At 35.5% G+C, this 144,179-nt stretch overlaps 4 protein-coding genes and 1 non-coding gene across 5 annotated transcripts; 4 read left to right on the forward strand and 1 right to left on the reverse strand.

Moving 5' to 3' along the window:
• The first annotated feature begins 21,036 nt into the window (after window positions 1-21,036).
• LOC133324061 (uncharacterized) lies at window positions 21,037-82,023 on the forward strand. The gene is made up of 19 exons (XM_061532946.1): window positions 21,037-21,115; window positions 21,181-21,522; window positions 21,604-23,913; window positions 23,953-30,720; window positions 33,205-33,292; window positions 36,029-36,182; window positions 40,534-40,825; window positions 41,041-41,130; window positions 43,391-43,600; window positions 44,593-45,775; window positions 48,804-49,151; window positions 49,278-49,472; window positions 74,644-77,053; window positions 77,126-77,399; window positions 77,629-77,854; window positions 77,946-78,186; window positions 78,342-78,600; window positions 78,670-79,047; window positions 79,119-82,023. The coding sequence occupies exons 1-19, from the start codon at window positions 21,072-21,074 to the stop codon at window positions 81,982-81,984; spliced, it is 18,678 nt and encodes a 6,225-aa protein (XP_061388930.1). The 5' UTR covers window positions 21,037-21,071; the 3' UTR covers window positions 81,985-82,023.
• LOC133324049 (coiled-coil domain-containing protein 113) lies at window positions 31,335-32,806 on the forward strand. Its single transcript, XM_061532933.1, has 2 exons — window positions 31,335-31,965; window positions 32,031-32,806. The coding sequence occupies exons 1-2, from the start codon at window positions 31,335-31,337 to the stop codon at window positions 32,804-32,806; spliced, it is 1,407 nt and encodes a 468-aa protein (XP_061388917.1).
• LOC133324065 (small nucleolar RNA U6-53/MBII-28) lies at window positions 33,039-33,125 on the forward strand. The gene has a single exon (XR_009754113.1). It is a non-coding gene; the product is annotated as a small nucleolar RNA U6-53/MBII-28 (small nucleolar RNA).
• Window positions 82,024-91,413: 9,390 nt separating the features above from the next.
• Window positions 91,414-94,757, reverse strand: LOC133324064 (TBC1 domain family member 15). The gene is made up of 3 exons (XM_061532950.1): window positions 94,588-94,757; window positions 93,141-94,475; window positions 91,414-92,073 (listed from the first exon to the last, which is right to left on the reverse strand). Exons 1-3 carry the CDS (start codon window positions 94,753-94,755, stop codon window positions 91,414-91,416), a joined length of 2,163 nt encoding a protein of 720 aa, XP_061388934.1. The 5' UTR covers window positions 94,756-94,757.
• A 1,608-nt stretch (window positions 94,758-96,365) lies between these two features.
• On the forward strand, window positions 96,366-97,414 carry LOC133324062 (KRR1 small subunit processome component homolog). The gene has a single exon (XM_061532948.1). The coding sequence runs from the start codon at window positions 96,376-96,378 to the stop codon at window positions 97,405-97,407; it is 1,032 nt and encodes a 343-aa protein (XP_061388932.1). The 5' UTR covers window positions 96,366-96,375; the 3' UTR covers window positions 97,408-97,414.
• The last annotated feature ends 46,765 nt before the right edge of the window (window positions 97,415-144,179 follow it).

The raw sequence follows: 144,179 nt of genomic DNA on the forward strand, positions 1-144,179 counted from the left end.
ATTTTGCTGCTGAAAATTTCAAATTGCAATTTTTTGCGTCTGTTTGCTAAAATTATTATTGCAAAAAAAAAGAATTATAACAAAAAATTTTTTTAAAGCGCCAATCTCTACCCTCTATCAAGACCCGCTGAGATCCAGTTTGCCCCGAAACTCTCCGAAAATGCAGATTTTTACAACATTTTCACTGATTAATACTTAGTTCGACAATTATTTTAGAATTCAGAGATGGAAATTTGCAATTTCTCAAAAATGTTATTTTATATAATTTTGTTCTCTAGATTGTGTTACAGGTTTTCCAACGACCATCAGCAGAAATTACAACTTTTTCGAAAATTTTGATTTGTTTCGATTTTCTGTAAATTCCACGTTTCCATCCCTGACAATTTTGGTAATTGTTTGAATTTAAAAAATAATAATGACAAGTTTTTAATTTTTAAACGTTATAATTTATTTTATTATTAAATTCCACTTTTTCGATTTTCAATTTTTTTTATTAATCTATGGTCTGAGGTGATGAATAGACTTTTCTTATTTTTTTAACATTTTTATTTAAATTGAATTAATTCCGTGTTCCCATTGTTGGTCTGAGTTTTTACGTACTATGAATATTCAGTTAATTTTCATCAAATTGATTCAAAAATTCCCTGACTTGAGGTTAGCTTTTTGGAGAACAATACAAATTGCGGGAAAATATTACATAAGTTCAAAAATTTGTCTTAAAATTTACATTTTTTCGAAATAAATTTCATTCATAAATTTGGCTCCTTTTTTTTTGCATTCAAAATTTCCATCCCTGGAAAAAATAATTATGAAATTTTTTAGATGCATGATTTCCATCTCTGAAATAATGTGTCAAATAAATATCCCAAATAGTTTATTTTTTATTTGATTGACCGATCTTGAAAATATTGAAAAATATTTATATTCTATTTCCAATGTTTTGCATTTTTTTATTTATAGTATTCAGCACATTTGTTATTATATCATTTCCATATAAATTTTGATTTTTGGTCAATATTTCCCGAAATTTTGAAAAATTTTACAAATTGTCCCTTTTATTTAAAAAAATAATTGTTAATATTTGTTCAATCTCAAAATTAAAGTTTTTTTCTTCTGATTAGTTTTCCCAAAGCAAATGTAATATGTTGCCAGGCCGTTTTATGTTTAACCTAGTATGTAACGGCCAACCGTTACTGAGAGAAAAGAGTAGTGAGAAGATTGACAGATGGACGGCATGCAAATATAACATGCACAGAATGAATACCAGGCATGCATTATTCATGTCTGCAATAATGGTGGCTTCAATTTAATGATTTTGACAATAATAATAAAAGTAATAATAAAATAAATAAATTAAAAAATGACATACATAAATATAAATGAAATAATTAAATTAATTTGTTATACATATATATTTTTAAATAAAAAAATAAAGTTGTTTTATGATAAACGTGCAGCGTCAAGACACATTGCAAAGGATTTTTAAACAAAACATTTTCGAAGGTAAGTTTGATTATTATATTTTATATAAATATGTATAATTAAAAACAAAACACCATTACAAAATAAGTTCAATTTATTGATAATATATCGAAATTTTCATAAAACCAATGATAGTGAAACTTCGAGAAATTTACGTTAATGGTTAGGCAGAAAATGTTTTTTAGAAGTTGTGTGTGTGTCTGATTGTGTTTGTAATTATGTGTGTATCTTTAAATACAAATTGCAAAAGCAACAAATAATCAAACAAACACAAGCATGGCAGCCAGCCCCACCGTGATATAGCGAAAAATGTTTGTCTGCCTGTGAACAGAGGCGCAGCAGCAGAGGCAGTCAACAGTAATGAATGTTTGGTGTTTACGAAACGAAACCAACAAAAAAAAATCATTCGGCATTATTATAATAACAACAACAGCAACAAAAACAAACATTGTTACCGATGGTGGTATATACACGAGACTCAATCGTCGTTGTCGTCGTCGTCGGCGAAACTCTTTACTGCTCTATTTGGTGGATTTACACAAGTAGCAGCGAAAGAGTATATACTGACGGCGTCACTTTACTCTGGTTTGCTGCTGCTGGCTGTGTCATGTTTGACACTGCTGTTCTTGTTCTTGTTGTTATTATAACTTTTGTTAGATTTACAAGTGTCGTTGTTTGGTTTCCCAGTAGGCACAGAATAACAAAAGAAAAATCAAGTAAATTCCAGACATTTGTTGGTGTTGTTTTCTTCCCCCTCCCCGTCCTTCTCCTTTCAACTCAAGAAAAGTGTTTCTCATTTTTTCACCATTTGTTGTTGCTGTTGTTATTTTATGTATTTTGGATTATCCATCTGGATTTTTCTTGCTCTATATAACCATATTTTGTGTGTGTGTCTGTTTGTCTCATTATTATTACTATTAAACGTCAGTATGAATTCTCTTCTATGAATCAACTCGTTTTTTCTTCTTCTGCTACTGTTGTTGTACATTAAAAACGAGTAGCAATTCGTTTCATTTTTTTGCAATGCCCCGTTACATGGCCTATCTATCCTCTCTAACCAGCCAGTCAAGCCAAGACCAGACATGCCACAATTTCATTCAACTTGCAATTGAGTTTTGACATTTACTGTTTACACAAATACAACTACAATATATATATATATATAAACATGTTTTAACGTATGTAATTAATTTTTTACTGTTTCTGGATATCTTTATAGACTTTTGTTATAAAAATTAAAAAAAAAATAGGCGAAATTAAAAAAAAAAATGCTGCAGTTTTTGTGATAAAAAATGGTAGGCATTTGTCCAAAACCATTCACCTCACAAATGCCAGACATTTTTAAAATTATTCTAATTCCAATGCTGTTCTCTTACTCCCTCTCTCCAACTCTCTCTCAACGTTAAAAGTCAGAAATGGATGGTATGAATTGCTTAGGTTACATTTATTTGGATTAAATGAAAATAAATATAAAAAGTTAAATAAAATCATATAATTAATAAAATAACAACACAAACTAAATTGGAATAAATAAATTTAGAAAATAATGATATTGAAAAAACCTTAAAATGAAGCAAATATTAAAAAAATAAACTACAATAAAATATGAAATAAAAAAATAAAAGTTGAAACATCAATATTTAAAAAGAAATTAATATTAAAAAAAAAAATAAAATTAATAATTACAAAATTTTATTAAAACATGGAAAAATAAAATATTAATAACTAAAATAATCTATTTTTTTTTTGAATAAACTAAATTTTAAAAACTAAGAAAAATAAATAAATGAAATAAAAAATAAAAATATTAAAAAAAATAGAAAGAAACATTAAAAAAAAATAATAAGAAATTGATAAAAATATATATATATTGTGTGTATTTTTTGGAATATAAATCAACATTTTTTTATTTATTTTAATTTTATGTGTTGAATTTCTATATAATGGAGAAAAAGCTTTTTGTCCATTAAAACAGTAATAAAATATATTTTGTCATATGTATATTCATTTTAAAGGTTACATTTTTTTTTTTTTTTAAAAAACTATATTGTGTGTATTTTTTTGGAATATAAATCAACATTTTTTTATTTATTTTTATTTTATGTGTTGAATTTCTATATAATGGAGAAAGAGCTTTTTGTTGATTTTTTTTTTTTTTTTTTTCAATAAAATATTTGTTATTTCTCAATTTTTCGTATACCCCATTTGGAGCATTTTTTTTTCATTCAAAATTCCCATCTCTGTTACCTTAAACACGACATTGCGAATATTGTATTGCTGTTCTCTAAGATTTTTTGTTATTTCTCTCACGTTGTGTGAGAATACGTTATATGAGGCTGGCTGTTATTGTGGGTGAGGTGGGAAAAAATGTATGGAAAATGAAAGGGGTGGTGGTGTAGTTATATCGAATTTAATCATGGTTTGTCATCATGTGTTGTTGTTATTTTATCTCTTTTTTATAATTTATTTCTCTCTCTGTTTGCAATATTGTTATTGGTATTCAAAAAATTGGAATATTTCAGCTTTGTTTTTTGTGCAAAGTCCAACAGCAACAACAGAAGTACAATGAAATGTCGAACTCATTTGATTGTAAATTGTCAGTTGTTACTACTGAGGCCATATCTGCTGGCGACGCCGTCGTCGTTCGTTCATTACTGTGTATTACTAACATTCCAATGTCTCTTGATATGACCGAACGTCTTGGTGGTGATCTCTTTTTTTTCTTAAACACCTTGTCATAGTTGTGTGTTGTCGTTGTAATTTAGCTTTATCCAACTAAACTTCTTCGTCATTCTTATTATTCGTACCAATACACACACACACACAAACACACGCATCGTACACCCCAACTTGTTCTTGTTTTGCAAACAACGACGACGCCGTCGCCATCGCTGTCATTGATTGTTTGACGTTTTATATTAACGGAATTTCCTCCTTCTTCTTTAAGAGTTGATTGGCGAGTGATTTTCTGCTGCTTCTTCTTTTTCTACTTTTAGTTGTGTGTCTATCGTCGTTGTCGTCGTCTCCTCCATACAACCCCAAATGTGTTGTTGTATAATTTTTCTTTAGTCGATGGCTGGTTGGTTGGTTGTCGCCATTATAAATTTGATGTTTGTCTCTTATTGTTGTTGTCGTTGTCATTATTATTGTTGCAATTGCATATATACGAAAAATAAAATGAAACTCATTTTATAATAACCGTATAGACACACACACACAAACTAATACATATGCATATAAAATTGATATCCAAATGATTTGTTGCTTGCTGTGTGTTGTCGTTGATTTTGTTCGTTCTTTTCGGTATTCGGCATCGGCATTGGAGGTGTGCAATTAATGATACGCTCTCGCCAATCTCGTTTGGTATGATTTTCTTTTTTTTGTTTTTCTTTTTAGCAAACATTCTTTATTGTTAATGTTTATTTGTTTGTATGTGTGTGTGTCTTTTTTGCCAATAGTTGTGTTTGTTGTTTATTATCACCAATGTGATCGGTCGTGCCTTCTTTGTGATACTTTTTACCAACGACCTTTGCCAAAAACAAACAAACTAAGAGTGTGTGTGCTGTATCCATAACAATACAATAACACAAACAACCGGGCCACCGACCTTCATCGCCGTCGCAGTCACCGCCTTCTCTTTTCTCTGCTTCGATTTGAAAGATTGAACGTTGCTCCATTGTGTGTTAAAACGTTTGCATGTCCCCCCTTTTTGCCTTTAATGGCTGTCTGACTTTCCGACCAGGCCGACCGACCGACTGTCTGCCTGTCTGTTCGTTGTCTACTGCCGTTGCCGGTCGTGTTTTGTTTTTGTTGTTGTTGTGTACTTGTCTAAAGTCTGGCGAGTCTCTGCACGTGATACCGTTTTGTTGTTGTTGATTCATTCTCTTTCATTGTTTTTGTTTTATTCTTTATTTTTGTTTCGATTTCACTTTGTTGTATATTTTTTGCTGTTGTTATTTTTCTTCCATTCCGACATGCATGCATCGTGTTATTACGGAATTCCGTTTTTTCGTTGCTTTGTTTTATTAGCACTCGGTTGTTATTCTCTTGCGGTGTTTTTTTTTTGTGTGTTTTTGCCATATGCAGAGTAGGGAGCGAACACGCAGTAGATATGTGTTGTGTATGTGTTCTTGCTCACTCTCGCTCACACACCCCACTGAAAGCTCTTTGTTTATTTTTTCATTCATATTTTTGCAATTTGCAAATGCCAGAAAACAGTGGTGCCAACGTAATTTCTGAACAAAAATCGTCTGTTTGATATGGGACAGGTGTTTTATTAACGATTTTATGTTTATTTTTTATTAAAAAAATGAGAGAAGAAGATGGAAAATGAGAATTATATGATTATTGAAGTTATTTAAAGTATAAATAGATATTATTACTATGAAATAGTAAAAAAATAGAGAAATGTGTTAAAAAATAATAAAGTAGGACTACGAAAAATTCTTTTTTTTATCTACAAGTTGCATTGATTTTTCCATTGCTTATAGTTGACATTACTGTATTAATTTTATTTTTATTATCAACATCTGTTTTCTCAATTGTCAGCCTCCTCTCTAGTACACATCTCATTTTCAGTTTCACTCATCTCATGTGTGAATGTTCTGCTGCTGCAGCAGACGATGACATTTTCAACGCCTGCGTTATGCTGCATCCCCCTCTGCAGCAGTTACACACTCACGCAATTTATGCAATTCAGTATTTTGTTGTTGTTGTTTCCATTTCAGTTGAAGCGAAAAACCATTGGGCGGGCGATCCACAAATGGCAGATGTTTATGGTTAAATGTGTAACAAAAAAAAATATTTCAATTTTAATGAGAAAATTTCAATGGATTTTTTTCCATATCGATTTTTTATGGTTGTTTATGGGAAATATTCAGGATTAACAAAATTTTCAATAAAGGAACGGAAATTTGTTTAGAATTTTATACATTTTAACAAAATTTTGAATGCAACAAAATTTTTGTTGATTTTTTTTAGAAGTAGTCAACAAAATTTTTGTTGATTTTTTTTAGAAAGAGGTGGGCAATAAATTTATTGTTGTTTTTTATAGAAGAAATAAACAATAACTTTAAAAAAATTATTATTTTTTTAATTTTCCTTAAAAAAATAGCTAACAATTTTAGTTGTTGATTTTTTTTCTGTAGAAAAAAAAATTTCTTTCCTTTGTGGATGTTTTTGCTATTGAAAAAATTGTCAACATTTTTTTTTAATTGTTTCATTAGAAAAAAATTATGTTGAAATTTTTCTATAGAAAAAGAGAATTTTTTCCTTTTTATTTTTTAATTTTCTTTAGAAAAAAAGTAGTTTCTTTAGAAAAAATTATTCAACGGTATTTTTTGTATGAAATAGTCTTAAAATTGTTGTAGTTTAATTTTTTATAGAAAAAAAGTTTACGAAAATTTTGTTAATTTATTAAATTTTTTTTATTAAAAAAAATTGTCATAATTTTTTTTTCTGTAGAAAAAAACAGTCAGTATTCACGACATGTCTTTCATTTCCTTCCGTTTTTTTTTTTTTTTTTGTAGCAAATAATATCATGCTCCGTTCAACAATCAAACATAAACAAAAATAATGCATGTTTGGTTTGTTGTTCCCTTGCGGTTTTCTGTTTACAGTGAGAATTCTAAATTAATCATGTTTGCCGTTATATGACTCTTCAATAGAGAGTCGTTATAATTTCCCTATGTTTAATTAACATCACTGATTACTCTTAATGCATCAGCACAATTGAATGTGTGTGAGAGTATGGTGATATTTCCCAAGAGAGCACGCGTGCGGAGTTTTGCCCGACATGGCACTTAATGGTGTTACATTGCAATGTGATGGTGATAATTACATTGATGAAATAAAAATAATTGATCACCTCTCTCTAACAAAACTAAAAGAGATTGACAGCCAGCCTTATCCGCTATATAAATGACTTGTAATGAAAAGTGAATGTTAAACGAAGGTCCATAAAGCAGTATATCGATTAAAAAAATAATAATATTTTTTAAAAACAATCCTTTAATTAAATAAAAAATTATATGAAAATAAATAAATTGATTTAAATAGCAAAGGAAATAAAATAGAAATTATTACTACTCCAATAATTTAATATAAAATTAAATAAATATTGAATTAGAATAAATTGATTTAAATTGCAAAGAAAATAAAATAGAAATTATTACCCTGTAAATAATAATTCAATATACAAAAAATTAAAAAAAAATACTTCTATATGGAAAAATTTAAGATCGACTGGAAACTTCTTGTTTGGAATGTTTGTTGCTTAATTAAAAAAAAAATCAAGGGTAGACAACAATAAAGGACAGTTATGAAAAAAATCCACTCAAATAAAAGGACATCAAACCACCCACCCCTTTTTATTTTAAAACCAATTCCCCAAAAAAAAAAACCAAGAAATATGGTTTGCCGTGAATGGATGTATTCATAACCAACAAAAAAAATTGTCTCCCATATAACCAAAAAAATAAAAGAAGAACAACAAAAAAAAAACATATTAAAACTAAAAAAAATGGTAAGGAGGTGGTAAGTAAGCTGGCAAATGCGTCAAACCTCCATTCATATCCAGCAAACCCAGCGTGTCAAACCATCAACCAACCACACACAATAAGAGTAGTTGGTTACACACAATGAGGCAAACATAAGCACGCGCGCACACACAAACACACGCCGCATTTAATAACAATGGCAACAAGGAGAGACGTAAAAAAAAAAACATAAAATAAAAGTACAGTTGGGTAAAAGAAAAAATTAACATCAAATATAATCAAAAAAAAAAAAAAAAAGTATCTCTAAAGTAGCAGAAACAAACAAACAAACAGCAACAACAACAAACATTGGTGGTCGCAGCAACACCATCCATCCAACCGAATGAGTATGACGACAACGACGAGCAATAGTAAAAACAATACGACGACGCAAACAAATGAAAAATAAAACAACAAGACACACGACGAATGATTGGATTCTGTTTCGTTGTTGTTGTTTTTGTATTTATTTTATATTTAACGATTTTCTAGAGCAAAACCATTCAAGCAACCAAACTTTCAGTCAGCCAGCCTGCCAACCATCTCAATCTATCCATCCCATCTCATCCAACTTGTGCTTGCTCACCTCTATTACTGCTATTACTACTGCTTATAATAAATATATCTTGGATACATAGTTGTTTGTTGTTGTTATTATTATTACTGTTATTGTAACTGTTTAGTATTACTCTCATATGTTGTTGTTTTTATATAAATATACACATGGATGAAATAAATTAAAAAAACAATAAGAATGAATGGAAAATCGAATATATCCGAAGAGTTCGCTCGGCGAACAGTGTAGTCTACATCGGGAAAGCATAAAATCATTGAAAAACCATGAAACGATCAACCATCTCAGCTGTGCAACAACAACATCAACAACACAATTATTGCCAACACTTTTAAAAAATGTTCCTTAAACCAGATGTTGAATCGCAACAACTTCTTTGTTGAATTTTTTTCTACTTAATAGAAAAAATTGTAAAATAAATTTTTGCTTAAAAAGGAGACAATATTTTCTTTTGTAATTTCAAAAAAAGTTATAAAAACCATGGGAAGACCTTATTACCGCAGCAAAAAATAGTTTATTCGCAAACATACCCACCACCCCATATTAGCACCAGCGGCCCATATAAATAAATGCCAAACAAACACACACACACAAACAATTAAATCTCTAACTCCAGAGACGAATAACCGAATAAATCTCATTTCACGATTATTGTTTGTTTGTTTGTTTTATTTTGTCTTATTGTTGTTATTATTTTTGTTTGTGCAAAATCAAACAGCACACAAACAAAAGAGCTTTGGTGGCCGACTTGGCTCCACAAATCAACCAAATCATTTAATCCCCCATCTCTCGCTCTCGTTACACTACACACTACGGTATCTTTCTCACGGTGTATTTCTCCCTCTCAACAGTTCAATGATCTCTTGCCGTTATTTTTTGTGCTTTGACAAATTAAATAGTACGGCAAAACAATAATTTATAATTCCACAAAAAAAAAACATGTTTAATTTAATTACACAATTTTTTGGGACAATTTTATACGAAATAATTAAAATAAAAAAGTAATTAAAAAATTGAAAAAATAACAGTGTTTTCAATTTGTAATATATAGAAAAAAATCTTTATTAAGTAAAACAAAATAGCAATTTTTTTTTCTTTTTGGTTGATTTTTTTTTTGTAGAAAAAAAGGGGTCAAATTTTTTTGTTGATTTTTTTTTTCTAGAGAAAAAAGTAGTCAACAAAATTTTTGTTGAATTTTTTGCTATTGAAAAAAGTAGTCAACGACATTTTCTTCGAATTCTTTTCTATAGAAAAAATCAACAATTTTTTTTTTGATTTTTTTCTATAAAAAAAATCAACATTTTTTTTTTTTTTTTTTTTAGCAAATTTTTTTTCTTTTTGGTTGATAGAAAAAAAGGGGTTAAACTATAAAAAAATTACTCAACAAAATTTTCAATTATTTTGTCCATACAAAGTTTTTAATTTATTTATATATATTTTTTATTTTTTTAAATGTTTTTTTTTTAATATTTTATCCATAGTTTAGCCTCATATATTTACTTGACATCACTGACGTGTGTCTTCTAGCTCACATCACATAGCTAATTATTTACATACATAATTTAATTCTCGTGTGTTTGTGTGTGTATGTACTTGTCCTTTTATTGAAAAAATGTCAATTTTACATTTGTTGCCTTGTTGCTGTGTGTGCTTGTATGTTGTTGTTGTATTATCCAGACCTTGACGTAGTCTCTGTCGTCGTCTCATCTCTTCGCGTAAATCGACCGTCGTCGTTGTTGCTGCACACACAATCAACAATTATTTATATATCTACACAACATTCTTTCATACATATTATAATGAATTATAATCGATTTTCCTTCTTACCCCCTTCTGCATTTTTTCTTCTTTCTTTCTTACTTTTGTGTAAATTATTTACAAATATCCATCTCTACTCTACACACACAAGCAATTATTTGATATTCGTTTTCGATGTTAGGTTAGGCGATGATGACAAATGACACTACTCAAAAGTACAGTTTCCTCTCGCTCTCTTTTGGATTTGTTACATTTAATATTATTATTACAATTTTAGATAAATACAACAAATGTCTCCCAATTTGTCAATTATTTAATAATTTGTTGTTGAATTATTAAATTAAAAACTTTTATATAATTCTTTAGAAAAAATAATTTATCAATTCAAAAAAAATAAAAAAACATATTTTGTTAATTTTTACAAAATTAGTAAAAAAATTTATATCCCTTTTTAGTAAAACCCTATCATTTAATAACACGTAATTTCATGTCGAATTTCACATAACCCTGCTTAAAAATATCATTCATAATAAAAACACAAGGTCTTCGGTGTTACAAATTCTCTCTGTCACATTCCCCATACAGATGTGTTTGTTATTCATAAAGGTACTAAAATAAAATAACATGAATTATAACATGAAATCCTAAAGCCGTAATACTCTCTAATTCCCATTTTCCATCTCTGACCTGTATTATACACGAGTGTGTGAGTGTTCATAATTCTCTTCAATAATGCATGTCATGCAAGAAGTGGCATGGCTGGCATTTCTCTCTCTCCCACACGTTTCTTTTCATTCGTTCCTTGCAATGTTCTGCGAAAAAGGATTTTGTGTTTTGGTATTTTTTCTGACACTTGTGCTTTTTCTTCTTCTTACCTTTATTGTTATTTCAAATCTTTTTATTGTCTGTTTTTTTTTTGTTTTGATTCTCATTTTCTATTATTAAAATTTGACATTTCTTCTTCTTCTGATTTGTTGTTGAAGCAACTCTGTGTCACTTTGGCAATGTTGTGCTCTCTCATCATCATCTCTCCTACCATTCATTGAATTTAGTCGTTAGTGGTGATGGTGGTGTTGTTGTTTTTGTTTAAATGCCAAACCAAACAAAACATTAATGGGGGAGAAAGTGGACATTTTAGAAGAGAAATGCAGAGATACAGCCACATAATGATGTGAAAAATAGAGAGAGCGACCGTAGCACGTATTATAAACATGATTGCCGTTATACTACTACTAATATTACTGTAAAGGACGATTAAAGACATTTCTTTTTTAAATACAGAAAATTAAATTTTTTTACTTAAAACTAATTTAAATGAATTTTTATTAAAATATAATATTCATTATTCTTCTATTGAAAAACAAAAAATCACTAAAATATTTTTATAGATTACTTTTCTATTGCAAAACAAATTATTTTTATTGCAAAACAAATTATTTATTTTTCTATAGAAAAAAAATCAGAGATCTCAGGTCTTACTATAGAAAAAAATGTTTTGTTGACTATTTTTTCTATAGAAAAAAATTCAACAAAAATGTTTTGTTGACTATTTTTTCTATAGAAAAAAATTCAACAAAAGTCTTTTGTTGACAATTTTTTTAAAGAAAAAAATCAACAAAAGTCTTTTGTTGACAATTTTTTTAAAGAAAAAATTCAACAAAAGTCTTTTGTTGACTATTTTTCTATAGAAAAAAATTCAACAGAAATCTTTTGTTGACTATTTTTCTATAGAAAAAATTCAACAAAAATCTTTTGTTGACTATTTTCTATAGAAAAAAAATTCAACAAAAATAGAAAAAAAATTCAACAAAAAATCTTTTGTTGAAACAAAAATGTTTTTTAGTGTTGTTTGTGTATTTTTTTCTATAGAAAAAAAAATTCAACAAAAATCAAATAGAAAAAATTTAAACAAAAATGTTTTGAAAAAAAATCTCAACAAAAATATTTTTTTAACAAAAATTTTCATTGATTATTTTTTTTTTTCATAGTAGAAAATCAAAAATGTTTTTTTAGTGTTGTTGGTGTATTTTTTTCTATTAAAAAAAATTCTACAAAAACATTTTTTTGATTATTTTTCTCTAGGAAAAAATTAATAAAAAATTTTGATTACTTTTGCTATAAAAATGTATGTTGATATTTTCCGATTCAGTTTTTTTCATTCAAAAAATTCAACAAAAATTTTGTTGATTTTTTTTGTAATAAAACAATTTCTTTTTTGATTTTTTTATTTATTTTTTTGCTTTATTATTGACAAATAAAAATAAATGACTTATTAAAATATGTTCTTCATAATTTTTTCTATCGGAAAAAAATTAACAAAAAAATTTGTTGTTAATGTTTTCTATAAAAATTTCAACAAAATTTTTGTCAATTTTTTTCTGTGGAAAAAATTAACGAAATCTTGTTCAATATTTGTTTTTTTCTTTTGATTTTTTATTTTTGTTTTTTGTTATGTATTTTTTATTTTTTTTTCGTTTTTTTATTTATTTTTCGTTTTTTATTTATTTTTATTGTTTTATTTATTTTTATTTTTTTATTTTTTTTATTGTTTTATTTATTTTTATTGTTTTATTTATTTTTATTTTTTATTTATTTTTATTTTTTTACTTATTATTATATTTTTATTCTTTTATTTATTTTTATATTATGTATTTTTTTTTTATTTTTATTTTTTTAATATTAATTTTTATTTATTTTTTAATATTTTTTATTTTTTTTTATTTATTTCTTATTCATTTTTTATTTCTATTTATTCATTTTTTAATTTTTTTCTTTTTTTTAATTTTTTATTTTTTCTTATTATTTTTTATTTATGTTTTTTTATATATTTTTTCATTTTTATTTTATTTATTTTTTTATTTATGTTTATTTATTATTTATTTCTTTTATCATTCGTATTACATATTTTAGTCCTTTAGTGATTAACTATAAATGGCAACCCTGTCTCACAAAGATGTGTGACAGTCAAATTGTGACAATCATAATAATAATATGAATCTCTGGATAAGTGTTTGTGTTGTGTGTGTGCGTGCGTGTGTCCCTGTGTTTCCGTCTGCAGAGCATGACAATTGCAACTCTCACGAAATGCTGCTTTTTTACCTCTTTTTCCTGACAGCCTGCCTGCCTGCTGCAGCTGTCTGTCGTCGTTCCCTTTTTTCGGTGATTTTTTGACATATCACACGAATAGGTTTTTTTCTCTCTCGCTCCGTCCTTTGTGTTGTGTGTGCGATAGACAGACGACGACAAGTAGTAGTAGCAGGCCGCCGCCGGAGTTTATTGCAAAATTGTCAGTCAATAGAAAAGAAAAAAAAATAATGAAAATTATTTCACTTGTGATTAGAAACAAAAAACATGTGTAACAATAAATAATTGTAAGAGAAATTGAAAAATGATTTGGAAGTCTATGGAATTTCTGTGATTTTTTATATGAAAAAAAAATGTCTAAAGGTGCAGGTGTGTGCCTGTGTGTGTGTTTGTTCATTCGGTCAGCCATACAACTAAACAGCCAGCCAGCAGAGTATCTATTCCTTGGCAAATGATTTATATTTCTATATATATGTGAGTGTGTGTGTGTGTGTTCGTGCGTGTGAGAATGTCAATTCCAGTGTCTGGTCTAATCTAGTGCCGATTTTTTTTTGCATTGACAAAACTAACTCCCACTATAAATAAAAATTTTTAAATCCGGTGCATTATCCCCTTTTTTCAAAAGGTGAGTATTGAAAAAATTGCATCGTTTTAGGAAATTTGGGATTTTTTTATTTAAAAAATGTCATTGGATTATTTTCAAGGAATTATGTATTTTTTTTGTTTGTTACCACAAATATTTTGTGCTCTACCCCCTACCCTCATTAGTGAGGTAGAGGGTCCTCATTTCAATACCAGAAAAAAATCAATAACTTCAAATTTTAAGGATTCACTAACATCGAATCCTCTTGTCACCGTTTTTTTTTGTTCCTTTTGGAAAAGGACACTTTTTTTGTGTAATATTGTATGTTTGTTGTTGTTCACACTGTGTGTGTTGTGGGTAATGAGGAGCCATCCATCCAACCAGCCAGCCAGCCTGTTATAGGTTCTCCTCCAGTTTGTTGTTGTTTTTGTTATTATTATTATTTTTTTCTTTTCATATTCTCCTTATGTGAAAATGTTAATTTTTGTGTGCTGCAAAGCGCGAAATGGAACGAAAGGAGTTGATGGTGATGATTGTGAAGAAAAAAAGAATGGGGAAAGAAACGAAAACGTTATGACCCACCATTTTTGTGTCTATACTATGTGAATAAATTATGCATTTTTTTTGGTAATCACATAGATATATATTTTATGTGTTAATTTGAAATTATTATTTTTTTATTAGCTGTACATAGACGAAGGACATCATTGGAAAATTATTACAAAAAAAAAAGGAAAAAAATACAAAAAAAAAAAAAAAAAAAATTATAGTCGAAACCCTGGAAAAATTCAAATACAAAATCCAAATGAATTTTTGGAGAGAAAATATTTAGAAAAATAGAAAAAGGTTCAGTATTTTTTTTAGCCCACGATTCTATAGCCTCTGGAAAAAAATGGCTAAAAAAGTCAAAATTCAAAAAAAATAATGGAAAATTAAATTTAAAAACCAGTGAGCGGAGCAGTATAGTCGGACGGGGCCGACCCTATGGTACCCTACACAACTTCCATGAACATCTAACGTTCTGTGGTACTACATTCGCGGTGTTTGGGTCATAATTGCCTCCTCTGGAGCGACCAGAAAAAAACGACAAAAATAAATATTAACCGATCTTTTCCAAAAACAATAGGGGTCTTCATTGGACAGAACCCATCCTACCCATTTCGTGAAGATTGGTCCATAACTGTGGTCTGTTTCGTGTTTACAAATTATAATGGGCAGACGGACGGACGGACACACATGTCTAGATCGACTCAGCTAGTCGAGATATAACGATCGGTACACTTAAAGGTGGGTGTAGGACCAATATTTCGCGGCGTTACAAACTTTTGGGGCTGCACAAATCTATAATACCCTGACAACATAGTTGTGTAGGGGATAATTATTTTTTTTTACCCTTCACCACACTGTGGTACAGGGTATTATATCTTTGTGCATATGTTTGTAACAAGCAAAAAGAAACGAGATATACACATGGTTCCTTTTGAGAATATGCATAGAATCATTTTCTAAGTCGATTTATGCACTTCCGTCCGTCTGTCCATGTTAAATTGTAAAAAAAAAGTACAGGTCGCATTTATGATCCGAATTGGATGAAATATGGCATAGGTCACTTATTTGGCCAAAGGACGAATCCTATTGAAATTGGGAAAAATAGGTTCAGATTTAGATAGAGCTCCCATATATATTTTCATCCGAATTAAGGTAAATGGTGCACCAAAGACCCTGTATATCTTTCTTTTTGCACGAAATTTGGCACAGCGTAATGAATTAGGTCTAGAATGATGTGTATTAAGTTTCGTGAAAATCGGTTCAGTTTTACATATAGCTTCCATATATATTTTCGTCCGATTTAAGGTAAATGGTGCACCAAAGACCCTATATATCTTTCGATTTGCACGAAATTTGGTATAGCGCAATGAATTATGTCTTAAATGATGTGTGCTAAGTTCCGTAAAAATCGGTACAGATTTAGGTATAGTTCCCTTATATAGTTTCGCGCGATTTTAGGTAAATAGTGCACCAAAGTCCCTTAAAATCACACGATTTGCACGAATTTCGCCACAGCGTACTGCATTAAGTCTAGAATGATGTGTGTTAAGTTTCGTGAAAATCGGTTCAGATTTAGATATAGCTCCCATAGATATTTTCATCCGATATTAGGTAATTGGTGCACCAAAGTCTTTGAAAATCGTTCGATTTGCATCTATTTCGGAAAAGCGTACTGAATTAAGTCTAGAATGATGTGTGTTAAGTTTCGTGAAAATCGGTTCAGATTTAGATATAGCTCCCATAGATATTTTCATCCGATATTAGGTAATTGCTGCACCAAAGTCTCTGAAAATCATTCTAAAAAATATTAATTTTTTTTAAAAAACTGGTGGTAAAATAAATTCTGATAAATTTTGAAAAAAAAAATTAAATAAATCTAGGCTCCGAATAAATTTGAAAAAATATTTTTTTTATATTTCCTTATCATTTTGAAAAAATCTAGATTCTGATTAATTTCGAAAAAAATTCTGAATTTCTGAATGTGAATAAATTTAAATCAAATCTAAGTTTTGTTAGAGTTCCTCAAAAAATTATTTTAAAAATCGATGCCTCTTTATAGTTTCTAAAAATCTACGCCTGACCTATGGTTTTTTGAAAAATAGTTTTAAAATAGTAAGATGTTTTATTATAATTATGTATAAATTAAACAAGTACGGCTTGTAATGAAAATATATATATTTTTATGTTCCTTAATTTTTTAAAATCAACGCATATTTATATACCTTAAAAAATATTAAAAAAACAACAACAAATAATTGAAATAAAAAAATCTATATTATTGTTCTTGAGTGTATGGTGTGAATTTTGTTAAAAATATCTAAAAAAGTGTATATTACAGTGAAAGCAACAAAGAAATATTTGAAAAAAAAAAACATCGACAAAGAAAAGGCTCCATCTTTAGGGGGTAATGCTGTACGTTGTATGTTTTTGTTTATTTTGAAAAATATCTAAACTCGTGCTTATACGATATTCATAAGCGTATAGCTTTTCCCCTTAAATGTCGAGAGCAAATTGACGACCAAAAAATTATGAATAAATATTTTTTTATTGTGAATATATAAGGGTATAATTTAATTAAAAAAGTGCCTAACTAAAGTGAATATGTGTTCAAAATTATTATTATGTAAATATATGTGTGTGTAAAAATTGTATACAATAATTATCAAGAAACTACTTACATACTTACCAACCTTTGGGAGAACTTTTAAAAAAATTTTAAAAACTAATATTATTTTGTAATGGTGTTTTGCATGTTAAACATAATATATATACTTTTTAATTTTTATACACCCTTTCTAAATAATTTTTTTCTTTTTGTCATTTCAGATTTTTTTCAATAATTTTCACACCGCAAGAATCAGATCGCGCATTTGCCACGCCACAATCTCTCACACTGCTTGACTACATCATTTTATTGCCCGATATTTTACTCGATATTTCACAGCAACTCAAAAAAATGGGGGACCAGTTATATAGGGTCCATTATATAAATACATGTTTTCACCACTGACACACTCACACATGTACTGACAAAGAAATCAATGAAAATAATATATATATATATATACTAGCATATGCCCGCAACTTCGATAGCGAATGTAGGAAATATTTAAACATGTAATAAAATATTATTTTATTTTCACAGCAAAGAAAGAACAATTCACACATTAAAATCGACCATAAATTTAGTACACAGTATTACCAATTTCCAAAACTTCCTACGTACCCCAATCCAACAACTCCACAGTGATTCGAAATCCAAGTTTTGTGGATTCTAAATCTGTCGGTTCACCCACAATTCTAATTGTACCAAATTTAGTACATAGTTGTACTTATTTCCAAAACCTCCTTCCTAGCCCAAACCTACACTCCCACAGTCATTCTAAATCCCGCAATTCAAATTCTACCAAATTTAGTACATCGTTGTACCAATTTCCAAAACTTCCTACATACACCCCCATCCTACACCCCCACAGTCATCCTAAATCCAAGTTTCAGGATTCAAACTCTATCAGTTCACACACAATTTAAATTGTGCAAAATTTAGTACAAAGTAGTACGAATTTCCTGAACCTCCTTCTTACCCCAATCCTACACCCCCACAGTCATCCTAAATCTATGTTTCATTATTCAAACTCTATCAGTTCACCCACAATTCAAATTGTGCAAAATTTAGTACAAAGTAGTACGAATTTCCAGAACCCCCTTCTTACCCCAAACCAACACCCTCACAGTCATCCTAAATCCAAGTTTCAAGATTCCAACTCAATCGCTTCACCCACAATTTAAATTGTACCAAATTTAGTACACTTGTATAAATTTCTAAAACTTTCTATTTACTCCAACCCTACACTCCACAGTGATCCCAAATCCAAGTTTCATCAGGATTGCAACTCTATCGGTTCACTCACAATTCAAATTGTACCAAATTTAGTACACATTTCTAAAACTTCCTACATATCTCAATATTACACCTCAACAGTGTTCGTGACTCCAAATTTCATGAGTCTAGCTCTTTCACCTCAAATTCAAATTTTACTAAAATCAAACCTGTACCAATTATAGTACGATTTAGTAATTTTCGTAAACATAAGTAAAAAATTTCCAAAACTACGTACATATCCCAATCCTACATTCCGACGGTAATTTTACTTTCAATTTTTAGGATTCCAGGTCGATTTGTACCTCGAAACCGAATATAGTACCATATAGTACTTTCCGTATACATAAGTACACGTTTCCAAAGCCAGCACCCTATATCGACTCTGCTTCTCAACCTTAATTTGCATTCCAAATTTCAAGTTTTTAGCTCTATCCATTCAAATGCTACGAAATTCTACCAAATTTAGTACATTTTAGAACTTTTCGCATACTTATAGTTCGAATGTCCAAAAAAACCTTTGCTATATCTATTCTACATGCTATCAGTGACCCTCATTTAAAATTTAAGAGTTCTAGCTCTACCGTTCGCCAAATACAAATGGTATCACATTTAGTACTTTTCGTATCGTTCTAGTAGAGGTTCTAGAGGTACCAGAAGGAGTGGAACAATATTCCCTATATTCACAATATTTAAACTAAGTTTGGAAGAAATATTAAGATGTGCAATGTTTAAATAAAATCGATTATGCCATTCGGGAGTTATCGTGCACACAAGCCAGAAAGACGAAAGACAAACAAACGAACAACGGACGGACATGTGTAAATAGACTTCAAATTTTCGGAAACAGATTTGATATTTGAACTAAACCATGGAGTCTAAAACCAATATTTCGATCAGACATATTTTCACCGTATCAAACCCTCATTAGGCAGGGGGTAAAAAATAATCTACGTCATTTTATTGTCCTTCAGAAAATATTTTTAAATCAGTGAGCGGAGCAGTATAGTCGGACGGGGCCGACCATACGATACCCTACACAACTACCACGGAACTATAACTTTCTGCGGATTTTTATTCCAAGTCTGGGCAATATTTAGTTGCATCTTCTTGCCCGATTGAACAGCAGCCCTTCCTTACACTGACATATTTTCCGAATATTAATAACATTACTTGTCCATTTTGCCTTCAACGTGGGTTGTGTGGTGATGTTCGGCTTATAATTGTTGCCTATAGACCGACAACAAATTAGTTTTCGGTCCATTTCATCCCAAAATTATTATCTGATCAGCACCGAAAATTATAGGCGTTGTCCTTGACCATAACTGGAAGCTCATGGAACATTTCAAAGCGATCAGCGCTATATTTCCGCCCTCCAGTATGGTAATGGTTTACTAAATAATATCTGAATACGTAAGCACCTGTAAATATTTAAGTGTAACTTCCACATCCGAGTATATACGACAATATAATTGGTACCAATTTAAAGGCCAACCACTCCTCTTGGATATATTATCAACATCTCGCATATCTAAAGTCTTCCAAAAACAAATATTTGTATATAATCCGCATCTGGTTTTGTATTCTGCGTCGAAATAGTTCAAATCCTGAAAAGTGAATTCTTACAGTCAGTACATGTGTGTGCGTGCGTGTGGTGGTGTTGAAAATAATCATTTTTTATTTAATAAACTTTCTAATTATACGTCTTCTTTTCTGTCTATTTACAGCTGTGAACAAATAAGCAACAACAACAAAAAATGTCTCATTACTGATTGAAACAAAGAAGAAGAAGACAACATGTCAACGTTGTAGAAGAGAAAGAGTACCCCATTTGTTAATTTAAAACAATATAACTTAAAAAGTAAAATTGTTTAAATTAACCAAAAACAAAAAAAAAACTTACGAAAAACCACTAAACAACAACAACAAAATAGACAAAACAATATTTGTAGATTAAAAAAAAAAACAAAAACAAAATTAAATTTAAAAAGTAAAACACACACAAAAAAGTATAGGACTTTGTAAAACACAACAACAACTATACCAGCGGCGAAGCTAAATTACAACAATAACATTTTTCCTGCAAGCAAGTAGACGGACAACAACAACTCCAGGAAAAAATAAAATCAACAAATTTCAACTGGACTGCTGGGGACACTTCTCTGTCTGTCAGCAAATTCGAGAATAGAGAAAAACAGCAATCCCGCTCCACCACCTCTCACACACATCTTTTCCCCAATTTTGCAAAATCAATATAAATATTTTATTGAGTGGCAAAATTTCAACTGAAATTATTCAATTTTTTTAATGTGTCCTGTGCTGTTTCGTTCCGTATATATATTTTAACAACAACAACATAAATTCAAAAATTCATCTCCATACGACGAATGCTCTCGCAAAATTCCAACAACAAAATATGATGACTTTGAAAATGTATTTTTTAAAATAACCAAAAAACCATAAGGATTTTTTTTGAATTCCTTTAAAACAACTTCCCCCCCTAAACTCAAAGGAAATCCCCCAACGGAAGAAGTCGTCGAAGTTCGATAGTTCTACAATATATATATTTTTTTGGTTATCAAGTAGAGACACAATTTTCTATATTTTTGTGTGCGTCTACAACTGATGGATGGCAATGCCCAAAATATGTTTCACGGAAATCATCAAGGGTAAGCTACCAAACTCCTACTCCCCCCTCAAAATTAAATTAATTTTTGTGTTCTTTTTTTTCCAGAGATCCCTATTACCGCTATGATCCAGCCGCTGCCGCAGCAGCTGCGGCTGCCGCATCTCCACGGGCGATGGGACCACCCGGTGGCTATCCCCGACACAGAGGCCCCCATCCATTACAACAACAGCCCCAATATCCTACGTATCAACCAACGGCGGATAACATTTATGGCCTAAGTGCCGCCGATCAACATGCCGGCATGGGTATGGGGGATCTGAGCGGTTGGGGTGCCGCTCCCACTGTACCCGGCCAGGCCGGAGCATATCCAGGCGCCACACTAGGAGCTTATGGTCATCCCCAGGCGGGGCCACCGACACAGCAAAGGCAAACTGCAACACAGCCAAGGTAAGTCATCATCAACCTCCAGGTCCCCTACTTTCTTTATCCTCGTTCCTCTTCTTATCTTTCTTTCCGTTTTTTCTCTAGTTATCGTCAACACATGCCCGCCTATGGCCAACAGGATCAACAAAAACTACCCTATGGCTCACAGCAAGGCATGATGAGCAGTCTGCTGCAGCAGCCTGGACCAAATGTTGGCCCAGCCGGTGGCTATGGTGCCCTCACACAACAACAACAGCAACAACAACCACAGCAGCAACAAGCACCTACGCCCCAGCAACAACAACAACAACAGCAGCAGCAACAACAACAGCAACAAAACCAACAATCACGCCTGCCGCCTCAACATTATCCACAAGCTCCCAGCCAACATCCCCTCTACTCGACCACACCCGGCCAACCGTTGACCCCAGGACCTGGTGGGGTTGTGCCCACCGGTTCGAGTGTAACGGGTGCACCCCAGGGCTATGGTGTCCCCTATGGGGCTCCCTTGCAGCATCAACCCAGTCGATCGGCGCCCCAGCATGTGGGTTATGGCCATGCTGGACTGGATCAGCCAAGTCCCTATGGGCAACATGTGCCAGGTGGAGCAGCAACACCTGGTGGTGTGCCCAGTCATCATCTCAGTGCCCAGCAGCAGGCTGGTCAGCTGGGTTCGCATATGGTGGGTGGTCCTGGACCACAACAACAACAACAGCAGCAGCAACAGCCACCACCTAGCATGCAACAACAGCATGGTGTACCTCCTGGGTTGGGTACACCACAGCAGCAAAGTACTGCCCATTTGCTGCAAGCTCAGCAGGGGCAACAGCAACAACAACCACAGCAGCAGCAGCAATCACAAAATCATGTTGGCCTCATGCAAGCAGCGGGCCAGCATCAGCAATTGCCACCACCCCACATGGGTGTCGGGCCACCCACATATGGTGGTCTACATCAGCAGCAACAAGCCCAACAGCAGCCCCAGCTTCCACCTCAACAACAACCGGTGGGAGGAGCGCCATCGTACATGACATCGGCGGGCAAACATCAGGCCACAGCATCGCCTCAATACAGGGCACCATTTCCACAACTTTCGCCCCAGATGTCACCGAGGCCACCAACAATGTCACCCCACCCTCAAATGTCGCCAAGACCAGGAATGTCACCGGCCAAACCACCTAGCAGTCAACAGCAGCAGGGACCTTCGCCTCAGCAGCAGTCACAGCAGCAGCAACAGCCGAGTGTGAATTCGCCCAGTACCCAGCAACAACAACAGCAGCAGCAACAACAACAAACCACACATCATAGTATATCGGGTATGGTGGGCCTATCTTCACCACGGCAACCAACAACGGCCGGTGGTCCACCCAGCTCCAAGTCGGGTGGTTCGACGCCGGTTAATACCTTGCAGGCCTTGGAACAAATGGTAATGCCTGGCCAAGGTCTATCGGCTGGCGGTCCTATGGATTATCCCTCGGCCTATAGGCAAGCAGCAGCGGCGGCGGCTGCAGCTCAACATGGTCCCATGGGACCACGTATGCCAGTGTCGCCACAACATCAGCAATGGTCGGCTCATTTGAGTATGCAACAAAGTCAGCAGCAGGGGCCACCGAATCCCATGAGTGTGGGTCAAATGACAGCTCCACCGCAAATGCCACATCCACAGCAGCAGCAACAACAACATCAACAACAAATGGCTATGTATGGAGCACCACCACCCACACATCATCAGCAGCAACAACAATTGCAACAGCAACAAGCATCAGTTGCTGGGCAACAAGGTGCGGGACAAACGCCCACACCCCATGGCATTGGCCAACTGACCACACCGGTGTCTCAAGCAGGCCAGCAGCAATCAACACCTCCTCATACTCAACCACATTCGCATCAGCAACAACAACAGCATCAGCAACAACAACAACAACAGCAGCAACACCAACATCAGCAACAACATTTATCCGAACAATTGCAGCATTCCATCAATGATATTGTGGGCAATACATCATCCTCATCAGCATCAAATTCCCAGCAGCAGCAACAGTCACATCAAGCTGCCTCAATGTCACCCATGCATCATCAGCCACCACCATCCGCTGGCGGTATGACATTGCATCACATGACCACACCGGGAGGACATAATCAAATGGGTGGTCCCGGTGATCAGATGCAGCACCACCACTCAACATCACCCTCATTGCAACAGGCCAGGAATGTGGAGGCACAGCATCACACGCAGCAGCAACAACAGCAATCATCTGCGGTGACATTACAGCCACCAAGCAGCCAAATGCAGCAACAACAAAAGCAGCAAAGTCCACATCATCCACAGCAGCAGCAAACACATCAGCAGAGAAGTCCTCATCAAGCGCCACCACATCATCAGCAACAACAACAGCAGCAGCAACCTTCACCAATGCATCCAACACAGCAGCAGCAACAACAACATCAACCTAGTTATCAACAGCAGCAACATGTTTCTCCACCCCAGCCACAACAACAACAGCAACATTCATCATCCCAACCTCCCCAATATGGTAGCCAAGATCCATTTTCCTCAATGTTACAACCCCAACAACAACAGCAGCAGCAACAGCAACAACAACAGGAATCCACACCATCTTCCATAGCTTCAACACCACAACAACAACATCAACCAAGCACCATGTCACCTGCTCATGTATCATCTCCATTACCTTCAACTGGCATGGGATCTGCTAATCAACAACAGCAACAACAATCGCAGCAGCAGCATCCACAACCGCCATCAACCCCCTCCACCCCCACCCAACATCATCTGATCAGTGGCATACTCAATGAAACTGCCAATTCCAATGACTCGTCCACCCTGGCAGTGGCGGCTAATGATAGCAACAACAGCAGCAGCAACTCCTCCACGAATAGCACCGTGAACAATCATCCCACCTCGATACACGACAGCAATTCGCAAAGTTCGATAAATAGCAGCCATAATGTCCCCACCCTTGCGGCGGCCATGGACAATAGCAGTAATGGCGCTGGAGGTGCTGTAGGTCTATTGAATTCTAATTCGAATTCAGGTACTGGACCACTTTGCACAAGTGCCACGACAGGACCCTCCAGCACTAGTGTCGGTAGTGGTGGTGGTTCTTCTTCGGGTGGTATTTTGGATAGCGCTGGCGCAAGTCTTTTCGACAACAATTCCATGTCTTCGAATAGTGCGGCAGTGGCCAGCGGCGGCAATACCACCACCATTGCAGTCTCTGTGTCGGTCGCATCTTCCACAGCCGCGGCCAATCCACCCCATGCCAGCCTCATGGTGGATAGTAATTCGCAAAGTTCATTTATGGGAGCCATGGCAGCGGTACAGCAACATGATAAGCCGCCAGAGGAGCTAATGGCCCCGGAGAAGCCCACACATGAGGTGACAAATCCCGAATCCCTTCGTAAAGAAGAAGAAATTTCACGGAGTGCTGAGGACTCCAACAATGTTGGTGGTGGTGCGGCAGATACGCAGGATCACATTATCAACAAAGAGCAGATACACGAAGCGGATACTCTTAACACCACCACTAAGCCGCCAATAGAGCCAGTGGCTGGTGAGGACAAAATGGCAGATACGCCAAAGGGCTTGGAATCTAAATCGGAGATAACTCCACCACCCGTAACCACCAGCAGCATGGATACTTCCGCACCACCCTCAATTATGGTGGGTCAACAAACAAGTGGTGGTGTGACAACACTTCCAGCACAAACCACAGCCGGCGGGGGTCCACAACCCCCCAACCCTCCAATGCCGGTAATGACAACAGCTACCCCAACTCCAACCAGCGGCATCGGCATAACGGCAACCACAACTCCTGGAATTACCACGCTGCCAACATATGCCGCCGATGGTAGCACCGTTGTCCCGCCCGGCCAACAGCCGCAACTGACACCACTTGGCATGCCCCCACCACCACATCCAATGATGCCACCATATCCTCCACCGCCACCAACACAAGCTGGCCACATGGGTTATACACCCTATCATCATGCTCCGCCACCGCCGATGATGCATCAACAGGAAATCGCTGCCCTGCAGCAGCAACTACAAGAACTCTATTGTATGCCACCTCAACATGATCAGCAGGAGAAGATTATGCGCATTCAGGAACGCATCAATATGGTACAACAACACGAGATCAACGACCAGTGTGTTGGTGGACCTCAGTGTCTCTTCTATCAGTCGATGCCACCGCAACTGTTTGGTCCACCCTCAGCCATTATGCAACAACAAATGATTGAATCGCCACAGGTGTCCAGCACCACAGGACGTGGACGTGGCAAGGGGACCAACAAACCACGTAAGCCGCGTGTCAAGAAAGGTGACAAAGCGGCGGCGGCAGCAGCAGGAGCTGGAGGGGCCACCCCCAACAGCAGTGAGCTGATGGATATAAGTGGCAATGTTGTCAGTCAGATGACCCCAATACCACCCAATCAACTGCCCGTATCCGAAGATTGTGTCACTCAGGGGGCCGGAGATAATTCCGTAGTCGGCATGACCGAATACAATGAAGGGGAGGGTGGTGAACATTCCCAAGATGTTCACTCGGCCAATGAGCTGGACACCTCCACAGATGCGGGCGGCAAGAAAAAGAAACCCCGCAAACCGAGAACACCCAAAGATCCCAACAAGCCGCCACGCGAACGCACCCCTAAGGCCAAGAAAATCAAGGAAGGCCAGGAGGGCGCCGATGGAACCACCCCAGCAGCGGCTCGTAAACGTAACGGCAGCAACACAGCACGCAAAAAGAAATTGTCCGATGATGGGGGCGAGGGTGGTGGCGCCGCCGATAGAACAGCTGAGGGTAGTGAAACTGAAGACAACAAACCCTTGGTGGAGAAATCCACTGAATCTAATGCGGAAACCTCCGAGGAACAGGATTCGGAAAATAAACCCGAAACCACAACCTCTGATGAGGCGGCTGTGTTGAAAACTACAACCACCACCCTAGACGGCGGAGAACCACAAGATTATGATGATATACCCGTCTCGAAGATACCCAAAGGTGAGGGTGCTGCCGCTGATACTGGCGGCGGCGGAAATACAGAGGTGGGTGATGAAACTGTAGACTCCATACCCGATTCAGCAGGCGATACCACTGCCACTCCGACGAGAGCCAAAAAGAAACGACGTGGAGGTCGTGGTGGCGGAGGCGGCGGTACAGGTGATGAAGGTGAAGGCGGCGGCAGCAGTAGTAGACCCAGACGTAGTCGTGGCGGTAATCTCTCGGCGAGGGCTTTGAAGAAGCGTCGCAATCGTGGCCGCATTGTACCCGAATCCGATGGTGAAGATGATAATCTGGAGAGGACACCACCACCTTCACCACCGCCAGAATCTGAATTGGATACGAGTAAGCGTCGTTCCTCGCGCAATACTCAACGCAAAAAATATATCGACGATGTAATGTTACGCTTTTCCGATGAAGAGACGGAATCTCTGTTGGGGGCTTCGCCCTTGAAGAAGGACAAAAAGGGAGCTGCAGCAGCGTCATCGGCTGCTGCCTCCACATCATCGGCAGCAGCTGCCACCGCCGCGGTAAGCAGTAATTCCAGTGATGGAGAAAATGCCCTGCAACAGGCGGCCACTAGTTCCGCTGCCGGAGGATGTGGAGACAGTAATCAGGAACCAGCCACCACCACCGATGACAAGTCCAATTTGGCCGAAGATATGCAGGGAGGTGGTGGTGAGGCCACATCCAGCACTACAACACCCTCAATACTGCAAGAGAAATCGGAAAAGTCGCAGGATGCTACCGTGGCACCCACGGCCTCAGCCAAGCCGAATTATGTCTACATCAACACCGGCGATGAGGATAGTATGGTGGTCCAATATGTATTGGCTGTAAGGATGGGTAAACGAGAACTACTGCCAGATCCTCCCACCCCACCACCACCAAAAGAAGAGAAGGAGGAGGCAGAAGAGGTCAAGGTGACCGAAGCAGGTGGAGAGGAGATAAAGAAAGAAAAAGAGGGTGCGGAGGAGAAGGGGTCTTCGTCAGAAACAAAAGATGAGGGAGAAACTGCCAAAGCAGAAGGTGAAGAGGAAGTAAAGAAAGAAACCGAGAAAGATGAAGAAAAATCCGAAAAGGAAGAACAAGAAGGTGGAGATGAAACCACCACCCCCTCAACGGAGAAATCCAAAGAGAATGACATGAAGACTGAAGATGCCACAGCAACAGAAACAGAAGAAAAAATGGATGTCAGCAGCACAGAGGAGGAGGCGAAGGAAAAGGTGGTTAAAAAAGAAGAGGAAGAAGTGAATGAAAAATCCAAGGCGGATGAAGCTGAAACTAAAAAAGAAAATGACGAAGCCACAACCACCGGGGAGAAGAAGGAAGAAAATGAAGCCACTGCTTTCGCCGAAGCCATGGATGTTGATGAGGAGGAGGAGAAAAAGCCAGAAGTTAAGAAAGAGGGTGAGGTAGAAAATGAAAAAGAAGAAGAAAAGAAGAAAGAAAAAGAGCATGGCAGTGAAGCCATGGAAGTTGATGCGGCCGCTGAAAACGCCGATGAAGAAGAAAAGAAGGCCACAACAGCCACCAGCAGCAGCAACGATGAAACTAAAGAGTCCAGCTCCGAAGATGCTAAGAAACCAGAAGAGGAGTCACAAGAAGATAAGAAGGAAACTGCTGCTGATGATGATAAAGTGGAAAAATCCGAAAAGGATGAAGAAAAACCAAAACCCGAACCTGTATTCATCGAAGTCGAAGAATATTTGGTTAAATATCGTAACTTCTCCTATCTGCACTGCGAATGGCGCACCGAAGAGGAGCTGCTGAAGGGTGATCGTCGTGTTTGTGCCAAAATTCGCCGCTTCCAACAGAAACAGGCCCAACAGATGAGCTTCGAAACTCTCGATGAGGAATATTTCAATCCTGATTTTGTTGAGGTCGATCGTGTCCTCGATATGTCGGTGCACACCGATGAACAGACCGGTGAGACCACAAAACATTATCTGGTCAAATGGAAGTCGTTGCCCTACGAAGATTGCACCTGGGAACTGGAGGAGGATGTCGATGAGGAGAAAATCGAACAATATTTACGTTTCAACAAGATACCACCACGCTCCGAGTGGAAGGGTAAACGCAGGCCCACACCCGACCAGTGGAAGAAGCTGGAAAAGACCCCCGTCTATAAGGGTGGCAACACCTTGAGACCCTATCAGCTGGAGGGTTTGAATTGGTTAAAATTCTCTTGGTATAATTCGCACAATTGTATCCTGGCCGATGAAATGGGTCTGGGCAAGACTATACAGAGTTTGACATTTGTCCACTCCGTCTATGAATATGGCATACGGGGTCCGTTCCTGGTAATTGCCCCGCTCTCCACCATACCAAATTGGCAGCGTGAATTTGAGAGCTGGACCGATATGAACATTGTCGTCTATCATGGTTCGGTGACCAGCAAACAGATGATCCAAGATTATGAATTTTTCTATAAGACCGAATCGGGCAAGATGCTCAAGGAACCGGTGAAGTTCAATGTACTAATCACCACCTTTGAAATGATTGTCACCGACCACATGGATTTGAAGCCATTCAATTGGCGCCTCTGTGTCATCGATGAGGCCCATCGACTCAAGAATCGTAACTGTAAGTTATTGGATGGTTTGAGGCAATTGAATTTGGAACATAGGGTCCTGCTGTCCGGTACTCCATTGCAAAATAATATGGGTGAATTGTTTTCGCTGTTAAACTTCTTGGAACCAAGTCAATTTTCTTCGGCTGAAGAATTTATGTCGGAATTTGGTAGTCTACGTACCGAGGAGGAGGTCAACAAGCTACAGGCCCTGCTCAAACCCATGATGTTGCGCAGATTGAAGGATGACGTGGAGAAGTCGTTGGCTCCCAAGGAGGAAACCATTATCGAGGTGGAATTGACAAATATCCAGAAGAAATATTACCGCGGTATTTTGGAACAGAATTTCGCCTTCTTGAAGAAGGGAACCACTTCGGCAAATATTCCCAACCTAATGAACACCATGATGGAGCTGCGTAAGTGCTGTATCCATCCCTATCTGCTGAACGGTGCCGAAGAACAAATCCAATACGATTATCGCAATCAACACGGCGAAGATAATGAATCGTACTACAAGAACATTATTCAGTCCTCGGGTAAAATGGTCCTCATCGATAAGCTGTTGCCCAAACTGAAAGCGAATGGTCATCGCGTTTTGATTTTCTCGCAGATGGTTCGTTGTCTGGATATTCTCGAAGATTATCTGATCTATCGCAAATATCCCTTTGAGCGTATCGATGGTCGTATTCGTGGCAATTTGCGTCAAGAGGCCATTGATCGCTACTCCAAACCCGGCTCGGATCGTTTTGTATTCTTGCTCTGCACCAAGGCCGGTGGTTTGGGTATTAATTTAACAGCTGCCGATACTGTCATCATTTATGATTCCGATTGGAATCCGCAAAACGATTTACAGGCCCAGGCCCGGTGTCATCGTATTGGCCAACGTAAAATGGTCAAGATCTACCGTCTGTTGTGTCGCAACACCTATGAGCGGGAAATGTTCGATAAGGCCTCGCTCAAATTGGGTCTCGACAAGGCTGTCCTGCAATCGATGAACACACAAAATTCCAAAGATGGTAGCAATAAACAGCTGACAAAGAAGGAAATTGAAGATCTGCTCAAGAAGGGTGCCTATGGCGCTGTCATGGATGATGACAATGCCGGCGATAAATTCTGTGAAGAAGATATCGATTCAATTCTCAAGAGACGTACCCAAGTTATTACCATGGAATCGGAAAAAGGTTCCACGTTCTCAAAGGCCTCATTTGCCGCTTCTGGCAATCGTTCTGATATTACCATTGATGATCCGGACTTTTGGACGAAATGGGCAAAGAAGGCGGACATCGATCCCGATGCTGTGGAACGTGATGAAACTGAAGATTTGGTAATATCCGAACCAAGACGTCGTACACAAATAAAACGTTACGGTCATGAAGATGTTATGGAAATGAATTCCGAGGAGTCATCGAATGAGAATAGCGATGAAGAGGGTGGCATTGGTATCCGTTCGACAAGACGTTCACGCAAAGAGAAACGTGAACGCGGTCGTGATAAGAAAGCCAACGAGGAATATGTGCCAAGGGAACGTGATGCATTGGCTGCGTTGGGTTTGGATGAGATACAATATGGTAATTGGGCGAAGTCGGAATGTTTCAAGGTGGAGAAGGGTCTGCTGTCGTTTGGGTAAGTTAAAGTTGAAAATTATTATTATTTTTTTAAATAAATATTACATAGGTGCAGGGATGGAGGGAGGGGGTGGGTCCAAATATATTTTTTTAATTTTTTTTAGAGAATATGTTGCAGAGGTCAAAAATATTTTCTATATAGGAAAAAGTGCTGCCAAGCAAACATTTCCTATATAGAAAAAAGTACTGCCAAGGAAAAAGTCTATATAGGAAAAAATGCTGCCAAAGAAAAAGTCTATATAGGAAAAAGTGCTGCCAGGGCAATCTTTTTTCTTATATAGAACAAAATGTTGTCCATAGGAAAAAGTACTGCCAATGCAAAAGAAAAAAGTGTTGTCAAGGCAAACATTTTTTCTGTATAGAAAAAAGTGATGCCAAGATTTTTTTCTTTATAGAAAAAAGTGTAGCTAAGAATTTTTTCCTATATAGAAAAAAGTGCTGCCAAGTCAAAAAAATCCTATATGGAAAAAAGTGTTGCCAAGGCAAAATATTGGAAAATATTGAAATGAAAGTAGTCTATGCAATTGTGACATTTCAAAATGAATTTTTCAAAAAAAAAAAAAAATATATATATAGTTTTTGAAAACTTTCCCACTCCTCCTTAATATCATCATGACATTATTCAGCAGTTCCCAAAACTCATCGCGTACAGAAACAATTTTTCGTCATGCGGCGTCGTCAGGGGGTGCTGGTGGTAGCAACACCAATCCCAGTTCATTATCACGTGGTGGCCGCGCAGCCTTAGCTGCACTCTCCCAACAGGAAGAGGCCAATTTGGCTTTGGAAACATTTATCAATAGCCTACAGCTACCAATGTTCTTTCAATTAGCCGAAGGCGAACAGGATGAACGTTTGGCCAAATTAGATGCCCTAGAACTTTATCAAGCTCTTCAAGATGTTAATCGGGATTTGGCAATGGCACGTTTAGAAAATCTTTATCTTAGTGATTTTCTAGAGAAAAATGATCCAAAGCTATTGATAGGTCTGCAACAGCGTCGAGCAACAGCTCACAATGCAAGTTCACGTGGTCGAAAGCCTGAGTTGGGATCAACACAATCGGTAAGCAGTTCCCTGGGCACCAGAACAAGGGCGTCAATGTCACGCTCGCATGTGACCACCACAACGGGAAGTTCACAAAAGAAAACGGCCTATGATTATAGGCTAAATTTTCGTGCCAAGGCCGATATGGCCGAGAAGACAGCCAATGATGTGGAAAAACGGGTCAAGGAAATCGAGAGCAAAGGTAACAGGTGGTAGACCTGTTGTCCCCCCATTGAAATCGATATTAATTTGTAGTCATTTCCACAGCTTCCAGGGAAATAAAGGTACTACGCGGCCACATGGAAGAAATGCGTTTCATGTACGAAGAGACCCTGGAAACCATCACAAATTTCCAATTACATTTTATGCGCGATGGACAGGATCTGGAATTTCTTAATTCCGCCACCGAGAAACAATTGGAACGCAAATTACGTAAATTTGTAAATAATTGGATTAAAAATGCCCGAGCCCTATTGGCCACAATGCGTTTGAAGATAACATCGCTGCAGGATAGCTGTCAACATGTACGCGCTGAATTACTAACAAAATCCGATTTAAGTGGCATCCTCACGGCAATTGATTTTGAAAAATTGATGATAAAACGTAGCGAACTTTTATCTTCGTTGGATGAGAAAAATATGCATATGTCGGGATTGAAAGCGGTCACGGGTAAAGCATCTCTGGCCATGACTGAAGCGAAACAAATTATGATGAGCATAGAAATGGAATCGGGACAATTACATCAAAAGACAGTAGAGGTTATTAAGGCCATCGGTAAATTGGAAAAGGAAGCGGGAATTGTGGAAAAAGAAAATCAAAAGGATATGGAAGCTTTAGAGAATCTGCGACAACAATTGGAGAGATATGAGGCGCCTAGTGTGCGTCAATATATCGAAAAGAAAAATGAACTAATGGCCCTAGAGAAAGAAGAGAAAATGCTGCAGCGTAAAATCTATATTTTAAATATGAAATTGGAAAATACTGAAAAGAAATATAAGTCTGGAGGAGGTCGAAAGGAGGAGGGAATTTTTATAAATATTTAAAATTAAATAATTGTTATCGACAACATTTTTGTAGACAATATCCGCAATATATTTACTATGTAGAAAACATATTCTCCGTAAAATTTTCTCCCTCTCTCTCTCTCTCTATACAGAACATTTTTAACCTGAATAAATTGTCTCTATAGAATATGAATTATATGGCAGGTTTCTTATTTTCTATGCCCTAACCTATGTAATATTTTTTAAATCCGCCCGCACCATAATTTGTACCTCCAAAATGATGATCAACCATGCTAATATTGAGGAAACTATAGGTTTTCGCTGAGTAAAACAAAACTTCTCACATAAACTGATGGAGACCATAACAAAAAATTTGACAAAACATCTGTGGTTAAACGAAGTACTAACCTAACCTTCTTCTTTTTTCTCTTTTACAGCTGGGGCCGCTGGCCAGAAATCTTGGAATTGGGACAATTCAAACGTGGATGGCGTGATATTAACGTTGAAGACTGTTCACGGATAATTGTAAGTTAGAAAAAAATTATATTATTATATGTATGTATAGAGTACCGTGCAAAATAATAGCCATATCAGGACAGGTCTTCCATATATAGATTATCAGTTTGCTTTCTTCCAGCTAGACAATTTGGCTATGAAGTCTTGACATATATTTATAGAAATGCCAGACATTCGGTCATTTAATATCAGTTTTCTACCTAAGGACGGGCTGCAGGCTCTTCAGAAGGCCAGGCATCTGTCTGTGGAAGGCCAAACTTCTATCATTAAAAAATAAGCTTCAATTTTCTCGATATTGACTATAGAGCTACTTTCAACAAATACAAGAGTGAGATTAAGCGTGCAAAGATAAATTCTTGGATAAATTTCTGTGAGTCGATAGAAGGAGTTAACGACGTTGTTAGGTTTCGAAGATTACTATCGAACGATCCGAAATCCATCGTGAGTATCAAGAAACAAGATGGAGCGTGGACGATGAACTCCGGTTCTGAGACTCTTAACCTCCTAGCGGAAACCCATTTCCTAGGTTGCAAAGATGTGTGGATACCATCAACATTGAATGTGATGACACTCAACCTCTTGCGACTATAGATTTGAATCTCATTGGCAGAAATAAGATACGCTGGGCGGTAGTCAACACATTCAAACCATATAAATCGCATCGGCGATGCTTCAATTTGCCTCACCAATATCAGATCCTTGAGAAGATCTATACGTCGTGCTTGACTCTCTCGTGCGTTCCGGGTCTATGGAACGAGGGTAATGGTTACTTACATTCCCAAAGCGGGTAAACCAAGTCAATCTACACCAGAGGACTATAGACCCATTAGCTTACCATGAATCTCGAAACGAGGTCAAGGTTACTTACATTCCCAAAGCAGGTAAACCAAGTCTGTTCTCTGCACCAAAGGGCTATAGACCCCATAAGCCTATCATCCTTTCTCTTCAAGACTCTCGAAAGATTGATCGACCTGAAGATTAGGAGTCGTGTAGACCCCACCTCTCTTAGCAATTCACACAAGTCTGTGGAATCTGCCCCGTATGAGGTGGTAAGTTATATATTGAGAGGAATATGGAAAACTCGAACTTTACGTTGGATTCCCTTCTCGATAAACTTGAGTCCGTAAACCCCACTCACTTAAAAAAGTTATCATACCTTAAACCCTTACTGGTTGGATAGATAAAATGCTTTGGTTGGAATAAAAATTCAAATGTAGGCGATACGAAAATCAAGAAAACAGTAACAAGAGGTACTCCTGAGGGCGGGGTGCTCTCACCATTGCTATGGCTATTGGTAATTAACAACATAATGATGGAACTGGCCGGCAAAAGGTATCAAAGTCGTAGCTTATGCGGAGGAACGGTCGAAGAGGGGGCAGATAGCACTCTATGCATGCTAGAACTCCATTGGGAAAAGTTGGGGGGCTAAAACCATCGACAATACACTGGTTGTATAACGCCGTGGTAGTAAGGCCCATCCTTTCCCATGGTTCTCTTGTTTAGTTGAAGTGCCTGCGCCACTAGTCGACATCCAGCAAAATAGGTAAACTACAAAGAGACGCAACGATTCTTATGACAGGAGCCAAGTGCAGCTCTGAACGCAATGCTGAACTTAGACCTCTGGGCCTCAGCATTAAGAGTCAGGCCGCGCGTATTTTGACCTAAGGCTGCATGAACAACATCTTTGGTTCGTTCAAGACACAACCATACCCAAAGGTACAACGGGCATGGTTGTATCTCAGCCTTTTATAGACGCCAGCTTCTTCCCTTTGAAAAATCCACGCCTTGTAGAAAAATATATATATTTTTTAAATCCAAGCCTTGTACTTGGATTTTCTGGTTCAGGATTCCTCCCTTCTATAGAGCCCAGCCTTCTTGAGAAGACTGTCTTCTGTAGAGAACAGCCCTATTTAGGGGCCAGCTTTTTGTGGAGCTCGGCTTTCTATAGAGATGATTCTTCTATGAAGTTCAGGCTTCAACAGAGCCAGCCTTCTACGAAACTCAGCATTTTATTGAGACCAGCCTGTAGACGTCAGGCTTCTAAAGGGGTCAGTTTTCTGTAGAGGCCAGCCTTATATAGAGGCATGTTTTCTATAAAGGTCAGCCTTCTACAGAACTAAGTCTTTTAGAGAGGCCAGCCTTCTATGGAGCTAGGTCTTTTATAGAGTTCTGTCTTCTACAGATGCCAGTTTTTTTTTTTTTTTTGATCAACCTGTCTTCTTTGGGGGATATCATCTATAGGAGCATTTTATCTATTTATCAAAATCTAGCCTTCTATATATGGTAGGTCAACCATTTACATCTTGAGGGCCAATTTCCATCTAAACAAGGGTTAGACTTTTAGACGTAGAACGATCATCTTCTATCAATAACAGGCCAAACATATAATCCGAAATACCAGCCTTTTAGCTCTTGAAAAAACCCAGCCTTGTAGCTCTTGAAAAAACCCAGCCTTGTAGCTCTTAGAGCAGGGTTTTCTTTATCATTTTTTTTTAATACGTCATGGCAATCGGCTATTCAATTTTGCACTCACGGTACTCTATATACGCTCTCAAACCATTTCATATTTCTTCTAACCCAACCCAAAAATGATGACCAACCATGCTAATATAGAGAAAACTTTAGGTTTTCGCTGAGAAAAACTAATTCTCAACAACTGATGGAAGAATACCAAATTTTTTACCAGAATTTTCATTAATTTTATACAACAATTTTTAACATAATTTTTTTCTTCTCTCGCTTTAGCTCCTCTATTGTTTGCAAGTCTACAAGGGTGATGAAAAAATCAAAACCTTTATCTGGGATCTCATAACGCCCACCGAGGATGGTGAGGTGACAAAAATCAGCAGGGATCATAGTGGCCTCCATAATCTGGTGCCACGAGGTAGGAATGCAAAAGGTACGGTAAACAATAAAGTAGCTACAAACACACGCACATTTAAAAAAGAAAACGATGATGATCGATTAATCAATCAAATCAACTGCACGGATGGTAGTCAATTTTGAAAATAATTTCCCTTCCAGAAAAAAAACAAAGCACGCCAAAACACACTACACTTTTTTTGGCAAAGAGAAAAACCAAAATTATTCAGAAAGAAATCTATTTTTGTAAATTAATATGAAAAGTTTATTGTAAACCCGGAAATCCTTTCTCTCTCTCTAAACTAACCTTAAAAATTATTTTTACTAACCACAAACTAACAAAACTTTTTTTTTGTAATTAGTATATTTTTTTGGAAATTCTAAATTCTTTCTATTTAAAAAATTAAATACAACATCTGGTTGTAGTGTATTTTTGTTGTAAATATAATATAGTAAATTGATAATTTAATATGTGTAGTAATTAATATATTAATTAACAACTAATAAATAATAAATTGTAAGCTTCTTTTAAAATATCATATAATTGAATACGGTTACAAATGTCTTCAAGAAAATAAAAAAATGCCAGACATCTGTCCGTGGAAGCTCAGCCTTCTATAGTACACGATAAGCTTTCTATCTAACTGGTCCAGCCTAGCCATCTAGTTTTATATATACAGACTTACCTTGCATACAGGCTAGCATCGTATATAGACGCGGCTTTTGATAGAGACCTTCTATAGAGCTTAGCCTTTTATTAACGCCACCAGCTTTCCATGGTGATCAACCTTATTTAGAGCCCACAAATTTCAGAGACCAGCCTTTTTTAGGTGCCAGTTTTCTATGGGGTTCAGTCTTCTATGAAGCTCAGCATTTTTATAGATTCCAACATTTAACAATGCTCAGGCTTTTATAGAAGTCAGACGATGATATATTCGACTCTTCCAGCTATAGAGGGCCGACATCCATTCCACATATAGAAGGTCATGCTTCTGAACCAAAATAATAGCTTTCTAGCGATAAAAGATTAGAGTTTTAAAATCAGTATTTTTTAGAGGCCACCCTTCTATTATTTCCACCCTTTCACAAGGCTCAGAATTCTTTAGAGACCAGTCTTTTTATGAACCAGCTTTCAATGAAGATCAGCCTTCTATAGAGGCCTTAACCACACTGTGTGGTACAGGGTATTAAGTATTTGTGCATATGTTTGTAACAGGCAAAGGGAAACAAGATAGACCCATTGTTCCTTTTGAAAATATGCATAGAATCACTTTCTGAGTCGATTTACGCAGTCCTTCTGTCCATATGTTAAATTGCAAACAAAGTACAGCCCATTTAATTGGCCCAAGGACGAGCCCTATTGAAATTTGGAAAATCGGTTCAGATTTAGATACAGCTCCCACATATAGTTTCGTCCGATTTTCAGTAAATGGTGTACCAAAGTCCCTATATATCATTCGATTTGCATGAAATTTAGAGTAGCGTACTGAATTGGGTCTCGAATGATGTGTGTTATGTTTCGTGAAAATCGGTCCAGCTCCCATATATATTTTCGTTCGATTTTATATCAGTGGTGCATCAAGGTCCCTATATATCTTTCGATTTGCATGAAATTTGGAATGGCGTACCTACTTAAGTCTAGAATGATGTATGTTAAGTTTCCAGAAAATCGGTTCAGATTTCGATATAGCTGCCATACATATTTTCTTCCGATTTTATGTAAATGGTACACCAACGTCCTTGTTTATCTTTCGAATTACACGAAATTTGGTATAGCGCACTAAATCGAGTCTTGAATGATGTGTGCTAAGTTTCGTGAAAATCGTCTCAGATTTCGGAATAGCTCCCATATACATTTCTGTCCGATTTCATGTAAATGGTACACAAAATTCCCTATATATCTTTCGATTTGCACGAAATTTGGTATATCGCACTGAATTGAGTCTAGAACGATGTGTGCTATGTTTCGTGAAAATCGGTTCAGATTTAGATATAGCTCCCATATATAGTTTGGCTCGATTTTAAGTAAATGGTGCGACAAAGCTCCCAAATATGGTCGATTGAAATAAACTTTTGCACAACGTTCTAAAGTTAGTATAACCTGCTGTTTCGCTGAAATCGGTTCAGATTTCGATATAGCTCCCATATAGAGTTTGGTCCGATTTTCAGTAAATGGTGCACTGAAGACCCAAAATATGGCCTTTTTTTAACTAATGTGTTTCAAGTTTTGTGGACTTTTCAGTTTGATTTGAAAAATGCGACATTTGTTAGGAAACATCTGTTGAATATACCTAAAGTGGTGAAGGGTCGGTCACGTCCCCGACTTTACTACTTTCCTTACTGGTTTCTTACTAAAACAATCTATTCCATGTAATATTTTCTTTATAAAAAAATGTCCTCCAAATATTTATTATAACCGTATTCGATTGTATTAAAAAAAATAAATTTTAAAAAATTGTATATTAAAAGTGTGTGTTTATGTCGTGTGTGTATATGTGGTTTTCAAAAACGAAAAAAAAAATAATGACAATTATTTTATTGTCATTCAGTCAGTATAGCTGTAAAATTTTGTTTAACCGAAATGTGTGTAGCCAAAAATGTGTTTGTAATATGCTCTGTCTTACTGTACCATATATCCTTTTTATACATACATATATATTATTCTATTATATTTAACAAAAAAAAATCTAGTAACCATGTACCATTTTGTGAGTAGTTATTTGTTTTATTTATTATTATTATAATTTTTTTTGTTTGATTATTTTTTCGACTTTCAAAATGTTTATTTTTTTTTTAATGTTATTTATTTTTTTTTACAAATACAATGTAACTTTGAAGAAAATAGTTATAGTCATTTGGGTAAATTTTAGAAAATTAGAGTTTTAAATTTAGAAGAACACCATTTTTGTAAAGGTAAACCTTCCGGCTATAGATGTCAGCCTTTAACAAATTCTGCCCCGCTTTCACAAAGCTAAGTCTTATTCAGAGACGATTAGCCTTTTTTAGGGACCAAGTTTCCAAGGAGCTCAGTATTTTATAGAGGCCAGCCTTCTATAGGCTCTACCCCTTTAAAAATTTCAGAGACCAGCCTTTTTTAAGGGGAGATCAGTCTTCTATGAACCTCAGCATTTTTATAGATTCCAACATTTAACAATGCTCAGGCTTCTATGGAGCCATCGTCATTAGGGGGCACTCTTCTTAAGAGGTCAGCTTTCTGTAGAAGTCAGGCGATAATAGATTTGACTCTTCCAGCTATAGAGGAGCATGACCTTTTCTAGGTGGAATGGAGGTCGGCATTCCACCTAGAAAAGGTCATGCTTCTGAACCAAAATAATAGCATTCTAGCGATAAAAGATTAGAGTTTTAAATTCAGTCTTCCACCCTTCTATTATTTCTACCCTTTCACAAGGCTCAGCATTCTTTAGAGACCAGTGTTTTTGCGGACCAGCTTTCTCTGGAGACCAGCCTTCTAGCTTTATAAGGGCCGCCTTGTAATGGAGCCCAGTCTTTTATAGAGGCTCAGCATTCTTTGAAGTCCAGCCTTTTTAGGGACGAGCTTTCAGCCTTCTATAGAGGCCTTCACCACACTGTGTGGTACAGGGTATTATGTCTTTGTGCATATCTGTGTAACAGGCAAATGAAGACGAGGCAAATTCGGATCATAAATGCGACCTGTACTTGCATTTATGATCCGAATTGGATAAAATTTGGAACAGCTCATATGTTTTGGCCCAAGGACGAAACCTATTGAAATTGGGAAAAATCGATTCATATTTCGATAAAGGTGCCATATATATATATTCGTCCTATTTAAGGTAAATGGTGTGCCCAAGTCCATATATATCTTTCGATTTGCTTGAAATTTTGTACTGAATTGAGTCTAGAGTTAAGTTTCGTGAAAATCGGTTCAGATTTCAATATAGCTGCCATTTATTTTTTCGATCGATTTAAGGTAAATGGTGCACCAAACTCCCTATATATCTTTCGATTTGCACGAAATTTGGTATAGCGCAATGAATTGAGTCTAAGATGATGTGTGCTAAGTTTCGTAAAAATCGATTCAGATTTCGATATAGCTGTCATATATATTTTCGTTCGATTTTAAGTAAATGGTGCACCAAAGACCTAAAGTTTGGCCGATATTTTAGTTCATCCTTCAAAAATGCGACGTCTGTAGGTTGGATGCATCTCTTGAATATATCCAAAGTGGTGAAGGGTATTATATAGTCGGCCCCGTCCGACTTTACTACTGTCCTTAGTGGTTTCTAAGTTACATTGTTTTTTTTTTTACACTCAAAATTTCAACAATTTGATGATTTATGGCAATAAATATCGCATTTTATATCAAAATAATAATAATAATACAAATCCTAAAAAATTTCTTACAGGTCGAAATGGTGGTAAAACTCAAAAAGAAGGTGAAGCAACTACTACGAGTGGTGGTACCACACCAACACCCACAGATTCTTCAGCTACAGCACCACCAACGCCGGAAAGTACTGGTGGTGGTGATTCTTCGGCCGCCGCTCCTGTCGCCGTTAAACCCCCCAAGAAAGAACTTGGTACACATGGTCTGCAAAATATTCAGGACCCGAGCCACTGGAGTAAACAGGAAAAATATGATGCTGATGCATATCTAGAGGGGGCATATAAAAAACATTTAAGCCGTCACGCGAATAAGTGAGTCGTGTGGAATCGAATTTATTTGATTAACCAAATTGCAAGGAATTTAGTTTCGAACTAACACACTTTTTTCTCTTTCTTTTTACTCTCTTTTTATTCTCTCTACCTCACTCTCTCTGTGCTTTTCTGTTATTGTTTGGATTTTATTTCCCTATTTCTTTTTTTGTTTTTTGTTTTGATTTTTTAATTATATTTTTTATTTTGATACACAGGGTATTATTGCGTGTCCGCATGCTGTATTACATACAACACGAGGTGATTGGAGATTTGGTGCAACAGATTAAGGATAACACACCTGTCAGGTAAGTTTGAAAAAGGACATTTTGAGTCTGGAATCAATTTGTTTTTTCTTTTCATTGTTGTTGTCGTCGTCTAGTACTATGGTAGTGATCAATGTTGTTGTGTTCTTTAAATTTTATTTTTTTCTTTCCTATTACATTCCTATTAAATGTTGAGCCAATGATGTGTGTTTTCTATTTTGTTTGCTTTAAAGGGAAATAAGGGGAAGGGTGTGACCCTTACTTTTTTGCCACATGGTTTTTAGAATTTTACCTTACCTACTAATTGTTTTTTACACATATTCTAAATCGGCTTGCTTACTGAGAAAAAAAACCCAATTCCACCTTCTCAAAATGTCTATGTTTGAAATACTACGTTTCCTAACTTTACTAGTCTCTGCTATCAGTGTTTCAATAATTTGTATATATCTGAAATTATATTTGTATTTTCTATGGATTTGCATCCTTATGACTCTATTTTTTAATGTTTAAATAAAATAGCAAGGTTAATAATTTATTTAAAAAAATTGAATTCATTAAAAAAAAATTGGCAACCAAGCTCTATTTTGACCGACATTTAATAGCTTCAATATTTTCTAACCAATCTAAATCAAACGAAAAATGTCGAACTAAATAGCTTTTTTATTTTTATTTCAAAATAACCACAAGAGAGACAAGTATAATTGAGAGAAAAAGAAGATATAGCGTGAAAAGACAAGGAAGAGCAGATATTAGATTGTAAAGAAGAGTGGTGTTTGAGGTTAGATCTGGCATTAGATTTACACGAAATTTTACATAGCGGACCGAAATGAGCCTAGATTGAAGTGTGTTAAGTTTAGTTGAAATCCGTTCAGATTTAGATATAGCTCTCATCTATGTGTGCTTCCGATTTTATGTAAATGCTGTACCAAACTCTCATTATTTGTCCGATTGAGGCGAAATTTTCATAGGGTATTGAATTGAGTCAAGAATGATGTCTGCTAAGTTTCGTTGAAATCGGTTCAGATTTAGATATAGCTCCCATATATATTTTCTTCCGATTCTATGTGAATTATGCATTAACCTCCCATTGTTTGTCCGATTAATTCGAAATTTGGAATATCATACAGTATTGTGTCTAGAATGATGTGTGCTAAGTTTCCTTGAAATCCCTTCAGATTTAGATATAGCTCCCACATATATGTTCGTCCGATTTTTGGAAATAGTACCCCAAAGCCTATATATCTCTTTTTATTTCCACGATATATTGTACAGGGTGTAATATGTTGTCGGTTCCTATATAAATATAGATCTTAAACTTAATTTCGTCCGATTTTATATCAAGAGGTTACGTCATCACTTTAGAAAAAATCTTGTTTTTTTTTTTAATCCAAGCCTTGGAGAGTTAGAAAAAGTTATTTTTTAAAAAATCCAAGCCTTGGAGAGTTAAAAAAAGTTATTTTTTTTTTAAATCCAAGCCTTGGAGAGTTATAAAAAGTTATTTTTTAAAAAATCCACGCCTTGTGGAGAATTAGAAATTTTTTTTAAATCCACGCCTTATGGAGCCTTAAATATTTTTAAAAAATCCACGCCTTGTGGAGTTTAAAAAACTCCTGGCCTTGTGGAGAGCTAGAAAAAATATTTTTAAAAAATCCACTCCTTAGCTATTCCTATACATATTATATTGCGTTAAAAAAATATTGAAGCTAAAAAAAATATTGAAGCTATACCCTAGTAATCAAACAAATATGATTTTGTTGTTCATTTTGTTGTTGCATTTAAAAAAAGTGGTTCATGCTCTCGCTTTATCTCTCTCTTCGTCTCTACATGTGCTCTATAAAATATTTAAATTTATTTGTTATTAAAAAATGTTCGCTTTCCAATTCCCCTCCCTGCTCGTTATTACATAATAACATTTTCAATACTCATTGAATTTCATTAAGAAACAAATTTTATTAAAAAAAAAAAATAATTCAAAAAAAGAGAAAGAAATGAAAACAATTTTCAGATTCATAACAAAAATCGTTAGTAAGTACCATCAACACTCTCAGCAGTCTCTGTTTCGAAATGCATATTTTTCTATTTTCCATAAATTTTCTGCAATACGAAATTCAAAACAAATTTCAATTGTATATTTATTCTTTAAAAAATAATTGGCTGTAGTTTGTATTAATTTAATTTTTATTAATATTTTTTATATACAAAAATAAATTTAATTTTTAATTTTTATTTTTTTCTTTTCTATCACAACATTATTCTATTCATTCTATCAACAACATCTCTTACCTCTATTACCATTCTTTAGCGAATTGCCAATACGCCCTCCGACAATGGCCGAAGCTGTACCCGCCTCTTGGTGGAATCCTCCCTGCTGCGACAAGAGTCTTTTGGTGGGCACTTTCAAACACGGCTGTGAAATGTATCGTATAATGCGTAGCGATCCGGCCCTATGTTTTGCTGGACATGTTGGTGCCACAGCCGCAACGGAGGAGACAACCGTTGCCAATTTGCCTGTGTAAGTATTGAATATAAATATATATTTTTTTAAATTTATTTGAAATTGATTCAATACAGCATTCCATAAAATCATAAATCAGCAACATAACCTCAATTATATATTTATTGCTTTATTGGACTATTTTTTTATAGATGGTTTTTTTATGATGGTTTTTTCATTTGTGTAATTTTTGTATTTGGCATGATGATTTATGGTTTTGTATTGGATTTTTCGAATATGAATTTGTAATACTTCCTGCAACTTCCTGGGGCTGTTAGGAAAAAAGTTAGGTTAGGTTGAATATAAAATATTAAGAGAAAATAATTCGGAATAAAAAATATTGGTATACAAAAAAAAAAATAGTCTTAAAATGTTTCAAATATAATTTTTTTTTCCTTTAAATAAAATATTTTTGAATATAAAAATTTTTTTCAAATAAAAAATTTTCGAATATAAAATTTTTTAAATTCACATTTTTCGTCTAAACATTTTTGAAATTTATTTTTAAATTTCTTCTAAAAAAAAATTCAAATAAAAAATGTTTCGTCTAAAAAAATTTTCGAATATAAAATTTTTCGTCTGAAAATTTTTCAAATAAAAAAATTGTCGTCTAGGAAAAATTTCAAATGAAATTTTTTTCGTCTAAAACATTTTCATATAGAAAAAGTATAAAAACATTTTCGTAATGAAAATTTTTCGTCTAAAAAAATGTTGGTATAGAAAATTTTTCGTCTAGAAAAAATTTTCAAATAGAAATGTTTTTCGTTTAAAAAAATTGTTCATATAAAAAATATTTTGTCTAAAAAAACTGTTCGTATAGAAAATTTTTCGTCTAAAAAAATGTTCGTCAAAAAAATTTCGTAAAAAAATGTTGTCCAAAAAAATTGTTCTATATTTCCCCAACATAAACTGATGCAGGAGGTTCCACACAAACACACCTATTCTAAAATCAATATTCCACATTTCACTCCCTTTCTCACATTCTTTTTCTTCTCTCAACCTCTTTACAGCGCCGAAGAAGATGCCAATTCCAAACAAGATGCCGACAATGAAGAAGTCGATGATGATGGAACTGCCACCAAAGACTCCGATTCCACCAAGTTGACAACGGGCGATAAAGACAAAGATTCTTTAGATCCACCCGAACGTCCCAGCTCTTCGGGTAAGAATAAAAAATTGGCCAAAAAAGCAACCGCCGATGCAACAGTTACAGTGGCTGACGACAATGAAAAGAGTGGTAAAACCGATGCAAGTGATGGTACTGCTGCTGTCGAAGAGGCGGCGGCAGACGCAGAGGAGGAGAATAAAACAAATGCCGAAACAACAACAACCACAACAGTTGTTGGTAAAAAACGTAAACGCTCCAAATTAGCCGAAGAAGAGATGGCCACGGAAAAAGATGATGTTGAAAAGACGACGTCATCTGCGGATAAAAATGAAGCCGATACAAACAAATCAGATAAAGAAGCAACGGCTGATGTTGAAGAAATGGAAACAGAAACAGCTGAGGCAGCATGCAGTAGCAGTACAAGTGAGAATGAGAAATCATCCGAGGCTTGTGGTGCTGCTGCAGATAGCAGTGATGCACCGCCTGCGGCTGCTAATGATTCCAATTCTATGGATGTAAGTGTTTCAGAATCTGGTGCTGCTGCAACAGGCGACAATGTTAACTCTCCTGACGCCAGCACGACCTCGACGGCTGCTGCGGCCAGTAGTACCACAAACACAACACCGGGTGATACCACACCACAGACAACTACTGAAACTGTTGATGTCGGCGAGGATGCTGCTCCAAATTCGGCCAACAAAGAGGCCAAAAATACATCCACCATCACCTCAACTACCACCACCACCACTACTACCAATATATCTACTACCACATCTACATCATCCACTACCACCACCACCACCTCATCATCAAGCTCAACTCCAACTGAGCAACAAACGCAAAATGATACTGTTAATACAACTACTACAACAAACCCCCCTCCTACAACAAACCCCCCATGTTTAGGCCTAGATGAGGAGGAGAGTGTGGCCGGTTCATATCCACCCACACAAGCGCCGGTCGATGATAACTCGGCCACGTTGTGGCCCTCAATGCAGGATCTAAATACACGTTTGAGACGTGTCATAACCGCCTATCAACGCAACTACAAGAAGGAAGAATTGAAACAACAACAAAAAGCCAAGGTAAGTGTGAAAATGCAATTTTTAAAGAATGAATCATTTCCATTAAATAAAAAAAAATATTTCATATTTGCACATTTTTTGTTTCGTTTATAAAAAATATATATTTTATTGAAATTAAATTGTATTTTTTGGTTTTAAATTTTATTAAGTATTTTTTTTTTTAATTTAGTTCTTATAGTTTGGCAATAAAAATTTTTTTTTTTATTTTGGATTTTGTCTTGCTGTTTTTTTTTTTAGTTTTTTAGTTTTTAATTTTTTATACTTCTCCTTAGTTTTTTTCTTTCAAACATAAAATGTGCAATATCATTTATTCATCGATTTCCTCACACACTCGCTTTCAAACCCCACACAAACACCTTTGTACACTACCATACCCCAACTAATTACATCTTAACCCGTAACTTTCTTCCAATAACCCAAATGATGGACACATGATGAATAGACATTTTATGAATTCAATTCAAAACGATTTCTATATTCCCCACTATATATTCATCTTGTAGTCCATACATAACCTCAAACAAAATATATCATATTTTTGTGAAAGTAACCAAAGAACCAACAATTTTGTTATATTTTTTGGAGTAGTAAAGTAGTAAAAACGTATATCGATTTCGATATATACATAGTTGCTGAAGTGTAATGTGTAATGTAATGCAATTCAAAAACGAAACTAGATGATAGTTTTACGATAAGATAAAAAAATATAACAATTTAATAAAAATATGTTATTCCTTATTATCCTATAAAATTTTATAAAAATGTATATTTAAGAATTTGATGTAGGAGGGTCATCTAATTTATAATCAATGTCAAATTTCAATTTCGTGTCTTTGTATTTTCTCCTCAAATTAGGATGGGATTTATATATGTGTAAGGTCATTCATGGACTCAGGATTTTTTAACGTTTTTTTCTTCTTCTAAATTAGAAACACCTCCTGACACATCTTATGTTCTAGTAACTTCAGTATATTTTACAAAATTATGTGCCTATTGTCCAAACTTTGGGTACTTAGTGCAAAATTTACGGATTTTACGGCAGCTATATCTACATCTGAACCGATTTTCATGAAACTTAGCACACATCATTCTAGACCCAATTCCGTACGCTATGCCAAATTTTGTGCAAATCGAAAGAAAAATAGAGACTTTGGTGTGCCATTTACATAAAATCGGAAGAAAATACTACATCTAACCCTGAACCGATTTCAACGAAAGTTAGCAGACATCATTCTAGACTCAATTCAATACGCCATGCACAATTTCCTGTAAATCAAGCGAAATATAGAGGCTTTATATGAGAGCTATATCTAAATCTTGACCGATTTTCTCCAAATTCAATAGGGTTCGTCCTTGGGCCAAATAAATCAGATATACCAAATTTCATCCAAATTGGATTATAAATGCGACCTGTAGATTGTTTACAATTTAATATCAGCAGACGGACCGCGGACGGACATCATAAATCGACTCATAATGTGATTCTATGCATTCTATGCATCTCTCAATCCATAAGGCATAGTATTCCTCCTCTAGGTAATGGAATGTTCTATAGAATGAAATCCACCGAAACTAAAATTTGGAAATATGTCATCACTAATGAGGATTTTTATCATGTTGTTCTTTTACCCACCCTCAGCATTATGGCTAATGAGGAGGATATATACACTTCACTATGGCAAAAATGTGCTTCATCAAAATATTGGTGTTTCTTTGGACCAAATCTGTTTCAGAAAATTTGGAGTCGATTTACAATTGTCCGCTTTCCGATTGGAACCAAAATTTGTACAACCTCTTTTTTTACTTCGCCTAGATCAAGTCCAAAGATGACACCGATTGGTCCACTCCTTCTTGAAATTGTACTTTATTTAGTACCATTTAGTACTTTTCGTACATATAAGTAGAAATTTGCCAAAACTAACTACCAATATCCCAGTTCTATACTCTGACTGTAATGTTCAAATTTCTAGACTCCAACTCCATCCGTTGCCCCAAATTCAAATTGTACGTAATTTAGTACCATTTAGTACTTTTCGTGTACGTGAGTGCACCCTAACAAAACCACTTGCATAAATGGGTCCTACTTCTCAACACCGAATAGGGCTATACCGAAAGGTGGGGCAATATTGGCAATTTTTGGTGCGGAGATTTACTACCCAATCAGAAATCAAAAATTTGTTCAAAATCCTCGAAATATCGAAAATCGGGAGGGAAAAGTTATATGGGAGCTAAATCTCAAGATACACTGTTGTGTGGACAGCTGCTTAAAATATAAGCGATTATCCACAGATAAGCAAACATTTAAAAAAAAAATTTTTTTCGAAATATCGAAAACCGAAGGTAGCTTTATATGGTATTTTTTTGGTACAGAGATTTACTACCCAATAAGAATCCAAAATACCAAATTACAACCAATTCGATTGAAAAACGAGCCCAAAATCCTCATAATATCAAAAATCGGAACGTTGCGTTATATGAGGGCAACCTCGAAACTTAGATCAAAATTGATAATTTTTGGAAATCAGCAGAAATCAAAATATTAAATTATCGGGAGGAATCTCAAGGTACACTGTTGTGGGCAGCTGCTTTAAATATAAGCGATTATTCTAAAGTAGTTTATCTACAGATGAGCAACAAATTTTTAAAATTTTTTTCGAATTTTTTTTTTTTTTTTAACCAACAAAATTGTGTCAAATTCTTATATTAAGAATGTCACGGCCCTGCTACTCTTTACTACCTTTACAACAAAAATATAACAAAATGCATTTTGTCATAGAATGACATATGGAAAATGAAAAACCCAAATTTATCAAATGTCCCCCCTCTTCCTCTCATCAATCGCACACACATAACCACCCATCCACCTACACACACACAAACCAAAAATCTCAACATCATCATCATCCTCTTCAAACATTGTTATAATGGCTCAATAATTCAATATGGAATTACAATTTTTTACAACTTTTTTCCATTTTGTAAATTACCCCCTCTTCCCGAAAAAAATTCGATCCATCCATCCCTACAGCTACAGGCATTGGTATCATCAACGCCACCCTTATCCGTACCGACAACACCCACCCTACAATCAATACAATTACAAATGCAAAACGCTGCTGCTGCTGGTGGTGTTGGATCGGTTACCGGACCAATTGGTGGACCACCAGGTGCAGGAGGTGTTAATACTATTGGAGGTGGTGGACAAGCAACAACGACACCGTCACAAGATCCCGGTAGTCGTAGTCTGCAATCATTAATACAGGCAAATAACAATACATTGTCGACGGGACCAAGCACTTCGGCGGCAGCAGCTGCACAAAATGCCGCCGCCGCTGCTCAAAATGTGACACTGCAACAACAATTGCAACAGCAATCTGTCATGCAACAATCTTTGCAACAACAGCAGCAGCATCAGTCTCTGCAGCAGCAACAACAGCAGCAGCATCAACAACAATCATTGCAGCAGTCGCTGCAACAACAACATCAGCACCAGCAACAACAACAGTCTCTGCAACAACAGCAGCAACAACAGGGTAATAGTGTTGCCTCGGCCGCCATAGCCGCCCTAACCTCAACCCCAATGCCAACGGCCGCCGATATCAGCCTAATGCTGTCCATACTGAACACAACCGATGTTAGTCAATTGGCCAACTTGGATATCAATAAACTGGCCATGTACTTGGTTAGTATGAATAATGTAAATTTTCGTTCCAAATTTCTTGAATTCCGAATTCTTCTTCTACTTTTTAAGTTTTGAATTTATTTTTTTGATTCATTTTCGTTTATCGCTATTTTCATCATCATCATCATCTGTTGCTTTTCATATAAATTCATCATCATAATTATTTTTCTATCGATTTGAAGATCAAATACGGAATGCAATGAATAACATAATTAACAATTCCCACTGAACCCCATTAGGCCCTCTCTTTATGTTTTTTTGTTATTTTGAACATTTTGGTCAAATTTTCTCCGACCCAATTTACTGGAACTTGATATTTTTCGTGGTCGTAAAATCTCATATCAAAAATTTGGCAACATTATTCGACCTATAGGTATAGCTCCCATATAACGTTACCATCCGATTTTCGATATTTTAGGATTTTGGACAAGTTTTTCCATCGAGAATTGGCTGTAATATAATATTTTTCGTTCCGCTACCAAAAATTGTGCATATGCATACCAAAAATTAGGTAGCTCCCATATAACGACACTTTCCGAATTTCAATATTTGGGCATAACCCCTATATAAAGCCATCTTCCGATTTCCGATATTTTACGATTTTGTGAAAGTTTTCCATCGAGAATTGGCTGTAATATAATATTTTTCGTTCCGCTACCAAAAACTATGCATATCGGTATACCCTTTAATGTAGTTCCCATATAACGCCACCTTCCGATCTTCGATATTTTATGATTATGGTTGCATTTTTCAATCGATTTCACTGTAATTTGATATTTTGAGTTCTCAAAGAGTAGTAAATCTCCGTACCAAAAATCGTCAATGTTGTTCAACCTTTGGGAATATCTCCCCTTATGAGGGTACTTCCCGATTTTCGATATTTCTAGGATTATGGTTGCCTTTTTTAACCGATTTGTCCCTAATTTGATATTTTGATTTCTGATTGGGTAGAAAATCTTCCTGACAAAAATGTTCAATATTGGTCCACCTTGAGGTATAGCTCCCATATAACACTATCTTTCGATTTTCGATATTTTACGATTTTGGTCGCGTTTTTAAAACCAAATTGACTATAATTTGATATGATGAGTTCTCATTGGGCATGTAATTTGCCCACCTTTTGGTATAGCTCCCATTTAACATTACCTTCCGATTTTCGATATTTTAATCATTTTGGACAGCTTTCAACCGATTTGGCTGTGATTTGATATTTTGATTTCTGATTGTGTAGTAAATCTCCGTACCAAAAATTGTCAATATTGGTTCACCATTAGGCATAGCCCTCATATAAAACTATCCTTCCGATTTTCGATATTTTAGGATTTTGTGCTAGTTTTCCCATTTATGAATTTGCTGTAATTTAATATGTTGGGAACCGCGCTTGTGTAGCAATTATACCCACCAAAAAGTATACCAATCGGCATACCTTTAGATGTAGCTCTCATATAACGTTACCTTCCGATTTTCGATATTATGATAGTTTTTGCTGCTGATTACAATCGAATTAGGTGTAATTTGATATTTTGATTTCTGATTGAGTAGCAAATCTCTGTAACACAAATTTTGAGTATTGGTCCATTATTGGATAAAGCCCCCATATAACGCTATCTTCCGATTTTCGATCATTTGAGAACAAGTTTTTGCATCGAATTAGCTGTAATTTACTATTTTGGGATCCGCTTGTGTAGCAATTATACTTACCAAAAATTATGCATATCGGAGCATACATCTTGGTATGTGTAGCCTCCCATATAAATTTTCTACCGATTTTCAATTTTTTTTATTATTTTTGGCAACTTTTCCCATCGAATTGGTGGTTGCAACTTGATATTTTTATTTTCTGATTGAATAGAAAATCTACGTAATAAAAATTTTCAATATTCGTCCAATTTCAAAAATGCGCTGCGAACATAACCCCTTTTTTATTTTATTTTTTTTAATTAAATAATTTTTCTTCATTGCTGCCGACCATGTTATTCGTATGCATTTCGCCATCATTGCTTCATATACTATGCCATAAATTAATCTATTTTTTTTTAACTTCTAAAATTTGAAATTTTTTTAATCATCCTCTTTTTTTTTGCTTTATCTACATTTGATATATTTCTTATATTAAATTATATATTATTATATTTAATTATTATGTATACGAATTATATTCAAATTTAAATTAAGAAATATTTCAACAATTTTCTCGAGATGTAATATTGGAAAAAAATTGAATTTTTGTGATATGTAAAGTGTAATTAGAACCTTGAAATGTGACTCCTTAGTAGGACAATCTTTGTATATAAAATAGGCTTATTATGTATGACCCTCCTATTAATATGACAAAAAGACCTAAACATTTTTTTTATCGAATCGAATCTAAATGTAACCAGGGATTAACCCCTTTTTGTTCATGATGTATACAGGACGATACATTGTCCTCCTTTCATACTCATGAGCATGAGCAAAGCAAAATCAATTGATTTCGCGTCGTCTATTAATATCAAATACAAAACCAAAAAAAGAAACGAAATCTATTTATGCCTTAAAACAAAATACGACCAAGGCGGATGCCCTCTTAAATTTGTGTTTTCGATTTTATACTCTCCAACTACTATGATTCTACTTGTCACTTGCTCTCTCTCATTTAGACGAGGTTTTGTAAAACGCCTGCTCATTTGGAGGCAATGTTTTTTTTTTGGGTATTTTATTTTTCCTTTTCTTGCTATAATAGGTTAGGTTATTCTTAGTATATGAAACAATTTCCATATCTTACAAAGCCGCAGATTGATGTGCTCCTCTAAATGAGATGAAGGATATAAAACATTTACCAAAAAAAAAAAAAACAATTCACATTGCTGCCGACGACGACGAGTATGGCACAGCCACACGAATGTGTTGGGTATTAAAAATTCATAAAATAAGGATTCCAAAACGCACACTCACTCTATGTGGCAATTGCAATAGTTATTGTTATTGTTGTTTCTAGAATTTTCTCATTTCCCTTTTTCCAGCGACGTTGTCTGTCTTTTCATGTTGTGTAGACTGTGTCATTTCCAAAACTCGGAGGATATTATGACGGTGATGTACAATTGCTTTCTTCCATCTACTTCTCATTTCGTTCGATTCACCTTCCATCCATCCAATCCAAATGGATTTGTGAATAACGGGGACAAATCCATTTGAAATATGTTGAATTTATAATTATAACAAAAAACACCCCATTCGCCCCACCACGTTTATGCCAAAAAGAAGCTAAGGTCCTTTCCTTTTTACTGCTACTTCTCTTTATCATTTCGACCGACTATTGTTTGTGTGTGTGTGTACGTGAGTTGACTTTCCAAAAAGGCTAAAACTGATTCCTTTGGTTATTGTTGTTGTTTTAGTTTATATGGGGCATTTGGCATACTATTTTACAGATGGTGTGGAGAGGGTCCTCATAATGACTTCATACGAGGCCGGTTCGGAAAATTCTTAGCCTAGCATCAAAAGCACGATATAAACAGAAAATAGTTAAGTGTTTTGCAAACTCCCATCTCTGTTATAAGCTCAAGTTAAATCTTGTTTCGATCTGGAAACTTCTTCATATTGATACAGGTGATCAAAAAAGACGCATCCGCAATTTTTTTCAATGGAAAAATTAGAAATGCGTGCTTTCATTGTAAAAAAATTACGGGATGCCTCTATTGTGAACACCTGTTTCTATATGAAGGAGTTGCTAGGCTAAGAACTTTCCGAACAGCCCTCATATGATGCCATTCCGAGCAACACTTAACATGTTTGCTGTTTATACCGCACTTTTTGTGCTAGGCTAAGAACTTTCAGAACTGCCTTCGTAATAGAATACTCCACGTGTACACATTTCATTCGCCTCCACGTGTGTAAGGCGAATGAAATGTGTTTTTATACCCTTCACCACACAGTGTGCTGACTATTATGGCTTTGTGCATATGTTTGTAACAGGCAAAAGGAATCGACATACACCCATGGTTCCTTTGGGAGAATATGCATAGAATCACATAGACCCATGGTTTCTTTGGGTGAATATGCTATGCATAGAATCACTTTCTGAGGCGATTTATGCATGTCCGTTCGTCCGTCCGTACGGCCATGTATTCTTGAGAGCAAATTACTGATCACATTTATTATCCGATTTGGACGAAATTTGGCACAGATCATTTATTTGGCCCAAGAACTGCCCCAATTGAAATTGAAGAAAGTCGGTTCAAATTTAGATATAGCTATCATATGAAGTTCCGTCCTATTTTATGGAAATGGTCCCTATATATCTTTCGATTTGCACGAAATTTGGCACTGCGTACTGAATTGAGTTTAGAATGATGTGTGTTCAGTTTCGTGAAAATCGATACAGATTTCGATATAGCTGCCATATATATTTTCGTTCGATTTTTAGTAAATGGCGGAAAAATCTCATTCGATTTGTGCGAAATTTGTCAAAGCGTACTGAATTAAATCTAGAATGATGTATATTCAGTTTCGTGAAAATTGTTTCAAAATTCAATATAGCTGTCATATATATTTTCTTCTGATTTTTAGTAAATGGCACACCATGGAGTCAAATTTAGGTCCATTGAAACAAAATTTTGCGCAACTTATTAACCTAACGTATGACAAGTTTCTTTTAAATCGGTTCAGATTTTATATATATATATATATATATATATAGCATATATACGTATGCCAAGCACTGAAGTTGTCAAGTTTTGTTGAAATCGATTCCGATTTCGATATAGCTATTTCATCCGATTTTTAGTAAATGGCCCACCAGAGGGTCAAATTAAGCCAATTCGCAAAACAATTTGCACAACGCAGTGAAGTTAGGATAGCCTAATGTGTGCCAAGTTTTGTTGAAATCGATTCAGATTTGGATATAGCTCCCATATATAGATTCTTCCGATTTTGAGTAAAGGATGCACAAGAGGGCCAAATTTAGGCCATTTTAAGATAAATGGTGTCTGTTCTATCCTCTACACGATGTTGTACATATGAGCATCTCTTGTATGTAGCCAAAGTGGTGAAGAGTATCATATAGTCGGTTCCCTACCGATACTTGATCTTTCCTTACTGGTTTTTATAATGTATATAAATTCAAATTTGAAACAAATTTTCGCAACATCTATTATATTTACCAGGCCTAGATCAAGTCCGATGATGAGATTTGTAAATCTAATTTAAAGCGAATTTAATTGACCCATTTAATCAACATTAAATCCGAAACCTCTTTGATAAAAACATACACCTTATATAAAAAGTGAATAATAAAATCTGTGTGTAATTCCGACGACGAGGGAATATATAGCTGTTGTTGACTAAATACCCTGAAAGATAAATGGATTCAATATGTTTTTTCTGAAGCAACCTCTTACGTAAATTAGCCGCCAAATCTGTTAAAAAATTTGATTAAAATTTCTAACTCAAAAAACGCACACTTTCAATGCACATCGAGAAATCCCCACCCTCCTCTCCGCTGCCCATATTCAATTTGCTAACAAATTTATTTAAATGGAATATTCAAAAAAATTAATACCAATTGAATAATTACCAAAAAACACCCAACACCTTCAATTCCCTTTTCAAAAGGAAAAAACAAAAACTCCATCACACATTCAAAACCACCTCTCAAACCACGATACAAGGATAACAGAGAGAAAAAGTTAGAGAGAGAATGGAAATGTATAATAATGACAAGAAGAACACCAACAAAAGCCTAAAATTTATGATTTCAATAAAAAAAATCCTTCGAACTTTTACATTTTGGCGTAAAACCGAATGAACGAACGAATGGCCAACCAACCAACTGCTAACTAAAAATACATTGCACCCCTTTGTCGTCGTCTTGTTCTTCTGCAGCTTGTGTGTGCTTGTTCCTATTTTTTGTGTCTAATCGAAAAAGTACAGTCATCATCATGAGTGCCATCGTACTCCTTATTTTTACCTACCCCTACTACCTATCTAACTACCAACGAATCAACCAAAAACACCAACACCCTTCCCATCGCCGTTTCTTGTGTGGAATTTTTCATAACGTCGTGGTGGCGTACATTGGCAGCAAACAAAATCCTACAACAACAACAAATGAAAAATAATAACAACAACAAATTTTGTATAGAGAATGGGAGAAAAAACTTAAACACATTAGTTGACAATTATCAACGTCATTTCATTTACATCATCATCCGAACAACTGGAGAAATGAACGCCCTCCGGCCCGCCAACCAGCCAAAGTCAAAATAGTAGCTGCTCTGAAGGACGATTGGTAATGGCGGCGATACTGTCGATAATGATGATGATGATGAGAAGAACGATGCCAGGCTTCATTTTACGGCTAAATCCAGAAAGACTCAAATACAACCAACACCAACACTTATAAAAGGTCGGAACATAAACTAAGATTTATTCAATATTGTGTAAAAACAACAACAAAAAACAAAATCAGAAGAAATATTTTCAATGAATCCTCAAATGAAATGTAATGAAAAAAATATTCACACAAACAGAGGCATAAGAAAAATCGCAAAAAAAAATCACCACCAAAATTGGATGGATGGCTGGCTGGTTGGTTGACACCCCAAAACACCCAAACGCATACAACGGAGTAACACACACTTCTTCGGCCAGTATCCACCCTGAAGGAAATGTGGGCTGTTTAGTATCCCTTTTGTCAACTATTGTGGCGACATGCTTAACACATGTCTACATATCATGTAATAATAAGAAAAAGAAGAAGCATTGCATATGTTATGCTTCTTCTTATTTGTCTTTCATTAGAAAAAATGTTTGACGGCGGTAGACAGACATATTGATTAAACACAGGAGTTTAAAGTGATTAAACGCAATTAGATAATTAATATAATTGAAAACAGAAAACAAAATAGGAGCAGGAGAAATTATAAAAAAGTACTAGTAAAATATGTGACCTTATGTCTATATGTATATACAAACTATTGACTATTGACTTATTGACACGGTCAGTAGGTGTCAGAATGACAAGCACATTAAATGTCAATACTATGTTGGGTATATGCATGATGCAATAATATGGTGATGTATCAAAACAAAAACCTTTGTTTTTGTCCCGACTATCTGTCAAATTTTTCCTTATAATATTTCACATGCTTGGCAACATTGCACATCGAATTCAAGTAGAAATTACACGCTTTTGACAGTTAATCAAGACATCATCTGAGTTAAATGGACTACCTATTTCTTGTGCCATGGGTATATGCACAATAATAATGGTGATAATGTCAACAGTAAGTCAGTAGTGATTTACTACAGAACATTTCCTACAGGGTAAAGCAAAAAGATATCCATTTTGCCAAGACTGTGAAATATTTGTTCGCTGCTTCCACAGAAACACACACACACAAATGTCCTTTTTAGGGCGGGCAGGCAGGCATGACGGACAGACATTAAGTCAGTTAGTGGGCTGGATATAGAATTGAAGGAAATCAACAAGCCAATATGCACCGTCGTGCAAATCGTTTTATATGTATGTAGATGGATTGTTTTCAGAAGAGAAAGAAGAAGAAGAATACAAACCAACAGCAGAGGCTGAATGGTAAAGGAGGTCAAATATGTGGCTATTCGGCACGATTGATGTTCGTTATTATACAATGAAGGATGCGGCAGCACATTTACGATTGTCTTTTTTATACCATCCACCATCGTATAGATGGTATATTAATTTTCGACCCCATATATATATATATTCTTGATCATCTTGACGGTCTAAGCATGCCCGTCTGTCTGATGTAAGCATTCTAGCCTGAATTGAGATTGATCGCAGAAAGTCGTCTTTTGTCTGCAGGCAAATCTAGTTCGAAGATGAACTGTATCGGTCCACGTTTCGACATATAGCCATATAAGTACACCCCAATTTTCCCTATTTTGGGGGTTTTGAGCGAGTTTTTCAACCAAATCCGCTGAAATTTTAATATATTCCCACTTTTACCCCCAATTTTCTGTATTTGGGGTTCTCCTAATCCGCTGAATTTTGGTACGTTTGGTTTCTATTGGGAAGCAAATCTCTCCACAAAAAATAAATATAGACCCCTTTTTCTAATAGCCCCCATATAACGGTAACACCCAATTTTTAGTTTTTGCGAAATTTTGACCGCATTTTTCGACCGAATTGGCTGCAATTTAGTGAAATTAAAAATAGATTCATTTTTTCCGGAAGACCCCAAATAAGGGCACCCCCCAATTTTCCGTATTTTGGGGTTCTTGAGCGGGTTTTTCAACCAAATCCACCGAAATTTGATACATTTCGTTTTTATTGGGAAGCAAATCTCTCTACTAAAAATTATAAATATTGGTCCACTTTTTCTGGTAGCCCACATTTAACGGAATCCCCATTTTCTTTATTTTGAGATTCTTCAGATCGTTTTTTAGCCGAATTGGCGGTTATTTAGTATTTTGAGTTGTCAATGGGTTGGGGGTAGCCCCCATATAAGGGTACCCCCATTTTCGATATTATGGGATTCTTGAGCCTGGTTTTCAACCGAATTCGCTGTAATATGGTACATTGGGTTCTTATTGTTTGCCAAAATTTCTCCAATAAAAATTATAAATATAGGTCAACTTTTTCTGGTAGCCTCATATAACGGTACTATACATTAAAAAGGTGTTTTAAACCCCGTTTTGGCAAAATCATTAACTATGATGTAATTTAAAGGAATCGATAAACTGTTACCGGCGATACTACTCTTTTAAATAATGTCAATCGATCAGCGTACCTCTTCTTCTTATTTTATGTCAAAAGACATTATAGGCATCCTTTTTTATTTATTCTCATTTTATGCATGCCCTTATATATGGATTTGTTTTTTTTTAGACCTGTCATTTCTTACAATTGTCCTTTATACAGAATTCCATGCAATGATTTTTCTTTATTTCAACTCTCCATCTTTATCTCATCCCATTTAGATAAACCTCTACAGTCATCTTGACCTGATTAATTATTTGTACGCTCTCCTCTATATAGCTGTCGTTCTATCTCTCTCTCCCTCTTTTGCAAGGAAGAATGATATGTCACGTTATCGTAACATTTCATTCTACTTGCTTCTTTGTTAGTTGGAGGATTGACAAAATGTCAGGCTTAAAAATGATTTAATAGCACCCATTGAACCGAATTCTAATGAAAACCAACCACCTTTTCCCATTTACATTTGACATTGCTACTCTCTTACCAAAAAAATTAAATAAAATCATTCTCTCTCAACAACAACAAAAACTACAAATATAATTTTCCAGTTATGCTCGGTCTTGGTCTATCATTATTATTATGATTGCTCTTCTTGTGTTCCGTTAAAACTGTACAGTACAGTGCACACACACTCTCACCAAACATTATCATTATCATCGTCGTCATCAATGTACTTCCTCTCTTTTCTTTGATTTGAAAAATCACAGGTCCTGTTTTCCTTTCTGTGTTTGTTGTTGTTGTTGAATTGAGGAGGAATAAAATAAATATTGTCTGAACCGAAATTTGTCGTCGGTTTTTCCTTTTGTTTGTAATTAAATTTTCTTTTCGCCACCGCCGCCGCCCCTATGTACATTCACACACACACACACCCTAACACAAAACAAACATTGACGGCGGCGGCTGCTGCAACAGCATTACTAGACGGCGGCAAATCTCCCACCAAATAGTATAATGTAAAGAGAACACAATAAAACAAAATTGTGCGCACAATTTTGTCCTTTGCGTGTTATTACAAAAACAAAGCAATTTAAAGGAAACGTTTATCTAAAACAAACTCTTTTTAATAGGAAATCACCTTCTGTACATGTACAGTGTATAACAAAAATATTTTTATAACACAACCATATGTTTCTCTCTCACTCTCTCTCTCTCTTAGACTCTGTTTACATCAAGTGTATTTGACAGATGTTCAAAAGAAATAAAAACGAATGGAAATTATGACAAAATGATACATTTTAAGGATTTTTAAACTTTAAAATTTTGCAATATATCTAGTATTTGCCGAGAAAAATTGTCCTTATGAAAATTCTCAAAAATATATTCGCACAGAAGCAGCTGTCTGTGCCAGGTCAGGAACTTTTCATTGTCAAGTATAAATTAATGATAGAAAAATAATTATTTTTATTAAAAAATGATTCAAAAATTTAATCTCAGAGATGGAAAATTCAATAGAAATGAATTTTTTAGACACATAGGGTGTGTTCGATAATAAAAACAATTTATTTGATTTTAACGCATACAAAAAATTAGTTTACATTTTATTCCAATGAAATTAGTCAACAAAATTATCGTTATGAAATTGTCAAAATGAAGTGACACAGAAACATCTGTGGGTTCCAGGGATGTAGATTTACATTGTCAAGTATAAATTAATGATAGAAAAATAATTCAAAATATTTTTTATTAAAAAAAATGTAGAGATGGAAAAATTTATATGATTTTTAGGCACATTGGGTGTGTTTGATAATAAAAATAATTCATTTAATTTTTTCCCGACCAAAATAGGAGATTTTATGTAAATATTTTTTTTTTCAATGTAATTGACTAAAATGTACATGCACCACCAGTGCTGGGAATTTTTCATTGTATTGATATAGAAAAAAAATTATTTTTTTTATGAAATTCGATTTCATTTAAATAAACTTATGGAAGAATCAACTATTATCAAAAACTCAGAGATGGAAACTTTAATTTCGCCATAGAATGGAAAATCAAATCCCAGAGATGGATAATTCAATATTAATAATTATTTTAGACACATTCGATTTGTTCAATAATTAAAAGAATTTTTTTAAAGGTTTTTATTTATGAACATTTTGACTAAAAATGGAAATATTTTTATGCCCCAGGGATGGGAATTTTTCATGTAGCCAATTAAAGATTTTAATCACATTATTTTCATAATTTCTTTTAATATTTTACTTGTATAATCGACAAAATATTAAATCTTGATATTATTCAATCCCGGCGCTGGGAGTTTTTAACATCACCATGCTTATACGAATTTGGATTTCGAAGCCAAAATCAATATATAATGATTTTTTTAAACAGATATGGAAATGTATTGCAGTATATATTTCCAAAATATTATTAGTCCCACATTTAAAACAGGTCCTGTTCCAAGGTTGATATTTTTAAATTGTTTTAAATGATTTATTTTTTTTTCAAAAAAGAAAATTTTATTTTTTTAAATAAAATTAATAAATACCCCTTTTCCATCTCTGCCACTATCAATGACCATTTAAAAATTCCAAAGAATATCCTTTTAATTTACCAATACCATGGTGGGATGACCATATCATCCATATACCTTTTGTATTCTGTCATGTCCTTACCAGTCATACATCATGATGAAAATTGACATTTCAAATGAATTACGTACGTACACACTCACGCACACATAGACATCTATAATTTTACATATATTTCATTCTGCGGCATGGGCCGCCAAACAATCGAATTCTACTCTAGGGGTTGGTAGCTAGGCCTGTACTAAATTAAAACGAATGTTATGGCTATCACACAGACACACACACATATACTCTTGACCATTCAAATAATATTTTTATTTTGCATATGGACAAGTGAACGTCTTTCTGACATTACGGTGTACAAAATGTTGTTGGATTTGTGTATTCTGTTGGAAGGTAGGCCTAAACGTTTTATGTCTATGCCTTTAAAAAAGGGTTAGGCATCAGAGATGGAAATTTTTTAGTGCAAGGGCAGATGTTTCATTAATTATATATATTTTTATTGTTCTTGGAAATTTCCAGTAGAATCTGCATGAAATATAGATATTTAAATTATTTCCTTTAAAATTTTGACAAAAAAATTTTAATTATTTAAAATTTAAAGAAAATACGGAAAATAAAAATAAAATAATTGTACCACAGAAATATTTTCAATATATTCCTTAAATTATTTCCAATTTTATTATTTTTTGTAAATTTCAATTAAAAAATTATTTAATTATTAAAAATTGTATTTTTTAATTATCAAAATTGTATTTTTTGTTAATAATTAAGTAAAACCCATAATTATACGCATTTCCAATATTTATTTTCAATTGCAGTAATTAGTTGCAATAATGTCTATTTTTTATTAATCCACCTTTGAATTTTCCATTTAAATTGATTTTTTACCCCTTTGTCATTTGTATTAATTAAACATTCCCATCTCTGTGTTTGTTATTACACACATGAAACACATACACATCCATCGCTGAAGCCTAGCTTCACTTGTAAATCATTACCTTCGTTGTTGGTGTTGTATTTGTCTGGGAACGAAACATTTCACAATCAAATGAAAAAGGATTTAAATCATCTAAAATTAATACCCATCTCTCTCTCTCCCTTTGTGTCAAATAAAAAAATGGCAACAAATATGGTAAGGCTAGAATAAGCCAATATTATATTTTTTGGTTTATACTATAAGAAGAAGTATAGCAACAACAACAAAAAAACACAAGGTTTAAAATAATACAAAGAAAAAATAAATTACCCATGTACACCATGTGTATATTTATTGCTGTAATTAAGCCTCTCTCTCTATCATCTCTGTGGTGTATTTACCATTGAGCCTCTCTCATGGCATAACTGTCTCAACACACACTCTCTCTCTCTCTGTTTATATTTATTTCGTTTTCAATAAACATTGATTACTCAGCTGCTGCCGCGGCTAATGCTGATGATTATTGGTAATGTTAGTGTCGTAACGTAACGTAACGTAACTAATATGTACGTAAACCTAATGTAAGTTCAACGTCGTATGTCCCCCCTTCACTGATATATTATTTTTTCTATCACGAAGAGGCATGCTAATAATCATGATAGGATATGATGGTGGTGGTACTACTTTGGGATTTTGATTGGGATTGCAAATGAAGATGATGTGCTTGGTTGGTGTTGTTGTTATTATTGTTGCTGTGTTTAGATTTATGCCACACACCGTCCGTCAGTCGGTGGCGTTGTTGTTGTTCGGTGTGCTCTGCTCCATCTTGACAAAGAAGCCAAACAGCATAGCATTTTTTTACGTGTTTTTACCATTATTGTCTTTGACTTGGAAATTGAACACCACTCTCTCCATTGTATAACATAAAACAAACACACACACATACATACACATACTGGGTTACAATGACAGTTCTTCTTGAATGTACGTACGTACATTAAGTACCACATACTTACTACATGTGCCTGCCTGTTTGTTTGTTCGCTAGCTCACTCATACCCATATCTAAATGACAAGAACAGCAACAACAACAAGGGCATAAACTACTACCATACAACAAAGAAGAAAGAATCAACGACTACAGCGGAGACGACGACGTTTATCTCTCTTGTGCATAACGCGCTGTGCTCATTATTTGTTTGAGCGCCGCGCTGTAAAGTTGTGAAAATTTTTCAATTCATTAAAACGACGGTCGACGATTTCTGTTTTGTTGTGTGTGCGACGGGACGACGCGGATTTGTGTGAACAAGAAAAGGCAGAAAAAAATCGGCAGGCTAATACAAAATGGGATAACAACAAACTACCAAAAAAAGCAAAAACAACAACAAAAAAGGAATACTAATAAAAAATCAAATCGAAGAAATATGGAATAATAGCAAGCCAATAACAAAAACACCAACAACAAATGAAAGACAAAGAATTTCGTTTTAGAATAAGAAGAAGTAAAGAAAAAGTTGTAGAACCACCAGTAGGCATATATCTCCATATCCCTACTAACCAATCAGCTAGCTTCTAAAAAATAAAGGAAGCAACTTAACCAACATTTATGCCGCTGCTTCTTCTTCCTTGTCGTCGTTGTTGTCTACTTTATTGTTGTCCCAAAACAACACACGAAGAAGAAGGAGAATTTCACACGGGCGGCAGAGAGTGCAAAGTGCTGAACCACGAAGGAAAAAAATACATAAAACAAGAAGCAGCATAACATTCTTTGAACTCCTCTTCTTCTAAAAAAACGAAAGCAAGCAATCATCATCTCTAGTCGTCGCCTGACGCGCATCGTTGTCATTGTGTTAAGCGCGCGTGTGTGTGTTTTGTGTGTGTGAGTGGTTTTGTTTTTTTAATTTCTTGTTCAATTAAAACGAAAAAAAGAAATGCAAATAATAATTGAAAATTAATTAAATGTGCAAAAGTAATAATAATACAACAAAAATAAATGTGTGAAACTAAGAAGCAATAATAATAAGAGCAACAACAAACAACCAATTTAAAACAAAACCAATCAAACAGCGCCAGTCCGAGCAAAGCTGAACAAGCAAGCAACTACTGTTAATTTAAAACGCACCTGTGATGTCTTACAATTATTAATTGTTGTTAATGAAAAAACAACAACAACAAGAAAAAATAATTAAACCTTATAATTTATAAGCAAAAAAAGCTTCTTTTACCAACCCAAGCATGTGTAAATTTGTGTTGTGACAAATTTTAATAAAAAAAAATCCCTCAAATAGTACACCGCCACATAGATGTACAGCAAACAAACAAAATGGAAATAATTAAACCAATGGATTTTAGCAGTTTTACTGCTTTCTGTGAGCATTTAAACAAGCTATCATCATCCTCATCGAACTCGACGACAAATCTAACATCAAATACAACAACAACAATGGCGGTGACAGCCGCCGCCGCCACCACTATGCCATCAACTCCATCTTCTTCACCTTCGACAATAATAGCAACGGCAACAACAACGCCATCACCGACGCCGCCATTGTCATCATCATCGCCACCACCATCGTCAGCATTAACAACAACAACTATAACCAATAATAATAGTATCAGCGACGACCACCATACCACTACTCCAACGCCTCAGATAAATGGCACAATTTATTTAGAGGTAAAACAAATGAAGAAAAAAAGGAATAGCAAAAGAACAGATTTACTAAATCACAACAACAACCTCCCTACCAAAAAATTATTATTATTTTTTAAATAATAACAGATGAAAAAAGATTGTATGGTGTGAAGAGGAAGGAAGAGGGAGGGGGTACACACACGATTTTATCTTTCTCTTTTTACTTGTCCGTTGTCTTATTATAATTTATGCTTAATAATCAATCGCGCATACACATTTGCCACTTGATTAATTTTTTTCTTCTTCTTCTTGCCACTCTTGTTGTTCTTCTGATTTTGCTCATTACACATTGTATTCGGTTGATTGGTCATGTTTTTTTTTGTCATCGGCTGGCTGTTTAATTTCAATGTTGTTTTTTTATTTATTTTATCTTCTACTTGTACTTATTTTCTTGTTGTTGTTTATTCACATAACCAATACTCTTTTGTGGTGCATCTCCATTTCTAATCGAATAGCTGTCATTTGATGCGCTCTTCTCTCTCTCTCTTTGATGAGGCTTTCTCTTTCTATCACCATCATCATCAGATGACAAGCCATAACCAATAGAGAGAGCGAAAGAGTACTCTTCAGGGCTGCCATATTTGCCGATTTATCGGCATTTTGACGATTTTTCACTCTAAAAATGGAAAATGCCGATTTTCCGATTTTTGCCTCAAAATTGCCGATATTTCAACAATCGACAAAAATTGTCTAACTTTTTAATTTAATACGGCGTTACCATACAAACATATAAAATTGGCAGCTTTAATCATTATAACTATCGACGACTCGCCGCAGCCGTTTTCAATGGCTTAGAAATCTGCATTGTTTGACAGCATTGTACTCTGTCTAGTTTACATTTTACATCGAATGAGGCAAATCTTTAGACTCCGAGTTTAGGGAGTTAAACTTTCTGAATTTTGAAGAAATTTTTGAAAATGCAGAATATAATTTAAAAAGTTTTTGGAAAAAAATTTCCGACTCCAATTTAGCTTTTCCAGTTTTGTCTAAATTTGTACAAAGAATTATGGTTCTTGCATAGATCTACATTTTTTGTAGATAAATGAATCTTTTATGTTATTTTTTTATACAGAATTGAATTTGTTATCTTTTTTTTAGTGTAATAAAAAAGTATTGATTTGTTATAAACCAAAAAAATATGAATTTACTTATAAATTATATGCTTCCGATTTTTTGCCGATTTTTTAAAATACAAATGCCGATTATGCCGATTTTTTTCTGAAAAATTGACGATTTTTCATGAAATTTATCTGGCAGCACTGGTACTCTTTTGTTTGGTAGATGGTGAAGTAAACAGCAACGTCAAATCAGCCGTTTGGGTATTTTTTTAAAGCCGGCTGCTGCTGCCGACGACGTTGACAAAAAAACAAGCACCAACAACAATGATGATAATACAGACGACGACGTCTGTATTATGTTTATTACAATTGTGTAAATTATTTGAAATAATTTTTGTGCTGTTTTTTATTTGGATTTTTTCTTCTTGTTGTTATAATATAACACAATTGTATGCAAGAAAATAGTGTGGCCATCTTTATGTGGGGTGGCAAAAAATCGCCAAAAAAATGTAATTGCTTGGATTTTTTTAAATTCTGTTCGGAATATAAAAGTGAGTTTAGATTTACGAAATCCATTCGATTTCAAATGTCAATTCTATAGCGTGTGCGTTAAATATAATCTACTGGATATTATGTGAATATGATTAATATGGAAGTAATGTTTGAAATTGAATGAATTTAGTAGTCTAAACGCGCTTTTTAAAATTTTTGGATGAATTTATGCACCATCAGTGTTGCCATCTTTTTGGAGATAAAAATAGCCAAACTTTGCATTATTTTTTTTGTATTTCTACCTTTCACTATTTGCTGAATCTGGTAATTTCACTATTAATTGTAATTACAAAAAATAGTGTGGCTAATTTTGTGATTGCGAAAAATCGCCAAAATTTGGTATTACTTGAAACTATTATAATTGTCGTTTTGTCAATTTGAGTAGTACCTCGGGACCATATTTTTGGATACAGAGGATCAATTCGCAAGATACGTGTTATAATATTGCAGAAATAACTATTTTTTCGGACTATCTTGGAAAATTTTTAAAAAACTCTAGTTTATTTTTATTGATTTTAACTGCAAATAAGAATTGAGAATATTGGTTGCAATATTTTTTGTCCAAAAAATATTTTTGTGGCATAACCTCGCCCTAAAATAGAAATGGCTGATTATTTTCCATTTAAAGTTCTTCGATTCGCCTGTACAATTTTCTTACCTAATAATTAGTTATTTGAAACCTTTGTTTAGTGGTAGTTATTTTTTGTAATAGTCTTTAATATCGATTTCCAACTCCAAAAAAAATTTGTCAACATCAAACCATTTTTAATTAAAATTAACGCTTTGTTTACAGATTAAATCGTATTTTTCTTTTATATCTGAAAGGGGAAAAACGCTAAATTAGCATCACCGTACTGCCAAAACAAAACCACTATATTTGGGCGCTCTTAAGCATTGTGTTCTCTCATGTGCTCAAATAATCCTTATCCCCGTTATGTGTTATTGTTTTGTTTATTTTTTTCTTTTACTCATTATATACTTCCCTGAGAGTGAAAGAGTGAAAAGAAGAGAATTTGTTGTCGTTTTGTTTCGGTTCCACGAAAAAAATATCATCTCACTTTTTGTTTTGTTCGATTTATTTTATTTTTTTTTCTATTGAAAGAGTATTGTTAGTGTGTGTGTGCGTGTGTGTGGTGTCTGTGTAGGAAAAAAGGACACTGACTTATGAAAACGCCGCATTTTATATTGCCGCCTTTTTTTCATTTATATATTTGTGTGTGTGCAGGCCTGTGCCTGTTTTCTTTTGTAGATAGCGCTGCGTTATCTTATTTTATTTTTGGTCGTAATTATAAATCATTGTGTCCTTTTCTTTTTTTATTTTGCTTGATGTAATGTATTTGATTTAACCACTTGGGAAAAGGAAATATGTATATACAAATTGTTTAAATTTATATAGATTTTTGGGAGAACAATGAAATGGATGATATATATAATGTATAATAATTGTATAATTTTGTATAATTTTCAAGGAAATGTAATCATTTCAAGGTGGAAATTTATATTTATATTTCCTTGACTCATATATCCTGAGGTATTTTTTAACATTTCTAAGGATCCACAATTTAGTACGTGACAGGATATTTTTTTCTCCAGGACTAATCAATTTTTTTCAACTTGTATATCCTTTGTTGAATATTTTTTTATATATTTCACCTTAATGGGTTAATTGCTTATGTTCTCTCCGTTCATATATTATTTGCCATATATTATGTGTGTGTGTTTGGGGAATTTTGTATTACAATTTATTTGTATGTGTGCGCCGCACATAGCTCCTATATCTATAATAAATGATTGAAATTAAAAGTAAGACTGATTGTGACTTTGAGGAGAAGGATATGTGGTGGTGTATAGACTTGTCAGCATATGATTTTTCAATCAACTTTTAATTTTATAAGGAAACCAAATACTTAATACAACATTTTCTCTCATATAATCATGAGTAGTTTATCAATAACACAAAAAAATAAATAAATAATAAAAATAAACACTGCCTCTGCTATAATTATGAGATCTTAATTAACTCTCAAAATTACAGCCATTTGTTATTACATTTTTTTTGAAAAATTGTATGTATTATTTATTTTCCATCTATTTATCTAAAACATCAATGTCAAAACACCTGTCTTTCTTTCCCTCTCTTTCTGACAAGCTCGTTTTTGAAATCTCTCTCGCCGGATTAATAAACACATTTATTGTTTGTAAACTTTGTATCAATACAAAAATTGTTAATTCACTTAATTTTATGATGTATTTATTTATTATTTCATTTTTAGTCCACTCAAAATATAATTTTCCAATAATTTAATTAAATTGTGATAACAAATTGCAAATTCAATGTTAAATTGGCGGTTGTTGCCGGCAAAATTTGTTTTGCAAAAATGTGCCTTCCATTCTATTCTCTCTTTTTCACAATTTAATATTAATATTTCTTATTTTTCAATTAATTAAATAACTTTCCTAAAAAATTATCGGCAATTGTCGCAAAGAATGCAAAAAAATTATCGAAAGAAAGAAAAAATAAAAACGGTCGTCATTGTAGAACAGCTGATTTCTTTGAGAAAAACAAAACTCTCTTTGTTTACATCTCAACAGATCAGATGATGTTATAGCACAATATGATGCTCTGCTTATTGCTTTTAAATGTACAAAATTTCACATTTTAATTTAATACATTTTTTAAATATTAATTTGCATTAAATATTAATTTGCATTAAATATTAATTTGCATCACAAATTGCAAAATTATTGTCAAACCAGCTGCCTGTCTCTCACACTCACACTTTCTCCTTTAGCATTTCAACCGGCAAATGTTGTTATTGTATTGACATTGAGGAACATATGATTTTCTCACAAATGACTCTCTTTGTAAACCGTTCTCCCATAGGCACTCGTTTTCTCTTCTGACATATCTCAAACGGCAAATTTTGCTTTATTGCAAAATATTCCGCCAATTCTTTTAAAAATATGCAAATATTTACAAATTAATTTCATATTTTGTTTTTTCAATCATTTAATTCACTTTCTTAAACAATTGTCAGCAATTGTCATGGAAAAATCTTTGTCAAAAGAAAAGAAAGCAATTGCCGCCAAACAATTGATTTTCTAATAAGAAACTAATTCTTTCTCTCTCAATGGATTTTGTGAAGGAGAGAAGAGGCTCCATTATCAAAATTTGACTTTTCTTATAAACCAGTTTCTGCTTCTTTCATTATTTAAAAAATCCCAAGTTGGCAACCCTAAAATCTATAGCAAATCAGCCAGCAATCCATAGTCAAACCAACCTTTTTACGAAAAAAAATTATAACCAAATGTGGCAGGCAGCAACAACACATTTTTTCTTCTTCTTCTAACACATAATGAAGTTTTTTTTGTTTTATTTTACATTTATTCCTTATTTGGGCTAACTACCTAATATACCACCCCAGCACCACTGCCACCCATTAACAGCCATAACACCTACTAGCTCTCCTTGCCTCCCTCCCCCTTCCTCCTCCACCATTCAATAAATATAACTTGTCTACGATTTTATATGTAGTCGTTTCGTCTTCCTCTTATTCGCAAAAACCCCTTTTTCCCATTCTTTCTCTTTGTTCCTCATTTTCTCTATGTAAGCTTTTTTTGTGTTTGTCATGTTTGAGATGTCCTCGTTCGTTGTCGTCGTCCTCCTTTTTTCCTTTTCTGTTTTAAGTCGTCCTCCTCAGGCGGCAGCAGGCAGCGAGTCACAAATGTTTTTAGTATTTTGTAAATAAATGTTGAGTATTATATTGCTTCCTCCACTTCCTACCCTTTTTCCATTTCACTAGATTTTTTGATGGCTGCCATCCTTCGTTTTTTGTCGTGCCTGTGCCCCTCTTGTGTTTTGTGTGTTGTGTTTACATATGACAGACCACAACCATGACTCGACTGTAAATTAGTTGTGTTGTGTGTGTGTGTGTGTAACAAGAGAGGTGAGAAGGCAGGGAACACAGCACAACACACAGTATTTTGTGTCGTTTTGTTTCCTGTGTGGCGCGGATAATAATGTAAAGTGGGGTGGGGTGGAGTGTGTTTGATATATTTTTATGGTTAGGTTCAATACTTTTTCTTTCTCATTTTGTTGTCTAGATTGTATGTATGTGCAAAACCGTGCAATTGCGCTTGGTGGATATAATCATTTGTGCCGTACCAACAAACAAGCAAACACACAGATCAACATGAATTTATTTGTCCATATACAATAAACAGAGAGTAACATAATCAGCATCGTCATCATCATCGGGATGATGATGATGAACAGTTATCGTTTGGATTTTTGTCTACTGATGCAGTAGCTCTTCTTCTTGGGTTAAGCTATTTTTTTGTATGTTTGTTATTGTTGTTGTTAATATATATTGCAATAAACCTTTGGGTATTTCGTTTGAGTACCAAACGAAGATTTTTGTAAATCCAAACGTGTGGCAAACACACTTTTCCCCCCGCTCCTATTCCTCCAGCAGCTGCTCTATATGTCTGTCTTCTCCTTTCTCTGTCCCAAACACAATCAAGCATACACTCATGCACTCTTTCTCTCTCACACACACACTCCTCCCTCGAATTCAAATTTTTGTATTTCATTTAAAAAATACTCTGTTGAGATATCATTTGCTAGCTCTTGTTTGTTCTTGTTCTTTTATATTTGGGTGAGTGTGGCTTATACCGTTGATAGGTATTTGCAAATGTTTGTTGGTGGGTGGTTGGGGAGAGCGGGAGGGAGGTGAATGGATGGTTGGAGAATTGTAAATGCCAAAATGTTTGGTGTGTGTGTGTGTGAATAAAAATTAGGGGTGCAAAAGAAATGGATATTTTACATTTTATATTCATTATTATATTGTTTTTGTTTTGTATTTTTATTTTCTCTACTCTCTGCTTCATTGTTTGTGCCTGCTTAATAAGGTTTTGAGCGCCATCATTATTAGTATTATAGTTGCTGTTGGTGGGCCATCAGTCTCTTAAGTCAAATGAAAAATGTCATCTGTTTCCCTTTTTTGTTTTTGTTAAAGGCAGGCAGCTGTAGTAACCACTAAGGAAAGGAAGAATAAGAATACATATTCCTTTCTTTTGATGGAATTTGCTCGCGCATATTTCCCTTTTTGAGGACAATTGCTTTGCAAAGCGCAATGAATAAAAAAGTAAAACAATGACTAGATAGGTGTATAACAAAAAAGAAAGATATCTATCACCTAAGATTTTTGGGTGGAGGAAAATTGCTATGCTTTTTCTTCTTCTTATTTTTGACAATAATATATGTTACAGGAAATGATAGTTGGAAATTGGTGTTTCGTTTTCTGGGGGTATTGTGGCATCACACACACAAACATAAATTTGCAAGACAAAAAATATATATTTGTTGTAAATTGCAACAACAACATGTGTGGTTAATTGTTGCAAAAAGGGATTCTTTTTTTATTGTGTTCCGGTTTTTTGACATATGTTTTTTTTGGCATCAGTTGTTATTTCTTCAGGTTTTATTTCGTTTTACTAATCCATCCAAACATTATTTGTCTGTGCGTGCTGTCACATTTAATTTCTCCCCCTTTTCTGTTTTGATGATTTATCTCTTTTTTTGTTGGTGTGTGTGTGTTTTTTATTTTATAAATATGGGGTTACAAAAAAATTAGAACATTTTAAGCACCCTCTTTGGAGTGCAAAATGCACACTGGTGTGTGTGTGCATGTGTTTTATTATTGGCACACATGTACATAAGTGTATAGGGTTTATTAATTGTATAGAGAGAGTGGGGAATTTAGTTGAGGTTATGTACATTGGTTACAGGGGTAAATATTTTTTTTGTAATTTAAAGCGGGGTGGTAATTAGTATAACGGCAATGATTGTGGAATACAAATTTTATAAAAATTGAATTCAAATTTTGAAATATGAAAATCGATAAACATACTTTTTTAATCTTAGTCGGGTATTTAATTTATGATTTTTAAATATTCGAGTTTTCAGATTAAATTTCATAATTAAAATTGAAAAAAAAATATAATTTAATCGGTTATTCCGTTTTTAGAAACGGTTAATCATATTTTTTTTTCAGAATTACATTGTTTTGTATTTTTGTTGTATTTTTAGATATTTAACGTACATGATATCTAGATTTGAAAACCCGATATTCGGTTTTTAAAACGGTTACCCATATTATTCCTACCTTCAGAATTGAAATATTTAAGCAATTCGATGACATTTTCAGCACTAGAGTTAGATATGTGCGATACGAAGGGAAAGGGATATTTATTTATTTTTTTAAAATAGAGTAATCGGTTTTTTTCGCGTATTCGGTTTTTATTTTCTTTTTTTAATCGAATACAACTATTTTAATTAAATATGTGTATTTTTAAATAAATTGATTTGCGATTTCGAACTCTATAGTGCCATATGCATATTTTTAAATCCGAATAAAAATATGATACCATCAGGTAATCGGATTTTTAGTAACGGTTACTTAGCGGTTTTTCACCTCATGACATGATTTTTGAGTTGACTTGGAATATTTATGAGCCTTTAGGCTGCTTATCGTTCTACATATTTGCGACTTAAAAGCGGGTTTTATGTTATCCGGTTTTTTATAATCAAATAGAACGATTTTTAGATTTAAATGTAAACAATTTTTAAATAAATTGATACAGTATAAACTTGATAATCCGGACCTCGACAATCCGGATTATTCGGTAATCCGGACTGCATTTCACAACCCATTGCGTATCCTATAATCCGGATTGATTGACCCATTTGACTCAAAAATCCGGACTGTAAAGATACGTTACTTTTTATTTTAATAAAAAAATCGTTGCAAATTTAATTGAAAATGGTACCTATAATATTCAATGTTCATTTTTGAAATGAATAATTTTCATTTTTAATAAAAACATAAAAATAATTAAATTATCACCAAATTAATATAAATTTAAACCAATTAATAAAACTCGATAATCCGGAAATCTCGGTAATCCGGATTGGGGTCTACAATCAATTATCCGGATTAGCGAGTTTTTACTGTATTTGAATATCTAAAGAAGCATTTGCATTTTTTTACATTCGAATATAAATTTATAAATATCGGGGTTTTGACTCCATGATATCAATTTTAAACTGGCTACATATTTGTGATTTTAATGCGGGTATTCGGGTTTTTCGTCCGGCTACCGATATGTTTAAACAATGAAATTGAAATTTAAATTTTTTTATAGAAAACAATTTTCTAAAGAAAAAAATCCAATAGGAATTAATTTTTCTATAGAAAACATCCAATAGGAATTCATTTTTCTATAGAAAAAATCCAATAGGAATTCATTTTTCTATAGAAAAAATCCTAAACCAATGGGAATTCATTTTCCTATAGAAAAAATCTCATTCGAATTATTTTTTCTATAGAAAAAAAAAAAAATTTCTTCAAAAAAATTTTATAGAACAAAAAAATTCTATATAAAAAATGTTTTTTTTTTCATTCTCAATAAAATTTTTCATAGAAAAAAATTGTTGATATTCGGGACTATTTTTTTTTAGGAAAAAATAGTCCTTTGGACTATTTCGTAGGCTTCTCTCAATTCAATTTTTTTAGTCACATTTTTGGTCCTCGAGACAAATTTTTTTATGAAAAAATCGTCCTCTGCAATAAGTTTTTCTTTATTTTCAAAACTATTTTTTATAGAAAAACAAATATTTGGCTCCACTCAATTCTATTTTTTTCATAGAAAACAATTGTCGGCCCTAAAAAAGTCCTCTTGACTATTTTTTTTACGAAAAAATCGTAGGCTTCTCTCAATTAAATTTTTTTTGGGAAAAAGTTTATTTTTTTAATGAAGAAATCGACCTCGTATGACCATGGGACTAATTTCTTTTCTTTTGGAAAAAAATCATAAGCCCTCAAAAAAATTGTCAATTTGCCTAAGGATTTTTTACAAAAATATATTTTATAATTTTTTTTTTACATCGTTACACCCTAATACATCCCTAACCTTAACATTAAATTTACATATGTAGTTGAAAATAGTGGTTCATAAAAGTACGAACCAAACACACACACAAAAGGACATTACCTTAATTGTAATTAGTATTTTTGTTTCTAGAACGAAAGGAACTTTTCACTCAGCGACGGCGACCCTCTCGCCGGTCCCGTATTGCGAACCAAGAAAATATATAATTTATCCCACAATTATACAAAAATGTGACAAGTTATTGATTTTTTTATTTCAATTGCAAAGGTGTTTAGATTGTTGTTGTGTTTATTTGTGAGATACAACAACAACAAAAAGGCTACACTTTGTTGAAAAAAATTGACTATTGATTTTTGTTGTTATAATTGTAATTTAATGTGGCTGCTGGTTGGGGGTGACCTTTTGTATTTTTTTCTTCTATATTGTGGGATTTTTACATATCGTACCGTTTAATTGAATATTTTTTGTATATTGAAAATGTGTGATATAGAAGATTTTTATTATGGAAGAAAGAGGGATATACTCCTCTCTAATCCTTATTTTCTTCCATTTTCTCTCATATATGCCACTTTTTTTCGCGGTTTAATAAACCTAACCTCAATTTATTTAACCTAACCTCAATTTTCATGCATATCATTCTTTATTTTAGAAATTTCTTTTACAAAACTTTATTTTACTATTTTTTTTAATTATCATTTGTAAATCTCAATCTACTCTTTTGAATCGCAAATTAATTCCCTGTTTTATTTTTTCGTCTTTTAGAAAATGGAACGTCAAGGCAAAATGGAAATGGTTGCTAAAGAACGTGAAATGCAACGCCTGCAGTGTATCCCCAAAAAATGGAATCGTCGTGAGGAATATGAATTTTTACGTGTCCTCACCGGTTATGGTGTAGATTTCCTTCCAGCCTCCGCCTTGGCACCAGGCACAACAACTGCCACGCCCACTGCTCTCCTGCCCGATTGGACAAAATTCAAACAAATGGCCCATCTAGAGCGGAAGAGTGATGAAACCATGAGTGATTACTATAAGGTATTCATTACAATGTGTAAACGACAGGCGGGAGTTAAGCTAAGCGAAAATGAAAAAGGTCTCGAGGGTATTATTGAGGATATAAGTGAGGATCATGCCAAATTGATATTGGATCGTTTGGAATTACTATCGAAATTGCGAGAAATTGCCAAACATCCACAATTGGAGGAACGTCTGAAATTGTGTATGGTGAATGCAGACACGCCAGATTGGTGGGAGCCCGGAAAACATGATAAAGAATTGGTGGCTGCCGTTCTAAAACATGGCCTTTACCGGTCCGAGACATTTATCTTTAACGATCACACATTCTCATTTGCCGATTCGGAAAAACGTTTCATACGCGAATTGGAGGCACAAATTCAACGCTCCATTAAACTGGAAGCCATGAATGCCGAGAAACTCTCCTCCACGGTTAAAGATGAAATTATCGATTTGGATGATGAACTGCTGACCAAGAGTAGTTTAATTAAAAAGGAAAACTATTCGCCCTTGAAGAGTGAGGTTAAATCGGAACCCAAAGATGTCAAGGTGGAACAGGCGGCAGAGGAGGAGTGTAAAAAAGAAACCACCTCTGAAGAATCTAAAGAAGACAAATCCCAAGACTTATCTGTGAAAAAGTCGCCAATTAAAGAGGACATTGAGTGTCAAGATTTAACAAAAGACGATGATGATGACGATGATTTGCCTTTGGCTTTGGAAAAATCAAAGGATAAACTTAAGGAAGCAGAAAAAGAAGAAGAAACTGCTAACAACACCACTGCCATGGAAACAGATAAAGAATCTCCCAAGAAGAAGGAAGCTGACAAGGATGCAGCTGCTGATGAAGCCGCCGTCATGGATGTTGAGGAACAAGATTTGTCAACAAAACCTAAAAAAGAAACCGAAGCAGAAGCAGCAGAAGCCTCTTCATCAGCTGAAGAAAAATCCAAGGAAAGGGAAAAAGAAGAAGAAGAAAAAGATAAATCTTTAGATGAACAATCAAACAAAGAAGAAGAAACAAAAACGGATGAAGAATCCACAGAAAAGGTTGAAAAGAAATCCGAAGAAGAAAAAGAAGAAGAAGGTGAGGGTGAAAAAGAAAAGGTTGCTACTTCTGAAACAGAAAAATCACCTGCCGAAAAAGAAACCAAGGAAGAAAAACCCGAAGAAGATAAAACAGAAAATAAAGAAAAGCCAAGCGAAAAATCCGCACAAGAAGATGAAATCTTAGATTTGGCAACAGCCACAAGTGGTTCCAACGATCCCGACGATGAAGAAGTCATGAAAGAAAAAGAAAAGGCCGTCGAGGAAGAATGCAATAAACAGGCGGCCGAACTTAAGGCACGTTTCCCCGACTTGGAAGTTATACAACCAGGCGCGGCCAAACAAAAACTCGAAAAACCCAAATTGGAAATGTGTATGATTCGTTGGTTTAAAGATTTCGCCTTGGAACGGCGTATCTGTCACATTGTCACTTGTGTTGAAACTGGCAAATGGCCAGTGGATAAAAGCTATTCAGCATTGGCTGGTTGCAAGGATATGGATTTGAAGATTGCCCTGCACGATGCCATTCCCCATTTGAGTGTGGCCGTAGAGAAACGTTCTACAACACCCGATGTTATTACAATTACCACCGATCAAGGTGTTACCAAACATTTACCCACATCCCAAGTGCAACAACAAGTTGCAACGGCTGCGTCGGCAGCAGCAGTGGTGGCACCCCCACCACCCATTTCAGCTCCTCCGGCACCAATACCCATAACACCGCCAGTGATGACATCGAACACCATAACAACACCAAAAATGTCATCCACCACCCCGACGGCATCAAGTATTTCCTCTGCAGCTGCGGCGGCGGCAGCAGCAGCTGCTGGTCTCTCCGGTCTGGATGCCAATACCCTAAATGCTGCAATGGCAGCTGCTGTGGCAGCAGCTGGTGGCAATGCCAGTGCATTGAGTGCCCTACTACCAGGCATGTCATTGACAGCCCTTTCTGGCCTCACCATACCCAATGCAAGTGGAGGAAATTCAGGATCGGCAGCCACAGCGAATACCTCGCAAACTACAACTTCGGGCGGCAAGAAACGTAAGCGACACATTGCCATTGATGTGGAAACGGAACGAGCCAAGCTACATGCCTTACTCAACAGTTCTCAATCATGTAAGTAGTATTAAAAATTTTAAACTTTTTTTAAATTTCATTGAATTTAATGAAATGTTGGCCTTGTTTCAGTAGCTGCTAAAGATTGGGAAACCGAAATTGCAAATATGGCTGCCGCTGCTGCCTCGGGAGCTGTCACTGTTGGTGGTAGTTCGTCAAGGCGTTCATCATCGGCTGCTTCGCCTGCGGCTAATTCCTCATTGGCCTCGGCATTACAACCACCGCCGGCCCATCAACATGCTCCCTTGAGTCGTCAGACATCGGGACAATTTAATAAGCCCGCAGTGCCACCTCTAAAGACACCACCACCATCATCGATGGGCGGTGCCATGGATTTGTCATCAAGGTAAGTTAAAGAAGAAGAAAAATTAGTTTACAAAAAAGGTTGAGCTCCTCCTCCTAAAAATCAACCAATCTAAAAGTTCTTTGAAGCAAATTTTTGTTTTTAAATCTACTCCATATACAGACATTGAAAAAATGTACACCTTTTACAGACCTTGCAAAAATATTCCTTGAAAAATCCGCGTATCCTTGTCATTTCAAAATTAATAATTTTTATTTTTTCCTCATTACAGCTTGCCAAAAATGAACATGGCCGACATCATGAAATCAGCCTCAGCTGGAGCAATTGATTTGAGTGAGGTACAAGATTTTTCAATGGGTTCCAAGAAATCATCGAACTCACAAGCCTCTGCATCGAGTATACATGCTGCTTTGAGTTCAGCATTCCCCTCAATGGCCAGCAAAGGTGGTGGCAAATTAGATGATACCCTCAATAAGCTAATGAAGAAGAACAATTGTGTAAGTGGAACCCTAACAAATTACCCAAAACAAAATTGAGTTATATTTTAAAATTGTTTTTTAATATTTCTCCCATATCTTCTCTTTGCAGACCATTGAAGAACCCGTTGTTGGCAAAGAAAAGAAACGCAAAAAGTTGGATGAAATTGTTTTGGGTCTATCGGCGGCAAAGGAACAAAAAACCTTCCCCGATCCATCACTGCCATCGTCAAAGAAACCTCAAATACCACCAAGTGTATCGGTGACACCGGCCAATGCTGCATCGGCCATGTCATCGCAACAGCAACAAAATCAAAAACCATTTACAATCACTGTTACCACAGTGCCCGGAAGTGAGTTTGAGTCTCTGAGCTTTATATTTGTCTTAAGATTGATGTGTGTGTGTGTGGGGGGAGATTTTCTATATTCCCTCCCCCTCCCCTTTTAACATTTTATTAACATTTTTCCATTTTTCTTCTTTTGCTTTTCTTAATTCTATCTCCCTTAGAAGGAAAAGGCAGTTCTCAATCTGCTAGCCAATCATCTGGCAATTCATCCAGTTCTGGTTTATCGGCTCTACAGAATATGGCTGGTATGGGTAGTCTATCGGCCAAGGATAGTTTGAATGCTTTATTGGCCCAGACCATGGCCACCGATCCACAAACCTTTATCAAACAACAACAGAAAATGATGCAATGTTTACCACCTGCCCAGCGTAAATTATACGAAAGCATGTTGGCTGACATGGAACAGGCCATGAAAATGAAGTAAGTTTTTCCGAATTTTTTGTTTAGAATTTTATCAATAATTCCCCCTTTTTCTCCCTCTCCTTGCAGCACCAAATATGGCGGACCCATGGACACCAAGGTCGACAAATGGCTAACGGACATGAGTGCACCCTCAATGGATTATCCCGGCAGCAGTGTTAGCAGTAATCCCACACCAACATCCAGTGGCCGAAGATCGAATCGTCAATCATCTTCCACACCAACTCAGCAATCGCTGTCTGCTTCACAAATGTCCTCTTCGAAATCATCTGCCTCTCAATCACACAGCCAATCGGCAAGTGTTCAACAGCAGCAACACCAGCAGCAATCAATGGGTGGACCACCACCTGGTTTAACCGGAGATGAACCAGTGCCGGTGATTAACAAACAAACAGGCAAACGCCTATCCGGCAATAAGGCCCCACAATTAAAGAGATTAATGCAATGGTAAGTCCATCAGCATCCACCTCACGCTAAAATTACCAATTCAATCATTTGTCTTTCCTCCCTCTTTCCAGGCTAACGGAAAATCCCAACTATGAAGTTGATCCCAAATGGTTGGAACAAATGCAAAATCCCATGTCTGCACCCTCACCCAAACCAATGGAATCAAGCTATTCCAATTCAAGCAAAAGCCACACTGGTCGCCCATCGTCAACGTCTAGCAATGCCTCTTCCAACAGTCATTCCAATGCCCAACAACAATCCCAATCAACACCCACTTCAAGCTCATCGAAAAAATCTTCACGGCAAAGTGCCATGGAGCAGGCTAACGCTGCTGCCATGCAACAATTCGGATCATTGGCTGGTTTAAATCCTAATCTCTTGGCCAGTCTGCCAGGTTTGGGATCTTTTGATCCTAAGAATCCTTTGGCTGCATTTGATCCTAAGAACCCTCTGCTCTCCATGCCTTTCGCCGGAATGCCCGGTATGGGCAACATACCCGGTTTGGGTAATCTCAACAATATGAATTTGTTTGCCAGTCTGGCTGGCATGGGTGGCTTGGGCAATTTGGCTAGCATGGATGCTCAATCGTTGGCCACTTTGATGGCCGCAGCTGGACCTGCATTAAGTGGCTTAGGAGGTATGCCGGGATCGTCGTCTTCATCGAGTGGCGGCGGTTCATCGAGTAAGAATTCTGGACAAGGTTCAGGCTCATCAAATTCGAATAAGAAACCCACTAAAGCTGAACTGTTGCAACAAAATGCAGCCGCTGCTGCGGTGGCTGCAGCTGCATTGGGAGCTTCTGCACTATCAACTGGCAATTCCGGTTCTGGCTCCAATTCCAAAAATTCCGGACCAAGTGCTTCGCAATTGGCTGCTGGCTTCCCATTCCTTTTCGGCAATCCCTCTCTGCTGTATCCTCCCATGGGTATGAGTGGTTTAAATCCCTACTCCTTGGGTTCTACTGGTCTGGGATCATCGGGTTTGGGAGCCGCCTACGATCAATTGGCTCAACAATATCTAATGAATGGCGCCTCCTCGGCGGGCTCCACCTCTACCACCCAAACGAAGGCTCATCAATCGCAATCCTCAAAATCCTCCAATTCCCGATCGTCTTCATCATCCTCCAATGCTGCATCGGCCCAAGCGGCCCAAGCTGCAAATCTTATGAATGCCATGGCTGCCAGTATGGCTGGATCTTCAAATACAGGATCCAGTAGCTCACAAAGCAGTTCTCGTGGTCGTCAATCGTCTGCCAGCAGAGCTGCGGCTCAAGCATCCGCTGAAATGGCACAATTATCCAGTCTCCTTATGCCACCCGCCGATGCCCAGCTTCTGGAACAATTCTCACGTATGACCAATATGGATTTGGCTCAAGCCACACGCCTGATGAACTCTCTGGGTATGCCACCAATTTCGGGAGCCAATACACCATCTTCATCCACCGTTAGTGATAAGAGATCATCCTCGTCCAGTTCTTCAGCCAATGCTGCAGCTGTGGCCGCCCAACAAGCCGCCAAGGAACAACAAAAACTAATGGAAGCTTTGGCGCGTGGTCAATTGCCAACCGATTTGGCAACGTTGCAGGCCTTGTCGCAGGGTAAATTGCCACCCTCCATGACAGGTTCGGGATCGGGATCATCATCCAATACGAATTCATCTTCCAACAATTCATCGTCGAGTAAAAGTGCGAAATCGGCGGCGGCTGCGGCAGCCGCTGCAGCTGCTGCATCATTGCCGCAAATACCTGGAATGCCTGCCGATTTTAGTCAAGCATTCCTGGCTGAGATGGCAGCACAAGCCATGGCTGCAGCAGGTGGTCCCTTACCATTGACCGGCCCCGGTTCCTTAGCCAGTTTAACAGGCAGTTTGGCCGGTTTGACGGGAGGCTCATCGACGCAATCAACATCTTCCTCGTCGGCGGTGACTTCATCGTCGTCATCATCGAAACGACAACGGGAACAAGATGCACTAGCCAAAGATGCCTTCCAGAAACAAATGGACTATTATACCAAAACATTGGGCTTGGGTTCGGGCATATCACTGATACCCACATCGGCGGCATCATCAGCACCATCGTATGGCGGCGATGATCATCACAACAAGTCAAAGAGGCAAAGAACTGAAACATCAACATCATCGCTCAAGGATGATTTGAATGCTGCTGCGGCCTTGGCTGCAGCTGGATTTCCAATGAATTTGGGTGGTGGTATGACGAGCATAGAGAAGAGCATACGTGGTGGAGGCGGCAGTAGTAGTGGTATGGGTGGTGGCGGCGGGTCTTCCTCTGGACCATCTGGTGGCGAAGCGGATAAGGTCACTTTGACGCCACTGAATTCGACTGGTATTGCAGCCAATTTACCCTCTCAAACCACCATAACCATTGCCCCACCAATTAGTTCCGGAGCCAGTTCCAGTAGTGAACGTTCCGAACGCAGCGAGTCGAGAATTTCACTGACCATAACAAATGCTGCGGAAGCTGCTAAAATGCCACCTCCCTATGAAGAAGCCGACGAACTGATTATACAACCAATACTCAAAAAACCGACGAATCAGCAACCAAGTCCATCTGCCAATTCGTCGTCGCACAGCAATTCTCAAGCGCAACCAGCACCACCACAACAATCCTCCTCTCAAGCACCCACCTCACAGGCGGCGAATTCGTCGGGGGCCAGCTCCCTGCACGGTGGCAGTGTGGAAGATTTGACACATGATTCGGCCAATAATAGTGGATCGTCGCAATGCGAAGAGACGCGCCGGTCATCGGGTAGACTAAAACGTCCTCGCTCGGGTGCCGATCATTCGCTGATATCCGAACAACCGCCAGAAAAACGACGTGAGCTGCGTTCAACACGCCACACCCGACAATCGTCGTCGGGCAGTGCCGATAATTCGTTGAATCTATCAACGAACAGTGAAACGGACGAGAGGCCGGAATGAGGTTTAAGGCGTTTACTACGGAGTAAATCCATAAATAAATAGTAGGAAGGATAGCACACACACTCACACAACAAATTACAACTACACTCTCTCTCAGCTATATGGGGAAGAAAAGAGATATATGAATGATGGGAAAACAAAAAAATAAATCGAAACCGAATATTGTAAATGTACGCGTATGAGAAGAAGAAGAGATAATGAGCGCAAGCAAGAGAAGACACAAAGCAAATGCAATTGCATGTTGAAAACTTGGTAAATGAGATTCGAAGAAAGGAGAGAAGAGAACAAAAAGAAGATAAAAAAATTAATTGTGAAATTTTAAATTTCATGAAATTTGATTTGATTTGAACCGGGTTTTTTATATGGAGAGGTGCCACCACTTCAAAAACAACCAGGATTCTCTCAATGTCTCCAACAATTTTAAATGTAAAGAAAAGTGATTTGAATTTCATTTGTGAATTTTCAACATTCATTTGTATTGGCATTGGTTAAAGAGCGCCAACAACTGCTGCTTAGTAGCAAAATAATAAATTAAAAAAAAAAAATAAATATTAATAATAATAATTATAATTAGTGTAGGCTATAAAATATAGAGAAGGGAGAGAGAGAGAGAGAACACATCCCTCTCTCTTTCTATCAAAACATCAAATACAACAACAGTAAACTGATTAAAAGTGAGTTTAGTTTTAAATTTAAGCTATAACAATTAAATAGTTATTAAACAATTAAAAAAAATGAAAGCAAAAAAACACACAAAAAAAGTTTTAAAATTTTTATGCTAAAATAGAAAAAAACAACAACATCATAAAATTATTATTTTTTTAATTTTGTAAAATATAAGCTTAATTTTAGTTTTATTTTTTAGTAGTAATTTTATTCGTTTTATAAAAAAAACAACAACACAACCCGACTACAATACAAACAAAGCCCCAAACTCCATTTTTAAAATATATTTTAGCAATTTTTTGTGTTTTATAGAGAAAACAAACAACAATAACAAAGAAGAAAACCCCTTAAATGATATTCGATCTAGGGCAATTTGGGGGAAAAAATCTTTGCTAGAGATTCCGAAAAGTGTGTTTTCAAAAAGTGTTTTTGTGTATAGAAACCAAAAAACGACAAACTCTAAAATTTGTCTTTGGTTTATCTGCTGCTGTTTTATAAAAAAAACCAAAGACTTGATTTAGAATTTGACTTTTTTGGAAATATACAAAAACACCTCGTAAAACATTTTCTCCCAATCTCTTTTTTATCAACCATTGAGTTGAAGAGGAATTGTAAAAAAAGAAGAATTTAAATCTACAATACCCATCAATAACAAAAAATGCAATTTCTTAGTGTTATGATTCCCCTCACCCCTAAAACCCAAATTTTGCTGCTGTGGTTTAACAATAACATCATTGGAATCATAGCACTGGAATTGTATTTTTTTAACGTTTGTTATTAGTTGGTATTGTTGTAATTTGCATGAGTTTCTGTTTTTGTAACATTTATTTTCCTCCGCATCAACTCATCTTCCTTTGTTTTTTTTATAATAAACAAGCAAACATATTTTTTTACTATATAATAACAAACACACTCATATAAATATATACATATTATTCTATACTATACTATATATTTTTTTTTAAATAATAAATTGATTATACTATTTCGTATTTATTCGATTTCCACTTGTAAAATTTTTATCACATCTATATATAAATATAGTTTTTCTTATAAAGTAAACAACAACAACAAATATAATGTAACTATATAATAAACAAAAAACAACAACAAACAAAAAAGCTTATTTTCATATATAACAAATGAAATGAAAAAAAAAACAAACACACAAATTCTTCTTATTTTTTTGATCGAATTTCCAAACAAAAATATTTTTGGAGAAGGGAATGTGGGGAAGGAGGAGGGTAGGTACATTAGTTTTCTAATATGAATGTGGTTTAAAAAATGTTTTGGATTACATTTTGTATTACGTTTCAATACTGTTCCCATACTTTATGAGCTCTGTGCATAGTTGAATAAAAATTAATTTTAAATATTTATTGTAGCGTCGCCTGATTTTTTCTTCTTCTGAGACTCATTTCCCAGGTTGCAAAGATTTCACATCTTGATACCATCAACAGTGAACGGAGATGACACACAGCAACTCTAGATTTGGATATCATTGTCAAGGTGGTTAACAGAAATAAGATACGCAAAACATTCAAACCATATAAATGGAATCACACCGGCGATGCTTCAATTTGCCTCGCCAAGTATATATATGATCCTTAAGAAGATCTATACGGCGTGTTTGACTCTCTCGTGCGTTCCGGGTATATGGATCGAGGGTTAAAGGTTACTTACATTCCTAAAGCGTGTACACCAAGCCACTCTGCACCAAAGGACTATAGACCAATTAGCCTACCATACTTTCTCCTCAAGACTCTCGAAATACTGATCATCAACTGAACCACCACTCTCTTAGCAATTCACAACACGCATACATAAAGGGCAAGTCTGTAGGATCTGCACTGCACTAGGTGGTAAGTTATATTGAGAGGAATATGGAAAATTCAAACTTTATGCTGGCCGCTTTCCTAGATATAGAGGGAGGGCCTTTAACCAACGTTAAACATGAGTCCGTAAAATGCTAAACAGCAAATTTATTAATTCAAATTTGGGGGATACAAAAATCAGAAAACAGTAACTAGTGGCACCCCTCAGCAGCTTTGAACGTAATGCTGAACTTAAGGCCTCTGGACCTCAGCGTTAAGTTCAGGCCGCGCATAGTGCCCTAAGGCAGTATGAACAAAATCTTTGGCGAAGTTGTACCTTTGGGCATGGTTGTATTTTGAACGAACCAGGTATGTCATTGGACCAACGCGTAAAACTATGCGACTATATATCACCAGTCCTGAGATTTGACGATGTTATTCCTAGTAAAGACAGACGAATCCAAGATGGAAGAAGGTACATGGGGCGGGGCTGGCGTCTACTGTGAATGATAGGCCTTGAACGTACCTACAAGCTAGATAGCAACTGTAGCGTTTCCCAAGCTGAAGTCTTCGCTATTTGGAAGGCAGCGGGATTGTTAAAAAGTCTGGATGCAAATATCGTTGACTATCTTTGTGGATAGTCAAGCGGCTCTTAAAGCCATCAAATCAGAGGCCGTCTTCAAGTGTAGAACAATTTTGGAAGAACCTACCTACAGCTATCGACTGTATTGGGTACCAGGACACCATGGGTAATGAAAGGGCAGACGAATTAGCTAGAAGAGAATCTCAATCTCCCCCCATAGATCTCTCCATGTCTTTTTCTTTTCGTGGATGATCACAATGGCAATGGAGTCCGCCGGCCACCATGACTCTTATTTATTCGGCATTTTGGGGAGTTTGGGCTCGATTTCTATACGAATAGACTGTAATTTGGTAATTTTATTGTAGACAAGGTATCAAATCATCCTTCCAAAAATGATCATTATTGGTCCATTTTATATGGCAGCACCCCCTATTATTTGGTGTCTGGGTAAGTTTGGACATTATTTTTGGACATGAATGAGCATTATATAGCAAATCTTCCTATCAAAAATTATCAATATGGGGTCACTTTTTGGTATAGACCCCATATAAAGGAACCCTCTATTATTTGCTATTTTGGCACTGCTGCCAATCGGCCAATTGTCGGATGTGGCTGCAGAAGCGCGAAATAAACCTTTTTTTTCAAGAAAAAAATTTCATGGGAAGGAATGCAACATTCTGTAGGGATGAAAATGGAAACCTGATGACAGATACAGACAACGTGTTGAGGATCTTGAAGGAGCATTTTGAAAAGCTTCTGGTATCAAATAATGGCGTGAGGAAGATACCGCAAAACCAATAAGAGATGACGGTATGGAGTGTATATCACCCATCCAAAATGCGGTTAGCAACAGGTGCCGATTGTTGGACCACCGAATTATTCAAGACCGGTGGTCAGATGCTGGTCAGGAGCAGGAGCATGCACTACCAGATTATTACAATTTTGACTAGAAGAATGTAAGCCCAATGATTTGAACCACAGCATTCTGTGTCCCCTGCACAAATAAGCAGACAAGACAAGATATGTATGTACCAACTATAGAGGAATAGTTCTTCTTGCTGTGCTGTCTAAAGTGATGTCTAGCGTGCTGTATGAACGACTGAAGCCAATGGTCAATGACAATATTGGACCATACCAATGCAGCTTCAGGCCTGGCAAATTCACCATTGACCAGATTTTCATTCTGCGCCAAATCTTGAAAATTTTCCAATTCTATAATAATGATCAATATTTAAGATATCTGATTAAAGATCTTTTTATGTCGACACAAAAATTACTTAAAAGGCTGTGGAAGGCAAGTTTGATTTTTAAATAGTATTGGCTGAATTTTTAATAATTTTTTATATAATAAACAAATATTGTTCATATGTTGTATTAACTATTGTTTAAAAAGAAAATTCTATGCATTGGAAAGTAATACCTTTGACCTTTACAGACCCTCCCCATTCCCAAAAAAAAACATATTTCAAATACATACAAAAATTATGTTTAAAACCCAATCAACAACAAAAATAGAATTTATCTTAAATATATAAGAAACTAATTATATCAAAAAAAGTAATAAATTTAATAAAATTGTTGCTGCATAAAATCATAATGATATACATATATAACATACATACAAAACAGAAGAGTTTATAAATAAGTATTGCAAATAGAATATTGGAAGAAAATATAATTTTTTTTAAAGTCCATTTCTAAATCATGTTTTTGAGAAATTTTAATTTTCTTTTTATTACACAATAAAAACAGAATACAAAAAATTACTATTTAAATTTAAGTATGATTTGTACGATTAACAATTATGAAATATCTTATTAATAATAGAAGAACAGAAACTCCAACAAAAAAATAAAAATGTATATATATTTAAATTATATATACAAAGAAAAAAATTAAAAAAAAATCGAAAAAAATACTGAAAAATAAAAAACTCTTGCATTTTATTGTACAGTTTTATTTGTGGTTTCGATGATTTGGTATTATTAAAATGTTGAAAACATGGGGATTTGGGTACTAGAAGGAATGGACCGATAAATCCTATTTTAAGTCACTTAGAATATTAAAAAAATAAACAAAAAAGTGAGTAAAAGTTTTAGAAAAATCTACGCTCTAATAGCACTTTAAAAACATAACTATTTAAAATCCTTGAAAAACATATTCTTCGATATATTGAAGATTTCGTGGTGCTCGGAATAAACATATTTTTAAAAAATCTTTTTTTCATATTGCCATAAAAATTAAATAAATCAAATCAAGTTTCAATACCTTTGGAAAAATGTTATTTTAAAAATGCTTGGAAAAATAATAACGCTCCATGAAAAATATGCCTTTTTTGACAACCCTTAGCCACGTTATGATAGTGGTACATCAGAACGTGAAAAATTAAAAAAATTAAAAAAAACTTATTTATGTGTGGGTGTGTGTGTAAGAAGCTATCCGTTTAATTATTTTTTCCCATTTAAATTATGAATTATTTACGAATCGAGGAATCAAAACAAAAAAAGAGTTAGGTCGGCGCAACATAAGAACAGCTGAGAACACACGTCAATTAGTCGTGACGTACCGCAACGTAGACATAATTGAACATGTTTAACAAGCGTAAGTCTGCTTTTCCACAGGCAGATTTTTATTTGGCAAATTTTTTTGTTTTCTCTTTTGAAATTTTCGCTTGCTTTTCCATTAGCAAATTTTTCTTTGCCAAATTTGCGAATCAAAATACAAAAGAAAGAAAATAAAAGTCAAAAGTGTTTGCATTTTAAAGATTTTTTTTTAATATTTTATTTATTTTTTATATATTTTATTATATAAATTGCAAAAATTAAATTTCACTTGCACAAAGCAATAGCTTCTGGGGAGGGAACTAAGGTTGTTGTATTTTGTGGTTGTTGTATTTTGTGGTTGTTGTATTTTCGATAACACATAACACTTAGCCCTTAACGCTGTGAATAGCTTTAATTATGCATTACTGCGAACCCACCTTGCAAGCAATTGATGTGAATACCCCTAAAATGACATTAGCGTGAACCCTGCTTGTTCCCATTGTATTTGGTTGACTAACGGAATTTTTTGTTATAACGTCAAATCTCATTTCGGTTCGTTCGCTTGAGAATTGTCTAATAAATAGTAAATTTATTCCTTAAAATTAAAAAAAAAATAATAATACATAATTATAAATATGTAAATTATAAATAATTTAAGGAAATTCTATCGTTTATGCGTGCAGTAAACGCAACTCCTCATACAGAAGCTTCAATTTGCCAAGTGGCGGTCAAACTAAACCAAACAAGCAAAATATTCATGATAAATTGTGTCGATTTGTGTATTTTTCGGTTTCGGTACGTTGTGTTTTAGAGATTATGGGCGGGAAATGCAAATAATTTGTGGTGAAGTGGCGATTGTGTTTTAGTGTACAATATGTCTCCGATGTTTCCGCAAAATTTGTTTTAATCGCTTTGGTTTCGGCATATACATGCATAAGTGATTTACATTGCGCGAGTGATAAACCAATACAGTATTTTTCGGTTAATTGACCCTACGGTTAATTGATTTCCACGCTTAATTGAACCACATGATGGGTCAAAAATATTTCATTTCATAGTAAGTGGGTTCGGAAAGAAAATTACCAAAAATGCAAATTTTGATGTGCAATTAACCGAAAAATACTGTATTTTCAATTCCAAATTAAGGCGAAAAGAAAATTTACCAAAAATGAATGTGCAATTCTGTCGTTTTTCGAGCGTTTCGCAAGTGTTATGCACATATTCCAAGTTCCAAATCTATGCATATTTTTCTTCCAATATATATAATTAGAGTAAGTTTTTATAAATAGAAAATTAGTTTGCCTACATAACTTTTTTGTTTTTGTTGTTGCAGGGTGATCTATCGACTGAAAATTGTGTTCAAATTAAACCCGTTTTTTTTAATAGTCATGAAAAAGCCTATATCCCTGTGAAAGGTAAGCATTGTATGTCTTTATCGAATTTAGAAAACTCACAGAAGTATAGTCGATCGACATCTGAGACTTAAACGTGAAACTAGCCGGTGAACTGTTGCCGAAAAAAGCTGTGACTTGGAATATCGGGTTTTTGGAAGCTAACAGAAATATAACAATTCAGGTCCATGTTTTAACATAGGTAAAAGCTTTTATATACATACTGGGATACACTGTGGTACAGGGTATTATATTTTTGTGCATATGTTTGTAACGAGATGGACCCATACTTCTTATTGAGAATATTCATAGAATCACTTTCGAAGTCGATTTATGCATGTCAGTTCGTTCGTTCGTCCGTCAGTATGTCTATATTAAATTGTAAACAAAGTACCCTATTGAAATTGGCAAATATAGCTCCCATATATATTTTCACCCGATTTTATGTAAATGGTGCACCAAAGTCCCTATATATCTTTCCATTTGCACGAAATTTGACACAGCGTACTGAATTAAGGGCTTAAGTCTAGTTTAGGGCCCCCTCCCGGATCGTTTTGAAATTTTTACCACATGTAATCCTTGGGGCCCTGATTGCAGCAATATACTTTTTTGGTATTTCCGGAGATATGGGCCTCCAAATTTCCGTTGGGACCCTTGTATTTTCACGTAATTTTTTAAAATTCACTAAGGCAATATGGGTATCATTTTAAAGAATATAGCTGATTACAAAAATTTAATATATATTAAATAAGTCCGACTTTTGAGATATGTAAATTTGTAAGTACCTTCCATGTTGTTATTGTGTAATATTGGTGAAGGCAATATGGATATCATTTTAAAGCTTATATATATTCGCGTAGCCGGTGTTGCATAGGAGAAATTTGGCATAGCGTACTGAATTAAGTCTAAAATGATGTGTGTTCAGTTTCGTGTAAATCGGTTCAAAATTCGATATAGCTGCCATATATATTGAATGCCAATTGACTACCACAACACTATTCCAATTAAACACTATTCCAATTAAATGGAGATTCTGTCGCGTAGCCGGTGTTGGCATCTGTCTATAGGAGAAAGTCTTATATCCCCGGCCGAAGGCCGGCTACCCACAAACACCATTCTAATTAAAAGGAGATTCTGTCGCGTAGCCGGTGTTGGCATCTGTCCATAGGAGAAGGTGTTAAATCCCCGGCTGAAGGCCGGCTACCCACAAACACTATACCGGTTTTGCCATTTGTCCATAGGACCTATATCTCAGGAAGTATGGACTTATTTGATATGAATATTATATTTTTGTAATCAGGGCTTTAAATGCTTTAAAATGATACCAATATTGCCTTAGTGAATTTCAAAAAAATTACAAGAAAATTCAAGGTTCCCAACGGAACTTTGAAGGCCTATATCTCCGGAAAGTATACTGCTGTAATCAGGGCCCCAAGGTCTACATGTGGTAAAAATTTTAAAACGATCCGGGAGGGGGCCCTAAACTAGACTTGTTCAGAATTAAGTCTAGAAAGATGTGTGTTAAATTTCGTAAAAATCGGTTCAGATTAAGATATAGCTCCCATATATATTTTCGCCCGATATTATGTACCTAAGTCCCTATATATCTTTCGATTTGCACGAAATTTGACACAGCGTACTGAATTAAGTCTAGGATGGCGTGTATTAAGTTTTGTGAAAATCGGTTCAGTTTTAGATATTGATCCCATATATATTTTCGTCCGATTTAATGTAAATGTAAATATTGTCGATGTAAAAATATTCGAAAAAAAAATCACATAAGGCCTCTGAAAATAATATTCTTTAACAGGCCCTCGTTATTTGGAATACTCGATTCCCCAGCGAGTGATTGAAAACTTCTCAGATAATAACCCACTTTTTTATTCTTTTCCAAAATTAGAAAAAAAAACACAACCTCTCCATATAGTATATTTTTAAAAAAATGGTATATTTTATTTGCCCTCTAATTAAATTTTGTGGCAATATCAAGTGAAATACATATGTTTTCTTTTTGTTTGTGTGTGTTTGTTTTTTTATGTATATAATAATGCTTAATTATCTATTTGGAAAAAAATACACAATAAAAGTAATCAAAAAAATTATCGCAATGTGATCGCATATTATAATATTACATGGTACTACATATATAGCAAATTTGTGTTTATATCGAATATCATATTATGGTTTTATAAATCGTTTTAAAACATTTTCGTTTTTGTAGGCATTTTTTTTGATAATTTTTTCAGTTTAGTTTTTTCTTTATTCCACAATATCTAAAATAGAAAAAAACTGTCTATTTAAGTTGGGGGTGGGTGTAGGATTTGTATAGGGGATTCAAAAATATCAACAAAGGCAAACTTAAATTAAATTTCCATACAATATTTAACAAAAAAAAAGTGCGGGGTGGGGGGAATTGATTTAACCTAAAACATCTACATATATTGTAAAAACATGGAACGTTCACAAGCCTCCTCCAACAATTCCTGTTTTCGTTTCATTTCTTCGGGTGTCAGTTCACGCACCAATTCATCGAATCCATCATCAAATGATTGCGGTGAACTATTATCCTCATCGCGTTGATCCGTTGCCGTCTCCAATAATGGTTCACCGATAATTTGTCGTATTTCGTTGGGTAAATTTTCAGCTTCTTTGATTTGATAATAAATCGCTTCGGCTGTTTTTAGCGTTTTCTGTAGATCGATGTTGCCCGACAGCTCATTGACATGCTTCAGGATTTCCGTAAATTGATATTTACTTTCAATAATAATGTCGGTCTCTTGATCGAGAATAGCTACCGATATGAGGATGTGAAAATTGGGACAGGGCAGTTTGGTCCATAAACATTCCCACAGCTTGAGAATATCCTCGTTGGAGAATTCACGTTTATACCAAACCAATAGCCAACGGAAACAGAAATACATATTATCGGAATCGTGACTCTTCATATATTTAAATAGTCGTGGATTGGCGAATTCCAAAAGGGTACGCAATTGATTGAATTGCGTTTTCATGCCTGCCTGATCGATATCGAAATTGGCGAATACCATATCCATGAAGCCAACAAAGCACCAAAATGCATCGACTTCGTTTTCCTGGAAGTGAGAGAAAAGAGATGAAAAAAATGGATTAGAAAATATGAATATTAAAAAAATATAGTTATAAAAATCTGTACTCCTGTAAAAAAAATTCTTGAAAAAAATCTTTAAGTAAGTTTTTAAACTCTGAAATAATATTCTTAAAAAATCCACGCCTAATGGAGACCCTTGAAAAAATATTCTTTAAAAATCCACGCCTAATGGAGACCCTTGAAAAAATATTCTTTAAAAATCCACGCCTAATGGAGACCCTTGAAAAAATATTCTTTAAAAATCCACGCCTAATGGAGACCCTTGAAAAAATATTCTTTAAAAATCCACGCCTAATGGAGACCCTTGAAAAAATATTCTTTAAAAATCCACGCCTAATGGAGACCCTTGAAAAAATATTCTTTAAAAATCCACGCCTAATGGAGACCCTTGAAAAAATATTCTTTAAAAATCCACGCCTAATGGAGACCCTTGAAAAAATATTCTTTAAAAATCCACGCCTAATGGAGACCCTTGAAAAAATATTCTTTAAAAATCCACGCCTAATGGAGACCCTTGAAAAAATATTCTTTAAAAAATCCACGCCAAATGGAGACCCATGAAAAAAAATCTTAAAAAAATCAACGCTTAATGGAGACCCATGAAAAATATTCTTTAAAAAATCCACGCCTAATGGAGACCCTTGAAAAAATATTCTTTAAAAAATCCAAGCCTAATGGAGACCCTTGAAAAAATATTCTTTAAAAAATCCACGACTTGTTTGGGTACCCTTGAAAAAATGTTCTTTAAAAAATCCAGTCCAAAATTCTTTTATAAAAAAATACGGCCTTTGGAAAAAATCTTGTATTATCCACAAAAAAAATTAAAAATTGACCTTTAAAACACCACCACATCAATCAAATTGGTAAATAAGCAAATAAAATTGATTATCTATTGTGCCAAAAATTCGGAAACTGATAAGAGAATCGAAAATGATTCACTACATATTTGTATTCAATTTTCTGATAATCATAAACATAAATATATTTTGCTGCAAAGCTTGTCTATCATAATATTTGAAAACTCCTACTTACCATAATCGCCAATATGGGTGCCAACAAATCGGACATACCCTGGACATAACCTAAATCAAAATTATATTTAACATAAGTCATAAGAATTCCCTGCAGCGTTGTTAGATTTGGATTATCTTCACCGGCGAAATATTCCAAGGAACGATCGGTACGTTTTACATCTTTTTCGATTTGGCACTTGCGATCACGATAACCTGAAAAGTTCGCCTCTTGTGTTGTGGTCATTGACAGCCATTGGGCTTTCATATTATAATATTCCATCGATTTCTCTTTGCGTCTTGCAATTTTCTCCACCTCCGAATCATTCCATTGATAATAATTGAGTAGGTATTTCCATACCTCAGGTCTGAGATTGGGTTCAATACCACCATGGAAAATGATTTCCAATACACGTTTCGAGTCCGACACACGTCCTTCGGGTGTCATAAACTCGAGCCATTGATTTTCGTTGAGAGGTCTGCCACGTTCTATTGTGCGTCTTTCTGGCAATGATGTTACAATTTTCTCATCGATTTCTTTGACATTTTCCAAACCACTAGAATCCATATCGGGCGATTTATCCAAACTGCTGCCTCTACTATGGGATCCCGATGTATTTGAGCTGTCAGCCAAACCCACCATATGATATTTATCGGATGGTGGTGATGATATTTGCCTTTCTTTGGCATCCAAGGAACCAGGTCGAACACGTGGTGGTGCTTTCTGTGACACATAATCGGGGATGTTGACCAAGAAGCCCACAACTTTATGGGGTAGCCAACTCTCATTACCCACACTGCTTGACTTGATCTCACCAATATCCAATTCAGCAAATGTTTTCTTTAGTTTTTGGGTTTCGGTGGTTAGAATAACATACTCCTCGCCACTTCGTGTCGAGGGTTGTATATCGATAATGTGTAATTGACGCATACTTCGTACAAACAGATCAGCATTGCCGTGTTGGAAAAAGAATTCCGAATGTAAGGTACCATCGCATTTGCGTAGGAAACGTATAGTTTGGCCACGATGTTTAACCTCCACACCCGACAAGTCTTCCAAGCAGGTGCGTATACATCTCGATTTCAGCGAACCTGTTGATGTCTCCATGGGCTTGGTGTTGAAAGCTTTACACTCGGAAATTGTTCGGGATCTTCGCGATATTGTATCAACCAATGCCCAATCTTCCTGGTCCTGGCTATCGTCAGCAATTAGGATATTTTCATTTGGTTTCCATTCAATGTACAGACGACGTGGTGGCCCATATTCAACCAATGACAATGAACCACTATTATTTAAATCGGCAATATGTTCGGCACTGGCCTTTTTCAGCAGAACACCATCATGCGTGCATAGTATCTAGAAAAAAGAAGCAAAACCAAAACAAAGTAGAACAAAGACAAGGCAAGTGAGTTCATATAATATACACCACATTCACAACACATATGGGCTTTTTTGTGAGGTTACTTACATTTCCTGTTCCCGCAAGGGAATCATCTGTGTTTGTGGTGCTGCTGGTGCCCGACATTGTTACCCCAGAGATTTGTGATGGTGATTCAGCTCCCAGGCTCTCATTGAGGACATTGAATTGCATATGTTCACAACTTTCTTCACGCTCAAAGCGTACAGAATTGATCATGTTTTATTCGACGCCTATTAAATCTGTCGTCTATACTTTTGTTGATCTTCGGTAAAATATCACTTTCGAATAATTTTCCAATTTGCAAAAATTTGTTGGGAAAAATCTACGTTGTTTTCGTTTACTTCGTCAGTGACGAACACAATTGCCTAAGCGAAATTAAAAACGTTCCAACTGCTACAAAGTGGGCAGAAGAAAAAAGCCCGATAAAGAAAGAACACAAAGGGAAAAAACTGAGAAAACGAAAAATTTATTGTTGAGAAAGAGACATGGCGAGAAACGCCGATTAGGGATACCGCAAGTCGGTGATAATAAAGTACTATGTTAATGGTTGGAATTTGCCTTCTTCAAATTAAAAACGTTCCAACAGGGATGACTATTGGTCTGTTCGCGTGGTTTTATATTTGTCGGGATCGGGATCGGTGTTGAGAGTTTCTCTCTCTTGAGAGAGTAATTAGAGTTGCGCTATTTTTAATTTTGTAACAAGCGTACTTTTTGTTCACAAAAGGTACGAATTGACATAAACGTACCAAAACAAAAATTATATATTTTATTATCCGTGGATACATTTACGCTTAAATTATAACATATATTATTTATGCAAATAACTGGTACAAGTATTGGCCAATATTTCTCGATAATTATGATTTATTATCATTTGAAGTAGATTTTTAGGTACCTTTTCGTACTTTTTTGTTCCTACCTGTGGCAATGTTTTCCAACACAATTCACAATTTACCACTGAGAGAGAGAGAGACTCTCAACACCGATCCCGATCCCGGCAAATATAAAACCACGCTTCCCGTACTGCAAGAATCTACTAAATTTTACAAATTTCTTCGATATCATAAAAGAAAAATTGTTATCGTAGTAAAAAAATAGATTCTTGTAGTACAGGAGACCACATATCGAAACAATGAGCTAAATTGAAAATGTTCCTCACCCAGTCAATTACTTCCATTCCAAAAAGCAAATTTTTCCATCTACATCGCAAATTTTCGCCAATGATATTTTTCACCATTCAAGAACACGGAGTACAAATGGTGTGTTCCCATTTTAAATTCAATTTATTTCATAAACGAGAGGGCCATGAGCTATTCCAAAAACTTTATTTTTCTTTATTTCTGATTGGAACTTGGAAGATTTGGCATCCCATCAAAACTATCACATTTTCTTAAAATTCCGAATAATGGTGGATATAGCTAGGGTACACAATATGGTGACTAATATCAATTATAAATCATGATCCTAATATTGATACTTTTTGGTATCGTGTTATTGAATTGATACAGACAGCGTGAAATTGCTGTTGTCATGCATTTTTAACATTCCCTTGACTAAATCCCAATAACATATCACATAGTATAAATAACCCTTTCATATTGCCTCTTCCCGATAACACGATGTTATCGATTGCAGCTGTCATTTAACTTCAACTGTTTTCATTTCGAGAAACGTCACAACAACTATTCACACGTGCGATTGAAGTTTATTTCTGCAAGGAAAATTTACAAAAAATACTTAAATAATACGGAAAATCGAAAAGAAACCGGTATATTTATTATTAAATATTCACCACAAAGACTCCGATATTTGTAAGTCACCAAAACAAACCGCGCAATGAGTGACAGTGAATCAGAGGAGCCCAAGCAAACAAATGAACCCATTGAAAATGCTTGGGCCATGAAAATACCAGCCTTTAAACCAGAGGATAATCCAAATGGATTGGTGGAGGAAAGCTCCTTTGCCACGCTATTCCCCAAATATCGTGAGAAGTATTTAAAAGAAGTATGGCCCTTGGTGCAACAAACTGTTGCTGAATATCATTTGAAAGCTGAGCTAGATTTAATTGAAGGCAGTATGGTGGTGAAGACAACACGTAAAACCTGGGATCCTTATATTATCATCAAGGCACGTGATATGATTAAGCTGATGGCACGTAGTGTACCCTTTGAACAGGCCAAGCGGGTGCTACAAGATGAGATTGGTTGTGACATCATTAAAATCGGCAACTTGGTGAGGAAAAAGGAAAAGTTTGTAAAGAGACGTCAACGTTTAATTGGTCCCAACGGAGCCACGCTAAAATCCATTGAACTTTTAACCGATTGTTATGTTTTGGTACAAGGCAACACAGTCTCAGCATTGGGTCCCTATAAGGGTTTACAGCAGGTTCGTGATATTGTCATCGATACCATGAATAATGTCCATCCCATTTACAACATTAAGGCCTTGATGATAAAACGGGAACTTATGAAAGATCCCAAATTAGCGAATGAGGATTGGTCTCGTTTCTTGCCCAAATTCAAGAACAAGAATATCAGCAAACGTAAACAACCCAAGGTTAAGAAACAAAAGAAGGAATACACACCATTCCCACCGGCACAACCTGAAAGTAAAATCGATAAACAATTGGCTTCGGGTGAATATTTCCTTAGCAAAGAACAGAAACAACAACGCAAGCAAGAAGAGCGCAATGCCAAACAATCCGAGGCAGCGAAGAAACAAGAAGAGAAACGTCAAAAAGATTTTATCCCGCCCACAGAAGATTCACCGGCAAGAAAACGTTCCGCCGATGGCGATGACAATAAGTTGGATGTTAAGGCGCTTAAAGCCAAGCTGGCCAAAGCCAATAAGAAGATGAAAAAGGCGTAGTAGAATTAAGCTTGTTTTCGTAACTTTTTTTAAATCGTAGTATATAAGTTTAATACATTTTTAATTAAATGTATTTTAGTTGAAAAAAAAAATAAATAAAATAGAGATTTTTACTTTTTGTGTAAAAGAATTGTAGTTGAGATAAGTTTTATTTTAAAGATAATAAAGGAAACCAAAACTATCAAATGTTATAGGCCACCAGAAGTTCTGTTTCATAGATAGAATGTTTCATATTTTAGAGATCAAGAGAATGGACTATTAGAAGGAAATATTTAGAGACGAGTTTAATTTGGTCTTTATAGACGGTATCAAATACTACCTTATTTGAACTTTTAAATATACTTGTAGAGTCATGCTTAATCGGCCAACAGATGCTACTACGATCAAAGTAAGCAGTTTAGAAACAATGCCACCTCTCGCCAGACCAAACTGAGATTCTATAAGACGATGTTGTATGGATCGGAAGCATGGGTACTTACGCAAGCAGATAAGGCATCTTTTGGATAGTTTCAGAGAAAAATTCTCCGGAAGATTTATGGGCTGATCTGCGTCGACGCTGAAATCGCCGTCGTATAAACCATGAGCTGTACCATCTATTCTCGGATATCAACATAGTCAGACGTATCGAGCTGCAGCGACTACGTTGGCTAGGTCATGTTGTGAGAATGGATGAGGATGATGCCCCAGCTCAAAAGGCATGTAGAAGGGAGCCAACTGATGGTCCACATAGTAAGGGAAGACCACGATAGATCTATGGGTCGATGTGCGTCAACGGGGAATATCGCCGTCGAATGAACCATGAGTTGTACCATCTATTTTCGGAGATCGACATAGTCTTATCGAGCTATCCGACTACGATTGAAGCTAGAATCTTGAAATTTTGGCTGAGGGTCACTTTATAAGGCTGGGTTTTTGGAAATTCGTACTAGAACGGTACGACAAATATTAAAAAGTACTAAATGTGTATCTGTGTGTGTATTAAATTATAAATGATAGTCACTGATGGATTGTAGAATAGATATAGCAAAGTGTTTTTTGGACATTCGTACTATAAGTATGTGAAAAGTACTAAAATGTACTAAATTTGGTACAATTTCGTAGCATGTGGATGGACAGAGGAAAAATCTTGAAATTTGGAATGCGAATTAAGGTTGAGAAGTATGGTCGATATAAGGAGGTGGTTTTGAAATCGTGTACTCATGTATACGAAAAATACTATATGGTACTATATTTGGTACAATTTTTAATTGGAGGTACAAATGGAGCTGGAATCCTGAAATTTAAAATTAACATTACCGCCGGAAAGTAGGATTAGAATATGTACGTAGTTATGTACATATTCTAATCCTGTGTATGAATCGTACTATAATTGGTACAATTTGGATTTGGTTGAACCAATAGATCGAGGATCCTGAAATTTGGAGTTAGGATAATTATTGGGGTGTAGGATTATGGTATGTAGAGAATTTTGAAAATTCGTACTATGGTACCAAATTTCGATGTTGGTGAATCGATAGAGCTGGAATCTTGACATTTGTAGTAAGAACCATTATTGGGGTAGAATTGAGCTATTTAGCAGGTTTGGGAATTCTTACTAATGTGAACTATATTTGGGTAATTTAAATTTTGAGTGAACCGATGTATGAAGTTTGGGAAATATGTACCAAATGTGGATTTGGGTGAACCGATTGCTCGAATTTTTAAATTTGACATTTGGATCACTGATGGAAATAGGATTTGGAGTTAAGATCTCTGTTGGGATGTTGGATTGAGCTTTGGAGAACGTATTGGAAATTCGTACTAATGTGCACTAAATGGCACCAAATTTGGATTTGGGTGACCTGATAGAGCTGGCATCTGAAATTTGATATTAGGATCACTGTTGGGACGTAGGATTGGTCGTTGTAGGAAATTTGTACTAATGTGTACCAAATTGTGTACAATTTAAATTCTCGGTGAACCAATACAGCTGGAATCCTGGCATTTGGAGTTAGAGCTACTGTTGGGTTGTAGGATTGCGCTGTGTAGAAAATTTTGTAAAATCGTACTAATGTCCACTAAATGGTACAAATTTCGATGGTATCATTTAGAGAACCGATGGAGCTGGAATCTTGGCATGTGGAGTTAGGATCAATGTTGTGTTGGATTGGGATGGTTTGAAAATGTTTACTAAATGACACTAAAATTGGTACAATTTGGATTAAAAAATTGATACAAATTGGATTTTGGTGAACCGAAAGAATCCTGAAATTTGGAATTACGATTGGGGTATGTGGGAAGTTTTGGAAATTTCTATTTATGATTGTTAAAGTAGGTAGCTATGGAAATTAAGTAGTATAAAGGGTAAAAAATTACACCAAATTTAGTATAGAGCTAGATTTATGCTGTTGTCAGGATTGGTATGTAGGGTTGAGATATGGAGGTAGTTTTGGAAAAATGTATTATACGAGAGCATTGGTACTAAATAGTTCTAAAATGTTAATAATGGTCGGTATTGGGTTTTAAATTCTTTCCACACTCGCTAACGAAGTAGCGGGTACAGCATAAATGAAATGCTAGTACAGAATAAATGAACAAGAAAAAATGTCGCAATGTTTAACAAAATTTCAATCAAATCCCAAAGTTTATTTATTACAAAAGGAAGAATTTTTTTGAGTCTTTAAAATTATTGGCCTTTTTTATACCCTTCACCACACTGTGGTACAGGGTATTATGTCTTTGTGCATATGTTTGTAACAGGCAAAAGGAAACGAGATAGACACATGGTTCCTTTTGAGAATATGCATAGAATCACTTTCTAAGTCGATTTATGCATGTCCGTCCATCCGTCTGTCTGTCGATGTTAAATTGTCATAGGTCACTTATCCGGCCCAAGGACGAACCCTATTGAAATTGGGAAAAATCGGTTCAAATTTAGATATAGCTCCCATATATATATATATATATTTGTCCGATTTTATGTAAATGATGCACCCCTATATATCTTTCGATTTGCACGAAATTTGTTACAGCCTAATGATTTAGGTCTAGAATGGGGTGTGTTAAATTTCGTGAAAATCGTTTCAGATTTAGATACAGCTCCCATATATATTTTCGTCCGATTTAATGTAAATGGTGCACCAATGTACCTATTTATCTTTCGATTTGCACGAAATTTGGCATAGCATACTAAATTAAGTCTAGAGTGATGTGTGTTAAATTTCGTGAAAATCTGTTAAGATTTAGATATAGCTCCCATATATTTTCATCCGATTTAATGTAAATGGTGCACCGAAGTCCCCATGTATCCTTCGATTTACACGAAATTGGGCATAGCGTACTGAATTAAGTCTAAAGTTATGTATGTTGCGTTTCGTGAAAATTGGTTCAGATTTAGATATAGCACCCATATATATTTTCGCCCGATTTTATGTAGATGGTGCACCAAAGTCCCTATATATCCTTAGATTTGCGCGTAATTCGGCATAGTGTAATGAATTGAGTCTAGAGTGATGTGTGTTAAGTTTCGTTAAAATCGCTTCAGATTTAGATATAGCTCCCATATATATTTTCGTCCGATTTTATGTAGATGGTGCACCAAGTCCCTATATAACTTTCGATTTGCATGAAATTTAGCATAGCGTACTGAATTGAGTCTAGAATGATGAGTAGTGAATTTCGGGAAAATCGGTTCAGATTTCGATATAGCTCACATATATATTTTCGTCCGATTTCATGTAAATAGTGAACCTAAGTCCCTTTATATTCTTCGATTTGCACGAAATTTAGCATGGCGTACTAAATTAAGTGTAGAACGATTTATGTTAAATTTCCGGAAAATCGGTTCAGATTTCGATATAGCTCCCACATATATTTTCGTCCGATTTTACATAAATGGTTCACCAATTTCCTAATGTTTGTCCGATTAACGCGAAATTTTGCACAGCGTATTAAATTGAAACTTGAATGACGTTATTGCGTTTTGTTGAAATTGGTGCAGATACAGCCATAGCTTCCATATTTATTTCGAACGAGTGTCTGATTGAGTATTTATGGAAGCCGGCCCTGTTTGGTTGCAATCTCAACAGCATTATGATATCCTTCAAATGTCAAATAAATAAATATTTAATTGGAATTATTATATACAAAAAAGGCAACAATAAGTTCTCATCAAATTATAGGCAATAATTTTACACCAAATATACCAAATACTTGGAAACAAAATGATTTAAATCATTAATTTTCAAATCCCATTTGGAATATATATTTTTAAATACAAAAAGAAAAGGAAACATAAACCACTACAAGGTTTCGCCCAAAAGCTGAAGAGATGTCTTAACAAACTAAATTGTCCATGACATAAAGATGTTGGAATTGTTAATGAAAACAAAGTCATCGACTTTGGTTGTGGCAGGGCAGATTATGAATAGTCCACAAGGAACCGTAGGTACCACAAGAAATGACCTTAAATGCGTTTTTAATTTCATTTTTCTCACTTAAATTTTAATAACATAATTTGTATCAATTTATTTTCCTTAATCTTTTGCTCGTTTTTTGTTTTTTCTGGTGCCCTGCAGTAAACGAATTGAATGAGTTTTGGCTGAGCAATAAGAGAAAATGCAGCAGGACGGTCGGCCAATGACATTAAGAAAAGAACAAGGAAGGTATTACAGTCGAAATCCATATCGAAACTAAAAACCTTAACATTGTTTCATAAGCCGTTGATTGTTCTCTCCTGCTCGGCGGAGTGAATAAGCGATTATTACGGCTGGGTCCAGGCGGCGTGTGTGGGTATTAAGGAACGGTTCCCTTATGCTGGAACTGTGAATTCTTGTGTTGTTTTGTTGTTGCTGCGGTATACAATTAAATATCATTCATATTTATTCGATTTCCAGCCTCTCTAACAAATACCGAATGTTGTTGGCGCTGTTGTTTTCTTACACCAATTGGTTGCACTACTACAGCACTGATAGGACAACCAACCAATTCTGCAGGATGGAGTATGATGTTGCTGGTCATGATGCTGCTGATGGTGATGATGCTGACGGCTCTGTGTTATTTTAAATCTCATTTTAATCATGGACAGCTTTGTTCCCTTTGGCCTTTAATATTTGAGTATGTAAAATTCGTTTTTGTTCGAGCTACTTGGGAAACGAACCATCGATAATGGACAAAAACGTCGCTGGAGAATGCAAAAATTCGCATTGGTATTCAGCGTGGCGTATAACACACAGTGTATTCGAGGCGAGGATTTTAAAACAATGTTGAGGATTTAAAGAAGGACATATATACAGATCAGAGGTATATTGTATTTGTCCTTGAAAGCCTCAGACGGTCATGGATTTAGTAAAGATTTTCTTAAAGAATATTTTTTAAAACAAAATCTACGCCTCTGATGGTACTTGAAAAATATATATTTTTTTTAAATCCATCTAAAATCTCAAAAAAATCCTTAAAAATCCACGCCTCTAACTTCGATATTTCCTCCAAAAAATTATTCTTAAAAATCCACGCCTCTAACTTCGATATTTCCTCCAAAAAATTATTCTTAAAAATCCACGCCTCTAACTTCGATATTTCCTCCAAAAAATTATTCTTAAAAATCCACGCCTCTAACTTCGATATTTCCTCCAAAAAATTATTCTTAAAAATCCACGCCTCTAACTTCGATATTTCCTCCAAAAAATTATTCTTAAAAATCCACGCCTCTAACTTCGATATTTCCTCCAAAAAATTATTCTTAAAAATCCACGCCTCTAACTTCGATATTTCCTCTAAAAAAACATTCTTTAAAAAATCCACGCCTTGAAAAAACTTCGATATTTCCTCCAAAAAATTATTCTTAAAAATCCACGCCTCTAACTTCGATATCCTCCAAAAAATTATTCTTAAAAATCCACGCCTCTAACTTCGATATTTCCTCCAAAAAATTATTCTTAAAAATCCACGCCTCTAACTTCGATATTTCCTCCAAAAAATTATTCTTAAAAATCCACGCCTCTAACTTCGATATTTCCTCCAAAAAATTATTCTTAAAAATCCACGCCTAGAGATCTGTCAATCCTTGGAAAGAATTATTCTTAAAAATCCACGCCTCTAAAAAATTTCCTCCAAAAAATTATTCTTAAAAATCCACGCCTCTAACTTCGATATTTCCTCCAAAAAATTATTCTTAAAAATCCACGCCTCTAACTTCGATATTTCATCCAAAAAATTATTCTTAAAAATCCACGCCTCTAACTTCGATATTTCCTCCAAAAAATTATTCTTAAAAATCCACGCCTCTAACTTCGATATTTCCTCTAAAAATGTATTCTTAAAAATCCACGCCTTTAACTTCGATAATTCCTCTAAAAATGTATTCTTAAAAATCCACGCCTCTAACTTCGATAATTCCTCTAAAAATGTATTCTTAAAAATCCACGCCTCTAACTTCGATAATTCCTCTAAAAATGTATTCTTAAAAATCCACGCCTCTAACTTCGATATTTCCTCTAAAAATGTATTCTTAAAAATCCACGCCTCTAACTTGGATATTTCCTCTAAAAAACTTCGACATTTCCTCTAAAAAGAATCTTTAAAATCCCACGCCTCTAACTTCGATATTTCCTATACAAATTTATTCATATAATTCCACGCCTCTAACTTCGATATTTCCTCTAAAAATTCATTCTTAAAAATCCACGCCCATGGCCCGGATATTTCCTCAGGAAAATATTCTTTAAAAATCCACGCCCATGGCCCGGATATTTCCTCAAGAAAATGTTCTTTAAAAATCCACGCCTATGGCCCGGATATTTCCTCAAAAAAATATTATTTAAAAATCCACGCCCATGGGCCGGATATTTCCTCAAGAAAATATTCTTTAAAAATCCACGCCCATGGCCCGGATATTTCCTCAAGAAAATGTTCTTTAAAAATCCACGCCTATGGCCCGGATATTTCCTCAAAAAAATATTCTTTAAAAATCCACGCCCATGGCCCGGATATTTCCTCAAGAAAATATTCTTTAAAAATCCACGCCCATGGCCCGGATATTTCCTCAGGAAAATATTCTTTAAAAATCCACGCTCATGGCCCGGATATTTCCTCAAGAAAAAGTTTTTTTTTTAAATCCACGCCCATGGCCCGGATATTTCCTCAAGAAAAAGTTTTTTTTTTAAATCCACGCCCATGGCCCGGATATTTGCTCAAGAAAATATTCTTTAAAAATCCACGCCCATGGCCCGGATATTTCCTCAAGAAAATATTCTTTAAAAATCCACGCCTCAGATGGATGATCCTTTTCAAAAAAAATTTTTCTTTAAAAAATTCAAGCCTCAGATGGATGGTCGTTGAAAAAATATTCTTTCAAATATCCACGCCTCAGATGGATTGGTCGTAAAAAAACATTCTTTAAAAAATCCACGCCTCAGATGTTCCCGAAAAAAAATATTTTTTTTTAAGATTTTTAAAAATATTCTGTGAACTTTATTTTTCCCCTGCACACCACTGTTCCCCACTATTGTATGCCAACAATACTAACGGCAATAATATTTTGATCAATTTCCGAAAATTTCCGCTTTTCGAACATAAAAGCGGCATTACTTGACCAAATACACGACGACTTCGTCTGCAGCATCATCGTCATTCCAATCACACAAAAGAACACGAATTGTACACACACACGCACACACATCCAACAATACAGCGAACACAAAGAAGATAAAGTCATCATGGTGAACTAATTTCGCGCAAGGTGCCAAATTAATGACAGCAAATAAATTTAAATTTTTAACACATTTCAAAAATCACACAGCTTACCCGAAAAAAAGGAACTGCAACAGCAACACCAACAACAACAACAACTCAACCAAACCCCCAATGAAATCCAAAACGGAAAGAGTAAGCGCGCCATCAGACAAAATGTTTTTTTGGGAGTCAAAACTCTGAAGAGCATTTCCAAAAAAATCACAGAAGAATCTGGGAAACTGAAACATGAAGAAGAAAAGGAGACATCAGCTTCATCATATAAAATGACTTTGTATTAAAGAAGACCGTTAAATGAAATACCCAAATTCGTGAAAAGATATTCGACATTCGCATTCATTCATTGTCGTCCTCGTCTTCATCATCTTCAAATCGAGCATTCAACCTGGTCTAAAATATTTGGTTTTACTTTAATGTACGCTCGAGGAAAAAATTGTATGAAATATAATCCATCGGAGGCTTGGATTTTTTAAAGGATATTTTTTCAAGGACCATCTATCTGAGGCGTAAATTTTTAAAAAGAATATTTTTGAAAACGACCATCCATCTGAGGCGTGGATTTTTTAAAGTATATTTTTGAAAACGACCATCCATCTGAGGCGTGGATTTTTTAAAGAATATTTTTGAAAACGACCATCCATCTGAGGCGTGGATTTTTTAAAGAATATTTTTGAAAACGACCATCCATCTGAGGCGTGGATTTTTTGAAGAATATTTTTGAAAACGACCATCCATCTGAGGCGTGGATTTTTTAAAGAATATTGTTTCGAGATGCCAACAAGGCGTGGATTTTTTAAAGAATATTTTTGAAAACGACCATCCATCTGAGGCGTGGATTTTTTAAAGAATATTTTTTTCGAGAAGCCAACAAGGCGTGGATTTTTTAAAGAATATTTTTTCGAGGCTCAAACAAGGCGTAGATTTTTTAAAGAATATTTTTTCGAGGCTCAAACAAGGCGTGGATTTTTTAAAGAATATTTTTTCGAGGCTCAAACAAGTCGTGGATTTTTTAAAGAATATTTTTTCGAGGCTCAAACAAGTCGTGGATTTTTTAAAGAATATTTTTTCGAGGCTCAAACAAGGCGTGGATTTTTTAAAGAATATTTTTTCGAGGCTCAACAAGTCGTGGATTTTTTAAAGAATATTTTTTCGAGGCTCAAACAAGTCGTGGATTTTTTAAAGAATATTTTTTCGAGGCTCAAACAAGTCGTGGATTTTTTAAAGAATATTTTTTCGAGGCTCAAACAAGTCGTGGATTTTTTAAAGAATATTTTTTCGAGGCTCAACCAAGTCGTGGATTTTTTAAAGAATATTTTTTCGAGGCTCAAACAAGGCGTGGATTTTTTAAAGAATATTTTTTCGAGGCTCAAACAAGGCGTGGATTTTTTAAAGAATATTTTTTCGAGGCTCAAACAAGGCGTGGATTTTTTAAAGAATATTTTTTCGAGGCTCAAACAAGGCGTGGATTTTTTAAAGAATATTTTTTCGAGGCTCAAACAAGGCGTGGATTTTTTAAAGAATATTTTTTCGAGGCTCAAACAAGGCGTGGATTTTTTAAAGAATATTTTTTCGAGGCTCAAACAAGGCGTGGATTTTTTAAAGAATATTTTTTCGAGGCTCAAATAAGGCGTGGATTTTTTAAAGAATTTTTTTTCAAGGTCTAACAGAGGCGTGGATTTTTTAAAGAACATTTTTTCAAGGTCTAACAGAGGCGTGGATTTTTTAAAGAATATTTTTTCAAGGTCTAACAGAGGCGTGGATTTTTTAAAGAATATTTTTTCAAGGTCTAACAGAGGCGTGGATTTTTTAAAGAATATTTTTTCGAGGCTCAAACAAGGCGTGGATTTTTTTAAGAATATTTGTTCAAGGTCTATCAGAGGCGTGGATTTTTTTAAGAATATTTTTTCAAGGTCTAACAGAGGCGTGGATTTTGTTAAAGGTCTAACAGAGGCGTGGATTTTTTAAAGTATATTTTTTCAAGGTCTAACAGAGGCGTGGATTTTTTAAAGGTCTAACAGAGGTGTGGATTTTTTAAAGTATATTTTTTCAAGGTCTAACAGAGGCGTGGATTTTTTAAAGGTCTAACAGAGGCGTGGATTTTTTTAATTATATTTTTTCAAGGTCTAACAGAGGCGTGGATTTTTTAAAGGTCTAACAGAGGCGTGGATTTTTTAAAGTATATTTTTTCAAGGTCTAACAGAGGCGTGGATTTTTTAAAGTATATTTTTTCAAGATCTAACAGAGGCGTGGATTTTTTAAAATATATTTTTTCAAGGTCTAAAAGAGGCGTGGATTTTTTAAAGGTCTAACAGAGGCGTGGATTTTTTAAAGAATATTTTTGAAAACGACGTTGATTTTTAAGAATAAATTTTTAGATGAAAATATCTAAGTTAGAGGCGTGAATTTTTGAAGAATATTTTTTCCATAATCGAAGTTAGAGACGTGGATTTTTAAGAATTAATTTTTCAAGAGGAAATATCGAAGTAGGGGGCGTGGATTTTTAAGAATAATTTTTTAAAGGAAATATCGAAGTTAGAGGCGTGGATTTTTAAGAAAAATATTTTAGGGGAAATATCGAAGTTGGTGGCGTGGATTTTTAAGAATAATTTTTTAAAGGAAATATCGAAGTTAGAGGCGTGGATTTTTAAGAATAAAATTTTAGAGGAAATATCGAAGTTAGAGGAGTGGATTTTTAAGAATAATTTTTTAGGCCAAATATCGAAGTTAGAGGTGTGGATTTTTAAGTATAAATTTTTAGACCAAATATCGAAGTTAGATGCCTGGATTTTTAAGAATAATTTTTTAAAGGAAATATCGAAGTTAGAGGCGTGGATTTTTTAAAGAATATTTTTCAAGGGGAAATATCGAAGTTAGAGGCGTGGATTTTTAACAATACATTTTTAGAGGAAATATCGAAGTTAGAGGCGTGGATTTTTAACAATACATTTTTAGAGGAAATATCGAAGTTAGAGGCGTGGATTTTTAACAATACATTTTTAGAGGAAATATCGAAGTTAGAGGCGTGGATTTATTGAAGAATATTTTTTTAGAGGAAATATCGCAGTTAGAGGTGTGGATTTTTAAGAATACATTTTTAGAGGAAATATCGAAGTTAGAGGCGTTGATTTTTAAGAATACATTTTTAAAGGAAATATCGAAGTTAGAGGCGTGGATTTTTTAAAAGAATATTTTTAAAGGGGAAATATCGAAGTTAGAGGCGTGAATTTTTAAAGAATATATTTCAAGGGGAAATATTGCAGTTAGAGGCGTGGATTTTTAAGAATACATTTTAAGAGGAAATATCGAAGTTAGAGGCGTGGATTTTTAAGAATACATTTTTAGAGGAAATGTCGAAGTTAGAGGCCTGGATTTTTAAGGATTTTTATTTCAACCTTTTTTCTTCGAGTGTCTCTCACTCATTTTGCACTGCTGCCCAGTTAATGACCAAACAAAAAATACAGCAACAATTATTTTGAAGTTATTTGATTTTTTTTCTTTTGATTCTTCACAAGACTCATTTCTCCCGGGTTGTTAAGTTGCTCTGTGGAAAATGAAGACAAAAGCGTTTTGTGATTTGTATGCCATTCTCCTCAAAACAAAACCCTAAAAAACGAATTCTTTTTATTTTTTAAACATTTTGTTTAAGGAAACCACGAAATATGAATTTAATATATGACCACACATTAATCACGGCCACGTTAATACCCCCAAAAAATAAAGCTTATGTGATTGTTGTTGTTGCTGTTGCAGGAAATCTCTCTGCGGTTTTGGATGCAGTTAAATGCATTCGCTGATCTCTCCATCCATCCATCTATTCCCCGGCTAACAACAAAACATTTATATGTTAACAATTCTTTCTCATCTTCATTAGCAAAATGAAAGAAGACTGAGAGGCAGGAGCAGGCGGAACGGACAGGAGGGAAAACTGTCTCTGATTACCGGCCAAATATCCAGTGTCGTTTTATTTTGAGGCTAAGGAAATTTTAGAGGTTTATTTTTTGTGGCTATCTTGAACCTTAATTTGTTGTCAAACAAAAAGGATGGCAAGTTTCTTTTTTTTCAGTTGACTTCGATGTTTGTCATTTCTCAAGACATGAATTCACTCGCCACAGACCATGTAGGGCTTGGGACCAAATAAATTATAGTTGTAAAAATAGCCTGAAATTGTAATCGTTTTGTCTTTGACAAATGAAAAAAAAAACAACAAAATATTTGAAACCAAAAAGGAAACTGTCGACTTATTTTGAAATTACACCCCAGGCAAATGTGTGGGTCCACAACCTATGGTTCATGTGACAGATAAAATTATAAGTAATGGGACCTGTTAATAACATCTTTGGGTTCATATTTATAACAGAACTTTGACGTAAGCCAATAAATATTTTTTTAAGAAATATCCAAACCAGAGGCGTGAATTTTTAAAGAATATATCCAGGCCATAGGCGTGGATTTTTAAAGAATATTTTTTTGAGGAAATATCCGGGCCATAGGCGTGGATTTTTAAAGAATATTTTTTTGAGGAAATATCCGGGCCTTAGGCGTGGATTTTTAAAGAATATTTGTTTGAGGAAATATCCGGGCCATAGGCGTGGATTTTTAAAGAATATTTTTTTGAGAAAATATCCGGGCCTTATTCTTGGATTTTTAAAGAATATTTTTTGAGGAAATATCCGGGCCTTAGGCGTGGATTTTTAAAGAATATTTTTTGAGGAAATATCCGTGCCTTAGACGTGGATTTTTAAAGAATATTTTCTTGAGGAAATATCCGTGCCTTAGGCGTGGATTTTTAAAGAATATTTTTTTTGAGGAAATATCCAAACTAGAGTCGTGGATTTTTAAAGAATATTTTCTGGAGGAAATATCCGGGCCATATGCGTGGATTTTTAAAGAATATTTTTTTTGAAGAAATATCCGGGCCTTAGGCGTGGATTTTTAATAAATATTTTTTTGAGGAAATATCCGGGCCTTAGACGTGGATTTTTAAAGAATATTTTCTTTGAAGAAATATCCGGGCCTAGGCGTGGATTTTTAAAGAATATTTTTTTGAGGAAATATCCGGGCCTTAGGCGTGGATTTTTAAAGAATATTTTTTTGAGGAAATATCCGGGCCTTAGGCGTGGATTTTTAAAGAATATTTTTTTGAGGAACCCTTAGAGACCTAAGCGTGGATTTTTAAAGAATATTTTTTTGAGGAACCCTTAGAGACCTAAGCGTGGATTTTTAAAGAATATTTTTTTGAGGAACCCTTGGAGACCTAAGCGTGGATTTTTAAAGAATATTTTTTTGAGGAAATATCCGGGCCTTAGGCGTGGATTTTTAAAGAATATTTTTTGAGGAAATATCCGGGCCTTAGGCGTGGATTTTTAAAGAATATTTTTTTTAGGAAATATCCGGGCCTTAGGCCTGGATTTTTAAAGAATATGTTTTTGAGGAAATATCCAAGCCAGAGGCGTGGATTTTTAAAGAATATTTTTTCAGAAATTATCCATGCCAGAGGCGTGGATTTTTAAAGAATATTTGTTTGAGGAAATATCCAAGACATAGGCGTGGATTTTTAAAGAATATTTTCTTGAGGAAATATCCGGGCCTTAGGCGTGGATTTTTAAAGAATATTTTCTTGAGGAAATATCCGGGCCTTAGGCGTGGATTTTTAAAGAATATTTTCTTGGGGAAATATCCGGGCCATAGGCGTTGATTTTTAAAGAATATTTTTTTGAGGAAATATCCGGGCCATAGGCGTGGTTTTTCAAAGAATATTATTTCTGGATATCTCTCGCTCTCTCTCTTTCTTTCTAAAAATCCGACATGTTCTTTATGGTTTTTTAGTACACGATGTCTAATTAAAAGGGGTGTGTGCTATAAAATAAGACACCATAAAAATTTGTTATTACGCACACACGCACATACACAAATAATCTTTCATCATGAAATTTATTACCAGCAACGGGAAGTAATTCCGTAATTTCATTGCATGAACAACAGCCTCTCCTCCGATCCCCTATGAATATGAAACCTGTCACGATGCCCAGAGTTTCGGGACGACAGCATTTTCACACACTACAACAATTTTGCATAACTACTTAAGTTATTACATACAGTTTTGTTGCTGTTGTTGTAGGTTCTTAATATTCGCCAAAGCATTTGTTCGCCCCTTCGAAGTATGAGCAGATTTTTTTCCATTTCGGAATTAAGTAGTAATGTAGTTGTTGTTGCTGCTGCTGTTGCAGCAATGAGACCTGATGTCATTGGTGTTCGTTGTTAAGACATCATCAAATTCTTGATATGTTGTTCTTGTTGCCTCTTGACGGACTGGCATGTTGCATGTCAAGACGCCATATTGATGTTGTTCGTTTTTTTTTGTTGTCTTTCTTGACCATATTTTTCTTATCCATCTTTCGGTTGGATATGCAAAATAGTAGCTGGCAAACGAATGAAGTTCGGCTATAATTTTGTTCATGTACATCCTACTTAAAAAAGGAATGGAAGGGGTTGTACCAAAGGAAAGAAACAACAACAGTCCAATGGCATTACCACAAGTGTTCTTAGTAAAGATGTTTTTTAATGGCTCTGGATATTTCCCCAAAAATATTCTTTAAAAATCCACGCCTCTCTGATATTCCCTCAAAAAATATTCTTTAAAAATCCACGCCTAAGGCTCTGATATTCCCTCAAAAAATATTCTTTAAAAATCCACGCCTAAGGCTCTGATATTCCCTCAAAAAATATTCTTTAAAAATCCACGCCTAAGGCTCTGATATTCCCTCAAAAAATATTCTTTAAAAATCCACGCCTAAGGCTCTGATATTCCCTCAAAAAATATTCTTTAAAAATCCACGCCTAAGGCTCTGATATTCCCTCAAAAAATATTCTTTAAAAATCCACGCCTAAGGCTCTGATATTCCCTCAAAAAATATTCTTTAAAAATCCACGCCTAAGGCTCTGATATTCCCTCAAAAAATATTCTTTAAAAATCCACGCCTAAGGCTCTGATATTCCCTCAAAAAATATTCTTTAAAAATCCACGCCTAAGGCTCTGATATTCCCTCAAAAACTATTCTTTAAAAATCCACGCCTAAGGCTCTGATATTCCCTCAAAAAATATTCTTTAAAAATCCACGCCTAAGGCTCTGATATTCCCTCAAAAAATATTCTTTAAAAATCCACGCCTAAGGCTCTGATATTCCCTCAAAAAATATTCTTTAAAAATCCACGCCTAAGGCTCTGATATTCCCTCAAAAAATATTCTTTAAAAATCCACGCCTAAGGCTCTGATATTCCCACAAAAAATATTCTTTAAAAATCCACGCCTAAGGCTCTGATATTCCCTCAAAAAATATTCTTTAAAAATCCACGCCTAAGGCTCTGATATTCCCTCAAAAAATATTCTTTAAAAATCCACGCCTAAGGCTCTGATATTCCCTCAAAAAATATTCTTTAAAAATCCACGCCTAAGGCTCTGATATTCCCTCAAAAAATATTCTTTAAAAATCCACGCCTAAGGCTCTGATATTCCCTCAAAAAATATTCTTTAAAAATCCACGCCTAAGGCTCTGATATTCCCTCAAAAAATATTCTTTAAAAATCCACGCCTAAGGCTCTGATATTCCCTCAAAAAATATTCTTTAAAAATCCACGCCTAAGGCTCTGATATTCCCTCAAAAAATATTCTTTAAAAATCCACGCCTAAGGCTCTGATATTCCCTCAAAAAATATTCTTTAAAAATCCACGCCTAAGGCTCTGATATTCCCTCAAAAAATATACTTTAAAAATCCACGCCTAAGGCTCTGATATTCTCTCAAAAAATATTCTTTAAAAATCCACGCCTATTGGTCTGATATTTCCTCAAAAAATATTCTTTAAAAATCCACGCCTATTGGTCTGATATTTCCTCAAAAAATATTCTTTAAAAATCCACGCCTATTGGTCTGATATTCCCTCAAAAAATATTCTTTAAAAATCCACGCCTAAGGCTCTGATATTCCCTCAAAAAATATTCTTTAAAAATCCACGCCTAAGGCTCTGATATTCCCTCAAAAAATATTCTTTAAAAATCCACGCCTAAGGCTCTGATATTCCCTCAAAAAATATTCTTTAAAAATCCACGCCTAAGGCTCTGATATTCCCTCAAAAAATATTCTTTAAAAATCCACGCCTAAGGCTCTGATATTGCCTCAAAAAATATTCTTTAAAAATCCACGCCTAAGGCTCTGATATTCCCTCAAAAAATATTCTTTAAAAATCCACGCCTAAGGCTCTGATATTCCCTCAAAAATATTCTTTAAAAATCCACGCCTAAGGCTCTGATATTCCCTCAAAAAATATTCTTTAAAAATCCACGCTTAAGGCTCTGATATTTCCTCAAAAAAATATTCTTTTAAAATCCACGCCTATCGCCCGGATATTTCCTCAAAAAATATTCTTTAAAAATCCACGCCTATCGCCCGGATATTTCCTCAAAAAATATTCTTTAAAAATCCACGCCTATCGCCCGGATATTTCTTCAAAAAATATTCTTTAAAAATCCACGCCTATTGGTCTGGTATTTCCTCAAAAAATATTTTTTAAAAATCCACGCCTATTGGTCTGGTATTTCCTCAAAAAATATTTTTTAAAAATCCACGCCTAAGGCTCTGATATTCCCTCAAAAAATATACTTTAAAAATCCACGCCTAAGGCTCTGATATTCTCTCAAAAAATATTCTTTAAAAATCCACGCCTAAGGCTCAGCTGGTCTATTGAAAAAAAATATTTTTTAAAAATCCACGCCTAAGGCTCTGATATTTCCTCAAAAAATATTTTTTAAAAATCCACGCCTAAGGCTCTGATATTTCCTCAAAAAATATTTTTTAAAAATCCACGCCTAAGGCTCTGATATTTCCTCAAAAAATATTTTTTAAAAATCCACGCCTAAGGCTCTGATATTTCCTCAAAAAATATTCTGTAAAAATCCACCCCTATTGCTCTGGTATTTCCTCAAAAATATTTTTTAAAAATCCACGCCTATTGGTCTGTTATTTCCTCAAAAAATATTTTTTAAAAATCCACGCCTATGGCTCTGATATTTCCTCAAAAAATATTCTGTAAAAATCCACGTCTATCGCCCGGATATCTTCTTAAAAAATATTCTTTAAAAAATCCACGCCTCAGATGGATGGTCGGTGAAAAAATATTCTTTGCAAATTCTAGGCCTCAGTTGTTTTTCCCCATTACTTTCCTAACCTACCTCTTCCAAAATAAATATGGAGTTATGAATATGATTTCAGATAATATGGCAGCCATTTTGGTGGAAGTTTTTTTCAATCCTTATGTCCATTACTAGTTTTTTTAGTCATCACCCCGTCACTGTGATCCTCTCATCACCGTAACACCATCGTCACCAGTCTGATGGGCAACAGGCTCTCATCACCGTCATCATCATTAACATTAATGGACCATCAACGGGAATGTGGCGGAAACAAAATCTGTTTGTGTGTATGTACGATGTAACTAGGCAGAAAACACTTGTTGTTGTCGAGGCTATTATTTTGCAAGGAGGATGAGGAGTTGTTCGCACCACACATACTCACTTAACCACACACATACATGAACAAAAAATGTTAACTCATGATCATTTCCTTTTTTATTTTTTCCTTCTTTTCGGTTAATGGCAACTTGTCACAGATGTTATGGATAGGCGGAGTTCTACCCAGGCCGATTTGTTGCAAATCGACAAAAGACATCAACTACAACAAGAAAACCACTACAATGACAAGTAACTAAACAAAAAATGTTTAACAAATGGCCATTACATCAAACCGAATTCGCAATTCCTTTGACTAAATTTTACTTTCTCTTGTGGTAAAGCCAAAGGCGGGGGGACGATGTGGACACCTCCCTCTCTCACTTCGCCACATCAACCTGGGGTTGGGAAAAAAAATAGAAATTAAAATTAATTGTCAATTGCTGAGATTTTTTCACAGCAGCAGCTGTGTTTGGCTATGTTTTCATTTTCAATTAAGCGAAAGGTTTCATTTGGCCTGACCTGCATTTTGCAAATTCCGCCAGCAGAGGGTTTGATGGAAGAAGGAAGAAAAAAACTCGAAATGTGCATGAAATGTTGGATATTTTGTGTTTGTGAATTTGCCACAATGGTGTTGAACTGGTTCGAGAGAAGAAAAAACTAGATGCAGATGTGGCCAAACCGGGAATAGATAAGAAGGTAATTAGGGATACTGGCAGTGGTTAATATTTTTGATTGTAGACACTTTGACGGAGGAGCAGGAGAAAGCAAAATTGAAGGAAAGAGTGACCAAATCAGAAAAAGCCATTAAGCGGAACAGCATAGTCGAACGGAGCTGACCCCATGATACCCTACACAACTACTCCTTCAACTTTCTGGGAAACTAAATTCCGAGAATGACTAAAAATTTCCGATATTTACACCCTCTAGTGTGTTAATGGCAAAATAAAGCAATATATGAAAATGTTTACTCGGTTACTAAATTTTTGAATCGGATATTCAGATAATAAAACCGGTTTTAATGCCTTATATGTGTATCATTAGAAAGCAAATAAAGAAAAACGCTCAATAAATTCGGGACGAAAAGGACACACAAGGAATCGAGTAAGAAGGACAATATGGAAGAATGTATTAAAAAACAAGTGAACGGATCAGTATAGTCGGATAGGGCCGACCTTATGATACCCTACATGACTACCACAGAACTCTAAGTTTCTGCATATTTGTACTCTCTTGACCGATTGAAGAGCAAAAGGTCCTTTGCGGCATATTTTCCTAATAATTTTTTCTCGATAAAATCGATCATGCCAGATATCTTTCTCTGTGTAAAATTTCGTGATGTTCGAGTCTTAGTTGTGGCCTCTATATCGACCAGAAAAACAGACAAAAATAAAGTAATTTGGTTTGATTGGGACAATTGGGGCGTATGAAGTATGTTCTAAATCATACGCCACCAAGTCTCATTCAATTATTTAACATTATTTCAAATACCGGTGAAAACTTTATTTAATAGAGATCGAAATATTAAATAAAACTCTTTCAACTTTTGCACAGGTATAAATAATTTTTTTATGGAGATGTTGGATTTTTAAAGAATTTTTTTTCAGAAGGAGTGGATTTTTAAAGAATTTTTTTAGGAGGCGTAGATTTTTAAAGAATTTTTTCAGGAGACGTGGATTTTTAAAGATTTTTTTTCAGGAGACGTGGATTTTTAAAGATTTTTTTCAGGAGACGTGGATTTTTAAAGAGTTTTTTCAGGAGACGTGGATTTTTAAAGATTTTTTTCAGGAGACGTGGATTTTTAAAGAGTTTTTTCAGGAGAGGTGGATTTTTAAATAATTTTTTCAGGAGACGTGGATTTTTAAAGATTTTTTTTCAGGAGACGTGGATTTTTAAAGATTTTTTTTCAGGAGGCGTGGATTTTTAAAGAATTTTTTTTCAGGGGTAGTGGATTTTTAAAGAATTTTTTTGTCAGGAGGCGTGGATTTTTAAAGAATTTTTTTGTCAGGAGGCGTGGATTTTTAAAGAATTTTTTTGTCAGGAGGCGTGGATTTTTAAAGAATTTTTTTGTCGGGAGGCGTGGATTTTTATAGAATTTTTTTGTCAGGAGGCGTGGATTTTTATAGAATTTTTTTGTCAGGAGGCGTGGATTTTTATAGAATTTTTTTAGGAGGCGTGGATTTTTATAGAATTTTTTCAGGAGACGTGAATTTTTAAAGTTTTTTTTCAGGAGACGTGGATTTTTAAAGAATTTTTTCAGGAGAGGTGGATTTTTAAAGAATTTTTTCAGGAGAGGTGGATTTTTAAAGAATTTTTTTCAGGAGAGGTGGATTTTTAAAGATTTTTTTTCAGGAGGCGTGGATTTTTAAAGAATTTTTTTCAGGAGGCTTGGATTTTTAAAGAATTTTTTCAGGGGGCGTGGATTTTTAAAGAATTTTTTTGTCAGGAGGCGTGGATTTTTAAAGAATTTTTTTGTCAGGAGGCGTGGATTTTTAAAGATTTTTTTTGTCAGGAGGCGTGGATTTTTAAAGATTTTTTTTGTCAGGAGGCGTGGATTTTTAAAGATTTTTTTTGTCAGGAGGCGTGGATTTTTAAAGATTTTTTTTGTCAGGAGGCGTGGATTTTTAAAGAATTTTTTTGTCAGGAGGCGTGGATTTTTAAAGAATTTTTTTGTCAGGAGGCGTGGATTTTTAAAGAATTTTTTTGTCAGGAGGCGTGGATTTTTAAAGAATTTTTGTGTCAGGAGGCGTGGATTTTTAAAGAATTTTTGTGTCAGGAGGCGTGGATTTTTAAAGAATTTTTTTGTCAGGAGGCGTGGATTTTTAAAGAATTTTTTTGTCAGGAGGCGTGGATTTTTAAAGAATTTTTTTGTCAGGAGGCGTGGATTTTTAAAGAATTTTTTTGTCAGGAGGCGTGGATTTTTAAAGAATTTTTTTGTCAGGAGGCGTGGATTTTTAAAGAATTTTTTTGTCAGGAGGCGTGGATTTTTAAAGAATTTTTTTGTCAGGAGGCGTGGATTTTTAAAGAATTTTTTTGTCAGGAGGCGTGGATTTTTAAAGAATTTTTTTGTCAGGAGGCGTGGATTTTTAAAGAATTTTTTTGTCAGGAGGCGTGGATTTTTAAAGAATTTTTTTGTCAGGAGGCGTGGATTTTTAAAGAATTTTTTGGGCGTGGATTTTTAAAGAATTTTTTTGTCAGGAGGCGTGGATTTTTAAAGAATTTTTTTGTCAGGAGGCGTGGATTTTTAAAGAATTTTTTTGTCAGGAGGCGTGGATTTTTAAAGAATTTTTTTGTCAGGAGGCGTGGATTTTTAAAGAATTTTTTTGTCAGGAGGCGTGGATTTTTAAAGAATTTTTTTGTCAGGAGGCGTGGATTTTTAAAGAATTTTTTTGTCAGGAGGCGTGGATTTTTAAAGAATTTTTTCAGGAGGTATGGATTTGTAAAGAATATCTTTTCAACGACCATCTATATTTTTTGATGAAATATCAGAGCCTTTAAAGAATATTTTTTGAGGAAATATCCGAGTCAAAGGCGTGGTTTTTTAAAGAAAATTTTATTGAGGAAATATCAGAGCCATAGGCGTGTATTTTTAAAGAAAATTTTATTGAAATATCAGAGCCATAGGCGTGGACTTTTAAAGACAATTTTATTGAAATATCAGAGCAATAGGCGTGGTAGAAAATTTTATTGAAATATCAGAGCCATAGAAGACAGGCGTGTATTTTTAAAGAAAATTTTATTGCGGAAGAGACATAGGCATATATTTTTAAAGAAAATATCGTAGACATAGGCGTGGACCAGTTTTATGTGGCCCCTTCCATTCGACAAGTTAGGCCAACTATTATATTCGTCAAAACAAATTTTCCAACATTTTCCTTTTTATGCTGCATCGTCGCCCAATGGCTTATGTTGCCCTATCCTCTGTGTCATATTTGCAGGTGCCGGCCGCCTTTTCAGTGATTTATTATGAAATATTGAGTCGGCTTCCATTGTAAATGGCAAAGAATTTTTTGGGCCATGAAAGTAAATAGAAAGGGCTTTTCTGCAAAATGAAAAAAAAAAACATTTTTTTATTGTTTATGTGCAGCGGTTAGAGGCCAACATCTTAATTCGACCGAATTGTTAACTTGACCTACTAAAGCCAAACAAAATAGGGAACTAAATTAAGTCATCAATTTTGCAATGGAGAAACAAATTTGACGGTCATGATGCATTTTGCATAAATTTTAATTGGGAGATAATTGGACTTGGAGTTGGGCTATGGAAAGGAGAACATTCAGAAAATTGAGGTTGTAAAATAAATTACATTTAGTTTGGGTTCAATTTACTCAAATTTCCATCAACGCGATATCTTGCTATTAGGCTAGCGTTTCAATGAGAAATCTTTGACAACAACATTCTTTATGGGTCACTAAAAAAATATCCTTGCCTATATTTTATTTGTGCCTCTGTTTTGCATCCACTTAACCTTTACAAATTTTTCTTCAAAATGGTTATCTTCTATTTTCTTTTTGCTTCAAAGTTTCTTCTTTTTTCCCTAATTAGCATTTTCCAAACTCCATGGAATTTCAGCAATGACCTCCAGATAGTTAACTTCGTATTAACACTACCACCACCACTGCACCACCAACAAATAGAAACCTAAAATCCTATTAGGTAAGAATATACGACCCATAAACGCCTTCAAAACACACGACGGGTGATTTTTCTCCATCAGCAAATGGTCCTATCGCACAAATGATCGCTTGGCAGCATGAAATCGTTTGCAGTAAAACAAAATTTGAATATCTGGTCAAGTTTAGCAAGGCTAGCCATAGAGCAGAACAGAACAAGATATTCACACATTCGGCTGGCACTTACACATGACAAACCAAATGTGGAACACTTAACCACCCACTGTTATGGTGGATTGCGAATTGTGACGGACAACGACGCGTTGTAGGCCAAGTCAAGTAGGTATCATGAGCTGTCCTGACCATATATATTTGTTTTTTTTCTTTTTCGTTCAAGTCACAGCTGTCCAATATCATGGTAAAAGCTGTCGATAATCATAACCATTATGTGTCACCATGATGAGAGAGAGAGAGGGATGTATGAAGGGAGTCTGAAAGTAAAAGAGGGATGGTAAGAGTTACCATGCAGATTTATTATTTATTTAAAAATTGCACCAAGATAAAGGCAATAAAAAATATACATATATATTTTTTAAATTCAAGCCATTGTAAGGGCCATGAAATCTGAACCGATTTCAATAAAACTTGACGCACGTTAGGCAATACTAACTTCATTACGTTGTGCAATTTTTTGTGCGAATCGGCCATATTTTGGATCTTTGGTGCACCGTTTACTGAAAATCGGACGAAACTATATATGGGAGCAATATATAAATCTGAACCGATTTTTGCGAATTTGTGCGAATCGGCCAAATGTTGGGTCGTTGGTGCATCATTTACTGAAAATCGGACGAAAATATATATGGGAGCTATATCTAAATTTAAGCCGATTTCAACGAAACTTTACACACAGTAAGTTATATTAACTTCAATCTTTCGATTTGCACGAAAATTGGCACAGGGTACTGAATTGAGTCTGGAGAGATGTGTGCAAAATGTTGTGCGAATCGGCTATATTTTGGGGCTTTGGTGCACTATTCACGGGAAAGTCGGACGAAACTATATATGGGAGCTATATCTAAATCTGAACCGATTTTCACAAAATTTAGCACACGTCACTCCAGACTCAATTCAGCACCCTGTGCCAATTTTCGTGCAAATCGAAAGATATTTAGAGACTTTGGCGCACCATTTACCTCAAATCGGACGAAAATATATATGGGAGTTATATCTAAATCTGAGCCGATTTTCATGAAACTTTGCACACATTATTCTAGTCTCAATTCAGTACGCTATGCCAAATTTCGTGCAAATCGAAAGATATATAGGGACTGTAGTGCACTATTTACATAAAATCGGACCAAAATATATATGGGAGCTATATCTAAATCTGAACCGATTTTCATGAAATTTAACACACATCATTCTAGACTTAATCCAATACGCTGTGTCAAATTTCGTGAAAATCGAATGTTATATAGGGACTTTAGTGCAACATTTACATAAAATCGGACGAAAATATATATATGAGCTATATCTAAATCTGAACCGATTTTCAAGAAATTTTACATACATAATTCTAGTCTCAATTCAGTACGCTATGCCGAATTTGGTGCAAATCGAAAGATATATAGGGACTTTGGTGTACCATTTACATAAAATCGGACAAAACTATATATGGGAGCTATATCTAAATCTGAAGGGATTTTCACGAAACTTTGCACACATCATTCTGTACCTATTTCAGTACCCTGTGCCAAATTTCGTGCAAATCGAAATATATATAGGGACTGTAGTGCACTATTTACATAAAATCGGACCAAAATATATATGGGAGCTATATCTAAATCTGAACCGATTTTCATAAAATTTAACACACATCATTCCAGACTCAATTCAGTACTTTATGCCAAATTTCGTGCAAATCGAAAGATATATAGGGACTGTAGAGCACTGTTTACATAAAATCGGACGAAAATATTTATTGGAGCTATATCTAAATCTGACCCGATTTTCACGGAACTTCACACACATCATTTTAATCGTTAGTATGTGCAAAATTTTGTGTAAATCAAATAGATGAGCTGCGACAAAAAATCCACGCCTATCGAAAGACCACGAAAAAAATCGACGCCTATCTAAGGACCACGAAAAAAAAATTTAATTTTTTTTAGAAACTAGACTCGTGCTAGTTACACCCTCAGAAAATATTTTTAAACCAGTGAGCGGAGCAGTATAGACGGACGATACCCTACACAATTACCACGGAACTCTAACTTTCTGCGGATGTTTATTCCGAGCCCGGGCAATATTTCGATTACAGGGCAACAGCACATCTTCCTTACATTTTCCGAATATTACAAATATTCAGTACAGCCCCTCTAATTACTTGTGCAGATTCCCTTCACGGTGGGTTGTGTTGTGATGTTCGCCTATATTCGACTAGAAAACATACAAAAAAATTAAGACTTCGGTCCAACTCATCCCAAAATTTTAATCTGATCATCATCGAAAATTCTAGGCATTGTCCTGGACCATAATTGGAATTTCATGGAACATTTTAAAGGGATCAGTGCTATATTTCCGCCCTCTAATGTGGTAATGGGTTACTAAATAATAGCTGAATACGTAAGCACCTGTAAATATTTGAGTGTAACTCCCACATCTGAGGACATACGACAATGTAATTGGAATCATTTTGAAGGTTAACCATTCCTCTTGGATACACTACCAACTTCGCGGGTCTATATGCTTCACAAGTAAATATATACGTCATGGAAAACAAATTTTGTAATTTTTCACACAAAACTCAGGGTCCATTTGACCCGCTAAATAATGACCGATCTTTATCAAAGCAGGCATGCATATTCTCTGGCCCAATCCTCTTCTCCATGTAAAATTTCGCGATGTTCGGGTCATATTTGCGGCCTCTAGAGCGACCAGAAAAACCGACAAAATAAATATTTGGTCCATATCATCCCCTAAATATTAACCAATCTTTACCAAAAACCATAGGGGTCTTCATTGGTCAGAACCCTTCCTACATGCAAAATTTCGTAAAGATTGGCCCATAACTGTGGTCTGTATCATGTTTACAAATTATAATGGACAGACGGATGGACGGATACACATGTCTAGATCGAGTCATCTAGTCGAGATAAGACGATCGGTATATTTAATGGTGGGTCTAGGACCAATATTTCGCGGCTATAATACCCTGACAACATAGTTGTGTAGAGTATAAAAATCCACGCTTATTTGAACATTTTTATTGCAAATTGTTGTTCGACGAATACCAAATTGGTAACCCAGGCTGTGATTTTCATAATATGGAGATATAAAGTGATTTACGGACGGATCTAATGTTAGTGGAACATAGCATATGATTGAGATCTATGTCAGAAAGAAAAAAAAACACCCGCAGTAGCCTTAAACATGCATAACTGAGACATCATATGGTTCTTTGTTTACAGATCAGCTCAACATGTGTGCCTGTGTGTGTGTGTTTGTGCGCCACTGAACATATTCAATGTCATTTACGATTTGTCGTTTGTCACTTTAAGCCACCACAACGCCAAGAAACGAAGGAAACGCAACAACAGCAACACACTAACAACTAGTCGACCAGTATGGCAAACATGTCCGCCACAAGCTCTAGTCGAACACTTTAAGTTTTGGGATACTTGCCGCCGGCTGTTGTGGTGTTCTGCCAACTGCCAACCAAAGTGGCGAATAGAAAATACCACCAACAGCAAATACCGCCATTAATGGCAATAGAGTTGACTCTCCAAATTGAGTTCAGCAAGGAGAGAGAAAAAAAGAATTCCGAATTCAGTTATTGTTGGTGTTGTTGCTGTTGGTCGAGTGAAGAATTCTTTTTTTTTTTGTTAAGTGAAAATGTTGCAAAGAAAATGAATTTAACAAAGTGCTTTTAAGCACGCGTACAATTAGCTACTAATAGCATGTATTTCATTTGTATACAATTGTCAGTGTGTGTGTGTGTGCGTGAACGAGAATGAATGGTAGCTACCAATAAACGAGAACATACCATAGCAGCACCCATCCAGCGCATAACTGGATGGATAGACGGATGAATGGTATTCGGTGAGCATGTGCAACCAGCCAGCCAGCAGCCTGCCTGCCAGCCAAGTTGAAGCCACCAATCAAGCTGAGGTGCCTCAAAAGAGTTCTAAGTATGTGTGTGTGTATGTTTGTCGCCATAACATCCCCATGTCCATCGTATGTAGGTTTGGTTCGCTGTGCTGTGCGTACTGGCTTTTGTGTGTTTTAAATGTGTTGTCATTTTAAATGCATGTTGACTGCGTATCCAAAATATTTCATTTTAATTAGTTGTTAACCATCGACAGCACCAAATCCACAAAAAAAAAAACAAAAACAACAACAATAACACGACGAATGAACGGATCATCCGAACATCTGATGCCCAGAAGCATTGAAGAGAATGACTAAATCTTAAGCTATATTAAAGCAAAGCTTATTAAAGGGTAATAAAGGAAACATACAGTGTTCCGATAGAGCTTCGGAAAATATTTTCAAAAAAATCCACGCCCTGAAAAAAAAATAGTTTTTAAAAATCCACGCCCTGAAAAAAAATATTTTTAAAAAATCCACGCCCTGAAAAAAAAATAGTTTTTCAAAATCCACGCCCTGAAAAAAAATATTTTTAAAAAATCCACGCCCTGTTTAAAAAATGTACGCCTTAAGGAGACCCTTACTTACTTATCTGGCTTGTGACAGAACTTTCGTTCCATAAGCCGAACTTAAAAAAGACTTCCAGGCGCTTCGTCTTTTGCGCAGCTTTTCCAATTTGAAAGACCATATTCGGCAATGTTATATTCCACTTCATCTTTCCATCTTATTCGTAGCCTTCCCCTTCTGCGTGAACCATCAGCTGGTTCGCTTTTATATGCCTTCTGGGCTGAGGCATCTTCATCCATTCTCACAACATGACCTAGCCATCGTAGTCGCTGCAGCTCAATACGTCTAACAATGTCGATGTCCGAGAATAGCTGGTACAACTCATGGATCATTCGACGGCGATATTCACCGTCAACGCAGATCGGCCCATAGATATTTCGGATAATTTTTCTTTCGAATACAGCTCTTGCCTCATCTGCTTGCGCAAGTACCCATGCTTCAGATCCATATAACAGCACGGGTAGTATCGGCGTCTTGTAGAGTGTGTGTTTGGTCTGGTGGGAGGTGGTCTTATCTCTAAACTGCTTACATAGACCATAGTAGCATCGGTTGGCCATCATAATCCTTCTCCGAATTTTAAAACTGATGTCATTCGTTTTGTTCATGGCGGTGCCAAGGTATATAAAATCTTTGAATATCTCGAAGCTGTAGTTCTCAAGTTCCACAGTTGGTCCGAGTCTACTAGACGTCTTGCGCGTTGATACCATCAGCTTGGTCTTCACGCCGTTTACTGCCAGACCCATTTTGGCAGACTCCTTCTCCTGATCGTACCATGGGTTTCTTGGTAATGGTTTTTGGTACCCAAGTATTGCTTTTGCTGCAGTTTGTAGGAAGTGGGCAATTCTTTGCCGTTGTGCTTTTATACCGTTATCGGGACAAAAAGTGCTTTCATCAAGCAGGTGGGTAAGTGGAGCGGAGTAGGCCTCGGCTCCGTGTTGTGTTTGCAGCTTTTCGAAGTCGAGTTTCCGTGTTGTGTTAGATCGCACTTTTGCTGCAACATAAAGATCAGTGCGAACCTTGGCTGCTACAACGTAGTGATCCGAATCGATATTCGGTCCTCGGATCGATCGAACGTCTAGTACACTGGATGAATACCTTCCGTCTATCACAACATTATCAATTTGATTTCTCTTTGCTTGATCAGGAGAAATCTAGGTGGCCTTGTATATATCGAGATGCTTGAATCTGGTGCTGCTAACTACCATGTTTTTTGCTGCCGCGAAATCAATCAACTTCATGCCGTTGTCGGATGTTTCTTCCTGAAAGCAGAATTTTCCGACGGTGGGGCCAAAGAAATTTTCCCTTCCGATTTTTGCATTAAAATCTCCTAGCAGAATTTTAATGTCATGGCCAGGGCAGCGATCATATACGGTTTCTAGGCGCTCATAAAATATGTCTTTTGTCTGCTCATCTTTATCTTCGGTCGGGTCATGGGCGTAAATATGACTGATGTAGAAGAACTTTGTTTTTATGCGGATTATAGCAATTCGCTCATCTACTGGAGTGAATCTGGAGACAAGGTCTTTTATTCTCCTGTTAACCATAAATCCGCAGCCAAATTCATGTCTGGTTTCATGGCAGCTACAGTGCGTAATCGTCTGATTTACTCACGCCAGTCCCTTTCCATCGCATTTCTTGTAAGGCGAAAATATCGGCTTTGTATTTCTTGAGTACATCCGCCAAAGCGAAAACTGCGCCTGTTCTGTACAACGTGCGCACATTCCAAGTGCAGATTCGCAGATCGTGGTCCTTTATACGTTTGCGGGGGTCGTCAACATTAGGTGGATTTTGTTTTCTTTTTCTTTGCTTTTTCATAGTAGGTTCGGTATTCCGAGTGTGGGCAACTAACCCGACTACTCAACCCATTTTTTTACAGTTCTTATGGGTGAACTATATAAGTATGATGCAAAAATATTTATAGAAAATCCACGCCTGTGTAAGGACCCTAAAAAAATATTTTAAAAAATCGTTGTTGCTATGTCACTGTTTCGTATTGTTTTATATTTTTGTTGTTATTTTCGTTCTCGTTTTGGAAATATACGGACTCGATTAAAGTGAATGAGCGAGTTTGGTATTGAGGTGGTACTTATGTGGAGTTCCACCACATAAGTTGTCTCTTTGTTGTAGTTTTTGTGTTGGTTTCACTACTGGCATTTGTCGTTGCACTGATTTGTTGTTCTTGTTGCTGTTGTTATTTCGCTGAAACAAAAAAGTGATTTAATGAGCAGTAAATGACATAAATTAGCACCTATTCCAACATGCCTGTCTGAGTGTGTGGTGCGTGTGTGGTTGTATTGGTCACGATTCCAAAAACGATTCAAAGTTTGTTTGTTTTTGTTGTTGCCTTTTTTTCTGCAGAAATCCTTATTGCATGGCTCATGCAGCAACAAAACAAGCCAGTCCGTCATTCAGGTTGATATGGCTCCTATTCTAGTTGGCTCTCCCCAATATATACCAATACTACTTACATGTGAATGTGGACATGTGTATGTACGTGTATGTTGCTTGTTTGCCTGCAAAGTTGTACGAAATTTGTTTATGTTAATTTATTAGCAGCAGATTTTTATTAGATGCTGCAGTGCGTCTTTACTTATGTTGTAAATCGATGTCAAAGTAGTCGCCAAGGCCAATTGGGTTGTAAGTTATGTTAATGTGTTCCTGGTGGCTGGCTGGCTGCTAATAAAGAGGTGTGTATGAGGAAATATTAAGAGAACCGATGTCTATTTATAGATTAATGTAAATGGTGCACAAAAGTCCCTATATAGCTGTCGATTTGCACGAAATTTGGCACGGCGTACTGAATTAGGTCTAGAATGGTGTATATTAAGTTTCCTGAAAATCGGTTCAGATTTAGATATAACTCCCATCAGGGACGTACGCAGAAGGCGGCCCTGGGGGCCCGACCCCCACCCCCACCTCCCGAAATGAATTTTTTCACAGTAAATTTATGTTAGCAACAGCGAATTTTTTCATTTTGTACTACCGCACAGCGTACTGAATAAGGTCTAGAACGATGTGTGCAAAGTTTCGTGGAAATCGGTCCAGATTTAGATATAGCTTCCATATATATTTTCGTCCGATTTATGGTAAATTGTGCGCCAAAGTCCCTAAGTGTCTTTAGATTTGCACGACATTTGGCATAGCGTACTGAATTAGATCTGGAATGATGTATGCTAAGTTTCGTGGAAATCGGTTCAGACTTAGATATAGCTCCCATATATATTTTCCCCCGATTTAAGGTAAATGTTGTACCAATGTCCTATATATATATATATATATATATATTTCGATTTGCATGAAAATTAGCACAGCATATTGGATTAAGTCTGGAATGATGTACGCTAAGTTTCGTGGAAATCGGTTCAGATTTGGATATAACTCCCATGTATATTTTCATCCGATTTAATGTAAATGGTGCCTCAAGGTCCCTATATATCTTTTTATTTGAACGAAATTTGGCACAGCGTACTGTATTAGGTCTAGAATGATGTATATTAAGTTTCCTCAAAATCGGTTCAGATTTAAATATAGCTACCATATATGTTTTCGTCCGATTTAAGGTAAACGTCCCTAAATATCTTTCGATATGCACCAAATTTGGCACAGCGTATTGGATTAAGTCTGGAATGATGTATGCTAAGTTTTGTGAAAATCGGTTTAGATTTAGATATAGCGCCCATATATATTTTCGTCCGATTTTATGTAAATGGTGCACCAAAGTCCTTATATATCATTCGATTTGCACGAAATTTGGCACAGCGAATTGAATTAAGGCGAGAATGATGTGTGCTAAGTTTCCTGAAAATCGGTTCAGATTTAGATATAGCTCCCGTATATATTTTCGTCCGATTTTATTTAAATGGTGTACCAAAGTCCCTATATATCTTTCGATTTGCACGAAATTTGGCACAGCATATTAGATTAAGTCTAGACTGATGTGTGCGAAGTTTCGCGAAAATCGGTTCAGATTTAGATATACCTCCCATATATATTTTCGTCCGATTTTATGTAAATGGTGCACCCAAGTCCCTAAATATCTTTCGATATGCAAGAAATTTGGCACAGCGTACAGAATTAAGCCGAGAATAATGTGTGCTAAGTTTCGTGAAAATCGGTTCAGATTTAGATACAGCTCCCATATATATTTTCGTCCGATTTATGGTAAATTGTGCGCCAAAGTCCCTAAATGTCTTTCGATTCGCACGAAATTTGGCACAGCGTATTGGATTATGTCTGGAATGATGTATGCTAAGTTTCGTGGAAATCGGTTCAGATGTAGATATAGCTCCCATATATATTTTAGCCGGATTTTATGTAAATGGTGCACTAAACTCCCAATATATCATATCATGATTCTGTTTCCCCATGTCCCTTAATCTTTTAATATCCCTAAAATAATTCCCCACTGATGAAGATAATCAGTCTTTTGTTGCAATGTTTTGATTGGTCTTTAATCTCTCTTCCTTTTTTTTTTGCATATCATTATCACTCTATTTCAAGATCAAGATCTACGAAACCACAATCAGTCAGTCTTTATAAAATTACCAAGCCTTTAAATATTTTATTCGCCAAGACTCCCTGCCGGGTTGACAATACGATGGCTGGCACATTGCCGCCATGCCTTCTTGTGTCTCCAGCGAAGCTGCGGAAAATGGAGCAGAGTAATCATATATCTTCATGGCTTTATCTACAGTCAGGGTGTACATTTATCGCATTCTTTGAAATTAGTGCATGCGCAAAGAAAAAATTCACTTTCAATTACAACAATTAAAATCCGAGACGATAATAACTTATTTAGAAGAAAAAGAAGAAGAAGAAAAAAATTAACAACAACAACAACAAGTTGAACAACTAAATGCTGATGATGATGCGCATTATAAACGAACAGGAAAAAAAGGGATCCTCCATACCGCTGTTTGATCGCTTACTTGTTCCGTTGCCTTCGTCGTGGATTGGGACTTCGTCTTCGGTGCTCAAACTTGAAACTTTATTCAAGCAAACCTAAATAGTCCAGACAAACAAGATGACGACAACGACGATGACGACGAAATTCGAGACGCTAAAGGATGACAAAACAGACAGACGCCGCCGCCGCCGGTCTACTTCATTGCGAAATCATCCAATGAAAATAATAACAGGGACAACAACAACAATACCAATAAAAGGAGTTCAGACATAGAATTGACGACAGCGTTGAAAAGGATGATGACAATAAGCAGTGAGCCTGGATCACCATTACAACAATAGCAACAACACCAACAACAGCAGCCAATACAAAAACAATGAAAAACTAGTTCAGCTAAATAACGCACTAAAGACGAAACTTAAGACAGATAACCAAAACAACAACAACAAGCAGTGAGGAAAGTAGTAAAGACGGACTGGGCCGACTATATGATTCCCTTCTGCACTTTGGGTATATTCTACATATTCTCCTAACAGACGTCGACTTTTCGAAGGATAATTGACATGAAATTGAACGAAAGATATGCAAGAACTTTGGTGGAACGTTTGTATTAAATCGGACGAAAAAATATCTGAGAGCTATATCTAAATCTGGACCGATTTTCACTAAACTTAGAACACATCATTATAGACTCAATTCAATAGGCTATGCCAAATTTCTTGCAAATCGAAAGATATATAGGGACTTTGGTACACCATTTACATGAAATCGGACGAAAATATATATGGGAGCTATATCTAGGTCAGAACCGATTTTCACAAAACTTAACACACATCATTCTAGACTCAATTGAGTATGTCAAATTTCGTGCAAATCGAAAGATATATAGAGGCTTAAGTGTCCCATTTACCTTAATTCGGATGAAAATATATATGGGAGCTATATCCAAATCTGAACCGATTTTCACGAAACTTAACACACATCATTCTAGACTCAATTCAGTAGGCTACACAAAATTTCGTGCAAATCGAAGGATATATAAGGACTTTGGTATACCATTTACATTAAATCGAAAGAAAATATATATGGGAGCTATATCTAAATCTGAACCGATTTTCACGAAAGTCAGCACACATCATTCTACATTTAACTGAGTACGCTATGCCAAGTTTCGTGTTAATCGAAATGTATATATAGGGACGTTGGTACACCATTTACATAAAATCGGACGAAACTATATATGGGAGCTATATATAAATCTGGACCGATTTTCACGCAAGTCTGCACACATCATTCTACATTTAATTGAGTACTCTGTGTTAAGTTTCGTGCTAATCGAAAGATATACAGGGACTTTTGTACACCATTTACATAAAATCGGACGAAACTATATATGGGACCTATATAGAAATTTGGAAAGAAATTTACGAAACGCAGCACAAATTTACGAAACGCAGCACACATCATTCTAGACTCAATTAAGTACGCTGTGCCAAATTTCGTGTATATCGAAAGATATTTAGGGACTTTGGCGCATCATTTACGTTAAGTCGGACGAAAATATATATGGGAGCTACATCTAGATCTGAACCGATTTTCACGAAACTTAGCACACACCATTCTAGGCTCAATTAGGTACGCTGTGCCAAATTTCGTGCAAATCGAAAGATATACAGGGACTTTGGTGCACCATTTCTATTAAATCGGCCGAAAATATATATGGGACCTATATCAAAATCGGAACCGATGTTCACGAAACATAACATACATCATTCTAGACCTAATTCTACTGAATTTCGTGCAAATCGAAGGATACATACGGACTTGGTGCACTATTTACCTTAAATCGGATATATATATATATATATATATATATATATGGGAGCTATATATAAATCTGAACCGATTTTCACGAAACTTAACACACATCACTCTAGACTTAATTTAGTTCGCTATGCCAAATTTCGTGGAAATCGAAAGATATATAGGTACTTTGGTGCACTATTTACCTAAAATCGGACGAAAATATATATGGGAGCTATACCTAAATCTGAACCGATTTTTCTCAATTTCAATAGGGATCGTCCTTGGGCCAAATAAATGAGCTGTGCCAAGATTCATCAAATTCGAAGCAAACAGGCGACCTGTACTTTGTTTACAATTTAACATGGTCAGACAGACGGGCGGACGGAGGGACATGTGGAAAATACATAATAATACCCTGCACCACAGAGTGGTGAAGAGTATAAACATTTTCAATGATGGGATGACAATGAATTGAGTTCAAGGCAAACATTTTCTGAGGGTCTAACTATAAGTTCGGATTTTTGTAAAAATAGTTTTTTAGGGTCCTAATAAAGGCGGAATAGTTTTTACATATTTTTCATTGTCCTGATAGAGGTGTGGATTTTTTTTAAATATTGCTTTCCAGGTTCTCCCTATAACATAGTATGCCAACATCTTGCCGTAGCAAAAGGAATGACAATCGATCGCTTTAGTGTAATTTTTTCTATATTAACTGCGGGTTAAGCTTTAATAAAATATTCCCAGACGTTGGGCACCAACAAAAATAAAAATAAAATAAAAAAAAAAAAAATACAATATCTCACATTAAAAAATCTTCGTTGAGCATGTTCAAAAAATGAAGGCAAAAGCATTGAAGAAATACCAGCAACAACAACAGCTACAACAACAATATAATCTGAAATTGGCAAAGGCCATAGCTACCGATTTAGCGTAAGGAGCAACAACAACAACAGCAAAAACGAAAATAAACTCATAGCAAGTCAATTGATGTTGCATAAGGAGATGAAAAGGAAACACACACAACCACACACACACATATATAATCTCATTATGATGATGGTGAGCATCATCATCATCCTCAATCTTCACGTGATTATCGTGGTCCTTGTCAACGGCTTTGTCGTTGTTCCGTCCGTTTGTTATGAGGATGGTGGGGGGGAGAGGATAGTGGATGCCAATATTGATGTTGATTTAAGCGTAATCCAGCTGCGTTTGTTGCTCCACATATGTGTGTGCGTGCGCGCATGTGGAATGGCAACAGGTAATACTGGCTGATATGCTTACCCCCCCACCCCTGCTTTATTTGGGGGACATGTGTACATACAAACATAGATCTAAATTGACATAAAACAGTTGACAACAACGATCTCTGAATACTGAGATCTTAGCTCATCAACGGATTGTCGCAGTGACTGCCAATGTTGTTGTTGTTTTTGCTGCTTTTGTTATTTTCATCAGTGTTGTCATTGTTAAGATTGTGTATGGGTTTTATTTGCGAGGGGTTGGGGTAAAAGTTTGTGTGACGGATTCCAAAAATATAGATTTTTAAAAAACAGTTTTAAAAAATCCACGCCTTTGAAGGGATATTGAAAAATATTTAAAAGCAGTAAAGAAGAAGAAAGTAGTAAAGTCGGGCCGACTATATGATACCTTTCACCACTATGGAAGCTATATCTAAATCTGAACCGATTTTCAAGAAACTTGGCACACATCACTATAGGCTCAATTCAAATTTAGTGCAAATCGAAATATATATAGGGTCTTTGGTGCACCATTTACATTAAATCGGACGAAAAAAATTATGGCGCTATATCTAAATCTGAACCGATTATCACGAAACTTAGCACACATCATTCTAGAGTAGATTCAGAACGCTGTGCCAAATTTCGTGCAAATTGAAAGATATTTAGAGACTTTGGTGCACCATTTACATTAAATCGGACGAAAATATATATGGGAGCTATATCTTAATCTGAACCTATTTCCACGAAACTTAGTACACATAATTCTGGAGTAGATTCAGTACGCTATAACAAATTTCATGCAAATCGAAGAATATATAGGGTCTTTGGTGAACCATTTACCTTAAATCGGACGAAAATATATATGGGAGCTATATCTAAATCTGAACCGATTTTCACGAAACTTAGCACACATTATTCTAGACTCAATTCAAATGCTGTGCCAAATTTCGTGCAAAACGAATTATATAGGGACTTAGTGGCACCATTTACATTAAATCGGACGAAAATATATATGGGAGCTATATCTAAATCTGAACCGATTTTCACGAAACATAGCACACACCATTCTAGACACAATTCAGTACGCTATGCCAAATTTTATGCAAATCGAAGAATATATAGGATTTTTGGTCCACAATCGGACGAAAATATATATGGGGGTTATATCTAAATCTGAACCGATTTTCACAAAATTTAAAACACATCTTTCTAGACTTAATCCAGTACGCTATGCCAAATTTCATGCAAATCGAAGAATATTTAGGGTCTTTGGTGCACCATTTACATTTATTCTAATCTTAATTCAGTACGATGTGCAAAATTTCGTGCAAATCGAATGATATTTAGGGACTTTGGTGCACCATTTTCCTTAAATCGGACGAAAAAATATATATGAGAGCTATATCTAAACCTGAACCGATTTTATCGAAACTCAGTACACATCATTCTACACTCAATTCAGTACGCTATGCCAAATTTCATGCAAATCGAAGAATATTTATATATATATATAATCGGACGAATATATATATGGGGGCAAAATTTCGTGTAAATCGAAAGATAAATAGAGCCTTTGGTGCACCATTTGTCTTAAATCGGACGAAATTATATATATGGGAGCTATATCTAAATCTGTACAGATTTTCACGAAACTTAGCACACATCATTCTAGGCTTAATTCAGTACGTTGTGCCAAATTTCGTGTAAATCGAAATATATTTTGGGACTTTGGTGTGCAATTTACCTTAAATCGGACGAAAATAAATTTTCTAATTTCAATAGGGTTCGTCCTTGGGCCAAATGAATGAGCTGTGCCAAATTTCATTCAATTCGAATAATAAATGGGACCCGTACTTTGCTTACAATCTAACATGTACAGACGGACGGGCGGACATAAAAAATCGACTTAGAAAGTGATTCTATGCATATTCTCAAAAGGAACATGTGCCTATCTCAGTGTGGTGAAGGGTATAAAAAAGGACCTTGAAAAAATATTTTTTGGAAATCCACAATTGCTTTTCAAAAATCTACGTATTTTGATGTACCTTGACAAAATATTTTTAAAAAATCCGCGCTATGAGAGAAAATTTCGATAATTTCAAAGGACACCTCGCATACTATTGCCTTCCCTCTCCCCAGTAGAAGGGCCAACTACGCAAAACAAAAAAATGAAAATGCCAATAAGACAAGAACACATTGTTGCTTTTGTTCATGGCCGAATAAAACAAAGCTTATAAGCCGCCTTCGTAAATGACATTACCAGCCGGCATTGTCAACTGTTTGGCGGCCAAACAAATGTTGTTGTATTTGTTGTTGTTATTGCTTCATCTCATCTCTGGGAGCGGACAATTTTTATTCTCAGCTCCGTCGATTTTCGTACATTATTTCCAAGCAATGAATAAATGTCGAAAATTTTACACATGCGTAAGGCCTAACAATTCGAGGGTCCTTTAAAGGAAGGAAGGAAAGAAGGAACGGTCGGTTGGCGGCATTCCTTCGTTCTCAACTATATTGTTGTTTTTGTTGTTGTCAAATTGAATTTTCTTATGGTATGTTTAAACAACACTTAATTTCAATTGTAATTGTTTCGGAAACTACACTCATCGCCATCCAGCGAATCAGGCCCAGATGACGATGATGATGGTGCCGCCGCATAGTTATCTCCTCCTAATTAAATGTGAATTTTCATGTGAATTCAATGGGAATTCTTTTCGTTTAATCGTTTCGTATGGGAATTTTTACCCCCGGCTGGTGCTGAGTTTCGATGGGTTTGTCTCAACGAAAGCGAGAAAAGAAAATTCGTTTGTAATTGTTCGGCTGTGAATTCTTTGTAGAGGAGAAATTAAAAGTTCGAAAAAATTGTTCAATGTTACAAAGTAGCATCTAATGTGACTGATTTACATTTTTTTCTAAAGGACTTTTGCCGTCCTCATTCAGAAGGTATTTGAAGTTTTATTTTCATGCCTGGGAATAAAATATTGGTGACCTTCGATGAGGTCTTGGAATTTTTAAATAATATTTTAAAAATTATAATCTGAGCTATAAGCGAGTAATATTTATACCCTTCACCACACTCTGGTACGGGGTATTATGTCTTTGTGCATATGTTTGTAACAGCAAAAGGAATCGATATAGACCCATGGTTCCTTTTGAGAATGTGCATAGAATCATTTTCTGAGTCGATTTATGCATGTCCGTCTGTCCATGTTAAATTGTAAACAATGTACAGGTCGCATTTATTATTCGAATTGGATGAAATTTGGCATAGCTCATTTATTTGGCCCAAGGACGAACCCTATTGAATTTGGGAAAAATCGGTTCAGATTTAAATATAGGTCCCTTATATATTTTCCTCCGATTTTATGTAAATGGTGCACCAAAGTCCATGTATATCATCGATTTTCACGAAAATTGGTATAGTGTCCTTTACAAAGTCTAGATTGGTGTGTGTCGAATTTCGTGAAAATCGGTTCAGATTTATATATAGCTCCCATATATATTTTCATCCGATTTTATCTAAATGGTGCACCAAAGTCCCTATATATCTCTCGATTTGCAGGAAATTTGGCATAGCGTACTGAATTAAATCTAGAAAAATGTGCGTCGAATTTCGTGAAAATCGGTTCAGATTTAGATGTAGCTCACATATATATTTTCCTCCGATTTTATGTAAATGGCGCACCAAAGTCCGTATAGATCCTTCGATTTGCACGAAATTTGGCACATCATAATGAACTAGGTCTAGAATGATGTGTGCTAAGTTTCGTGGAAAACGGTTCAGATTTAGATATAGCTCCCACATATACCTTTGTCCGATGTAATGTAAATCGTGCACCAAAGATCCTATATATCCTTGGATTTGCACGAAATTTGGCATAGCGTACTGAATTGAGATTTAGATATAGCTCTCATATATATTTTCGTCCGATTTAAGGTAAATGGTGTACCAAAGTACCTATATTTCTGTAGATTTGCACGAAATTTGGCACAGCGTACGAAATTAAGCCTCGAAAGATGTGTGCTAAGTTTCGTGAAAATCGGTTCAGATTTAGATATAGCTCCCATATATATTTTCGTCCGATTTAAGGTAAATAGTGCACCAAAGTCTCTAAATATCCTTCGATTTGCACGATATATGACATAGCGTATTAAATTACGTCTCGAATGATGTGTGCTAAGTTTCATGAAAATCGGCTCAGATTTAGGTATAGCTCCCATATATATCTTCCTTCCCTATATATCCTTCGATTTGCACGAAATTTGGTATAGCGTACTGTATTAAGTCTAGATTGATGTGTGTCGAATTTCGTGAAAATCGGTTCAGATTTCGATATAGCATCCATATATATTTTCGTCCGATTTTATGTAAATGGTGCACCAAAGTCCCTATATAACTTTCGATTTGCACGACATTTGGCACAGCGTACGGAATTAAGTCTAGAGTGATGTGTGTTAAGTTTCGTGAAAATCGGTTCAGATTTAGATATAGCTCCCATATATATTTTCGTCCGATTTAAGGTAAATGGTAGACCAAAGTCCCTATATATCTTTCGATTTGCACGAAGTTTGGCATATCGTACTGAATAAAGTCTAGAATGATGTGTGTTAAGTTTTGTGGAAATCGGTTCAGATTTAGACATAGCTCCCATATATATTTTCGTCCGATTTAATGTAAATGGTATACCAAAGACCCTATATATCGTTCGATTTGCACGAAATTTGGTACAGCCTAATGATTTAGGTCTAGCACTATGTGTGTTAAGTTTCCCGAAAATCGGTTCAGATTTAGATGTAGCTTTTATATCTGGTCAAATGAAAAATTTAGTATCGTTTGCAGAATGACATTTTTATGGATCCAATTTCATTTTACTTTTTTGTTTCATCTGTTGTATATACCCAAAGTGGTGAAGGGTATCATATAGTCGGCCAAGTCCGACTTTACTAATTTCCTTACTGGTTTAAAAATATTTGTTCATCGTCCTTATATAGGCGTGGATTTTTTTAAAATATTTTTTCATCGTCCTTAGATTTTTATACCCTACACAAATATGTTGTCAGGGTATTATAGCTTTGTGCAGCCCCAAAAGTTTGTAACGCCGCGAAATATTGATCCTAGACCCACCTTTAAGTATACCGATCGTCATATCTCGACTAGCTGAGTCGATCTAGACATGTGTGTCCGTCCGTCCGTCCGTCTGTCCATTATAATTTGTAAACACGATACAGGCCACAGTTATGGACCAATCTTCACGAAATTTTGCATATAAGATGGGTTCTGGCCAATGAAGACCCCTATTGTTTTTGGGAAAGATCGGTTAATATTTAGGGGATGAAATGGACCAAATACTAAATTTTTGTCAGTTTTTCTGGTCACTCCAGACCCGCAGTTGTTGTCCGAACATCGTGAAATTTTGCAAGGAGAAGGGGATTGGGCCAAAGAATAAGCATGCCTGTTTAGATAAAGATCGGTCAATATTTAGCGGGTCAAATGGACCCTGACTTTTGTGTGAAAAATGACAAAATTTGTATTCTATTGCGTTTATATTTACCCCTGAATTGATTTGATTTTATATCCAAGAAGAGTGGTTGACCTTTAAATTAAGACCAATTATATTGTTGTATGTGCTCGGATGGTGGAGTAACACCTAAATATTTACAGGTATCTCCGTATTCGTATATTATTTAGTAACCCATTATCACTCTGTAGAGCGGAACTATAGCGTTGATCCCTTTGAAATGTTCCATGTGGTTCCAGTTATGGTCAAGGACAACGCCTATAATTTTCGGTGATGATCAGATAAAAATTTTGGAATGAAGTGGACCGAAAACTTAATTTTTTGTGTTACTTTCGAGTCAATCTATAGACCACAAATGAAAGCCGAACATCACAACACAACCCACGGTGAAGGGAATCTGGATAATAGCTGTACTGAATACTAGTAGCATTCGGAAAATATGTCAGTGTGAGGAAGAGGTACTGTTTATCTCTAATCGGACAAGAGGGTGCAAATATCACGAAATATTGCCCAGGCTCGGAATAAACATCCGCAGAAAATTTGAGTTCCGTGGTAGTTGTGTAGGGTATCGTATGGTCGGCCCCGTCCGACTATACTGTTCCGCTCACTGGTTTAAAAATATATTTTTTAAGATTTAAGCTATATATATATATATATATATGTATATATATATTATATATAAGCTTATATATATATATAGGTCGGTTTTTTTAATTGTTTTGTTGTTTTAATAGTTAGAGTAAACCCTTTAGATGCCAAAATGACAAAAAAATGATCGTTGATAATTGAATGACATCGAAACTGATGTTCTTCTCCATCAAATCTCCCAACTTGACAAATAATAATAAATGGGCCGGATTGTTAAAAACTTAAGTGTTTTTATTAAACGCTCCGTCGAAGTAAAAAACCTTCAGTCAGAAGAAAAAATTAAGTCGAAATTGATAAAACATTACAGGAGCACAAATATTACCAAGATGACCAACAAAAGACAGCAGCAGCAACAACAAAAATCAAAAGTTGTTGATATCCAAACAGCAGGAGTTGAATCGGATGACTGCATCCAAAATAAAAGGGCAGTTGCGTATTTAAACAAAACTGATCATTAGGTTTCACTGAGCATGGATTTGTGAAAAAAATATTTTTTGTTACAATTTTTCGAGGGTTTCGGAAACTATAAGCACAGATTTTTTTTATTAATATTTGACAAGGTCTGAAGGAACTAAGAGAGTGGATTTCTCGAAGATCTAGGAGAGCTATAAAAGTGCAATGAGGTTTATCTGAAAATTGATTTTGGAAAATATATATTTTTTCAAAATATCAAGGGTTTCGGATAAAATACATATAATATTATTTGAAGGATTACATTATTACGCTATATTAGTATATATTTGAGAGCTATGAGAGTTGATTAAAGCTGTAATAGTGCATTGTCAATATATAGTCTCAATCAAAATAAAATTTTATATCGATTTAGCCATGTCCATCTGTCGTTTTTTAAAATCATGATAGTGCTCGCAATATTTAATATAATATTTTGTAATTTTCCTAAAACATATTTTCCAGCCCTAGGATGTTTGGTGTTGAAAAATGGGATATATCGGTACAAGTTTTGGCGAACTGGCTGTAATTTGGTACTTTGAGCTCATATTGGGTAGAAAATCAGCTTACCAGAAATTATCGATATAGGTTTACTTTTAATGGTAGCCCTCATATTTTGTTGCATATTTTTACCACGCCACTTCTGAATTGCTGGTATCATAAAAGCCCACATCATGGTGGAGGTTATAAAATATTCGGCCCGGCCGAACTTAAGGGCGTTTTTACTTCTTCTTAATACTTCTCATGGACTTTAAGAACTGCGAATACGATTTCTTATAAATATTGTTTAAGGACTATCAGAGCTGGAATATTTTCCTTTTCTCCAACCATTGGATAACATTCATGGAGACATTGTTTGTAGGCAACGATAGGTGGCATCCGTATCACCTAGGATAGGCTACAGCAGACCAAATATTTACTTAGCTAGAATTACAAAAAAATAGAACAATGAACGAAACTAACACAAGGATGACTAATCGAGAAAAATTGCTATGCCTCCAAGAGGAGGAGCAGGAGAAAGCCAAGAATGTAAATGAATACTCGTGCATGAGCTTAGTTTTTTTTAATCGTACACTTCTTTCTAAATGTATCTGAAGTGCTCGGAAATTCTAATAACTAACCTCAATGTCAATATAATAAGGATAACACAAAATATGAATGGCAGGATATAGCGACACCCAGAGGAAAATTGCAACACTAAATAACCAAGGACTTGAACGTAGATTTTACAAGAATCTCCTTCGGAGCTTGAGCGTAGATTTTATAGGAAACTCCTTAGGGATTTTAACCAGCGTTATGATGATAAGAATCATAGCTCTTTTAAAGGACTAAAAAAGCTGTGTCGTAGGTTTTTTAAGATCTATCAAAGTTACGATGCAGATTTTTAAGGACTATAATAGTTAGGCCTGAGATTAAATTTGTTACCGATCACCAGAACGAGGACGTTGTTTTTACAACCTACACAACTATGTTGTCAGGATTTGTACAGCCACAAGAGTTTGTAACGCCGCGAAACATTGTTCCTAGACCCACCTTTAAGTACGGTATACTTGAAGGTCTATTATAATTTGTAAATACGATACAGGCCACAGTTATGGAACAATCGTCACGAAATGTAGGATGGTCTCTGGCCAAAGAAGAACTCTATTGGTTTTGGTAATGATCCTTTAATATTTAGGGGGAATTCGGGAAAACAAGATTTGACAAATATGCCAGGGTTAGAAAGTTTTGACCTATAATCGGTCTAAGGGGTGTTAATATTGCTAGGATGCAGGCTCAGAATATAGAACTGCACACGGTTAAAATTTCATTGTAGTTTCCATATTTGGCAAATATGCCAGAGTTAGAAAGTGTTGACCTATAATCGGTACCCACTAGTATTAATATTGCGAGGATGCAGGCACAGAATATATAACCGCACAAGGTTAGATTTTCGTTGTAGTATCATATGGCCGATCCGTCTATACTGCTCCACCATCACTAGTTTAAAACATTATCGAAATACTAGCTGGGGCAAAGCTACATTTTAGGATAAACAACACCTACCAAGAAAGACTCCAACTTTACATTTACCTACATTCAACTTACCATCTAAAGCAGAAAATGCTAACAGGACGTCATCCGCATATGTCAAGATAAAACCACCAGGGGAGGAGCCGGAATGTCGCACGAAACAATTTTGTATAACATTGGTCCGAGCAAAGAACCCTGAGGAACACCAGCAAAAATCGGGTGGCTAGAAAGCCGATCACCCACCCTCAATCTAAAAACAAGACTTCTAAGGAAATTAGCTACCATTCTACAAGTTTGGCTATCAAACCCAAACGACATGAATTTATAGAAAATTCCATCATGCCAGACTGAATCAAGAGCCTTGGCAATATCTAACGATACAGCAATACTTCCGTATTTCCATCGAAACCTTTTCCAACAAAGTTAACAAAAAACTGGCAGTCCCGGAGAATATTAATATCCTCAACAGTTCTTCTAATCCTGGCCAGAATAAAGGATTCAAATAACTTTCCAAAATGCGAGAAAAAATGCGAAATAGGCCTGTAGCTACCACACAGAGAGGGATCGGAACCCCGCTTCAGTATGGGAACTAACAAGGCCTCCTTCCAAGCCCAAAGTATTCAAAATTCAGACAGTGATTAAAAATAATGGTGAGGAAGGTCAAAACGTATCAAAGCATTCCCTGCACTTGATCCGCCAACATCTCAGCCCTACGCTGATCACAAGTAAAACATTATCGTAGCTGGGGCGTACATTTTTAATGAATCTTAAAGCTTGGACTCAGACTCTTAAGTTCTATAAGAGCTGGAACGTAGATTTCTTGACAACTCTCAGAGCTAAGATGTATATTTTTACAAAGACAGAAATAAATGTTTCAAGAACTGTCGGATTTTTAAGGATATTCAGAGCTAAGGCATATATTTTTTAATGACTATCAGAGCATGAGCGTAGATTTTTTTATGGATCATTGTAGTAGAGCAACGGGGTAGATTTTTCAAGGGCGATCAGAGCTATGGCGCAGTTTTTTTTCTAAATAATATAAGAAGAGAAAAGTTAATTATTTAAGAATATTTCCCTATTACTATAACATAGATCTTAAATAATAAATGTTGTGGAACTTTAGGATACCTGATGTTGGATTCAAAGATCGTTTAGCGTTGATTTTTAAGGTAGACTTTTTCTAAAACTATCCGAGCTATGATGGTAAATATTAAGGAAATTGGAACCAATAGCGTATTATCGAAGCCAAGGTTGTAGATTTTTAAGACTTCAATAGTGGCGAATCTAGATTTTATAAGGTCAATTTACTTTGTGACAGGAAGTTCTACACTGAATACAGATCTATATAATTTACTCTTGCAGACATATGCTCGCATTTTCAAACCTTGGTTTATAATATATACCTTAATTGTTAAGAACGACTAGTGTTTGAACCACACAAAACCACAAATTGACAATCGAAAAAAAATCGGACTTAAAAATAAGTTCATATTTTTACAAAAACCACTAGTTATCAGCTATTCCAGCAGTATTTCAAGATCAACTAACTAGAACAAATACCAATGGAAAAGAATAATCCACAAAAAAAAACAGAAACACACACCATGGTCATCAGCATTGACAATGGAAATATTCCTTCAGATTCGGTGGCTCGTAAATAAAATTGTTTGTGGTTCACATTTCGTTTTTTGTTGTTGTATTTTTTCCTTGGCGGTTTTTAGGAGGCAATAACATAGAAGTCTATGCATAAATGGTCATGTTGTAAGAAAAACCACAGCAACAACAAAAAAACTTTATGAAGTAGATGTTTGGTTTATTCTTCTTTATTTTTTATAAGGTGCTGCAGGTCCTGGCTGCATAGCTTACCTAGCCCATGTTATAACAATTGACTTGCTTTAAAAATATATTTTCTCGCTCGGTTGGTGTGTTTCGCTTGTTTTCAGGGGTGCACCCTGTTGTTTTTTCTAGTCTACCTCCTCCTACTCCACCACCTCGCCAGCTTTTGTTGCAAATCAATCAGTTTATGGCAGATCTTCATCGCAGCCAGGCGATCTTCATCGTCATTCGCATCGTTACAATGGTGTAACTCGTTTATGAGCTCATTAAATTTTTAACAGCATTTTTGTAGGGATTCTGTTGTTGTTTTCAACCTCGGTATTGGATCCTCTGTTACCACCTCATATTCCGCAGCCAATGTAAGTCCCATTTTGGGAAATATAAAACGGAGTCATAAAGAATGTTTGTGGTTGCTGCTGCTGCTGTTGACGGTTGCCACTGATCGACCGACGACCCAGACTGTTCGACATTGTTCGCCTTTGTTCGAAAGAACCAAAGCTATTAAAATTGAATACTGACTGACGTTTTGTTTGATGTACAAGTGGAGTGGGGGTTAAGGTAACACCATCCAGGGGCTGTTCGTCCGTCCGTTAATGAACAAATTTGCCACGGACAATTAGTTAATTTAATTGCCATAAATGTTAATGAAAAGAAAAAGAAACGAAAATTCAGTGGAAATGAATAGCCTTAATGTTGGCATGGATTTTCTTAAGAATATTTTTTCAACGACCATCTGAGGCGTGGAGTTTTTAAAGAATATTTTTTCAAGGACCATCCACACAAGGCGTGGATTTTTTAAAGAATATTTTTTCAAGGACCATCCACACAAGGCGTGGATTTTTTAAAGAATATTTTTTCAAGGACCATCCACACAAGGCGTGGATTTTTTAAAGAATATTTTTTCAAGGACCATTCACACAAGGCGTGGAATTTTTAAGGAATATTTTTTCAAGCATCCATCCATACAAGGCGTGGATTTTTTAAAGAATATTTTTTCAAGGACCATCCACACAAGGCGTGGATTTTTTAAAGAAAATTTTTTCAAGGACCATTCACACAAGGCGTGGAATTTTTAAGGAATATTTTTTCAAGCATCCATCCATACAAGGCGTGGATTTTTTAAAGAATATTTTCTTAACGAAAATCTCTTTATGGCATATTGGTTCCACTTGATCAATACCACCCAACCACTGTCAGCTACATAAGTTGTCCGAACTTCTGATCTGATAACAATTAGAGAAATATTTTTATTGCTGCAACACTAACATGCCAAATATTTAACATAAAATGTCCCAAACGGCAATGAATGGCAATTCGAAGTGACCCAGCCAACCAACCGGCCATTGTAGATAACAATTTAGCAAAAAAAAAAGTATCGGCAGCAACATTACCAACAATATAGTATAAAGAACAACAACAGTCAAGACAATTACCAAACAGAAGACAACAACAACACCAAAGCCGACGACGACGACAAGAACAATGACCAAAACAACATTAACAGAGGCTAAGAAGAATGTACCGCTTCATGTAATCAGCTACCAAAAACAACAACTAAAACAAAGAATTAAAGTCAAAGTAACAAAACACCATCGAATAACAGCGGCAACAACAACAACCAAGTAATTGTTCCAAAGCAATAAAAAGCGCCAAACAACTACAACAACACAATAAAAATATGGGCTATTTACGGTCATATGAATTTATGTAAACTATTGGAGGGTGACCGGAGAAGGAGGAGGATGCAGGAGGACAACAACAGCCATTTACCATTCGTAACAACTGCCGAAAAA

The sequence above is a fragment of the Musca vetustissima genome, unplaced genomic scaffold, assembly GCF_032173495.1.
Source record: "Musca vetustissima isolate MV318-11 ecotype Yass unplaced genomic scaffold, APGP_CSIRO_Mvet_v1 utg9295, whole genome shotgun sequence".
Lineage (NCBI taxonomy): Eukaryota > Metazoa > Arthropoda > Insecta > Diptera > Muscidae > Musca > Musca vetustissima.

Excerpts from the sequence above, each read along its gene's own strand:
- LOC133324061 (XM_061532946.1), top strand. The coding sequence starts at position 21,072 with ATGGATGGCAATGCCCAAAATATGTTTCACGGAAATCATCAAGG. Across the intron at positions 21,523-21,603 it reads CAAACTGCAACACAGCCAAG|TTATCGTCAACACATGCCCG; the intron begins GTAAGTCATCAT and ends TTTTTTCTCTAG. Across the intron at positions 40,826-41,040 it reads TTAAGCCGTCACGCGAATAA|GGTATTATTGCGTGTCCGCA; the intron begins GTGAGTCGTGTG and ends TTTGATACACAG.
- LOC133324049 (XM_061532933.1), top strand. The coding sequence starts at position 31,335 with ATGACATTATTCAGCAGTTCCCAAAACTCATCGCGTACAGAAACAATT. Across the intron at positions 31,966-32,030 it reads CAAGGAAATCGAGAGCAAAG|CTTCCAGGGAAATAAAGGTA; the intron begins GTAACAGGTGGT and ends TCATTTCCACAG.
- LOC133324064 (XM_061532950.1), bottom strand. The coding sequence starts at position 94,755 with ATGATCAATTCTGTACGCTTTGAGCGTGAAGAAAGTTGTGAACATATG. Across the intron at positions 94,476-94,587 it reads CCCTTGCGGGAACAGGAAAT|ATACTATGCACGCATGATGG; the intron begins GTAAGTAACCTC and ends TCTTTTTTCTAG. Across the intron at positions 92,074-93,140 it reads CACCCATATTGGCGATTATG|GAAAACGAAGTCGATGCATT; the intron begins GTAAGTAGGAGT and ends TCTCACTTCCAG.
- LOC133324062 (XM_061532948.1), top strand. The coding sequence starts at position 96,376 with ATGAGTGACAGTGAATCAGAGGAGCCCAAGCAAACAAATGAACCCATT.